The sequence below is a fragment of the Hevea brasiliensis genome, chromosome 9 (genome assembly GCF_030052815.1).
Source record: "Hevea brasiliensis isolate MT/VB/25A 57/8 chromosome 9, ASM3005281v1, whole genome shotgun sequence".
NCBI classification, from domain to species: Eukaryota; Viridiplantae; Streptophyta; class Magnoliopsida; order Malpighiales; family Euphorbiaceae; genus Hevea; species Hevea brasiliensis.
Window position 1 is genome coordinate 15,899,898 of NC_079501.1, and position 134,389 is coordinate 16,034,286.

The 134,389-nt window shown below is 34.6% G+C and overlaps 7 protein-coding genes across 9 annotated transcripts; 2 read left to right on the forward strand and 5 right to left on the reverse strand.

Moving 5' to 3' along the window:
• Window positions 1–14,645: 14,645 nt before the first annotated feature.
• On the reverse strand, window positions 14,646–15,294 carry LOC110641125 (chaperone protein dnaJ 11, chloroplastic). Its single transcript, XM_021792726.2, has one exon. The coding sequence runs from the start codon at window positions 15,249–15,251 to the stop codon at window positions 14,805–14,807; it is 447 nt and encodes a 148-aa protein (XP_021648418.2). The 5' UTR covers window positions 15,252–15,294; the 3' UTR covers window positions 14,646–14,804.
• Window positions 15,295–18,596: 3,302 nt separating this feature from the next.
• LOC110641155 (DNA-(apurinic or apyrimidinic site) endonuclease 2) lies at window positions 18,597–23,662 on the reverse strand. Its single transcript, XM_021792776.2, has 10 exons — window positions 23,481–23,662; window positions 23,258–23,369; window positions 22,956–23,174; window positions 22,783–22,868; window positions 22,583–22,698; window positions 22,421–22,501; window positions 21,756–21,956; window positions 21,359–21,510; window positions 20,557–21,260; window positions 18,597–18,874 (listed from the first exon to the last, which is right to left on the reverse strand). The coding sequence occupies exons 1-10, from the start codon at window positions 23,586–23,588 to the stop codon at window positions 18,803–18,805; spliced, it is 1,851 nt and encodes a 616-aa protein (XP_021648468.2). The 5' UTR covers window positions 23,589–23,662; the 3' UTR covers window positions 18,597–18,802.
• A 768-nt stretch (window positions 23,663–24,430) lies between these two features.
• On the forward strand, window positions 24,431–27,707 carry LOC110641150 (transcription factor bHLH121). 3 transcript variants are annotated; one of them, XM_058153155.1, is made up of 6 exons: window positions 24,521–24,887; window positions 25,261–25,382; window positions 25,989–26,116; window positions 26,194–26,661; window positions 26,742–26,821; window positions 27,656–27,707. In XM_058153155.1, the coding sequence occupies exons 1-6, from the start codon at window positions 24,775–24,777 to the stop codon at window positions 27,690–27,692; spliced, it is 948 nt and encodes a 315-aa protein (XP_058009138.1). In that variant the 5' UTR covers window positions 24,521–24,774; the 3' UTR covers window positions 27,693–27,707. The 3 variants fall into 3 exon arrangements, with proteins under 3 accessions (XP_021648464.2, XP_058009138.1, XP_058009137.1); XM_058153154.1 differs by lacking the exon at window positions 27,656–27,707 and adding an exon at window positions 26,946–27,366 and having other exon boundaries at window positions 24,522–24,887; XM_021792772.2 differs by lacking the exon at window positions 27,656–27,707 and having other exon boundaries at window positions 24,431–24,887; window positions 26,742–27,366.
• Window positions 27,708–29,519: 1,812 nt separating this feature from the next.
• Window positions 29,520–35,668, reverse strand: LOC110641138 (calcium-dependent protein kinase 28). The gene is made up of 12 exons (XM_021792742.2): window positions 34,992–35,668; window positions 33,749–33,879; window positions 33,498–33,539; window positions 33,236–33,347; window positions 33,067–33,145; window positions 32,594–32,763; window positions 31,961–32,087; window positions 31,740–31,855; window positions 31,474–31,581; window positions 31,287–31,349; window positions 30,732–30,905; window positions 29,520–30,122 (listed from the first exon to the last, which is right to left on the reverse strand). Exons 1-12 carry the CDS (start codon window positions 35,400–35,402, stop codon window positions 29,958–29,960), a joined length of 1,698 nt encoding a protein of 565 aa, XP_021648434.2. The 5' UTR covers window positions 35,403–35,668; the 3' UTR covers window positions 29,520–29,957.
• Window positions 35,669–53,782: 18,114 nt separating this feature from the next.
• LOC110641151 (naringenin,2-oxoglutarate 3-dioxygenase) lies at window positions 53,783–56,223 on the reverse strand. The gene is made up of 3 exons (XM_021792774.2): window positions 55,774–56,223; window positions 54,488–54,916; window positions 53,783–54,332 (listed from the first exon to the last, which is right to left on the reverse strand). Exons 1-3 carry the CDS (start codon window positions 56,134–56,136, stop codon window positions 54,030–54,032), a joined length of 1,095 nt encoding a protein of 364 aa, XP_021648466.2. The 5' UTR covers window positions 56,137–56,223; the 3' UTR covers window positions 53,783–54,029.
• A 6,017-nt stretch (window positions 56,224–62,240) lies between these two features.
• Window positions 62,241–63,931, forward strand: LOC110641134 (uncharacterized). Its single transcript, XM_021792737.2, has 3 exons — window positions 62,241–62,422; window positions 62,563–63,002; window positions 63,170–63,931. The coding sequence occupies exons 1-3, from the start codon at window positions 62,341–62,343 to the stop codon at window positions 63,695–63,697; spliced, it is 1,050 nt and encodes a 349-aa protein (XP_021648429.2). The 5' UTR covers window positions 62,241–62,340; the 3' UTR covers window positions 63,698–63,931.
• A 224-nt stretch (window positions 63,932–64,155) lies between these two features.
• On the reverse strand, window positions 64,156–94,483 carry LOC110641133 (uncharacterized). The gene is made up of 35 exons (XM_021792736.2): window positions 94,030–94,483; window positions 92,309–93,027; window positions 91,331–91,456; window positions 91,152–91,237; window positions 90,310–90,418; window positions 89,782–89,877; window positions 89,613–89,675; window positions 89,475–89,534; window positions 88,823–88,891; window positions 87,114–87,195; window positions 86,714–86,766; window positions 86,543–86,641; window positions 85,228–86,460; window positions 83,013–84,008; window positions 82,604–82,939; window positions 82,194–82,452; window positions 81,800–82,022; window positions 81,307–81,697; window positions 75,465–75,614; window positions 75,134–75,355; window positions 74,792–75,013; window positions 73,723–74,376; window positions 72,705–72,965; window positions 72,236–72,580; window positions 71,096–71,505; window positions 70,593–71,022; window positions 68,833–70,131; window positions 67,901–68,161; window positions 67,534–67,824; window positions 66,956–67,438; window positions 66,231–66,662; window positions 65,711–65,989; window positions 64,951–65,505; window positions 64,650–64,859; window positions 64,156–64,390 (listed from the first exon to the last, which is right to left on the reverse strand). Exons 1-35 carry the CDS (start codon window positions 94,085–94,087, stop codon window positions 64,271–64,273), a joined length of 11,682 nt encoding a protein of 3,893 aa, XP_021648428.2. The 5' UTR covers window positions 94,088–94,483; the 3' UTR covers window positions 64,156–64,270.
• Window positions 94,484–134,389: the final 39,906 nt, after the last annotated feature.

Sequence of the window (134,389 nt, forward strand, 5' to 3'; positions counted from 1 at the left end):
CAATTTAGCTGATTTAGGCAATTATATTTATTATCTAATTTTATTTTACTGGTTTTATCTCTCTTTTTTTCTCTTAGGTGCCCAACCTAGTATATGACCAGAACAAGGCCAGAAGAAAAAATTTTGGACTGTGATCCGGAGATAGACAGAACTCTAAGAGCCATTAGGAGGGAAAGGAAACATCAAGAGCACGATCAAGAAGATCCTGAAATTCCAACCATGGCCAATAATAATGACAGACCAAGACTCTTGAGAGACTACGAAGCTCCATGTGTCCAAGGATTTCAACCCAGTGTCACTAAACCCATAGTGGAAGCCAACAACTTTGAATTAAAACCAGCATGGCTTCAAATGATTCAGCAAACCCAATTCAGAGGTTCATCAACAGAAGATCCACACTATCACCTCCGGTGCTTTCTTGCCCTATGTGATAATTTAGGATGAATGAAATTTCTGATCAAGCCATAAGACTCACAGCATTCCCATTCTCCCTTCGAGACAGGGCAAGGAAGTGGTTACTTTCTCAACCAGCTGGAACATTCATCACTTGGAAAAACCTCTCACAAGCATTTCTAGCAAGGTATTTTCCACCTGTAAAGACTGCAAGACTGAGGCTTGAGCTCAACACCTTCAGAAAAAAGGAAGTTGAATCACTCTATGACGCATGGGAGAGATATAAAGACCTGCAGAGGGAATATCCACACCATGGGATAGAGAATTGGTTCCTAATGCAAAATTTCTATAATGGGTTACTACCCTCTACAGGGAGCACAGTTGATTCAGTAGTAGAAGGTGACTTAATGGAGAAAATAGTGACACAAGCACTTGAACTTCTAGAGAGGGTTGCATACCATAATTATGAGTGGTCAAATGAAAGAGGAAATGCAAGGAGAACAGCAGGGGTCCTGGAAGTGGACGCCCTAAACATGATAAATACTCAATTTGATCAGCTCATAAAGAGACTAGACAGAATGCAAGCCAACGCAGTTGGTACAAATAGTCAACATGAGGATAGCTATGGAGGAGGATACATGAGTTTAGAATATAATAGTTTTAATAAACCTCCCACAGAACAGATGAACTATGTGAATAATGGAAGAAACTTCAACCAGAGGCAGCCTAACAATCCATATTCAAATACTTACAACCCTGGATGGAGGAATCACCCAAATTTCTCATAGTCCAATCAACAGAATCAGCCAATAAATAAGCAACAGGGGTACAAACCACCAGCACCCCCAGGATTTCAGAACATAAGTCAAAACTTTGCAAAGCCACCACCGCCTCCTCAAACTCAGCAACTTGAATCGAAGATGACCATGGAGTCCATGATGGAAGGATTCCTAGCAGCTCAACAATAATAGAATGAATTGATTAAACAACTGACTTCCAGAATAGACCAACTTGCTACTTATAACAAGATGCTGGAAAATCAAATTACTCAGCAAGCAAGTTCTTCAAGTAAGGCTAACGGTAAACTACCTAGTCAACCAGAGATGAACCCAAGGGAGCATTGTAAGGCAGTTACATTGAGGAGTGGAAGAACTCTAGTACAACCAGAGGAAGAACCGACAAAGAAAACCATAAAAAAATCTAAAAGCCAAGCAGAGAAAAAGGAGGAAGAAGCCAAGAAAGATCAGGAAGAGGAAGTAGGGAAGAAAAAGAAGTTACCAGAGCCACAACCCCCCCCCCCCCCCCCCACCTTTTCCTTAGAGATTTCAAAAGGCCAAATTGGACAAGCAATTTTGGAAGTTTTTAGAAGTTCTACAGAAACTTTATATCAACATCCCCTTCACTGAAGCACTCTCTCAGATGCCATCCTATGCCAAGTTTCTTAAAGAATTTCTTTCAAAGAAAAGAAAGCTGAAAGACTATGGGACAGTAGCTCTAGCAAAGGAATGCAGTGCCATACTGCAAAACAAATTGCCTCCAAAGTTGAAAGATCCAGGAAGCTTCTCCATACGCCGCCTCATTAGCAACAAGAAAATAGATAAGGCCCTCTGCGATCTTGGGGCAAGCGTGAGTTTAATACCTCTATCAATATGCAAAAAGCTGGAGATCGGAGAGCTGAGGCCCACGACGATCTCATTGTAGTTGGCTGATCAATCTGTTAAATATCCAGTAGGCATACTTGAGAACATCCCTATCAAAGTGGGCAAATTCTTCATTCCAGTAGACTTTGTTGTCCTTGAGATTGAAGAAGATGTTCAAATCCCTATCATCTTGGGAAGACCTGTAACGGCCCGGCCCACTAGTGATATTGTCCGCTCTGGGTCGAAGCCCTCACGGTTTTAAAACCGTGAGGGCTTCAGCCCAGAGCGAATAATATCACTAGCGGGCCGGGCCATTACATTTGTGGTATCAGAGCCGCTTCGCGTGCAACCTTGAACGATTTTTCACAAATGTAATGGCCCGGCCCACTAGTGATATTGTCCGCTCTGGGCTGAAGCCCTCGCGGTTTTAAAACGCATCAATAGGGGTTACGAACCACCAACTTATAAACCCAGCATCTCTCCCGTGTTTTTTCGATGTGGGATTTGCCTAGGGTGTTACAAGACCATTCTTGGCAACCGCTAGAGCCATCATAGACGTCAAAAATGGGTGACTAACCCTCAAGGTAGGAGAAGAAGAAGTGGAATTCAATTTGTTCAACACAATGAAACACAAATTCAAACCTGATGAATGCTTCAAGGTTGACATAATTTACAAACAAGTTAAAGAGGAATTTCACAAGACACATCCTAAAGATCCTCTTGAAGCATGTATTGTGCACAGCCACACAGTGAATGATGAAAATACAGAAATAGCAGCCTATGTACAACAGTTAGCAGCTCATCCACCCCTACCCTTAGCTAAGGCTTCCGAGATGGAGGAGTTAAAGGAGGAACAGCCCAAGGACAAGCTCCAGGAAAACACCAAATAGGTAGAGCTTAAACCTCTCCCCTTCTCGCTAAGGTATGCATTTCTGGACTCAAACTCTAAATATCCTATTATAATCAATGCTAGCCTGTCTAAATTAGAAGAGACAAAATTGTTAAGAGAACTTAGGATCCATAACAAGGCCATAGGGTATAAAATAGAAGACCTAAAAGGGATCAACCCCTCGATTTGAATGCATAGGATACCTATGGAAGAAAACAGTAAACCCACTATCGAGCATCAACGAAGACTTAACTCAAACCTGAAAGAAGTAGTCAAAAAAGAAATTTTAAAACTGTTAGATGCAGGTATCATATACCCAATTTCTGATAGTAATTGGGTTAGTCCAGTACATGTAGTTCCTAAGAAAGGTGAGACAACTGTTATCCAAAATGCAAACAATGAACTAATCCCTACTAGGGTAGTCAATGGTTGGCAAATGTGCATAGATTATAGGAAATTGAACAGTGCTATCAGAAAAGACCATTTTCCTCTCCCTTTCATCGATCAAATGTTAGAAAGATTAGCAAAACACTCTTATTTCTGTTATCTAGGTGGGTATTCGGGATTCTTTCAAATTCCTATTCATCTAGAAGATCAAGAAAAGACAACATTCACTTATCCTTATGAAACATTTACATACAGGAGAATGTCTATTGGTCTTTGTAATGCCCCTACTACAAAGACCTGGGTACAGCAGTTCTGGGTCTGGTTCAGGATCTTCCTTAGCACCTTGTGCACAGTGTGGAAGAGGACATTCAGGACCTTGTTTGATGGGTTCAGGAGTATGCTTCAGGTGTGGCCAACCAGGTCACTTTGCTAGGGAATGCCCCGTGTTCAGCGAGCCACAGATGGGGTCACAGGGTTCTGTTGCGAATGTTCCTCGTCAGTTGTATCCGGGTGCTTCCAGCATGTTCAGTGGCCAACAGGGCCGAGGACAAGGGGGACGTGGATTTGGAGGTAGATCAGGAGGTAGAAGTCAGTATCAGGGTTCTGCCACTCAGGGTAGGGGTCAAGCTCGGGTTTTCACCCTGACCCACCAGGATGCTCAAGCTTCAAATGCAGTTGTGGTGTATTCTTCCGTCCTGCTCCTATAAGGCTCGTGTTTTGATAGATCCGGGTGCTACGCACTCATTTGTCTCCCCTGTGTTTGCCATGAGATTGGGTAGAAACCCTACCACTTTAGAATGCCCTTTGTCTGTAGCTACCCCACTTAGTGACAACATAGATGTAGATATGGTTTTTCCGGGTAGCCCAGTAGTAGTGAATGGAAAGATCCTCCCCGCAGACTTAGTTCCTCTACCAGTGATTGATTTTGATGTAATTTTGGGGATGGACTGGTTGGCAACTCATTATGCCACTTTAGACTGCAGGAACAAAAAGGTGCATTTCCACATACCTAGTGTGGAAGAGTTTAGTTTTGATGGTGACAGGAGCGTGGCTCCATATAACTTGGTGTCAGCAATTAGTGCTAGAAAAATGTTGAGGCGTGGATGCCAAGGGTATTTGGCATTGGTGAGAGATACATCTGTAGAAGGTGTCAGCATGGAAAATGTTCCTGTTGTCAGAGAATTTATGGATGTCTTCCCTGAAGAGCTTCAAGGGTTGCCACCAGAAAGGGGAATAGAGTTCTGCATTGATGTTGTTCCGAGTACAAACCCCATTTCAATGCCGCCTTACAGGATGGCACTAGCAGAATTGAAAGAGCTGAAGGAGCAACTACAGGAGCTTTTGGACAAGGGTTTCATACGCCCGAGCACTTCACCCTGGGGCGCTCCTGTGCTATTTGTAAGAAAGAAAGATGGGTCATTGAGGTTGTGTATTGACTACAGACAGCTGAACAAGGTGACTGTGAAGAACAAGTATCCACTTCCTCGGATCAATGATCTGTTTGATCAGCTCCAAGGAGCTAGATTCTTTTCCAAGATAGACCTGCGATCAGGCTACCATCAGTTGAGAATCAGGAATGAGGACGTGTCCAAAACGGCATTCAGGACAAGATATGGTCATTATGAGTTCTTGGTGATGTCTTTTGGACTCACTAATACACCAGCAGCCTTCATGGACTTGATGAACCGGGTGTTCAAGCCATTTTTGGACCGTTTTGTCATCGTATTCATAGATGACATTTTGGTATACTCTCGGACCGAGGGAGAACACGTGTGGCACTTGAGAATGGTGTTGCAGACTTTGAGGGAGCACCAGCTATATGCCAAATTTTCAAAATGTGAATTTTGGCTAGAAAGCATCTCATTCTTGGGACACGTGGTTTCTAGTGACGGCATTCAAGTGGATCCCAAGAAAATTGAAGCTGTAACTGATTGGCTTAGGCCTACAACAGTCACTGAGGTGCGAAGTTTTCTGGGTCTAGCTGGCTACTATAGGCATTTTGTACAGGATTTTTCCAGGATAGCAGCTCCCCTAACTAAGTTAACCCGGAAGAATGTTCCATTCATTTGGACAGATGACTGTGAGGAGAGTTTCCAGAAGCTTAAGGAGTGTCTAACCACTGCCCCTGTGTTGACACTACCTAAGAGTGGTGAAGGATACACCGTGTATTGTGACGCCTCCAGAGTTGGCTTAGGGTGTGTTTTGATGCAGAATGGAAAAGTAGTGGCTTATGCTTCAAGACAGCTGAAGAGGCATGAGCAAAACTACCCCACCCATGATTTGGAAATGGCGGCTGTAATCTTTGCACTAAAAATCTGGAGACACTACCTGTATGGTGAAGTGTGCGAGATATACACCGACCATAAGAGTTTGAAGTACATCTTCCAACAGAGGGACTTAAACTTGAGACAGAGGAGATGGATGGAGCTTTTGAAAGACTATGATTGCACCATCCAATACCACCCTGGGAAGGCCAATGTAGTGGCAGATGCTTTGAGCAGAAAATCTTCTAGCAGTTTAGCGCACATTTCAGCAGAAAAGAGACCATTGATTCAGGAGGTACATGAGTTGATGGATCAAGGTTTAATCCTAGATCTTTCAGATGAGGGGGTGTTGTTGGCTCATTTTTCAGTGAGGCCAGACTTGAGAGACAGAGTTAGAGTTTCCCAGCACAAAGACCAACAATTGATGAAGATCATAGAAAGAGTACAGCAAGGTGAAGGTGGTGAGTTTGGATTTGCCAATGATGGAGCCCTAGTGCAAGGTTCTAGGATATGTGTGCCCGATGTGGACAATCTCAAAGACGAAATCATGCGAGAGGCACACTATACACTGTACAGTGTCCACCCAGGCTCCACCAAGATGTACCATGATGTGAAGAATAGCTATTGGTGGAATGGCATGAAGAGAGACAAAGCAGACTTTGTGTCCAAGTGCTTGACTTGTCAAAAGGTGAAGTTTAAACACCAGAGACCGTCTGGGAAGCTACTGGAGCTCCCTATCCCAGAATGGAAGTGGGAAATGATCACCATGGATTTTGTGACTGGGTTGCCTCGTACCACATGAGGATATGATTCCATATGGGTAATTGTAGACCGCTTAACCAAATCAGCTCACTTCTTGCCTGTGAAGACTATATATTCTGTGGCACAGTATGCCCGGCTCTACATTTGAGAAATAGTCAGATTGCATGGAGTTCTGGCTTCCATAATATCTGACAGAGGGCCCCAGTTCACTTCTAGATTTTGGAGAAAGTTGCAGGAGGCACTTGGCACACAGTTGAACTTCAGTACGGCCTTCCACCCTCAGACAAACGGACAGTCTAAAAGGACAGACATGCTTCGCATGAGTGTTTTGGATTTTGGAGGTCAATGGGATGATCAGCTAGCTTTGGTGGAGTTTGCCTACAACAATAGTTACCATTCCAGCATAGGGATGGCACCCTATGAGGCACTATATGGAAGAAAGTGTAGGTCTCCTCTGTGTTGGACAGAAATGGGGGAAGCGAAGGTGCATGATGTAGACCTAGTGCAGTACACATCAGAGATGGTTCCCTTAATTAGGGAACGATTGAAAACAGCTTTCAGTAGGCAGAAGAGTTATGCAGACCCCAAACGGAGGGATGTGGAGTTTGCAGTAGGCGACTATGTATTCCTGAAGGTTTCTCCAATGAAGGGAGTCATGAGATTTGGAAAGAAGGGCAAGTTGGCACCTCGGTATATCGGACCTTTTGAGGTTACGGATAGAGTTGGAGCAGTTGCCTACCGGTTGGAGCTACCACCCAACCTTTCTCACGTTCATCCCGTATTTCACATCTCCATGCTCAGGAAATACATTCCAGATCCTTCTCATGCACTACAACCAGATGTAATAGAGCTAAAAGAGAACTTGACGTTTGAGGAGCAACCTGTAGCCATAGTGGACTACCAAGTGAGACAACTAAGATCAAAACAGATCCCTATGGTTAAGGTTTTGTGGAGGAGTCAGTCAGTGGAAGAGTGCACCTGGGAGTCAGAACGGGACATGCGTAGCAAGTACCCTTATCTGTTCAATGTATAATCATGTGCTTTATTCTGCCTTGTGTAAAATTCGAGGACGAATTTTCTGTAAGGGGGGAAGAATGTAACACCCCAAAATTTTAAATTTTATTATTTTATGAGCATTTTTGGTATTTTAATTTTATTTAAATTTTAGGAATTTTTTTGAGATTTTTCGGATTTTAAAAATCGGGTTCGATTTTCCGAAAATATAAACTTTGATGATTTTTAAAAATTAATTTAAAAACCACGTGGCAAAACTAAAAATATATTTGGAATCTACGTATTTCTCTGAGTTTTCTGAAATTTTTTTCGGAATTTTTGGACCTCGTTTTTGGTCCCGAGGCAGAGTAAAAAAATTCAAAATTTTGGGGTGTTACATTCCGAATCGGACCGGCTCCCTTTTTCTTCTTCCCTTTTCTTCCGCGCGTCCCGACCTCCTCCCCTTTTTTCTTTCTTTTCTCTCTCCTCCTGCCCCTGCCGCCGGCCAGCCACCTCCCCCTGCCACCCCAGCTCACCGGCGCCGACCACCAGCCATCCCAGCCCACCGGCCGCCGCCCCGAACGGCCGGAAAACGCGCGCAAACGCCCTCCCCTGCGCGCGCGACTCTTCAACTTCCCTGTCCAAAATCCGGCTGATCCGGCCACCAATTGGACCGGGTCTTGTGTCTAAAATCATCTACTCGACGAGAGCTTTCCATAGACACCAAGAACACCGAAATCCATCGAGCGGTTTGTCCAATTTTTGCCCGGGAAGTTTTAGCCCATTTTGACTTTCGGGCTAGATTTCTCACAAACCGTGAATCCCACGAGAAAACCGAGAGTACCAGAGCGCTCCACTCGTCGAGAGCTTCGCGGCGACATAAATTTCAAATTTTTCCGACACCGTTTTTCGGTGGGTCCCACGGAACTTCGCAGTGTCTTTTCGAGCATTAAATGAGCTTAGAAAATTCTGAAAAATTTATGTACTAACCCTCGTGTTGTGGGCTTCGTGTAGGTATCCTCAATTCGCGGAAATTCGACAGTTGATTGGGTTTGCAAATTTCGGGCCAGACAGACCCGTTACCGGAAAAGTCTCCGAATTGGACCAAGGTTTTGGCTACCCCCCCATTGTCAGACGTCCCGAGCACGTCCCCGAAGTTGGAATCGGCAAAGGTAAACCCGAACCTTGTTTTTTCATAATTTTCTAGTGTTTAACTAGCATTAAAAATCCATAAAATATTCATGGTAGCTCAAAAAATTATGATTCTTTTTGCAATAGCCTAGTAATATTGCTAAGGACTGCGGGGCAAAGTTTTAGAATTTTTAGAGCTTGTTTGGGCAGTTTTTGCAAAAATGATTAATTATAAGGACTAAATTGAAATTTTACATATTGTGATGGATGACTGATTTGATGGGCCCAGGAGGGGCTGTGTGATGTGATTGAGTTGTGGATATATGGATTGTGAATATAAAAGTGTGTTTTGAGCCCTTTTGCAGGTTGGGTAGGTCCTAGGTATAGGGGAGACTCTGCCGGATTTTCGGCACAACTTAGGACGTATTTGGTCTTTTCTTGATTGTATCGAGTCATTTATATTAAAAATTGTAATGTAATTGTCAGGTGAGCCGGGACAGCCTTCTTCCTCTGCCCAGCCGCCTCAGTGACCACCGTCAAGTTTGTGAGTAAAATATTAATTTTAACTGTAATTTCGATATTATTATATGTTCAAGCATGCCCATGCATCACTTATATGCATATATTTATGTAGTTAAACTCTAGGCACGATTTATGTTGCATTGATAACTGTTAAAGTGCCATGGATGTTGTTGTGGTAATTTGGAGCAGTGTGCGTGCGTTAGTGTGCGTGTGATGTGGTGTGGACTATGGATAGGACGGGTAGTCACGGCTTGAGTTCTTCGCTGGGACCCGATCCTTCGAGGGGTAGTCACGGCTTGAGTTCTACGCTGGGACCCTCGATTTGGTTTATTAAGCGAAAGTCCGGCTTGAGTTCTTCGCTGGCACCAGGTTGGATTTAAGAGAGCTGTATAGGGGATCAGCTCCCATATATTATGACTGATACTATAGGGTGTGTGAGTACTCCAAATTACCTTTTTGATGTTATGATGTGAAAATGTTGTTGATGTTGCATTTCACTCTACATGGTGCATTAGTTTTAGATAGTTATAGAGATTATGGTTAAAATTGATATTTTACTCTCTGAGTCGAACGCTCACTCCTGTTCAATATTTTTCAGGCTACAGGAGGATTTTATTGCGGTTAACCTGCTTTTCTCCTTCGCAGGTTGTTTATCAATATCTGTGTAATTTTATTTACTCCTAGAATTTTCGCATGTGTTAGAAATGTTGATCTGATTTAGGTCTGTAAACTAAATTATTATTTTGGACCTGTAAACTTAATATCCTATGTATGTTTGATGGATTGGATGAGGGAGCTGAGCTCCCATTTATTTTTATGCTGATGAGTATATGGAGGGTGAGCTGAGCTCCCCAATTGAGTATTTATTATGTTTACAGGTCGGGTGAGTCAAAACTCCCCGTTGGTAGGTCCATTTTATGGCCGGACTCTGTCCGGTTGATTTCTTGAAATTGGGCCCAAATGGGCCTTCGAGTTGGGTTAAGTGAATAGTTGGGCTTACTACGGGCCTCGAGGGCTTTAGGCTGGCCCAGGTCCTAGTGCCGGTCCGGCCCATAGGTTGGGTCGTGACAGAAACTTTATTTAAAATATTTATACATTACTTTTATTTTTTTATTTATTTTAATTTTTAATTTTTAATTTCATATTTCATAAATATTAATATAATATGTATAATAATATTATACCTAATAAAATTGTTCTGGTTGATTAAGGATGAAGCTCCTCTTTCTTATCATTAGACACTAACTAATGAAGAAGTGTGTTCTGAAAATCATCCAAAAGAGTGAATTTGTTTTAGTGCTTGCTAATAACTGGAAATCTAAAGCTAGCTAGCGAGAATATCAATGAATAATAGCGAAAACGGAGTACTAATAATAGGCAAATAATTGTACACACGATGACCCATATTAATTCAAGGATATGTCAACATTGAACCAACATCTTATGGAAGAGGCTAAGCAAGACAAACATGTACTTAAAAAAATTGAAATTACTTGGAAAACATTATGGTTTGATTAATTGATTGCACATCGATCTCCCACTCCCTGAAAAACCAATTCCATCGGCAGAAGTTGAAAGTGACACATGATAAGTAAACAACTGCTTGGCTTGCTGCTGCTGAAAAATGTTATAACCACTACTTGCTGCACTTAAACACATGGAGGTTTACAAGCCATGCCTAACTAACTAGTTGATGCAGATCATTTATATAATGACATTTCAACTTTCTTTGAACTTCCTTCCATTTCACAATAATGATAGCTTCTTAAACAAACATGTTTACTTTAGCTTCAAATCATTATGTATTTATGTCTCACCTTTACAACCCCAAAGTACTTGTGATTTTGCCAATAATCCATTTGACAAATACATATAAATTATGCTTTTTTTTTTTTTTAAGTGGATTGAAGAGTGTAAATTCAAATATGGATCTGACAAATGAATTATATACCTTTAATTATTGAACGGAGTTAGGCTGGACTATTACATATTTTTTTTCATTTCGTCTTTATGACAGTATTCAACTACGACTGTGAGCATATTATATATCATTTCAACTTATTTTTTAAGCATAGTGAATACCCATAACTCTAGATTAGAAGAAAACAAATTGGATTAATTTCAGAATAAACAATTTTTGTAAATAAAGTTTTAAGAGCATGGAATCATGTAGTTTGCACATGAATAATGATCAAAAAACAGTAAAATCTAAAAAAAAAAAAAAAAAAAAAAAAACCATCAATGATAAATTATTATGGACATTTCTTTTCACCCATGTAAGGTCTAAAGAATTAGAATGAAAATTGGGCCTCTCAATCAATTAAATGTTTTGGAATGGACCTACATTTCTTGCCAAGGCTTGAAATGGACCTATACATCGTTACGGTCCCAATTTGCTTGGAGGCAGAAATCATGCTGTCCAACACTGTGCTTTTTATAGTTTCTAGAATAGAACCATAAATTGAAATTATTTTTTATTGAAAGAGGGAAAAAGCACTGTAGTGAAGTTCTAGAATCATTGGCGTCCCACAACAGCAATGATGCTGCTTAATTGTCCCTTTCAATGAAAACAAAAATTTCATAAAAATAATACAATTAAAAAAAAGAATAAAGTTCCATGATCAATTAGGTCACTCACCAATACAATATCTTTCAAAATAATAATAATAAATATTTAATTTTATTATTTTTATATATAAATCTTCTAGAAGAGTAGCTCAGTGACATTTCAAGTAAGATAGATGACAAAGCATTTACTAGGCTTGTTTAAGGACCACCACGCTGTTGTGGGCCCCTCAAAATTTTCTTAGTCTACGATGCTTATCTAAATCTACCCCAAGTCTCCCCCCATGTGATCTTGAAAATAGTGGATCAAAATTAGCAGACTCACTAAATTAATATTTAATTTATAATACAATGAATTAAAAAAATTAGCCATTTTTGTAAAAAAAATAAATAAATCTAATATATATACATATAATAAAGAGCTCAATAAAAAATTTTGGTGATAAATTTTGACAATTAATAAAAAAAAAAATCCCCTAATTTGCATTGATTGTCAGTATCATTAAGGATCAAATTACAATTTAATATGAGCAAATCTCAATCAAAAGTTATTTATTTTCCATAAACTATCATTTCTTAACGGAGTTGTTATCATACAGAAGAAGGGTGACCTCCACATGCTAAGGACATAAGAGTTGTTTTCATGGCAATTTCCTTCCATCTCCTCCACTGCCACATATCTTCTAGAAACTACAAGTATTTCCATGATTTTGTCACCGAAACAATTAGAAAAATGAAGTGAGAGATTTTTGTTGGGAACTATAGATTCTTTGTTCGTAAATGGACCCAATAATTTATTATTAATTTGAAAGTTTTCATTTATTTATTTTATTGTTCACGATGTGGAGTTCTGCCTTGTCTTTTTGATTGGTTCTGTCATCATGCACCCTTATGATTATTGATGGGTTCGGTTTGATTTGAGAAATTTCAAATTGAATTCAATCTCTATTCTTTTTTCTTTTCTCAAAATTAAAAATTAAAAAATAATTTAAAAATTAGAGTTTAGCTTGAAAATCTCAATATTAATTTGTGAAATATCAACTCCTATTTAAATAATTTACTTGAATATTAATATTTCGAAACTCGAATTTAAAATGTCTGTATGCAAGAGTTCATTGATAACTACAAGCCTATTGAATAATATATCATTAGTGACCTTATAAATCATACTAGCCATATGAAAATTCAAGAACGTACCTCGTTATCCTTAATTACCATTGATTCATTGATTCAATCACTAAATTATTAACTAAACAACGTCAAGCATTTAGTGCAAGAACTCAGCAATTAACAAGTTGTCTTCAATGAAAGCTAGTTGCTAGAAAAGTTAAAAAAGGGACAGAGAAGACAAGTTCATCAAGAGTAGTGTTGGGGCAAAAAAATATAGATTCTAGTGTGGTGAGGATTAGATGCACAGGTAGTGAGACATTAGATTGATAATAATAAAGAGTTCAACTTTTTAAATTGATTTATCATATAGATGAATAAACATTAAAAAAAATAATAATATCCCTAATTATAAATAGTAAAAAAAATATTATTGAAGTATCATTGGAAACTCAATCATTGAATTATTAACTCTCCATTATATTAAAGAAAGGGTAATGAGTTTAATGAAAAAACTGAATAAATAGCAAGTTGTCTGTAATGGAAGCTAAGACAAACATATTTAGTTGCTAGAAAACAAATGACAGAAAAGACAAGTTCATCTACTGTAGAAACAGTTGGGGTGTAATGAGATTTTATATTGATAATAATAAATAGTTCAACTTGTTAATTTGATTTATCACACACTCATTGATTAATTACAGAATCTTTTACAGCTACAAACTAACAACAATGACAGTATGCAGGCCAAGTTTTGTCAAAAATATATTAATAGAAGATGGTTTTCTATTTTCATAAATTTTAAGCACATCTAACACTAAAAAGAATTTCAATATAAAGTAACAAATTATATTTAAAAAAAAATATTTTTAATTCAATAATACTATAATCATTTTTACAATTATAAAATTTTAAATTTAAATCTTATTTATAACTAGTTATACTCATCTAGTTGCAAGAGTCATACTAAACCGTCAATAATTTAAATATGAATCAATGTGCCAGCCGACTTGATCAGATAATAATTAAGTAATATTTAAAATCTTTTTTTTTTTTTAAATAATGAGTTGCGTTCTAGAGCATGAAACGTACTTTTCATATCAATCTCCTCTACCTCCCAATTTCCACAGTTTGATGTCTTTGTCGTGGAAGGAGAAAAAGAAAGAAAGAAACAAAAATTAATTAATTTGAGCGACGAGGGTAGTATAAATTAAAAAAAAAAAAATTTGCCAATTGGTATAATATTCTAGAACATTGTGCTTAATTAATAATTATATCAAAGTTTTACTTTTCTTCTTTCCAAGTTCCAACTTGTTTGTCCTCCTACACTTGCTCCTAATTGTAATTAATCATACCCTATTAAAAATCACATGATCGATAATATATTTGGAGTATTTTGCTGCAACTTGCACTCTATCTGATCAATAAATTGGTCATTTTCTTGCAAATGAATATACCCCTCTCTATCTCCAAATTAAAGAGTGTGAAATGAAAGGCAATGCTTGAAGACCATGCTCACACAAATAGCACAATCCCAAAACTGGGAATAAAATTCATAAGACAAAATTTATTTTCCTTAATTTATCATTAGTAACGGTCAAATATGTTTAACGGAAAATTAAAGAATACAAGCAAGTGCGGAAAAGGATCTGCTCTGTTTAAACCGGGCAGAGCCGGTCACATTCTGCGGTTCGGTTTATAATTACCATAAAACATTGAATTTGAAACTTTGGATGCCATAGTCCATAAGAAAGAAGAAGGGAAAAGGATATTGAAAATGGGGAAAAAAGACAAAAGATTATAAAAGCCATGTATCATTAGATCTCAAACTTCGGAGCTCAAACTTCGCTACATGATTCTTTCTTTTTTTTTTTTTTTAATAATTATCGTTGCATTAAAATCAGCGCCAGCCGGCGAAGCTCCGGTGTTTTAACCGAGCACATATGAACCGGAAAAAAAAAAACTCTAAAATAGCACATTCGACGGCTCTAATTTTTGGTGGAAAACTTCCATAGGTGGAAGCTCAAACATGTTAGCAGTAGTAATCATTCATATGTACAGAGTTCATATTTCATATCTACATATTGCCGATTTCTTGCGATAATCTCTGATTAGATAAACTCAGTGATGTAGTCAGTTGAGCCAACTCGGCTACCAGCACTGGTCCGTCTCCCAATTCCGGCCACGATAGCCCGAAAAACTGACGGTCAACGGCCGGTTCCTTCTAATAAACTTGCGATCATAAACGGCGCGTTTCTCAGGATCCGATAGAGTGGAGTACGCGGCATGAATCTTCATGAAGTCATTGGCCGAGGTGTCTTTCCGTTCCAAAGCGGCGACATCAGGATGGCAAGTCCTCGCCAATCGTCGGTAAGCTGATTTGATATCCTGGCTCGTGGCAGCAACCGGAATCCCCAGAATCTCGTACAGCGACGTGCACGATGCCATCTGTTGAGGACTCAGGTAAAGATTGGACCTTTCCTTGTAAGCGGTGGCGCTGTTAGAAATAAACCGTGGCCGGAATCTGGTCCTTTGAGGCGCAGCGGACGGAGATTTGATGGAAATTTTGGGAAGCGGAGAGGCGGAGACAGAAAGCATGGTGAGTTGATGTGCGGTGCCGTAGTGACTTTCAGCAATATTTGAGGGGATATATATAAGGGTATAAATTTAACTAGGGTTAAGTTAAGAAGGGGGAAAGGACTAAATCGTAAATCAAATTTTTTTAATTTTATTTTTATTAATTTTTGTGAGGTCAGTTTTGGAACTGACTCAGCAAAATAAAATTGGGTAATGGGTTAGCCCATTCTTTATTTCATTCTCTTATGTCTTTCTTCTCATTTAGTATTCCTAACTTTGAAGTAAGAATCTTATTTATGTGGCAGCCAGAAGAACTGATTTTCTGTCCCAATTCGCTAGATGAACGCAAATCTTGAGAATCATCCACACCTGTCTTCTTCTTCTTCTTCTTCTTCTTCTTTAGTCTTGTTTTTGGAATTTTCAAAGCAGAAATTAATAAAGTTAAGTAATAATGTATGACCAGAGCAATCCAAACTCTCAAGTCATTCTACAAATGGAAAATTAGAACGGAAAATATTCATGGCTTTGTGAAACCCAAAATTCTTCGGTGTGGCTGATTTTCTTGACATTCTTTTCTTTTTCTCCCTTCTTATTAGATGTCTTATTACTCTTCCCATTATTATATTCTTATTAATTAATTGTCTGGAGAAATTCGACCGAAAAAATAATTGTCCGGTTTCTTTTTTCATCGCCGCCGGAGAAGAAAAAAAGATGTTATTTTTATTAGAGTGTACGTTGGTTTGGGTTGATTGGATGATGAGATGTAAAAGCGTTTTTGGTTGCAAAAGATATCAGCTTTGAGGTGATATATATTAATTAATATTATAGTTTAAAAAGAAAAAAAAAAACTAGTTATTGGGAACGGGACCCACAATAATGTAATAGTGGAACGCCAGCCTTAACAGTAACGATATGTTTCCAAAAAGACGAGTAAGATTCATTATTTTTAATTGTCTGGAAGTCTTAGTCTTCCACTATCAAGTTGATAACATTATGGGTTTAAATTAATAAGATATTTTTGCATTATATATACATATTTATATAACTTTAAATTAATTAGATATGGTTTCATCCATAAAAATACCAACGTTAATTTTATAAGGTATGTTATTTTTTTTATTAAAAATAAATATAAATATGTATAAATTAAAATATATATATATATATTTTTTAATAAAATTATAATAATTTTATCAATAGTAATAATTTTTATAAGCCCCACATACATATCAATTTATAATTGATGAGCGATCCAAAAATTCAGCTCACTGTCATACTTTAATTCTTTAAAATTAAATAAAAAAATTATCACTATAGATAAATATAATTTATTTATTTATTTTAAAACACTTAAATAGAAATAATATATTTCACTTCCACACAACAGATTGATCCAGTGGATTCTGATTAGACTCTCTCTCGATCTTTGTACGTCTGTTTCTTTTTACTTTATTCTTATTTAATTAAAAAATATATTTAATTTATATATATATATAAATCATGGATTCAATAGCAAGCAATTCATTGAAGAGAAACATTTTATTATTTAATTTTGTTATAACATATTTACGCCATGTGTCTCCATTGGTAGAAAATTTTGATTACTAAAACATTTTAATTAATGTAACTATCATTAGATTAATTATTATAAATCCTTATCTCATTTAAAACTTGACAATTCTCTCTTATTTAATAATTAAATATATATAAAATAAAGAAACTAATTATGTTTCATTTTTTTTAAAAAAATACAGATAAATTAATTAATGATGGGTTTGAAAAACTCAAAGGGTGCACAAAGTTTCTACAATCTTTAAGATAAAAAACTATAACAAGAGCGACATCCATAGAAAAAAGGGCATTGCTGAACACGATAGCAGTGGAAAAAGGGAAGATAAGAACAAATGACAAGAGCGATCCATCCATCATCATCATCTTATTCCCAATTTTCTATTGCCTTGATGATGACACCTTCTTTTGTAACATGCAAGCGTGAAACACAATGTTTAAGTTAATTAAATCCCAACACTAATCAAGCAGAGTGGGAAATATGAGTAATTAATTACTTTACTTTAGTTGCTAGCCACAGATATCACTTTTAGTATCAATTGAAGCCTTACTCAGCTTTCATAATTCTTCTTAAAAATATACCCATAAACATCAATTAATCTTATTTTTCTTCTTAATTCATTTTTAAAGAGTAAAGAAATCATCACCGTGCAAACCAAAGCAATTGCTGGGCTATTATTAGGCTGTGCGATTTTAATTTAAGATCTACCTAGAAATTGGAATCTAGTTTAAAATTTTAATATGATTTTGATTTTTTTTTATATTTTAATTTTCATTCATTCTCAAATTTTCAATTTTAATTTAATTTGATATGATTCTTATTTAAATTTCAATTCTTAAAAACAATTTAATAAATTATTTCTATACGATTTTTTAATTCTGATATAGTTTTATACGATTATTAACATTTAAATTTTAAAGTTAGTTTTTATCGATTCAGTATAAATTTTTAGGAAACTCAAGAACTGCCCACAGCTATTACAGAAATCACCATATGATAAGAATAGGGATGCCGCAATTTCATTTTGTTTCCCTAATTCCAAGTCCTGGAATCTTCCAACTCTCCAGCTACCAGGTGTTTCTTTGCTTTTATTTTAGCCACACTGGTTAATGCAATTGTTCTAACATTTCCCGGTTTGCCACAAAGACAATATAATTTGGTCAGATTCTTTTAAGGAAATATATCCCTTCCCTCTCTTGATAAGCCCTTCACTTCTCTTTGTTTCAGTCAAATCACTCAAATCCACATACACCAATCCTGCATAATGAACTAAATCACTATAACAAATTCAAATAAACATTGCAGAATGAAAGCTACCCAAATTCATGGCAAAACAAACCCAATGATTTAAGTTAACTTTGAGATTTCCTCTATGCCTAGTTTTAAAAAAAAAAAAAAAAAAAAAAAAATCATCGAATGAATTTAAACTACTTTCTTAATGACTTTATCAATGAAGTCCTTCATGGCTACACGATTGCGATGAGATCAATATTCAGGGTGAATGAGAGCTTCCAGGCCAGAATCAAATTTAGAGGGCCTAGATTTCACTCATGCCCAGTGTCCAATCTGTAGCAGGAAAGGAAGATGGCAAGGAAGCTCTTCTTGCTGGCATGGTAAAAGAAGGGGCAAGTTTTGGTGAAGGGAAAGCAGTATGACTGGGATAAGTCCAGAAGGTAACACACACACACACACACACACACACGTGTGCGTGTGTGTGTGTGCATATATATATATATATGAGAAAAGGGCCGCCGGTCATGGAGTAAACCAATATGAAGAATATCGCAAACCAATACGAAGAATATCGCTTACTCTATTGTACATAAATATGCCATTCGATTCAGATGATGATACAGCTCAAATGCAGGCTGACACTGAACACGCTCAAATGAGAATGAAGAGACTGCAAAATAAAGGACTACAACAAAAAGATGAAGAAAGAAGCAAAAGTCCACAACAAAATTACAAGATTACTTACTAATGTAAAGATAAAAAATATGAGTCATTTCTGCCGGGATTTTGAAGAAGCCCATTTAAAGAAACCACAATTAGCTTCAGGATTGGATACTGGTCCCTACAAAATGTAAATAAGGAAAAATCTGCAATTATTTCACTTATCCCAGTTTGGAATCTAGAATCTTACAAATATTCAATTCATTTCATTTCTTTTTTATTAATTATCATGTTTGAAACGAAAGAATTCAATTCTATTTAACTTAAAAAAAAAAATTCACTTTCAAAGAAATAGAAACGAAGTATGATTGCGTGAGAATTTAATTGAATTATTTTCTTGTAAATGATTTATTTTAAACGAAACCTTATTCTTTGCTAAATCTAGCTCACAAATGATCAACCATTACTGGTATACTTCGCATGCATAGTATCTCTGCAGCTGGTCAAAAGACCTAAACCAAGTAAATCCATAAAGTTATGTGCCACAATAAGCATAAAGATATTTAAGCAGGTGAACTATGAATACTTGGGAGTTCCATTGAGTCAAGCCGAGTTGATGCAATATACTGCTCAAATTCAACTCAATTAGAAAACCCAAGACTCACTACTTGACTCAAACTCTAGTTATTTTCCATGCTCAAATTCAACTCTATGAAAAAATCAAAATACTTGATGCTCAACTTAGCTTATCATCATTACAAGTTTGAGTGAACTTCTTTATCAATCTCCTATAAACTCAAGTAAGCAAGAATTCAAGCTCAAATTGATAAATTATTATTTAAATATCATATATAATATAAAATATATTCTAAAATTATATAAAAACTTGTATTCTTGATTAGGCTTGTTAGACATTTGACTCAAACATTCTAATAATTGAACCAGTGTTATTAAAGGCGATGAAGGACACTGGGCTAGGCGAGGCTGTCCCGCCTTGCCCAGGTGACTTTTAAGGAACACTAATCTCTCCTTCATTCAGTTCATGCCAGCAGCACTCAAACAGACCACAAACATGTATTTCTCTCCTCTCCTCTCCTTCTTCTCTTCTCCTCTCCTCTCCTTTCTTCTCTCATCTTGTTGAACTGATTCTTTCTTTCTTTCTTTTAACCTCCCAGTTCTTTCTTTCTCTCCTCTTCTTTCTCTCTCACTGGGTATTGTTTTGTTTTTTTTTTTCAATTTTTTGTTAGATGGGTGATAAGGGTAATACAATATGCTATTTTACTTATCAAACTAGTTAAAAGTATGATATTTTTATGTTTATAATTTAGGGTATAATGCCTCAATTCAAAAAGACCCTCACCTCACTTCTCGCCTTAAACCATAACGTATCCTATTGCCTTGGCGTCGCCTCTCGCCTTGAGAACACTGGCTTGAACCCGGCTAAACTCACCACTTGAGTTCAAGCTCGAATTCAAGTCAAGCTTGACTCATTTACACCCCTACGCCCAAACTATAATCTCTTAGCTAAATAAGCCAACCTATGTAATAAACGTAACACCACTTAGCTCAATATGCAAAGGATTGTGGAAATGATAGATCAAAATAAACATTAGTCCTAAACATTAGTTTCCATAATACCACGAGGGGACGGGGGGATTGGTGGGCAACATCTCATTTCATGAAATTGGTGCGAACCTCTCTATATCATTAATTTTTATTATCCATGAGCCTCTTATGTTTTCCCTTCAGACTTATAAAAAAAAAAAAAAAACTAAAGCATATGCGCAAATTCCTAAAAACTAAAGCATATGAGCAAACTCCTATGTACTAAGTGATATGCGGAATGATATAGCGTATGAATACCTCAGCTCGAGCACAGACATAAAATCTGCGGCCAAAAGTAGGACCCGGTTTCTTCACTATCCGAGCAACACATGGTTCCTTATGGCCCTTGCAAAGAGGCATGCTATTCTGCATGAGTTGTTGTATCCTTTGCCACTCCAGTAAAGCAACATTGTTTCTCTCTTTCTCTGAAGGGCCATCATTTAATTCATTCTGATCCTGAGAATCCGTATTTGCTTCATTATGCTTGGGACTGCTGATTTGGTCATCCTGAGCAACAGTTTCATTTGGGTGACTATTAGAGTTGGCCACATCTGCCTGACTAAGCGAAATATCCATTGAAGAGTTTTCAGAACTACTGCTGAGGTTCGGACTTTTCTGGAAAAATGACTTCAGGGAGAGCTGGGACCATTGACTCTTTCTTGCTTTTTTCTTTGTTTTCTCCTCAGGCACAGAATTATCATTGCCACTGCACAACACAATAGTGGTGTTGGGGCAAGTCTCATCAATGAAATCCTTGGATTGCTTGCCTGTTTTCAAAATGGCACCTTCAGAGTCTTCATTCAAAGAGTCATTTGTGGTTGGGCCAGGTATGCTGCATCTATTGAAAGATCCTTTCATGCTTTCACTGTGTTTCTCTATAGAAACATTTCCTTCTGAGAATGAAGTTGATATGCTGCAAGATTGAACTTGTGTAGCCGCTTTTCTTTTCATTAGAACGGACACTGCACAAGATTAAGGACTTTACAGCTACTAAAAGATAAAAGGGAAATAAATGGCATGATACAAACTATCATTGAGTAACAGGGAAATTTTCTCACACCAAGGGTCTGCTGGAGACCATGAATCATTGGGAGATATCTAGCAGACAAAGAAGGGATGCCATGTTGGGGAACAACAGGGATTTCTACCAAACTTGTATAAACTGGAGCATGATCAGAACCTTCCAGTTTGATGCCCCACCCACCCTTCCACCTATGTGTAGGGTAAGCAAAGAAAGTTAGGATCATTGCATTTGCACAAACATGCAAAAAGACGAGACACCTCTATGAATGAATTTAGACATGCATGACCATGCACATGTGCAAGCACAAGCATATACATAGCATACACATGAGCTAGAGCTAGAGCTAGAGAGTGAAAGAGCTTCATTATATTATTAGCCAATAGCCACAGAATAAATAAAACTATGTAATGATATAGTTGGTTGAAATATATACCTCAGTGTATTTCCAGGTTTCCAGCGTTTATACTCTGTCAATATGTTGCACTCCTTGACATGGCAAGTAACAAAGTTATGACCTCGCAAGTCATGGTCTTGATGCAAGCATGACCCAGCACAAAGAATGTGGTCAATTCTAGTCCCATAATTAAATTGTTCAGCTCCAGTGTTCGATGGCCAGCATGTGTAAGCTTCTCTTCTGTGGAATAATTCATAAGAGAAAAACTAGGTTTCAACACAAGAAACCTTGGAAAACAAAATAGTAGTGATAGAAAGACGATGCAACTATGTGAGGAATGAAATATACTATTGAGTGAGAGCTTAGCTTTCAAATATCAGAGGATACATTACAAACTAAACAAAATAGGTAGCCACATGCACATTGAGAAAATTGCAATGACACAAATGATAATTTGTCTATTGAAAATATATATAAATTGAACAACAGATTTTTTGTGAGATTGTTTAAGGGTATTTTAAGGACAAAAGATTCCTAAAACACAGATACTGAGATACGCCACATAATTAGAATTCCAAATCTCTTTTTGGCTGGCCAAGCAAAAATCAACTCTAAAATCCTGATTTTGAAAAATTCCATAACAAAACAATTAATCATTTGTCCATCAACAAGAACCTAATGCATATTAGGCTTAAATTTCAAACCTGTCAGGATGTTTTGCTCTGAAAACATCAAAAAAGAGGCCTCCAGACTCAACTAGCATAGATCTAAACCATCTTCTGAACCTATAAAATTACAGAGAACAGTAAGAGGATCCAAATAGTCTAAAGGCACAAGCACGGCATAGAAAGCAGCCAACAGCTTACTCATTGTTCTCAAAATCTGGACCAGCATCGCAACGATCCATGGCAGTGGGCGCAATGTTGAGATCACCGACAACAAATATCCTCCTTCTCTTGTGCAGAAGACTCTCCCATCTTTTCTACAACAAATAAAATGAACTTTCTCAGATAACATGGTGCATAATCTCCATTAAAAAGGAGAAGAAAAAAAAAATCCAATTTACCTGTAGTATCTTGAAGAACATGAGCTTAAACTGTATCCTCTCGGAATCATCACTTTCTGCTCGAGGTCCATATATATTGAAAAGAACTGCCAAATGCCCCATAACCATTAATCATATCAAAAAATATCCCATTTAAAAATTCAAAATTTCAACCAAATCAAAAGCAGCAATACCAAAATGACTATGATCAGTGATGATACACCTGCCCTCACCATCAACCTTGAGGAGCTCATCTTTATCAAACTCCTCAAGGTCTTGCGCTACTGCCGGCATTTCGTCTTTTCCATTTCTAGACATATCCATAAGCCCAGTGAAACCTTCCTCCGCTGCAACCGGCAATGCCACTTCGTTACTCGAAAATGCGGACTTTACACGACAAAAAGTAGCAACACCTACAAGAAAAGGAAAGGAAAGAATCGTATTTAGAAATGGAAAGCAAGGTACATTGGTTGAGGCAAATTAACAAACATGTTACCGGAGTAGCCAGTGCGGCCCTTGTCATTCGTGCGAGTGCAGGAAAAGAAGGATTCATAGCCATCGGCCATGGCTAAATCCGAAGTAAGCTCCTGTCTTCTCAATTTGGTTTCCTATTCAGGTCAAATCAAAATAAAAACGGAGGATTAGATTGTAAATTATTCATAAGAAGCAGAGAAAAAGAGAATTTTTTGTGGGGTAAAAAAAAGAAGGGAACGTAATGCCTGAAAGCAAATGATATCGGCATCGAAAGAATCAAGCAATTTGAGGAGAGAGCCAAACTGGGAGATGCGTTGCCTGAGGCCATTGACGTTGTACGTCACTATCTTCATTCTTCTCCCTCTGCCCAAAAGCCACCTCCCCGGGAACGGGATGTGTTGCGTTGTGTTGTGTTGTGTTGTGTTGTCATTTTGTTTGCCAGTCATATATTGGAAGCTAATCGCGTCAAAGTGGCGTCGTTTAATGACATCGTCAGGTGCCGGGTAAAATTAAAAACTCAAAACGTAGACCCGTGCAAGCCTGAAAAGAAACTAAAATTATATTGAAGTCGATTAAAATTAATAATTTAAAATTAATAATTTAACATTAAATTAAAATAAAGTTTTTTAATAAAATATGAGATTAAAAAAAGTTCGTAAAATTTATTATAAAAATAACATTTTAATACTTTTTCTCTTCTTCATTTAATTCTTTTAAGAATTATAAAATAATTTTATATATAAACAAGAGGACAAAAATATTATTTTAAACAAAAAAGGTGAAAATATTATCTTAGTATTAAATATTTTATAATTCCTAATAATTTTATTAATTTGAAAAAATAAAGTTGATTATTCATTGTAAATTAAAGATATTAAATTAAAATAGTTTTATATTAAAAAATGGTAATGTTTTTATTTAAAATAAAATTAGTCAATGAACGGCATATATTATTTCCTTTCTTAAAATTAATATTTATAAAAAGAAAATTTATTATTATTATTATTATTATTATTATTATAACAATACTATGAAAAATTAATTAAGTATTAAATTAAGTTTTAGACTAATTTAACTCAATTATTCAATTGTAATTTTTTTACTTTAAAAAATAAAAAAATTACTTTAAAAAATACTTATAAAAAGGCTTGAAAATTTTTTTCTTATAATTAGTAAACGATTTCAATTTTCCTCCATTCTTATGTTTTCGCACCAAAGCAAACATGACCATGGAGCGTGGACCATATGAGCAGAGCCCACCATCCCAACACTGTGGTCTAATAATATAATATAATAATAATAATAATATGCAGAGACGAACGTGGTGGGCACATGTTGGGTGGTGGCTCGTGGAAACCACATGTTCCTCTTTCTTCTCTGCGCGCTATCTGTAGCTTCCAATCTTCTCCCCTCTCTATTTCTCCGATCAGGTTTTCCAATTGAATTTGAAACCCTAGAATTCTTTTCTGTTTTTTGAATTTTAGCTATGTGCTAGAAAGATATAGGAGGAAACTGGGGAGAGTGAGGAGTTTAACTAGAATGGATCAATGGAAGACAACAACCAACGATTTCTCTCAATCTTTGGCGGCAGATGTAGCTCCTTCGACTTCTCCTCACTCCATGACCCCCTCCAACTCCATCCCCGAACGCAGGTTTCTTTTCTTTGTTATCCAAATCTATAATTCTTGTAATTTTCAATTGTTTTCTTGGGCCCTATTCGGATAGGTGTGTATATAAAATGAATGAAACTTTGAATTTTCGGTCAACTGCAATTTTTGTGACTTTGAAATCATGAACAGTGAGATAGTTGATCGTTTGAGCCTGAGATTCTTTGAAAATGTTTTTTTTTTCTTTGAACAACCTTTGTGATTAGTGAAATAAGAATTGGGTTTTCTGGAATGCTTGCATTTGTGTCGTGGATTTGCAACTCTTTGAAAGTTGAGGTGGAGATTTGGTTAAACTCTGTTCTTTTTCTTTTTTGTTTCCATGTTTTTGTGCTTAATGTGATAGGTGCGTCGCTTGCAGACATAGGCTGGAACCGGAGGTTAAGGATCCAATTGCTGCAAGAAAGTTTCAGAAAGCAGACAGGGAGAAATTGAGGAGAGACCGTCTGAATGAGCAGTTTCTTGAGCTGGGAAACACATTAGGTAATATGGTGGTGTTCTTTGGTGCCGTATGGGATACATTTACATGCCTATTTCAGCGACAGTTGAATTCATTTCTTCCAGTAATTCTTAATAGCTAAAACAGTTCAATGGCTACTTATTTACCTAATGTGTTTTGACTTTAGACTTGTAGCAAAATGGTCCACCGTGTTTCTGCCAAAATGGGTAAACAGACTACCATAGTGAATTTGCACCAAAAACTGCAAGAACCTATCCTTTGGCAGAAACACGGTGGACCATTTTGCTACAAGTCTAAAGTCAAAACTGTTTCCATTTGCTGTTGGCTTATAGCAGTAGCTGTTAAAGTCCTAATCATATTAAAATGATTCACTTCAAATTTGACTTTGAAATTCTGTTTGATTTCTATGGTTAGAGGTCCTGTATTAGTTTGCTTCTACTGGACCCATCATAAAGCAGTTGTTGGTATCTATTGATAATCAATGTTTTGGATAAGAAATTTGAATTTGATAACATAATTTCACTAAAATCAATATAGGATAATCGTGCACTTGCATTTTTTATTTTTCATTTTGGGTATATGTTAATTTGCTTGATCTTTTACTAATGTCCTGTTAAATTTTCACTCAGACCCAGATAGACCCAAGAATGACAAGGCAACCATTTTGACTGACGCAATTCAAATGCTGAAGGATCTAACAGCTGAAGTCAGCAGACTAAAGGCTGATTACACTGCACTTTCGGAAGAATCACATGAGGTGATTGACTCTTCATGTTCAGTTGCTGAGTGATGAACTGTTTTGCCATTGCTCATGTGATAAAGTGTTTAGTACAGCTAATGCAGGAGAAGAATGAGCTGAGAGAAGAAAAGGCATCTTTAAAATCTGATATTGAAAACTTAAATTCTCAGTGTCAACAAAGGCTCAGGGTTATGTTTCCATGGCCTGCCGTTGATCCTTCTGTTGTCATGGGTCCTACTTATCCATATCCAGTCCCCTTACCTGTCCCACCTGGTCCAATTCCCATGCATCCATCAATGCAGCCATTTCCCTTCTTTAGAAATCAAAATCCTAATGTAATTCCTAGTCCTTGCTCAACCTTTATTCCATACCCAACTCCTGCTAATCCTCCACATGAACAGCCATCGGTCCAATATGCTTCCACTTCCCTTATTTCAAGCAAACTGGATTCCAAAAGCAAGTCAGCAGATCATCCAAGGGGCAGCAATGCAGAAAGGCGTGATGATTCTAATGATGTTGCAACAGAACTTGAACTGAAAATGCCTGGATCATCACCTCAACAGGTTGGTTCTAATGTTGGCTATTGTTCTTGTGGAAATGCTTGACACATCAACAACAGAACTGATTGAAAAGATTTATGCAGGATAAGTCAACTGGAGAAAGGAAAGGCAAGCAATTGCATGGAAAGGAAAAAAATACTACAAATGGTAGCTCCTCAAGCAGGTATTCTTTTTCCCATGGTATTCAGGATAGTTCCTCTAATAGTGTGGGCGATGTCGCAAAATCCACTAATTGATATACTGCTTGGTTTTCCTATTGGCTTTCTCCGAATTCTAACATACAAAAGTAGTGCAACTCATTGTGACTCGTGGGAAATAATGCCCATAGCTTGAGTTTTGGCTGTAACAAATTTGATGTCTCTTGTGACCAATTCTGAGTTTGGAAGCGAGGTGAATTATGCTGGTAACTGGTCAGCAATGATGGAAATTGGTGTTAATCTCTTAGTTGTCCTTAGCTCCTGAAGAACCTGGGTTGGGTTCACCATTCGGCCCTCCCATACTTTTACTCAAGTAACTTGTCCAGAATGTATTCCAGTTGCTGACCAACTGAGAAAATGCTTCTAACATGCCTACAGATCTCTCCTACGCTTGATAGCTTGCTGTCTAGTAGGTTTTAAGTGGATAAAATTCTATGTAAATAAGTACAAAAGTGTCCGACTCTTTAATTGACCATTTAATTTAGTGGTACATTGCCTTTTTGGGTGTAAACTTCTTTTTTTCCGTATTTAAATTTCCATTTACATATGAAATTATCCTTTGCCATTTACAGATCTTGCAGTGACAGTGAAAACTGTGTAAAATATGTAACTCCTTTGTTCTTGATGTAAGAACTATACTGAGTTAAAACGCAGTTATTTTTCCCATCTTAGTAGAGACAAATTATGCACTGAAATAGAAAATGAGTTCTTTATGGTAATTGCTTTTTAACTGAAAGAGTTTCCTTATTGGTTATGTTTGTTTCTTAAATTGGTCTGCTGTGGGTGTTGAATGGTTACAGACAAGTCACACCTCTTCAAGGACAGTGCAGACTCTAATTCTGCAGCTTTATCTGTAAGGCTATAAGTGTTATAAAAATGGTTGATTTGTTTTACCATCTCTTATTCCCATCAAGCAGGACTAAACTTGCAGATCATTTAACTTAATGGATCAGTATCAGTAAATTTCATGAGAATAGAAAGGGAAGAGAAGTAATTATTATTATTATTGTTTAGAAGCGTTGAAGGACAAAGAACAGTAATTAGTCTTACTGGTGGTGGAGATGAAGCATGAAGGAAAACAAAACGTTGATGTTAAGAAAATATTTTCAATACTATCAAGTTCAGATTTATTTTTAAATGGAAGGCAATTTTGAAATTGAAACCGCATAATGAAGGAAACGTTTAAAATAACAAAATAGCAGAACCTGCTCTGCCTAGCGTATGCCTACTCAAATTTCATGGGTAAATTTCACTTATAGTACATAAATTTTGGGGTCGGTAACACTATGGTATATAAACTTTAAAATTTTACTTAAAATCTCATAAACTATTGTAAATGTCACTTTAAACCCTATACAATCTACAAAAACCCATTTAAAGGTTAAAAAGGATGACGTGGCATATCTAGATAAAGATTAAAATTTATCTTTTGTTCTTCTCTCTCTTTCAATGTATAATATTTTAGTGTCTCACTTTCTCATCTTTATTTATCTCTAAAACCTTGCCTCTCTCATTTTTCTCTCTTCTTGCTAAAAGGTGAAATCGTGTTTTCTTTTACTCTCTTTTTTTCTTCACGTTTGTAGGTGAAGAATATTCTTATGCTTTCCTTTTTTCTTTCTTCTGTTGATGATGTCTCAGTTTGATGGGAGAAAGCTATCAATCAATGACATTCCTTTGTCAATGTGAAGAAGAGGCGAAAATAAGAACATCATGGATCAATGCAAACACCAGAAATAAGCTTTTTAAATCAAATATCACTATTCAAATATATATCCTTAAAGCAATCAGTTTGTGACTAACCTTGATTGTGGGCTATTTTTGCTTTCACAGCTGTGAAATTGACAATGGTCCTTCAAATCTTCTCATTCGAATCAGCTATTGAAAAAAAGATACAACAAATAACCTCCCATTCGTGAGGAAAACAGTTATCAAACTCACAATCCTTCGAGGGGACAATAAGCGAACTGATGAATCGACGAACAAACAAGCGAACTGATGAATCGACGAATAAACAAGCGAACTAATGAATCAAGGGAATAATAAGCGAGAGAGAAAATAAAGATAATAGCATTCACAATGACAAAAGAAGTTGTGTTATAAGCTTCAGGTAAAATTTTTTATTGACGATGAAGAATGAGCCATTGGAAGAAACAATCGAGGGATTTCAAGTTATGATTTGCAATAAAAAATGAGCTAGATGATCAAAGAAATTGAAAGGACATACCCTGCTGCATATAGAGAAAAAAAATGTGAGATGAGAGAGTGAGAGAGTGGAGTAATACTGTGGTATTATCAACCTTAAAATTTATCTATCATGAGTAAAATTCTCCTTAAATTTCAAACACAACTTGTGTTTTTTTATCCTCAATTACTCCTAAACTTTGTCAATTGAACCCATTATCTAATGGATCCCAAATGATGTTTTGATGGACAAAAATCAATCTGCAGTAGCTGAGTTTTCTGACACAACTTTTAGATTGTACAAAAATTTTACATTCCAAGGGCTTAAGGTACCATCCTCGATTGAGCATATAGCCAAATTGAATATGCTCTCAGAGAACACCACTATGAACGAGATTCCTCGGGGACATGTGGCTATCTTGGCTTTAATTAGCACTATTACTAGAATCACTATCATCACAATCCAGATTTTATGCACTAATATTAAAATAACATATATAATTTTTTTATTAAAAAATACAAAGTGCAAGTTCATGATTTTCACATACAATAAACGCAACAGATTTCTAAAACACCAACCATTCGTTGGTATTTTATTTGTGGTTAGGTATTACAATTCGTTGGTTACAACAAAGAAAGTCCCCAACACTCCAAAAGAATGTACAAAAAAGTATGACCACCACACGCAGAGCCATCCTCCATAGAGAACCAACACCTCTCCACTTAATAAATATAATACCTCCTCTTAACAGAGATGCTGTGGGGCAAACTGAAGAGTTCAGCAGAGGTAAATGGACGGTAATGGAGCAAGGTACCCAATGTAGACCTCTGTGCAATCTTCAAGTAGAGTTTATGCGAGAAGCAACCCAATTTTTCTGTTACCCTCCCACTTGTCTCAATCTTCAAAACTCCATTTCTGCTCTAAATCTTCTGAGCATTTCGATGAGCAGATGTGCTTGGTGCATTTCGTGAACTAATACTTGCTGTTCTTAGCAGTCTACGGAATTCCGAAAGGCTTATTTTACCATCTTTATCAATATCAGCCTCCTCAAGTAGTGGGTCAATGGAACCTTTCAAGCCCGTGTGCTACAAGGCAATAAAGCAAAATCAGTTAGAAGGATTTAGGCCAAACTTTTTTCAGTTACAAAACACATTAAACATGAAAGCATATTGAGTAAAGAGGAGCTGCACAAGTACCAAGCTCCCGTGTGATCTAGGATTTGAGTACAAGATCACTTGCATGATTGCAATGTTATTCAGCCATGAAGGGGCCTTTCACAAATATAAAGTGTAAGGCAATAAATGTGAGCAGCAAACAGAAGACAAAGACAGGAATTATTGAATAGCTGCTACCTAAGAGATTCCAAATACCAAAACTAAATGAAAGCTACTCCTTCAACACCTAGAAAATCTTTTCTAATCAGATGCATGTACAAGAACAATGAAAAGAGGCATAAAGATCATTTCTTCAACTATAGCTCCAAGTGAGTTCAAAAATCCATATTAATTATTGAACCCATAAAGGACCACTTAGGTTGCGTTCCATGCAAACCAAGATCAATTGCTTAAACCAAAAAATAAAGACAAAAGTCAATAACTTAAACATCATCAGCATAATATCATATTTTTAATATTCTTATTTTTCAGCTATGGTGGGAGATGGAATTATGATGGTGCATGTTTGGCAATACTGACCATTCTTAGTTCTTCTGGTGTTATATAACCATCTTTATCAAGATCAAATTTCTCAAAAGCAGCCTGTGAACGCAGATGCCACTTCTCAGAATTGTGTTCCTCTAGTTGATGCACATGTAGAGCAGCAGCAACAAATTCGGAGAAATCAACAAGTCCATCTGTGTTGCTGTCAATCTGCATCAAACAGATAAACTCCCATTATGTTCCAAAACATAGCAAGGAAACAGTGCACTTCACGGGCAATGTTATTTCATAGAAAGTTCTACAAGATAGTATGTTGCCAAGCCCGTTGGCATGGATACCAGTGTCACCAAGTTTGGAGGGTTATCCCACAATCTATTTCCAAAAAAAAATCTAGCTGGAAAAAAATCATCATCATTATGCAAAAGACCCATGAATCCTACAACACTCATTTCTAGCACAAAAAAAAAATGTAGAAGCGTCCAATCTATTGAAAATAAGGATGGCATCTTTAGCAAGTTGAAGACTAATTTCTCCTCCATTATCTATTGAGAAAAAGTTCTTCCTAGAGCAGAGAGCATAAATCATGCTTACGGCTTGAAGAATTTCCAAGACACGAGAGTCTTTCAACTTCCAAGGAAGGTCTTTAGCAAGTGCCTGCATTGAAACCATCCATGTTGAAATAAAATAAAGGAACTGTACAAAAGGAAACATGTTTCATTCAAAATAGAATACATGAAATATGGATATAAGGATTAATTAATGGGAAAAACAAACATACCTGTCTCATCTCTTCAAGACTAATAGAACCATTTTTATCAACATCAATTGCATCAAATTGATCCCGAAGATCAGCCAGCTCCCCCTCATCCAGTGTGCTAGCCAATGCCTGCACGGCATCAATCATTTGTGAGAAAAAATTACATGAATGAACAATTTGTCTCCTGTAAATTTCTTCCTAAAATAAGCATTCCTAAAATCTCCAGAAGTTATCAAGATAATCCTGCATCTCTTAGAAGAATCCAACAAAATAGATGTTTGTTTTACCCTTAGAGCAAATTGTTTCAAACGACTGTACATCACAAATTGTCGCATATTGCTCAGAACAGATATGTCAATGGGTATTTCAGATGCATCCCCTCCTTCTCTAACCCATGGATGAGCTGCAAAAAAGAACGCCTTTAGAGCCAAACTGGTCCTGTATGTTTGTAATGCATCATAATTTATCAGCATTTATTTCTTTCCCAAGTAAGCAGTTAGACACATACATAGGGCCTGAGCAGCAGTAAGTCTGACCCGAGGATCCTTCACCAGTAACTTCTTTACAAAATCTTTAGCACTATTACTTATGCTTGGCCATGGTTTGCGGCGAAAATCAGGTTTATTCCTCAAGACCTGCAGACTTTAGACATAAGTATTCTAAAAGATAGTAAATTTTAACAATGAAAACAAAATAAGATAACAGGCAATTCAATTAAGTAGAAATTTGAAATGCCACAAAGAAGACATAAAGAATTGAGTTTTTATAAAATATCACCAGAACATATTATACTTCAGAAATCAGTTTCTGAATTTAAAATGTCATTAAGTATAACCTTTTACAAAGTGAGTATAATTATTCAGAAAGCTAAGAAGGCTGCATAAAATAGAGGATAATAAGACTGTCTAGTTTTGCTTCAAATACACAAATTGAGAACTGAAGCATAAATGTAAACATTCACCAATCAGAAAAGCGCGCATATGTTGTGAAAAGGTTGGTTAAAGCAACATAAAATCTAATTTTATTACCAAAACCTTAGGACATCATATTGTAAATTCACAATCACAGGCAGGCAGGAAAAAATAAAAAAAAAAAAAAGAGGAGAAAGAAGCCTGTATCCAAAATTAAGATTGTACTACACCTCCTTAAATATACCATCCTCTGTCTTATCCCAAAATGGACGCCTCCCACATAGCAAAATGTATGTAATAACACCAATACTCCAGACATCTGACTCAGGTCCAGACTTGCGCTTTAATACTTCAGGGGCTACATAGTAAGCACTACCGACAATATCTTGGAATTTCTTGCCTGCAACCATTGAATAGTATGATTTATGGCTTCATCACTTTTTGAATGGAATGCTCTGAAATGCTAATCATAGGTTTGACAAGAGTACCAAAGTCTCTCAAGTTTATGAGAGAAGAGTATATGTATATATGCATGCATCTATGTGTGTGTCTCAACTCTCATTCAAATGGACACATATCATACATAACAGTTTGTCCTCTCAAAACTACAGGTAAGACTTTTGGTTTCTTTTCCTCCACCCATAAAAAATAAATAAAAATAAAAACCTAAACAGAAGATCTTTGCACGAAAAATACAACTCGCCTGGTTTTATGAAGTCTGACAAGCCAAAATCTGTGGCCTTCAGAGGTGAGTCCTCCTTGGTTGACTTGAAAAGAAAATTCTACAAGCAAGAAAAATAAGCAACCATTGTCAGCAAGCATGACTCTAAATATGCTGAGCATGCTATCCACAATAATAAACTCTATTATACCTCTGGTTTCATGTCACGGTGTACCAAACCATGTAAATGACACTCAGCTGCAACTTTGAGCATCTGTCGTACAACCACTGCTGCATCTTTCTCGGTATAACGACTATCCTTCCTGATTGAAGAAAATCAAACAGAGAAATATGAAATATTCTAATAAACAAGGTAATATGCCAAAAAAATTTTTTGACACAGAAATAACATGAAAACATGATAGTACAACGGGAGCAAAGAACAATCGAATTCCAGAAACAAAGATTCTTACTTTGCTAATATGCGATCCAGCAATTCACCACCCTCACATAACCTAATCAAAGATGGTGTAAAGAAATCATAAAGTTAACAATGTAGAGGGATGGTGAATAACAAATGCAGATTAATATTCAAAATAAAACTCATGCTGTGGACAAGGAGCATCAGAAAAGCACAACTGGGAGGAGATACATTTATGGGAAAAAATGCATTAATAATAGATTGAATCATAGTCAAAACAGAAGCTATAACCACAACACTTACTCCATTACTATATATACATAAGAATCATCCTCAAATGCGTCATAAAACTGAACTACATTCTCATGGCCAGCAAGTTCCCGTAATATCTTGACCTCTCTCTTAACATCCTCAACAGCAATAGGAAGAACCATCTAGCATCAAAGCCAAGTATTAACTTTAAAATATACCACAAAAGCATCTTCCCAGAGATAAACACATTAAAGAACAACATTTCTTTGAAAACTAAAAGCCATGACACTAGTTACATCTCAAGCCTTGAAGCCTTAAGTAGTCATAAGCTAAATCTAGTCTCTCAGGCCATAATCACAAATAGGTAAAGTACTACTTATTGCTTAATTAGAGACAGGAACAAAACATTTACCCTACACATGACAACCCTCAAAAAGGAAAATGAAGAAGATTTACAGTATTAAAAAATAATAACAATTTGTGTTTCTCTTTTGATCAGGGTAAAGGAAAATGTGTCTTTAAAACACTTTCTCTGTTGCAGAAACAGATTACTACAACTCTGAAAAATGTGATCAACAATTTAACCTCATTGAGAAAGATACGGAAGGCCTCTGGTTAATACCAATGGCAGCAACCAAATCCCTTCGCAATGATCTTTTGATAATATCATTACTCAAATGAGTTAAGCCCATCAATACAGCCAAATCCCAGAAAATTGGATGCCATAAGATGCTGGTTACCTCAATGATAACCAAGTCAGATGTTCTCATGGATGCAACTCTTTCTAAAACATTGAACATGGAAATAAAAGTAAGCATGGACACCCAACAAGAAAAACATCAATCTTCAAATCAACAGAAAAGAATACAGTAAAAACGACTTGGTACAAGCTTGATGTTCAAGCAAAAAGGGGTCATATTATAATTGCAAATTAAGAAAATGGGAATCTATCTGCAAGAAAAGCAAAAGACCCTTCAAGGATCTTATGCTCAATATCCATTATTCATTGCCCAAATCCATAATCGGAATCTTTAGCATCGAAAACACCATTAATAATATTAATTAAAAAAAATCTTCCTTTAGATTTCTCTAACACCCCATTAACCAGACAAATACCTAGATTAAATTGAAATCTCTAGTCGTTTACAATACACTGGCATAAATTAATTTGAAAAGCCCGATCAGAAATACCCAATTTAGGCTATAAAACTCACAAAAAAATAAATGAATTGACAAACCAAAAAGACCCAATTGACAAAAAAAAAAAAATTACAAATGCAAAGAGACAGAATACCTTATTTTTCTCAATCCTCTTGACGGCGACGCGATCTCCATTAGCTTTATCAGTGGCAACATAGGTGTATCCAAATTGGCCATGACCCAATAATTTTCCGATCATGTATCGCCTATCAAAATCCTTGGCATACCCAAAATCCGTGCGTTTACCACATGGGATCACCCCACCCTGTCGCCTGGAAGTCTGCTTCTCTTTCACCTTATGCTGCTGCTTCGGCTGTGTTTGCAGTTGTGTACTCTTGCGAGTCCCATTGTTATTATTCTTTTGATCCGACGATTGTTTATTTGTGATCGTTGATTGAGGCTTATTGGTACCTTCCTTGCGGTGGTATTGATGGCCAATGATAGCGGTAGTGTTGTTATTGCTGTTAGAACCACTGACTTTGATGGTGGAGAAGCAGGCACCCATTTGATCTTACCGATTATTAGCAAACCTTCATTAGATGTTTAGGAGAGACAACCATGAGAAATGTCAAAAACAATAGTCCTTGATCGTATTTATATTAACTCATAAGAGGATCAATGATGGGATCTTTAGAGGTGAAGAGTAGGAGAAGATAGGAGGAAGAAGGGGAGAAAGAGTGAGGTGGTGAATGGTGATGGTGATGGTGATGGTGGTGGTCAAAAGAGACTTTCTCTGTTTTTTTTTTTTTTTTTACCTTCCCTGTTTTCACATTTGACACAGAAGAAAGAAAAAGATAAAGTGAGAGACAATGAGAAATTTGGGCTGCAGAAGTCTACTCCGTTTCCCATTTTCTGGACGGAGATGGTAACGGAAAATAACCGGTAGTTATTTAATTGGTTAATATTATAACGCTACAGAATGTATATATATATTTTTTTTCCCTTTATTTTTATTATTATTAATTTTTACACTAACTGAAAAGTTTCTCTCACTGTTAAGGCTGTTAGGCATCAGTGGCTCCTAATTCATTTTTGCACAACATTTTTATTTTTCTAATTAAAGATTTGAGCGTTAACATAATTCACAGGAGCTATACAGTGTGATAGCGCTTCATGACAAAAAAAAAAAAGGAAAAAGAAGTGGATTATGACCTGAGGTTAATCACAAGAAAGCCACTTGTGAAATCTTGGAAAGTTCAAAGTTGAACAAGTCTTTGTGTCACTCAAAGCTCCTTAGCACTCTCCAATGGGAAATGAATCCTAAATGACTTATTAATCACTTTCCAATCTGAAATGAATCCCAAACAGTTGCAAAAGATGAGGCAATCATCATCAGACATTGATCGAGTTCCCATTTGAAAAAAGGCTTAGGGCCTGTTTAGTATTAGAATTATTATTAAAAAAATTATTTTTTTAAATATATTAATTAAAAAATAAATTAAAATTAAATTTAATAAATTTTAATTATAAAAAATATTAAAATAATAAAATTATTTTTTTGATGATATTTAAAATAATATTTTTAATCAAAAATTAATTTTAAACATTTAAATGTAATACTAAATAAGCACTCAGTGTGTGAGGCTTGGCATTCCTGCTGGGTATGAGAGGCCAGACAAATTAGTTTAGCTCCCATTTTGTTAGTTTATTTTGCTTGTTAAAGTAAAAAATTAAAAAAAAAAAAATTATAACCACCCATATATAGTTAGATATAAAAATTTGAATAGATTTAAGATTATTAAAATTCTTAATAGGATTTTTAAGTATAATTTTATTAAAAATATTTTGAAAATATTATTATTAAACATAATCGATTCAATATAATTAAAAATTAAATATTTATAACTTCCGCATTAAACATAAATGGTAATACCAAATCACAAATTCATATATTATTGCTTCATTTATTTTATAAAAAATATTCTTTGCATTTTTTTAATATTTGAGATACTAAAAAAAATTAACAAAAATATTTTTCTAATAAAAAAAAAGTCATTTTCATTTTCTAAACTTTCATTTTTAATATTATACACATATGCTATGATTATATATATATATATACAAAAAATTAATAAAAAATTTACAATATTATCATTGGAATAGTAATTTAAAATTGAGTATGTGTATGTATAATATCTATTATGTGAAATTAATTATGTAGTACTATAATTTGCATTATTTTTTTTAATGACAATAATATATATTAATTAAAAAATTGTATTTTATAAATATATAGTGTCAACGTTTTTATTTATAAAAAATAATAATGCCTTTTATATTTAATTTATAAATCAATTATATTTTATTTAAATTATGGCTAAAATTATAAATTTAATATCATAATGCGAACATCAAAAGATTATGTTATTTCAACCAATATAAAACAAAATAGAAATAGCGTTAGAAATTGAAAGGCTGGTGAGAGAGCATTAATAACCAACCATAAGAAAACAAATAATACATGTTAAAAAAAAAAAAAAGTTGAAAGATAGGAGGAATCATGTCACCATATTGCATAGTTGGTAAGAAAATCATTGATAAAAATATTATAGTATGAACGCAACAATCAAAGCGTGGCAGAATCTAAATGGACTACATTTTTAATAATTCTTCGTAGTACAAAATACAATAAATGGGGTATTTATAAAAATTATTTAATTTAAATTTAATTTAATCATTATTTTTTAAATAACAATAACTAAATTTAAAATGAATTAGGATGATTAAAAATAAATTTTAATTAAATTTATATTTTTTTATATTTAATCCCTCAATTTAAAATTGAAATTTTGTTTAATAAGTTTTTTAATATTTTGAAAATTTTAAAAATAAAAAACATTATTATAATTGAAACTGTAACGCCCTCACTTTATATAGTTTATACATTTTATTGTTTTTATGACTAATGTCTGTTCGAACAGTTAGAATGTCTGGAACTATACTCGAATTAGAATGAGGAGACATAAATTGATTTTAATAAAGACAAAAAAAAATTAACGAAAAATAAAAGAAAAGAAATGTCAATCGGTTAAATGACCCAGAAGTCACGGTGATGAATAACCCTAACGGAAAGCGACTGTGAAGATAGTTGTCAACTCCAGACTCGTGGGGAAACCCTGTAAGATAAATATTGGGATTTAACTGGAGAAATTATGAGGTCAAAATAACAATAAAAATATAAGAAAATTTAGTCAATCGGTACAGACAATTATAACTCAATAAGTTCAACAAAAGACATTTTAATCATTTCACCCTCAGGGTTGAATTTTCACCTAAATATCAATTAAAATGAGAAAGATTAAAACATATAAAATAAATTAAAATTATGAATTGTGTAATGGAAATGGGAAAAGAAAGAAAGGAAAATGAAAATATAATTATTACATAAGCATTACCTCATTATGACTTAAGCATGATGACAAAATTACATCATTAAACAATTAATACAAATATATTAGGATAAATATATATACAAATGGACAAAATTTTATTAATCAAATTCATCTTCTTCCTTTGTTATTCACTTAGCCGAACTTCGTGAGAGAGAGAGAGAGAGAGAGAGAGAGAGAGAGAGAGAGCTTTCACCATTTTCTTCACAACAAGCTTGATTTTCCCAAGCTTCTCACCCTAAAACCCATAGTTGCATTCACTAAAAATTTACTTTACACCTTGGAGAAGTGATTGGCTGCGAAGAAAAGTTAGGAAATTGAAGTTTTGAGAAAGCTTGAAATTGGTCACAAGAGGTTAGTGCATATTATTGCTTTCCCCTTTCTTTGATCTTTGAATTTGAGTTGAAATAAGTTGATATTGCATGAAAATGAAAGAAAATAATGAGTATAAAGAGAGATGAATTTTCGGTAGCCATGAGGATATTTAGGGTTTGGTAAATTTTGATGAAATTGATTTGTTTATCAGTGTCATTAATGAGTATATGTGATAGATAAGTAGATTGGCATGAGTTGGTATATGTTTGCATGAAAGATGATTATGGAAGTTAGGGTTTTGATTTCAATTAGGGAATTTTGTGTTGTAGCTTAAAATTGATGTTGTTGAGGTTGATTATTGATTATTTGAAGTGCCATGAATGTGATTGAAGTTTGGGAGTTAGGTGGAATTGAGAAATTGGGAGTGTTGTTTTCATGCAGGAATTCTGAACTTTGAGTCCAGTATACTTTTATGGCCATAAGTAGAGTTGTGTTACTCCAATTGGTGTGAGACCAATTAGAGATGAAACCTATGACAATTTGCCATGTTTTTCATGAAGAGACCCTGTTCAGAAACTGAACCTAACTTGGCCTAAAATTAGCTTGAATTCGGGTAACCATATGCTATACTTGGAAAAATGACCATATGAATAGTAAATGTTCAAATGGCCACAACTCACTCTAAAAAGTCAAAATGAACTGATTCTTAAACCATTATAAAGGTTAGACATAGAAACACATTTTTTATGAAGAACACAGAGTCTAATTCTGCCTCTAACCTAACTAATTTGCTAGAAAAATTTAGGTCAACAATTATGTCCAGAACCAAAATTGATATGAAACTCTGGATTTCTACCTACCCGATCAATTTTGGTAAAAATGTCATAACTTGGTCCACAAAATTGTAAATATAGTGAAACCAAAGCTAAAATTGTCATAAGACCTAGAACTACAACTTTGATATTTTGACCAAAACCCATAATCTAATAGAACTTGGTCAAATTGTTAGCACAAATCAGTATGCCAAATCCTGAAATTGAACTAAATAACTACTGACCCCAGAACAGTATTTTAACCATATCTCCCACTAGGAAACTCCAATTAAGATGAGCCAAACTATTCTGAAAACCTAAGAAACAGGACTCCAACCTTGATTTAGAAACTTTTCTCAAATTTTGAGTATAAGAACCCTAAAATAGGAACCAAAGACACTAACCTGAACCTGAAATCCTGAAGGCACAGGGTTCATGAGTCCAGGTCAGTCAATTAACTATAACTCACCCTACATAACTTGAAAAATTATGATTATTGAATCTGAGTGACCCTAAGACACAGGAGAATAAAGGCATCGGAGAACAACTTATATGAAGGACATTAGGCCTAAAATTGACTATAGCATGCCCAAATGACTAAATAAAAATTGACTCCAGAATCTGCCTGGTTTTGGAACCATAAAGAGGCACTAAACTAGTTTTAGTAATTTGACCATAACTTGAATTATAAAACTTTAAATGACTTGATTCAAAAAAGAAAACAAAGATAAGACATAGAGGAACAACTTCCATGAAGGAAGTGTGGCCAAACAGTGGCCACATCTTGACCAATTTGCTAGGTGAATTTAAAATATTAAATCTGAACCTTGAGAAAGGTTCTTAAAATGACTTGTCATATGATATGTAATTAACCAAAATGACTTACTAAATATAAAAGTGATATGAATAAGCATGTGGGACTTATGTTTCGCATCACAAGTAACATGAAAATGCTATGAAATACAAATAGTACGTAACATGAAATAATGAAACTATAAGTACTTAATGATACTAAGATTGACCAACGTATACCTAGACCTATGTATATAGCTTGGATCGATTAGTATACCAATTAGGGACTACAGATTGCAGTACTGCCCATATGAATGATCATTGATAGACAATATATGTCTGATATGATTATTCTTTTGGCTTTATGCCTGTCTGTTGGCCATTATACCTGATTTTATTTTTAGTTTTATACCCGCCCGCTGGCCTTGTGCCTGACATGACCTATGTATATATGATAGACATACTGATATCTAACTAGTATACTCCCGTGTATCCAGTCTTTATAGTCTGTCATAGGTTACTAGGGCACAGATACGAATAATGAGCTTTAAAATTAAATAATTACATGGAGAGATCACTGATAAGTATTTAATAACACTGAATATGGAATAAGTGAATAGAAAGAATCATGATTAATTAAATTGCTCTCAAAGTTCAATAAACATGTAAATGACTCAAAATTCATGAGATTGTACATAGAATAATTGTTTTTAATTATTTAGTTATTTTTACTCTTATTTATGCACCACTAAGCAAATTGCTTAGCATATTGATTTTACCGCGTGTAAGTACAGGAGACCACCACCACCACCACCAGCAGCAGTAGTGCCTATATAGGATTTTGGATCAGATCTGCCATTGTATATTGTCACATCAGCAATCCATTTTGATAGGGCCTATGTATATTTAGATTTTATATTTTGATCATTGTAAATAAGTAATTGATGTAAATTATTTTGAGATTATAAATAAATCGTAAATTATTGTATATGAATTTTATATTAATGAAATGAAGTATTTATTTTAGTTGAAATGATTGTGAGCAATGATGTGACGAGAATTATGATTACATTATATGATATATGGAAATGTGAAATGGATATGATTATTTTTAACAGGTAAAGAATAGAACTCGTCATACTCTAATATAATAGAGGAGATTCTGTCTGGATCTCCACAAAAATAAGATGTGATAAAAAAAATTAACATATGGGATAATATAAATACATGAAATTTGAATTAATACGGTATAAGACAAGATAAGATAGGGTGTTCTGATATCGAATATGACATACCTTATTCGGCTACACTATAAACGAATAAGGGGCGTAACAGGAACTCTTACTTTTTGTATTACCAAATAAACACTCAATAAATTTGAGATAATATGACAATCGGAGAAATTTTTCACATACCAATATTTCTTAATGGCAACAAGCTTTATCAAAATCAACAGTCCTTTTCCCATATGGCTGTGCAAAATAGCTTTGAATATTCAAGCTTTTTTTTCCCCAAAAACAAATTAAAAAAAAAAAAGAGTTTGAATTTTGAATTGAACAAATCCATACTCAAAATAAAATATATCGCATAGCCATAATTGAATTGACTAACTTATAAAATTTATAGTGAAAGGCATTCAACCGACTAAGAAAAATTATATAGTTTTAGATGCATTACTTGGAATAGGTCCCAAAAGCCTTTACCCTATAGCTATAGTTGAGACTTCATATTTCTTCTCTCTTTGTAGATGTAGTGTCAAATATCGAGAGAGTCATGAATATGCATCAAATGAAAATGAAATCCGCCTATAGTTCTGAAATGAAAATTCTGCACGCTAAGGACCTGGTCAGAGTCAGAGATTGGATTTTCCTGCCATTGCTCTGCGAAATTGATGATTGACTTCCAGAGAGTGACGTTTCTAGTTGCTCACCCACTAACAATTCTAAACTTTATAATACTTTCATTTTATTAAAATAAGATAGCTCCTTTTAATTTGATTATATCAGAATATACGTTACCTCGTTAACTCCATGTTACAGAAACAACATTGTTTCATATGATATTTAATTATTTGGTTTTGTTTTTGTTTGCATATAATTTTTTTTATCCTTATATTAAGGATTCGATTTTATTATAAATATATAATGTTTATTTGATAGTAGTCCTATAATGTTTATAATAAATATAGTTTTAAAATTTAAAATAATAGAATGAAATATGCATGCTTTTATATTACTTAATATTGAATTAAATATACACTACATAATCTTAAAAATCTCATGAGGCCTGTCTTATTGTTGAGAATTTAAGTTAATTAAATTATAATATTAATTTAATTAATTATTTTAACGTGTGAAATGACTTAACCACTTATTTATTCAGCAATTAACACTAATCATACTTTTCATTTTTATTCTGAAAAGGGGAGAAAGAAGAAGAAAAAAAGAACCCAAGAAAATCAAGAATCTCAGAGTGAAACGTGTCAACCCTAATTGACAAGCACTACTGTCGAGGAATAATTTAAACGTGCTAGCCAATCTTGAATCTTGATATTTGCTTTTTATAAAGATTTCGGACATTAAAAAGTGAGAATGACACTATTATCAAGGCAATGTTTTTCTCATGCAATAAGTAATATATATGCATGCGCTTGTATTAATCAATAATTCATTTTATTTTTGTTATCAAAATTAAAAGGTTGATTGAGTAATATTGAATTAATATAATGATTAAATATATGCTGCTTAATAATAAAAGTGTTTGAAAATTTTAGTTTAATGGTTGATACCCAATTAAAATAAGAAATTTTAAATTAAAAAACTCATTTTTAAATTATTAAAATATAAAAAAAATAAATTTTATTATAACTAATTTTATAAATATGAGTAATAATTAAGTGATTAGACGTGTTATTTCCATCAAATCAGCATATTTAATTTGTGTAGAAGGGCACCCACATGATAAACGTTACATATAAGTATTGTACTCAATATAATATGATATGATTTTTCTTTTTCTTTTTTTTATATTGGCTATCACATTGTATGGTCCCATATTTGTATATTTAATTAACAATAATGTTTTGTGTAAAATTAAGAATAAAATAAGAACCACATGCACATTTTAGAATAAAAATATTTTTAAATTTTAATTTGTTATTCACACGTTAAATGAATTTAAACTGTTAAATCATCTAAATACAATTTAAAAAAAAAAAGCTCTTGTGATAAATATATCTCAGAGTTTTATTAATAAATTTTGATTTAATAATATCAAAAATAATTGTTATATTTAAAATTTTAATTAAAGTTAATTTTACTAAATATATATATGTATTAGGCTTGTAGCTGGCGATTATTCAACTTTGGGGTCCATTGAGATCGAATTTTCAATGGAAAGTGACGTAGGCTAAGGCAAATAATATATGGGCCTAACCCAATGGTTGGATTTTCACTGGGGAAAGCATCTTCCTTCAAAAATTGGGTTGGTCTCCCTTATAATATATAGCCTGTTTTGCAATTGAATTTGAAATCTTGAAACTTTTTTTTCTATATAAAAATATTATTTTAAATATTATTAAAAAAAAATAATTTTAAAAAATTTATTTTATTATTTTAATATTTTTATAATTATAATTGATTAAATTTAATTTTTAATTATTTTTTAATACTTTATAATTAGTATATTTAAAAAATTATTTTTTTTAATAGTAATTTCAATAGTAATGCCAGGCGCAAAGTAATTGCCTAATTGAAGATTTTGTTTTAAACCCTAAACCAAAATTAACAGTTAATATTTGAATTTTGATATTTAGGCACTTATTTTGTCATATCTACAATATAAAATCCTACAAATATAAAATGTCATAATAATTATTAGCAATGGTTTAGCACCTGGTGGCTGAATTTAAAAAAAAAAAAAAAAAAAAAAGCACCTGGTGGCTGGTGCATTGGACAAGCACCAGTATTTAGTGTTAATTTTTAAATTTATTAATTTTTAAAAAAAAATTATTAATTTAATTCTCAATTTTTAGCTTTATTTTAATTTTTTAACCAATAAAATTTTATGATAGATAAAAATATATGCAATCATGTAATAAAATTTTTTAATAGGTAAAACATATGCAGTCGCTAACATGGTATAATGAATATGACAAGCAAATTAAATTAGGGCAATATTTCTTATTGAAAAGCCATAAATTAAGGGAAAAAAAAATCCTGTTCAATTTAAATAATTTTGAAGACGAATGATCAAATAGCTGAAATTAATATTAAAATTTAAATTTCAATTAATAAAATTAAAATATCGTAAAATTTTAATTCTTTTGTTAATTTGACTTTTTTTATTCAAATATAATTTTAAACAATTTTAATATTATTGAAGTAAATTTTTTTTTTAAATTACTAAAACCAGTGTTATTGAAGTTGGACCGAATAAGTTGGTTGAAGCGGTGAACTAAGTTTCAAAATTAGTCTAAATTTGTAATTGAATGTGACTAACCAATTTAAACTTGGTTCAATTTTATGGTGAAATTTATTTTATTTGTAAATAAATTTTATGATAGAATTTATTTATAAATGAATGTTTTTGTTTGATGTATTTTATATTAAATATAGAATTCATTTTAAATGAAATGAAGTTTACGTTTGAAAAAAATAAAATAAAATAAAAAAATAAATAACAAGAGAATAATTTTATTACTTAAAATATATATGATTTTAATTTCAGAATTTGACTTTTTTTTACCAATAGGCCAAAAACTTTATATAGTTTTAATCCTTTTGATTTTTTATATTTAATCCCTCAATTTAAAATTGAAATTTTGTTTAATAAGTTTTTAATATTTTGAAAATTTTAAAAAGGGAGAACGTTATTATAATTGAAACTGCAACGCCCTCACTTTAGGTAGTCCGTACATTCTACTGTTTCGATTACTAACGTCTGTTCAGACAGTTAGAATGTATGAAACTATACTCAAACCAGAGTGATGAGACATAAATTGATTGAATAAAGACCAAGAAAAATTAAGGAAAAATAAAAGAAAAGAAATATCAATTGGTTAAATGAGCCGAAAGTCACGGCGATGGATGACCCTAACGAGAAGCGACTGTAAAGACAGTTGTCAATATCAGACTCATGGGGAACCCTGTAAGATAAATATTGGGATTTAACTGGGGAAATTATGAGGTCAAAATAACAATAAAAATGCCAAAAAAAATATAAAAAAATTTAGTCAATCGGTACAGATAATTATAACTCAATAAGTTCAATGAAAGACATTTTGGTCATTTCACCCTCAGGATTGAATTTTTACCTAAATTTCAATTAAAATGAGAGAGATTAAAACACATAAAATAAATTAAAATTATGAATTGTGTAATGGAAATGGGAAAAGAAAGAAAATGAAATGAAAATATAATTATTACGTAAGCATTACCTCATTATGACTTAAGCATGATGACAAAATTACATCATTAAACAATTAATACAAATATATTAGGATAAATATACATACAAATGGACAAAATTTTATTAATCAAATTCATCTTCTTCCTTTGTTCTTCACTTGGCCGAACTTCATGGGAGAGAGAGAGAGCTTTCACCATTTTCTTCACAACAAGCTTGATTTCCCCAAGCTTCTCACCCTAAAACCCATAGTTACCTTCACTAAAAATTTATTTTACACCTTGGAGAAGTGATTGGCTGCCAAGAAAAGCTAGGAAATTAAAGTTTTGAGAAAGCTTGAAATTGGTCACAAGAGGTTAGTGTATATTCTTGCTTTCCCCTTTCTTTGATCTTTGAATTTGAGTTGAAATAAGTTGATATTGCATGAAAATAAAAGAAAATAATGAGTATAAAGGGAGATGAATTTTCGGCAGCCATGAGGATATTTAGGGTTTGGTGATTTTTGATAAAATTGATTTGTTTATTAGTGTTATTGACGAGTATATGTGATAGATAAGTTGATTGGTATGAGTTGGTATATGCTTGCATGAAAGATGATTATGGAAGTTAGGGTTCTTATCTCAATTTGAGAATTTTGTATTGTAGCTTGAAATTAATGTTGTTGAGGTTGATTATTGATTATTTGAAGTGCCATGAATGTGATTGAAGCTTGGGAGTTAGGTGGAATTGAGAAATTGGGAGTGTTGTTTTCATGCAGGAATTCTGGACTTTGAGTTCAGTGTACTTTTATGGCCATAAGTAGAGTTATGTTGCTCCAATTGGTGTGAGGCTAATTAGAGATGAAACCTAGGATAATTTGCCACGTTTTTCATGAAGAGACCCTGCCCAGAAAATGAACCTAACTTGGCCTAAAATTAGCTTGAATTCGGATAATCACATGCTAGACTTGGAAAAATGACAATATGAATAGTAAATGTTCAAATGGCCATAACTCACTCTAAGAAGGTCAAAATGATCTGATTCTTGAACTATTTGAAAGGTTAGACATAGAAACACATTTTTCATGAAGAACATAGAGTCTAATTCTGCCTCTAACCTAACCAATTTGCTAGAAAAATTTAGGTCAACAATTTTGTCCAGAACCAAAATTAACTTGAAACTCTGGATTTCTACCTACCCGACCAGTTTTGATAAAAATATCATAACTTGGTGCACAAAACTACAAATATAGTGAAACCAAAGCCAAAATTGTCATAAGACCTAGAACTACAACTTTGGTATTTTGACCAAAACCCATAATCTAATAGAATTTGGTCAAATTGTTAGCACAAGTTAGTATGCCAAATCCTAAAATTGAACTAAATAACCACTGACCCCATAACAGTATTTAAACCATATCTCCCACTAGGAAACTCCAATTATGATGAACCAAACTATTATGGAAACCTAAGAAACAGGACTCCAACTTTGATTTAGAAACTTTTCTCAAATTTTGAGTGTAAGAACCCTAAAATAGGAACCAAAGACACTAACTTGAACCTAAAATTCTGAAGGCATAGGGTTCATGAGTCAAAGTCAGTCAATTAGCTATAACTCACCCTACATAACTTGAAAAATTATGATTCTTGAATCTGAGTGGCCCTAAGACATAGGAGAACAACTCATATGAAGGACATTAGGCCTAAAATTGACTATAGCATGCCCAAATGACTAGATAAAAATTGACTCCAGAATCTGCCTGGTTCTGAAACCAGAAAGAGGCACTAAACTAGTTTTGGTAATTTGACCATAACTTGAGTTATAAAACTTCAAATGACTTGATTCAAAAAGAAAAACAAAGATAAGACATAAAAGAAAAACTTCCATGAAGGAAGTGTGGTCAAATAGTAGCCACATCTTGACCAATTTGCTAGGTGAATTTAAAACACTAAATCTGGACCTTGAGAAAGGTTCTTAAAATGACTTGTCATATGATATGTAATTAACCAAAATGACTTGCTAAATATAAAAGTGACATGAATATGCATGTGGGACTTATATTTCCCATCACAAGTAACATGAAAAATGCTATGAAATACAAATAGTACATAACATGAAATAATGAAACTATAAGTACTTAATGATACTAAAATTGCCCAATGTATACCTAGACTTATGTATATAGTTTGGATCGATTAGTATACCAATTAGGGACTACAGATTGTAGTACTGCCCATATAAATGATCATTGATAGACAATATATGTCTGATATGATTATTCTTTTGGCTTTATGCCTGTCCGTTGGCCATTGTACCTGATTTTATTTCTGGTTTTATGCCTGCCAACTGGCCTTGTGCCTGACATGACCGATGTATATGTGATAGACATACGGACATCTAACTAGTATACTCCTGTGTATCTAGTCTTTATAGTCTGTCATAGGTTACCAGGGCACAGATACGAGTAATGAGCTTTAAAATTAAATAATTACATGGAGAGATTACTGATAAGTATTTAATAAGATTGAATATGGAATAAGTGAACAGAAAATATCCTGATTAATTAAATTGCTTCCAAAGTTCAATAAACATATAAATGACTCAAAATTCATGAGATTGTACATAGAATAATTATTTTTAATTATTTAGTTATTTTTACTCCTATTTATGCACCACTAAGCAAATTGCTTAGCGTATTGGTTTTACCACACGTGAGTATAAGAGACCACCACTAGCAGCAGTAGCAGTAGTGCTTATATAGGATTTTGGATCAAATCTGTCATTGTGTATGGTCACCTCAGCAATCCATTTTGATAGGACCCATGTATATTTAGATTTTGTATTTTGATCATTGTAAAAAAGTAAATGATGTAAATTATTTTGAGATTATAAATAAATTGTAAATTATTGTATATAAATTTTATATGAATAAAATGAAATATTCATTTTACTTGAAATGATTGTAAACAATGATGTAACGAGAATTATGATGACAAGATATGACATATGGAATGTGAAATGGATATGAATTATTTTTAATAGGTAAATAATAGAACTCGTCATACGCTAATATAATAGAGGAGACTCTGTCTGGATCTCCACAAAAAATAAGATGTGATAAAAAAAATTAATATATGGGATAATATAAATATATAGAATTTGAATTAATACGGTATAAAACAAAAGAAGATAGGGTGCTCTGACACCGAATGTGACACGCCTTATTCGACTACACTGTAGACGGGTAAGGGGCAACTCTTACTTTTTATATTACCAAATAAACACTCAATAAATTTGAGATAATATGACAATTGAAGAAGTTTTTCATATACCAATATTTCTTAATGGCAACAAGCTTTATCAAAATCAACAGTCCTTTTCCCATATGGCTGTGCAAAATAGCTTTGAATATTCAAGCTTTTTTTTCCCAAAAATAAATTAAAAAAAAAAAAGAGTTTGAATTTTGAATTGAACAAATCCTTACTCAAAATAAAATATATCGAATAGCCATAATTGAATTGACTAACTTATAAAATATATAGTGAAAGGCATTCAACTGACTAAGAAAAATTATATAGTTTTAGATGCATTACTTGGAATAGGTCCCAAAAACCTTTACACTATAGCTATAGTTGAGACTTCATATTTCTTCTCTCTTTGTAGACGTAGTGTGAATTATAGAGAGAGTGATGAATATGCATCAAATGAAATTGAAATCCGCCAATAGTTCTGAAATGACAATTCTGCACGCTAAGGACCTGGTCAGAGTCAGAGATTGGATTTTCCTGCAATTGCTCTCGAAATTAATGATTGACTTCCAGAGAGTGACGTTTCTAGTCACCCACTAACAATTCTAAACTTTATAATTCTTTCATTTTATTAAAATAAGATAACTCCTTTTAAATTGATTATATCATAATACACATGACCTCAATTAACTACGTGTTAAAAATAAATATTTATTATGAATAATGTATGTATTCCATTTATATAAATTAATGTATCTTGATAAAATTATAATTTTATTAAAGAGTATAATTATCACTAATGTCTATTTTTAAAAATATATATAATTTCATATAATATTTAATTAAAATAATATTTAAAAAAATAATTTTTAAATTTAAAATAATATAATGAAATTTGCATGAAAAAGAGAGAAAATCAAGAATCATGTTTTAAGAGGGAAACATGTCGATCAACCCTAATTGACAAGCACTACTGTCAAGGAATGAATTAAACGTGCTAGCCAATCTTGAATCTTGATATTTGCTTTTTGTAAAGAATCAGACATTAAAAAATGGGAATGACACTATCATCAAGGCAATGTTTTTCTCATGCAATAAGTAATATATATATATATATTACATAAAACAATATAACTTCATAAGAAAAGAAGGATGGGAATAATATATGCATGCATGCTTTTCTATTAATCAATAATTCATTTTATTTTTGTTATCAAAATTAAAAGGTTGATTGAGTAATATTGAATTAATATAATGATTAAATATATGCTGCTTAAATAATAAAAGTTTTGGAAAATTTTAGTTTAATAGTTGATACTCAATTAAAATAAAAAATTTTAAATTATTAAAATATAAAAAAATGAAATTTATTATAACTAATTTAATAAATATGAGTAATAATAAGTGATTAGATATGTTATTTCCATCAAATCAGTAGATTTAATTTGTGTAGGAGGGCACCCACATGATAAACGTTACATATAGGTGTTGTATTCAATATGATATGATATGATTTTTTTTTTATATCGACTATCACGTTGTACGGTCCCATATTTATATATTTAATTAGCAATAATATTTCGTGTAAAATTAATAATAAAATAAGAATCACATGCACATTTTAGAATAAAAATATTTTTAAATTTTAATTTATCATTCACACATTAAATGAATTTAAACTGTTAAATCATCAAAATACAATTAAAAAAAAAAACTCTTGTGATAAATATATCTCAGAGTTTTATTAATAAATTTTGATTTAATAATATAAAAAAATAATTGTTATATTTAAAATTTTAATTAAAGTTAATTTTACTTAAAATATATGTATATATTAGGCTTGTAAGCGGGCGATTATTCAACTTTGGGGTCCATTGAGATCGAATTTTCAAAGGAAAGTGGTAATCCATTCCTGCTCATAAAAGTAGATGAAGAGAGGTGGTATTTGACTCTCCAACTACTCCGCTACATCTATATATATATATATATATATATATATATATAAAGAGAGAGAGAGAGAGAGAGAGAGAGAGAGAGAGTGTTCAAAGAAAATTGTGTATGCGGATCCAGTAGACTAAGGCAAAAAATATATGGGCCTAACTCAACGGTTGGATTTTCAATGGGGAAAGCATCTTCCTTCCGAAATTGGGTTGGTCTCCCTTATTATATAGTAATGTAATTGCCTAATTGAAGATTTTGTTATAACCCTAAACCAAAGATTAACAGTTAATATTTGAATTTTAATATTTAAGCACTTCTTTTGTCTATAATATAAAATCCTACAAATATAAAATGTCATAATAATTATTAGCAATGGTTTAGCACCTAGTGGCTGAATTTAAAAAAAAAAAAAAAAAAGCACCTGGTGGCTGGTGCATTGGACAAGCACCGGTATTTAGTGTTAATTTTAAAATTTATTAATTTTTTTTAAAAATTATTAATTTAATTCTCAATTTTCAACTTTATTTTAATTTTTTAACCAATAAAATTTTATGATAGATAAAAATATATGCAATCATGTAATAAAATTTTTTAATAGGTAAAACATATGCAGTCGCTAACATGGTATAATGAATATGACAAGCAAATTAAATTAGGGCAATATTTCTTATTGAAAAGCTATAAATTAAGGAAAAAAAAATCCTGTTCAATTTAAATAATTTTGACGACGAATGATCAAATAGCTGAAATTAATATTAAAATTTAAATTTCTATTAATAAAATTAAAATATCGTAAAATTTTAATTCTTTTTGTTAATTTGACTTTTTTTTTATTCAAAAATAATTTTAAACAATTTTAATATTATTGAAGTAAAAATTATTATTATTTTTTTAAATTACTAAAACCAGTGTTATTGAAGTTGGACTGAATAAGTTGGTTGAAGCGGGGAACTAAGTTTCAAAATTAGTCTAAATTTGTAATTGAATGTGACTAATCGATTTAAACTTGGTTTAATTTTATGGTAAAATTTATTTTATTTATAAATAAATAAAATTTATTTATAAATGAATGTTTTTATTTGATATATTTTATATTAAATATAAAATTCATTTCAAATGAAATAAAGTTTACGTTTGAAAAAAATAAAATAAAATAAAATAACATATAATAAGAGAATAATTTTATTATTTGAAATATATATAATTTTAATTTCAAAATTTATTTACAAATTTTATCAACTTTGATAAAATTTAGTTCAGTTATAATAAATTCTATGAAATTGATTATCAAGAATTTCAAATAAATTTTCATTTAAACTAAACACTAAAATTTTAGATTTACACGTAGAATTTCATAAAATTTTATAGAATTCAATTATACGAAATGCTATCTTAGTCAATAAAAATATTATTTTTTTTATTATTAACAAGAATAACTTAATTCAAAATTTATAAAAAGAAAATATTTAAAGTCATTACCAATTAAATTAGCTTAACAGTTATTATTTTAATATCTATTATTTACAAATATTAGAAAAAATTTAATTATAATATTTAAAATTAAATACTTTTTATATAAATTTAAAATAATACTAAAATTTATGTAAATATGACTTCTTAAATATTGAAAATTTTGTTTTAAATAATTCAAAATTAATTAATTAAGTTTATTTATATGAATAAATGTCATATTTAATTAATTTATATATATTTAATTAGTTTTTAATGATTTACCAATCAAATTATTTTCCGATTAATTCATCCAACTAGATTTAATAACACTAATTAGAACAAAAATATCCAAGTAGAAATGATGCCACGATTCTTTTACATATTCCTATTATTGTGAATGATATCACTTTTCTTTCTTATACACCTATTACTGTTGGGAAGACAAAATTTAATACAAAAATTATAACTAATTTAAATAATTCAATATTTTTATTTTTATTATTTCTAAAAATTATTTATTATTAGTTTTTATTTTCACTACGCTTAAGGAAATACAGACAACTGCAATTTTATCAAACTATAATTAATTTGGTAAAATTATAATTTGTATTCTCCTAAACATAAGAACAACTCAGGAAAATTATTGACAATTATGATCTGTGAAAAAAATCTGTTTAGCAGGTTCAGAAAACTTGTTCTGGAATCTTCAAAGATTGCTCTGGACTAGTGAAATTATCTTATTTAAAAGGTACATTATTTAAATAAAAAATTCATCTTGCTAACATATATAATTAACAATTTTTCAGGATATATAAAATTCAAGCAATTAACATATGAAAAATTCTTTTTAGCTGTGAAAGACCTATACTATTACTTAATTATAATGTTTTAGCTAAAAATATTATTTTTTTTTTTCAGCTTAATTTATATAACAATGTTATTGATGACAAAAAAATAAGCATGTTAACAATGAGAAAAAAATATGCTGAAAATGAAGAAAAAAATTGTTAGTTAGACATACCCTTATTTTAGAAAAAGTTAATTATTTAAATTAAATTTACGTTTGATTAATACAATTTGGCTTGGAAAAAAAATTGTGAATAATAAAATATCAGTATTTTTTTTTTTTGGGAAAATAACAGAACTTTTATGAAATGTAGATAGTATACAATTTTACATTAATATAGTTTTATATAAATAAATTCAAAATAAATTATTTATATAAAAATAAATATTATTTTTCACTTTAAAAAACATTATTTGTTGTGAAAGCACCTTCAACAAATAAAAATTTAGATTTTTTTATAGAATTTTTATAATAATAATAATAATAATAATAATGATAATAATAATAATAATATTTAAATGAAGTAAATATATATTTAAATTTATTATATAAAAATATTAATTAAAAATAAAAAATAAATTGCATATTAATTTCTAATATGAAAATCTAAATTTACACTATATTTAATTTAATATAAAGTTCTAATTTTATTTATATATAAATTTTTTAAATATTTATATTTATCCATCTACATATTTTATGACTTATATTATGTAAAGTTTTTTCTTTATTTTTTTTATTTTTATTTTATACAGAGAAGGGGAAATCCCCGAAAACAACAACAAGGCAGCCTCACCTGGAGGGTCTTGAAGAAAAAGCACATCTTCATCTCCACTTACAGCAATATTGGCAAGCTTATCAGCTACCAAAATTGATTATAAGCAAAGGTGATACATAAACAAAGATAGATATCAAATAAGGGGGCAAAATACAGAGAGGAAGATAATAATTTCAGGCTAAGATATCCTCTATAGGTTTGGCCTCCAATTTGGCTTTCTCAACGTCCTGGAATGCTTGTTCCTTAGCCAACTTCTTAAGCCTGGCTAGCTCAAGGTCCTTGCTCATCTTCCTCCTATACATCTCTGCAAATGTAATTGGCGCTTCCAGCACTGGCTTCACTCCCTCTTCGATCTTCAGAGGATAAACTGTTGCCTCTGTTGCTGGGTTCTGGAATGTGGCTATGGATAACCTGCTGCAATTTGAGTTCACCACTGCTTGGTGATCTGCATTTTTGAATCTCCCATTGCTTAGGTACTGCATCACAGTAATAGCAAAACCAAGAAGTCCAATGGATCAGAACAGGCAATTACTCAAGTTTACTGGACCAAATTATTGCGCGTAGCCCTATAATAAAATACTCATTTTTTTCACTTCATGAATTAGGGAGAAAAAATAAAAGCAATACTCACATGACCATGATCTCCAAGATTGACGACAAAAGCACCTTCGACAGGTTGAACAGTTATCCAAGTGTTTCCATTATCCCTGGTAGCCTGGAGACCACCCACAAGGTCCTGGAGCAGGAGGGTGATGGTACCTGGATCAGTGTGGCGTTTGAGTCCAAGAGTGAGGTCAGGTTGGGGACATTTTGGATAGAAATTGACCACAACTTTCTGATCCATGTCCACACATGCCTTAGTCAAGGCCTCTTTCTCTAACCCCATGGCTTCTGATAATACTTCAAGAAGCTTACAAGCGAGTCCCATCAGCTTCTCACTGTACTCTTCAGTCACTGGTCTCCATCCCTCGGGCTTGTCAGGCCACCTTGAATAGTCTCGGCTGCGAAGTGGGTATGAGAAATATGTTACTATTTCACGCCAATCTTGCACTGCTTCTCCCTGCATAAACACTATATGCTTCAGATTTTTTTTTTTTTTTTGAAAAAGCAAATTTGGATCATTTTAATGTAGACAACAAAATTTTTTTAAAATAAAAAAATATTTGGTAATTTTTTTTTAAGAAAAAAAAAAATTTGGTAATTAAGGATATGGACAACTATGTCGTTTTCCTGGAGAAAGTATTAAAAACCCAAAAGAAAGAAAACATTGCATTCAAGTGACACAATAATGGAAGGAAACAGTGAAGTCTTTTGACTTCCGATTGCTTGCAAACAAATGCCATTAATTTTTTTTATTAATTTATTAGATAGTTTATCTGTGCATAAATATATCTATTTTTTCCCCCACCAATTTAATTTCATATATATCTACATAAAAAAATAAAAAGAAAAAAATTTTATCAAATTAATTGTGGTGGAAAATACGACAAGTAAGAAAAGGAAAATATAAAACTTAAACAGGCTATGTTAAGAAAAGAAAGATTTCTAGGAAAATTCCAATTTTTTTATTTCATAGAAAACCTTAATATCATTAACTAATAATATGGTAATAATAATCTTAAAAATATATCATTGATTCTAATTAAAGCTCTTAAAATTTGAAATTATTTTCCTCTTTGGGGCAGTACGGAAAATGGGGAATAAAAAGTTTTTGGAGAAATTAAACTAATGGAGAATTAACAAGATTTTCAATTTTGTGGAAAAGTGGGCACGTGGGCACGTGGGCGTCTTCCCGTCAAAGTCGTAACATGAACAACGCGTTCCGATGAAAACGACATATGTTTAGGATCAAGCAAGCAAAGATATGTTGTTGACTGAAGAGTAGAAACGATGAAAAAGGCTTACAAAATGACAAACCTGTAAATGGCTAGAGACGATGAAGCCACCCTTCTTGCCGCCGGACATGTCAAAACGAAGCTTCTCTTCCGGCGGCAAGGCAAAAAACTCCTTAGCAAGACGAGTCATCTCAGAAACAAGCTTAGCATCAACGCCATGATCAACCACCTGAAAAATCCCCCAGTCTTCACATGCTTCAACTATTTTCTTGCATATCTCAGCTCTCTTCCCACCAACGACTTCATCGATCCCAGCTAATGAAATCACTGGAATTTCGTCGCTGAATTGGTTGTATGCAACTTTAGGACGCTCATCTTCGTCTCGGACAAAGCTTTCCTGCAGGGTTTTCTCCTCTGCCAGGGCTGTAAGAGTTGCAGGAGCCATTGTACTTTGAGAGAATTGTTTTCGTAGGTTGGCTTTTAAGAGAAGAGAGAGAGAGTTAATCCTTTGTGAATTGTGATTAGAGGTAGAAGAAAGAGGGGCGTATATATTATGGGGCTTCACTGGAGAGGAGGGTGAAGAAGAATGCGTGGCAGCTGCCCAACTACCTCTAGCCTCGTGATGTGAGGGCTTAATTTCTTTCATCTACCAATCTGTAGTCTCCCTTTCTTTAGTGTATAGACAATATAATTATTTTGATTTTTAATCATGATTTACTTGTTGGAAATAAAACATCATTTTATTTTTATAATCTATTAAAAATATTTAAATTGAAATTATTTATATATTAAAATTATTATTAATTACGTGCAAAATACAAATAATTCCTTAACTTTTTTTATATTACTATTAAATTTTTTTTATAATTACATATTATTTGATGATATTTAAATTAATTTTGTTATTAATTTACGTATGTATATATTTTATCTTTGACAAAAAAAGAATAATTAACACAAAATTTTAGTGAAATTTGAAGAGAAAATATTCCTATTATATATAGCTCTTATTTTATTGTTATTTTTAAATTAAATGAGATTTGTAATTAAATTAATATTAAAAAAATTAATACTGCTCATGCAATGAGTGATTTAGAGAGGTTTTCATCTATTATAAAAAGTGGCTTTATTTCTTATAGAGGGGGCGGTTTTGTCCACTGATGAGAGGCTCCGCTCATTATAATTACAGAGAAAGAAAATTCGAATTAAGATGAAGAAAGGACATAAAATTTAAGAGAAATAAATTCTTATTTATTATTGAACGGTATTTTATGTGTTTTTTTTTTATAAGTGTACACATTTCTGTGGTACATAAATTAGTTGTATCTTCTCAAATGGAGTGTAAGAGAAACACAGCTAAAATGTTTGGTGAATCCTTAAACAAGTTTAGGTGATGTGGTGATTACTGATTAAACAACATAACCATAATTGGTCACTTGACCTTCATCATCTAACTGGTGCGGTCCTCCGACAAGTTATTCACGTGCCCACCAAACCGCTTTGCCTACGCCCCAGCAACGAGCTTTTTTTCTTTTTTATTATTATTTTTTTTAATGAAAGCCAAATTTTGCATTTTAGCAATCATTTTCTTTTTTTTTTCAAGTTTAATAATTTTAATTTAATTTTAGAAATTAATTATAAACTTATTCAATAATAAAAACTAAAATATATTTTTAAAATTATAAGGCCTTTGTATGTGTTTATCTATGATAAAAATATTATTTTTTAAAATTATAAAAACATTTTTTCATGCAAAAAAGAAAATTATAAGAACTCATATAATTATTATTGTTATTAAAATATGGGATTCATATATGGATCTCGTAATTAAAAAATAATAAATAAATAAATTTCATCATACAGAGTTATTTGATAGGGCTGATTTGGTGGTCTGTTCAAAAAATCAAAATTAGATTAGTTATTTCAAGAGGATGAATTTGAAGATAAACTATTAGAATTGACATTAAGAGGGTGTTTATTTGAGTATTTATTTTTAACTTTTAATTTAAAATATATTTTTTTTAATTTATTATTAAATTAAAAATAATTATTTAATTATTTAATAAAATTATTTAAAAATAATTTAAGTATTTAATTAAAAAGTATTTAAAAATAATTTAATTAATTAAAATTATCAAAAATATATATATATAATTAAGTATTATAGTTGTTAAAATAGGATAATATTAATATTTTTAAAAATTATTAAGATGGTATAGTTTTTTATTTGATCAAAGAGTAATTTTAAAATAAGTATATAAATTATAAATAATGTATACTTATAATTTTTAACTTATTTTAATTAGATTTTTTAACTTATAAATTAAATTAAATATTAATTATTTATGAGTTTTTACTTATAAATAGGTTTGACTGATTTAAAAAGTATTTAATTTGAGTACTTATTTTTAACTTTTGACTTAACATATATTTTACAACTTATGAATTAAATTAAAATTAAGTAATTAATTGTTTAGTAAAATTACATAAAAATAATTTTTAAATAATTTAAGTGTTCAATTAAAAAGTATTTAAAAGTAATTTAATTTATTGAAATTACTAAAAAGTATATTAATTAGGTATTGTAATCGTTGAAATAAGAATGATATTAGATATTTTTAAAAATTATTAGGAATATATTCTTTTACTTGTGGATTTTGATTTATTTTATATATTTTTTTAATTTACAAATCAAATCAAATATTAATTTATTTATAACTTTTTACTTAAGAGTAAATTTAACATGAGTTGAGCTACTTGGGGGCAAGGGGGGCATTGGGCCTCCTGAAATTTTAAAATTTTTGAGGATTCAATGATAATTTAAAAAAAAAAAAATTTTATTCTTATATTAAATTTTGGTAGGTAAAGGAACTTAAGAGTTATAAAAATTATAATGATATAATAAAATACAAATTCTCATACTAAAAAAAAATTCAAATCATTATTGTCACTTATTCCTTGTCACGACCCAACCTATGGGCCGGACCGGCACTAGGACCTGGGCCAGCCTAAAGCCCCCGAGGCCCGTAGTAAGCCTAACTGTTCATTAACCCAACTCCAATGCCCATTTGGGCCCAATATCAAGAAATCAACCGGACAGAGTCCGGCCATAAAGTGAACATTTCAACGGAGATTTTTTGACTCACCCGACCTGTAAACACAATATACAATCCATTGGGGAGCTCAGCTCACCCTCCACATACTCATATCATCATAAAGATAAATGGGAGCTTAGCTCCCTCATCCAGTCCATCAAACATGCATATAATAATTTTACAGGTCCACAATAAGAACTTATATTACAAGCCCAATTTAAATGAAGGTTTCTAACAGATGCGGAAATTCTAGAAATTCATAGAATTACACAAATACTGATAAACGACCTGCGAGGCAGCGAGGGAGAGAAGCAGGTTAACCTAAAAAATATATCCTCCTGTGGCCTGAAAAATATTGAACAGGAGTGAGCGTTCGACTCAGAGAGTAAAATATCAATTTTAACCATAATCTCTATAACTATCTAAAACTAATGCACCCTGTAGAGTGAAATGCAACATCAACATCATTTTTCACATCATGACATCAAAAAGGTAATTTGGAGCACTCACACACTCTGTAATATCAATCATAATATATGGGAGCTGATCCCCTATACAGCTCTCTTAAATCCAACTCAGTGCCGAAGAACTCAAGCCGGACTTTCGCTTAATAAACCAAATTGGGGGTCCCAGCGAAGAACTCAAGCCGTGACTACCCGTCCTATCCATAGTCCACACCACATCACACGCACGCCAACGCACGCACACTGCTCCAAATTACCACAACAACATCCATGGCACGTTAACAGTTATGAATGCAACATAAATCGTGCCTAGAGTTTAACTACATAAATATATGCATATAAGTGATGCATGGGCATGCTTGAACATATAATAATAGTGAAATTACAATTAAAATTAATATTTTACTCACAGACTTGACAACGGTCACTGTGGCGGCTGGGCGGAGGAAGAAGGCTGTCCCGGCTCACCTGACAATTACATTACAATTATTTAATACAAATGACTCAATACAAATCAAGAAAAGACTAAATACGTCCTAAGTCGTGCCGAAAATCCGGCAGAGTCTCCCCTATATCTATGACCTACCCAACCTGCAAAATGGCTCAAAATACACTTCTATATTCACAATCCATATATCCACAACTCAATCACATCACACAGCCCCTCCTGGGCCCATCAAATCAGTCATCCATCAAAATATGTAAAATTTCTATTTAGTCCTTATAATTGATCATTTTTGCAAAAACTGCCCAATTAAGCTCTAAAAATTCTAAAACTTTGCCCCACGGTCCCTAGCAATATTACTAGGCTATTGCAAAAAGAATCATAATTTTCTAAGCTACCACGAATATTTTATGGATTTTCAATCCTATTTAAGCACTAGAAAATTACGAAAAAATAAGGTTCGGGTTTACCTTTACCGATTCCGACTTCGGGAACGCGCTCGGGATGTCTGACAATGGGGGGATAGCCAAAACCTCGATCCAATTCGGAGACTTTTCCAGAACTGTGCATGTTGAAAATTCACTGCACTTACAACTGTCGAATTTCCGCAAATTGAGGATACCTACACGAAGCCCATAACACGGGGGTTAGCACATAAATTTTTTCAGAATTTTCTAAGCTCATTAAATGCTCGGAAAAACACTGCAAAGTTTCATGGGACCCACCGAAAAACGGTGTCGGAAAAATTCGAAATTTATGTCGCCGCGAAGCTCTCGACGAGTGGAGCGCTCTAGTGCTCTCGGTTTTCTCGTGGGGTTTACGGTTTGTGAGAAATCTAGCCAAAAAGTCAAAATGGGCTAAAAACTTCCCGAGCAAAAATCGGACAAACCGCTAGATAGATTTCGGTGTTCTTGGTGTCTATGGAAAGCTCTCGTCGAGTAGATGAGTTTAGACACAAGACCCGGTTCGATTGGTGGCCGGATCTGCAGGATTTTGGCCGGGGAAGTCGAAAAGTCACGAGCGCAGGGGAGGGCGTTCGCGCGCGTTTTCCGGCCGTTTGGGGCGGCGGCCGGTCGGCTGGGACGGCTGGGAGGCGGTGCCGGCGAGCTGGGGAGGCAGGGGAGGTGGCGGCGCGGCAAGGGAAGGAGGGACGAGAGAGAAAAGAGAGAGAGAAGAGGAGGAGGTCGACGCGCGCGGGAGGAAGAAGGAAGAAGGAAGAAAAAGAAAAGGCCGGTCCGATCCGATCCGGTTCGATTCGACCGGTCCGATTCATGATACAAAATTTTGAATTTTTACTCTGCTTCGGGACCGAAAACGAGGTCCAAAAATTCTGAAAAAATTTCAGAAAACTCAGAAAAATTCGTAGACTCCAAATATATTTTTAGTTTTGCCACGTGGTCTTTAAATTAATTTTTAAAAATCATCAAAGTTTATATTTTTGGAAAATCGAACCCGATTTTTAAAATCCAAAAAATCTCAAATAATTTCTTAAAATTTAATTAAAATTAAAATTAAAATATCAATAATACTCATAAAATAATAAAATTTAAAATTTTGGGGTGTTACATTCCTATACTTTTAATCAATTTTATTTTATTATTTTCTTGTTTAATAAATTCACAATTACTAATTTTTATTTTTTAATATTTAAATTATTATATAATATTATTAAAAAAAAATAACATAATTTTCTCATATTTTTTTAACAATTTAAAATATTAGTAGCTTTTTTCTTATAATCTCATTACTATTTTGATTTTTTTTTATTAAAATATCTTCATACCCAAATTAGAGAAAAAAAAATTTATTTCATAATATTAGAAGTTAAATCATGTTATTTATTTTATCTAATCTATGATTTTAATTGTATTTATTTTTTTATAATTTTTTTTAAAAAAATAGATTTGAGATAAATTGAATAATTTTTTTTAATATTAGGCTATCAATATATTTTAGTTTTAGCAATTCACAATATTAATTATTTATTATATTTTTAAATTAATAACAATTTCATTTAATTTTTAACAAATCAAATTAAAAAAAAAAATAAAACGTTTATTTTTATTATTATATCTGTTAAATGTTTTTATTTTATAGTTATGAAATGATTATCATTATTAATTAATCAATTCTTTCAATTAATACCTAAGTAAGTAATTTATTAATAAATTATATATTTTAATTAAATCCCATAAGTCAAAATATTAACTACATCACTGAAATTTAATCGACTTATAAATTAAATTAAATATTTTTTTATAACTTAAATCAAATATCAGCATCTAAATAGAATAAAACGGAATTAACTCGGAAACGATGACGTGGAAAAAAAAAAAAGGAAGAGGAATCGCGCCTGTTCACCCGGTCCAGGGTCCTGCCCGAGGCCCATGGTCTTGGGCTCGAGGAGACAAGCGCTATTCAAATTAAAAACCCTAACGGCTAGTTTTTTTCGTTTTCTTCAGGCTTTTGCGTGCGCTCTAACGGTCATGTTACCGTTTAAACCTCCGCTGCGAAATTTCCCTCTTATAAACCCTCTCGACTTTGCCCCAGTAAAAAAATATGCTTTCTCTTTTCACTTTAAATTTGCTTTATCGCATCTCTCACTTCTATTTGTCTTCTGTACATCATCATCTTCTTGATCTTCAATGGAGACTCCATCATCGACAAAAAGAGTCACAAGATCGCAGACTTTTGCTGGTCTTATCATCAACAATATTCCCATTTCAAGTGAGCGATATCTCCTCTTGTTCTACTCGTGAAAGATTCAAATCTTTCGCTCTCTTCTTTGAAATGATCTTTATTATTATTATTATTATTTTGATGATGCAATTGGGTTCACAAAGATTTGTTCTGTGATTCTGTTTCAGGGAAGATTGAAGTTTCTGAGAGGGGTGTTTCAACAAGAAGAAGTGGAAAACAAGAAAAAGATCGCTCTGCACTTATTGATATAACCAACGATTCACCTATTGTTGGACTTGCTATGGGTAGCTTAGAGACTCCATCATCAGCCGTAGCCAAGCAAAGAAGCAATAGAGTTAAGAACAACAATACACCCAGCTCTGGAGAGGCACTCCTTAGGGGTCAAGTGAAGACCCTCTTGCAGGAAGTTGAAGAAGAGGCTGAGCTGTCAAAGATCTCATTAGAGAACCGTCCCTTTGTCCATATTCAAGGATTTGTCAGTTCTCCAATGGGACTTCTTGCTCCAACTCCTGCTAATACACCACAAGTACCTAATCTTTCTGAAGATGATCGATGTATTAGTAACACTCCTTTGCCAGTAGTTGAAGAACAATTGCAGATTTTTCAGGTTTGATAAATTTACCTTTAATTTTTTTTATATTGGTTTTTGATCCAGATGATCTTGATTTGAAATATCTGATTGAAAATTCATTTTATATATGAAATAGAAAAATTATTATCTGTTGGATCAGTTGGTGACGTATAATTGAAGGGTTTTGATGAATAAAATTGCAGGTGGTGAATGATATCTTTGATGAGAAGGAAGAGGGCCTTGAATCTCAAAAGAGTATAACAAGGTCTTTAATGCTCGACTTCTCTGAAAAATCTGAAATCACTAACTCATCATCAGAATGCTCCTCCGTGGTGACCACTTGCAAAGTAGACAAGTCATCCACAACAGATGATGACAGTTCCTCTAACTGGTCCATTCATGTTAATGCAAGCACCCATGATGAAGATGAGGAGGAACAAGAAATTGAAGAAGAAGAAGATTATGATCCTTACGATTATGAAGAGGGTGATTATGGAGGGTCTATTGATGCGCTGTGCGAAGGTATTGGCAAGGTAAGCGTGAGCGAGAGTAAAACAGCGCCTGCTAAATTCACAGGAAAGCATACAAGATTTAGGTACAACAGTGATGATGAAATTGTTGAAGAAGAAGTAATAGCAGCTCCTGGTTCATCACCAAGTGTTTTGCACTTGAAGGGTCTGCCAACATCCAAAGGGAAGCACTTCCGCTTTCCAAAGGAAGAAGAAGATTAATGTGCAAGTTCAAGTAAGTTGGGTTGTTGTGTCTAACTCGACACTGCATGTTTGGGATTTGCTCTTTATGGTTCAGTTTGCATCTTTTACGAGTTTTTCTTTGACACTTGATAAAGATTGAAATAATTTAGTGTTAGATTCTGTTGAAAGAACACAAATTGAAGTTGTGGGACAAATAGGATCAATACATCATTTCTTTGATCATCAAAGAATAGTTCTGATATCCACTATTAATTTCTTTGAATCTTCTCTATATATGTAAGTTGGCAAAACTCCATTCCTTGACAAAAAAAAAAAAAAATGCAAAAACAGTTGAATGATCATTGTTTATGTGATTCAAAATTAACAATTCCGCCGCAATTCCTCATTGAAAATGACATAAGAAGGACGCGCAGATGGTTAAAATCTACAAAAGTCGCATAAAAATAACAAAACAGGGTGAAAATTAAGCGTAAGAATGATGCAATGGTGCAAGAGGGATTTAAGCATTGATTTCATAATTGATCCATCAAATATTTCTCGTTTAATGAAAAATTAAATGTCAACTATAAGTTCCACTCGTATTTACATAGTTTAAAACCAGGGATGCCATGTGGGATCCATCATACACAAGTTTCTCGGCGTCAAGGCAGCTTCAACCAGCTCAATCACACCCCTCTGCACCGACTGTGGTGGGTCAACCGCATTTTCCTCCTGTGTGCAGCACAAAATTTTGAAAAACACGAGATTAGAGGATACATCAAGTATAGCAGCTGGATTGCATTACTACTGTATTACCAGTTAACCACAAAGAAAAAGAAAAACTATGAAATTACAGTAAAATCACTTAGATACCAATGGGAGGCAGGCACAAATCCCACTAAAGATCTTTTGGGCAACCATTTTTTTAACATCGGCATTATATTTTAATTATTTTTATTCTCCTCTCATGAAATTGGCACAAGCAGTTTACCTCTTCAGAGAGAAATTGTGGAGCAATTCCATTGATCCGGTTGATAACATGATCAACGTTGGCAGTGACCTTATGTTTGAAGTCAACGGGATTCATATTACTCCCTCCAGCAACGGGTGCCATGGGCATCCCAAGCGGTCTTCTCCAAGACCAAGATAGCAGCTCATCGCGGAAAAACATTGCTAATTGATGCCACAAATGTTGACTTTGCTGCGATAGTGAAAATTTAAGAAATTACCATCAGCAAGATATCCATACAAGTAGGACTTCTTGATCAAATAGAATTCTAATAAACTCTCACTTTAGGTGAAACCACAGCCTGCGCTGCAGCACACATCGCAGACACAATAAGCCCTTCAACTCCAAAATGAGAGAAAAACGCCTGCATGTTCCTTGTTAGACGAAAAGGTACTGGTTCATTAAACTCGATCATTCCACCTGCATCATATGCAGGATGAAAATCTGTCTGGAAAATTTTCCCAGTGTTCTTGGCAAATAATATCTTATTTGGAGACCTTCCTCCAATTTGAAGCATGAATGACATGAAACTTGAGAGTGCCAACTGGATGGCAAATTGCTTTTTAAAAGCCCACATATGGTTGCCACTCAGCAGGGTCTTGTACATGTACTGAGAAAAGATGCTGTCAGTCACAAGAGTTTTTGTTATTTCATTATAAGCTTGATGGCGGAGATCTACAACAGTCTCATGTGGTGATATTTGCCCAGCTATAGCTGGGTTTAATTGCTCCTTGAAGTAGGTAATTGGGAGATCTGCCTCTCGGTCATTCCTAGCACAATGGTTCTCATAGACCTCAAGGAAAGTGCTGTACATTAAATCATCTTCAACCATGCGAACCTATTCACGCAACACAATTTATTCAGAAGAACAATTTAGATAGGCTCTGCTGTGCATTGAAATGCATAGGTCAGTCAGCAGATAAAGAAAATAGAGAAGTAGATAGTTCATCAAATGGCACGCCCAAGGAAGTTCATCATATAAACCCATTTAATATTTTTTAAAAAGCTCAAGGGAAAGAATTGTCAAAGGCAGATTTTATTACCTGGGACCAAACAGGAATGATAATTGGTGTGTGAATGCATATGTGGCGACGTCTTGATTCTTTGTGCTTGTCAAACATCTGGTTCATAACACGGAAAAGCTGCAATATGCGTTCATCACTTCTGGCATTAGGTGTCAAAGATGTCTGAACAATAAAATGGCGTTGTGAGCCATCAGAGCCAATCAAAGTCAAGCGCCGGAAGCTGCTTCCATGCCTTCTAACAATAGGAATATCAGCTCCAACCCTATCTAACTTAACAGTATGGTCTGGTGCAATTTCCTGGAATTGGTTAAATAGGTTCGTAAGAACAAGAATATTTCCTTCAAAAATCTTACACAATGAAAATCCATTCAGTAATGTAGGCTAGAAGTTAGAGAAAGTTCAAAAGGCAACTGATAGGTTGGCATAAGTTCCGGCAATAAATTAGCATCAGCTCTGAGATCCATTTATCCATACACACACTAAAAGTTTGATTGGTTGCTAGGTGCAAAAAAAAAAAAAAAAAATCCATAAGACATACCTGATCAATAAAATATTGTCCAGGAACCTCTACATCAACAACATGGAAATCACGTAACACCCTGCTTTCTTCTTCAAGCTTCAAGACGGCAGGAAACCTGTCCTCAACATTGCTCTGAAGAACATTTTTCCAATGTTTCAATCGCTCGGTAAGTTCAGAAAGGGTGGCAGGGAAGGTAACTGTACTTTCTGGATCAAGATCGCGCTCAAAATCCAGCTTGTATTCTCTCACAAAATCAACATGCTTGTTCACAGCATCAGCAGAGAAGCAAGCCCTGCAAACTCCAGAAAGTTCCTTCTTGAGAGACTGAGGAACTTCTGCTGTAGTAGCAGTTGGATACTTGTAACAACGGTGGAGCAGCGCATTAACCACTGCAAGAAGTCTCTCCTCTGGCAAAGTAACAAAACGTGAACCAATTTCTGTGAGTAGGACCTGCAAAATAGGAATTTTAGCCTAAACCATGTAGTAGGTAAAGCAATGAACATAATATAGAAAATAAATCATGATATTGAAAGCCATTCTCCTCTATCTTATATAATTGAACATTAACGGGGCATAGATGCACAGTATCAAGCCAATGAAGAAAAAAAGAATAATTATTATTATTTTTTTTTTGGCCATTGTTCCCAATCAAAAGTAGACCAGCACACCCAATCAAAAGTATACCAGCACAACAGATACAAGAATTTTGGTTGCAGAATGAGATCTAGCAAAGCAACCATCACCTCAAGTTCACTAGCCAAATTAGTGTGTTTGCTTCTAAGGGCCTCCATTATGTCCTTTGCAGCATCAAAAGCACTGGCAGCAGATGCAACAAATCCCAGAGCACCACGCCTTAATGCATTCTGACCGCTATCATTGATAGTTGAAGAATTTTGTTGCAAAGGTTGATCATTCCCCGCATGGACACTGCTCTCAACTGTTGTGGCTGCAGACCTTTCAGGTTCCTGCCCATGAGAGTTTCCACCATCATGAGACCCAATTCCACTACCAGGTTGAGGGCCTTGGTGAACTTGATTGTCTGTGGTCTGTAACCTTGCATTTCCATCAGATATTCCAAGGGAACCAGCCCCAGCCCCTGCCCCTGCCCCAGCCCCAGGCACATTTTGCTGCATTCTTTGCTGAGCCATTGCCAATCTGCCTAGTTCGGATTTATTTGCAACATCACGACGCTCAAGCAAATATGTACGAAGCCAGTAATACAAAGCCTATAATTTGTACATGGGAAAATATCAAAATTATTGTGAGAAACAAGCACATACATCATTTAATTTAATGCACTAACCAAATGTGAGACATCTACCTGTGGATACACAGTGGCAATCTTCAACAAAACAAGTTTGCAGTGAGGTGCCTCTGCCCTCTGCAAGGAAAGTAAAAGTTGTGGAATCCAAGAAAGCCATACCCAGTTGGGTATTTGGTCCAAGTATTTATCAAATGCCCTCCCCACAGGCTCATTGGGAGTATCAAAGCTCAGAAGATATAGAACCCGAGCTAGATGGCTTCTGGAATTGGAAACACCATATTTGATACCTTGAAGAAAGCAGCTAACTGCATATTCAAGCCAAATCTCATCGTGGGTTTCTTTGAAAGCCTGAGAAGTCAGATAGCAAATCAGTACAATGTACATAGCAACAGTGATGACATGAAAAGTAGATAAAAATGAATACCATATCACAATAGTTTCCCCAGCTTATCCATCCTTTTGGCAAACCTTTGAAAAGACTGATGGCATGTGAATATGCAAGATTAGCATTTTCAGAGTCGCTTAGTTTTAATAGAAAATCCCCCTTGAGACGAAAAATCTCTGCTTTATGTTTCACAGCAAAATATTCCAAGTTAGTGCTGCTTATCAAATTGAGACCACTTGTAAGCTCTCCCTTCATCTCCAGATAAGCCTTTGCTTGTTCTCTAATCTTGACAAAGGCTTCCTGAACACATGCCAAAAAAGAACCAATGAGACAGTTTGACGATAACAACCCCCAAACACCCCCCCCCCCCAACCCAAAAAAAAAAAAAAAAACCCTGCCCAAAAAAAGAATGAAATAAATAAATAAGAGAAAATGAAGAACTAAAAGAGCATTAACAGACACTTTTTAGTTGACAAGGAAAACCAGGCTGAAGAAAACTATTTAACATGACCAAATCGCTTGAATGATTGAAATTGGTTATTTCATATGCGTTCTATCATCACCCTGTCTCCTGTCTTGGTCAAGGAGCCCCTTACTCTCTCAACTCATTCTTGAAATGAAAACTACAGCACAAAATATAGCCGTACTCATGGTCAAATTCCCCTTCTATTCTCTCGAATCTTTAATAATAACTTTTTTTTTTTCTCAGTACTCTAAGCTGAATAAAAACCAATTTAAATTCAAAATTAAGCATCCAATTCAGAATTTGAATTCAAGGTTTGCTACATATTAAGTGCTGATCTTAAGAATACAATCGGCAGATGGTGAGGACCAATCTAGAGCCGCTATAAATTCACAGTAACCGTTGAATGGTCACATAACCTATTAAAAGAAGCTGAAAATTTTCAAATTCCAAAAACAAAAGCCACCTCCTGTATTTCAGACTCACAAAGACATAGAAATGTAGATACCTGCACTTCCATGGTTGAATGGCCATACATCTTCTCAAGAATTATCACACAAACATCATAAAGGCCTTGCTTACGAGCAATATGAGCAAGCTTATTCACATTCCACGCTTTATCACGATAGCCAAGGTGATGAAGTTGTGAATTTGTATTGCCAAAATCCTTGAATGCATCAATGACAGCATTATACATTTCATTCCTCCACTGCAGCAAATCATACCAAACAGACATATTATCCCATTCATTTGGTGTTCTTAGTCTCCAAGTCTCAAGAATGTCCTTGAGATCTGCATACAGATTTCCATGCACCCCAACAACAGAACTGCCAGAAACTTTGTTCCCATTAGCAATATCCACCAGAATTCGAGCAGACTCTTGAACTTCAACCAGCTGCTGGAATTGTTGCAAAAGAGGAATCCTAGCATGAACAGACATTTCAGGCAACTGCCACCAATGTTCTAATGCAAGATCAACACCTTTCCCCACTATGTTATCAGCATCCCCGACACCATTTGCATTTCTATCATGAAGGGCAAAAAAGGCCTGAATCAGACGAAGTTTTGGAGTTTCTTCAACCTGAGCCTTGGGAATAACATGATCCTTCATATATGTCCAATCAGGTAATTTCCAAAGGGTATCAAGAAGAATTTCATAATTCTCAACACTTTTACCAAAGTCAATTAAGGCATCCCACTGACTGAGCTGGTTCGCACAATAAAGCCATTGTTCTTCCCAAAGACACATCTCAGCCTTTGGTACTGTGTTGTTGTATGTTCCTTGAGTTGCCTTTACCATGGCCTGGTAAAAGAGGCTTTGAGCACGCTGCCAGTAACCATGCTGGACTAGTGAAAGTCCAGCTCTGGTTTCCGCTGTGATTGACCTTTTCTTCCACAATCCACACCGCATATCTTCTTCATTGAGCAAACGATAAAGCTCAGCCAGTGACTCGGAGCACTTCGTGTCATTCATAAACAACATGACATGACTTTCCAGTAAAGCCAAGGCAATGTGCCATGCATTATAAGTCTTTCCAATATATTTAATGAGTTCACTTGGCATCCGAGGTTGAGGGTGGCTCAACTGAAGACCTTCTAGAAGTGCTTGCACAACATTTGGTCTGCTGGCTTGTTGCTTCTTATGATAATCTTTTGAAAGAAGAGTAATCATCGGTTTAGCTAATGTTACCTGTTCTTCCTTATGCAAGGTCACCCAGACAATGGGGAATACCAGCACCCACAAATGGTATGCAACATTAGCATCTGTATGCGCCAGCTCTCTCAATGGAATAACAAGATCAGCTACCTGAAAGAAGTGAAAAGAAGTTAAATCTGTAATAAGAGATTTAGGTATACTAGATCCTAATCCAGGACCATCTCAGGCTATGCTACAAGACAAGCTAAAACTGGCCAGCGCATCAAATGGGTGAGTATGGCATTACTAGTATGCAATAATGTAAACACACAATAATGCAGTCATGTAAACAGACAATTCATTTGGTGCTTTTCCTCTCAAGAATCAAAGAGACAAGTATAATTGTATAAATAGGGATAACAACCAAACAAGTACAATAAATTGAATCCATCATTGGTAGTTAACTAAGTTTATGCCAGACAATGGTAAAACTTGAATACACAAAATAACAACAAAGCATCACTTCCTGGTATAACCAAACAACCAATATTCAAAAAATGGAGAATTAGCTCCTAAAGCATAAGATATAACAATCATTAAGTTCGGGAAGGTTAAACGCAAAATGCAATGACCTGAAGTTTGCTCATCTCATTCAAAAACTGAGCGTGCTTAAGGACAAGGCTATCAAGTGTTAAAGGTGCTTCCTCAAGACCCCCCGGAACATCAGTAACCTGTTGTTGCATCCCAGAACCATCTGGAAGAGAATTTGAGACCAAGAGTGGCAACACTCTGGCAGAATTTGGAGCAAGCGTGATGGGTTTATCCTCAACTAAGATAGCCAGAAGCAGATCAAGACCTTGTTTGAGCCAGAAAACATCACTTAGAGCTTCCCAGTCCTGGACTTGGATGATATACTGCAGTCTTGTAAACAATGTTTTCCCTAGAGATTCATGATAAAGTGAGAAGAACTTCATCCTAATGTCAGGATCCTTTGCACGTAAACCAAGCATGAATTGTCTTTCCACCTTCTGAAACACCTCTTGACGTAAGGCCAGTGGATATCTGGTAGTCAATGAACCTATTATTAAAATCCTCATACAAAGCAAATATTCTATTAACTCAAAATATCACTTACTTGTTCGAATCAGCACAAATTCCATAAAGGAGCTGAAGATATTTTCTGTTCCACTCTTCCAAAGCATCAGGTTGGAAGTTCTGCTTATCAACTTGCGAAAGCTTTTGCAGAAAAGAGACTATTTCCTTAGGATTAAGAAAAGCACTTGAAGGGACTGCTCCCTGTTTGCTAAAGTCATCTTCAATCCACCCTTTTATCACATCTAGGATGCAAAGAAGCACACTAGCATCAGTTCCTTTCTCTGAGAGCAAAGAATTCAAGATTTGAGTTACAGATCGTTTGCAATCTGTGACAACCATGACTTTTTCACTGATAAGCTTCAATACAGATTTCAGATTAGAAATGACAGCACCAAGATCAGAACCCTGATGGGAAGAAGAGACTGCTGAATCTGGATCTGTTCTCTGACCCTGATAAGGAGACTAACATATCAGATAAAGTGAATAAAAAAAAGTGCAGAGAAGCAGCACATTTCATATTAATACAGACCATAATATATGATAAACAAATATCAATCCGCATAAAGAGCATTCTTTTTCTTAGAGAGAGGGAGAGAGAGAGAGAGAGAGAGAGAGAGAGAGAGAGAGAGAATGAGTTAAACAGACAGATGCTGAGTTGAAATTAAAAAGTTCACTAGCCCAGAAAAAAAAAAAAAATTCCCCAATCTATGCAAAATAAGTTTTCTTCTTTATGTCAAACACAAACATGCACACAAATGCACTATCACGCATGCTTTAGGATCACAAATAAGTAAACCAAACTGTCATAGCTTATCAGAAATTCAGAACTTAAGATAGAACGGTCTAAAGGAATATGGCATGGATCAAAGAACTTAAGTACTAAACAGAACATAAGATAAAACTGCCTAAGGGAATATGGCATGGATCAAACTGTTTTTCATGTGAAGAGATCATATTCAACATTTTGGCACGATAATAAAGGAGTTATAGCCCTGCCCTTCAATAAGCTCAAAACAAAACACAGAAGAAGCTACATCAAACTACCATGTAATTCTTGTGAGATAATAAAATTTATCAGAATCAAAAAGATGTTAGGATAAAAAACAAAGAACTTCAGAATTTGGCACAAACATGAAAAACAGACATGTGAATATAATATATAAAGGCGGCAGCGGCATACTTGTCTCAAATGAGAGCCTGCTGATGATCCCATATCACGTGCTAGGCGTTGAAGGATGCGAGACAAGTTAAATGGGTCAGTGTGCTTCTCCACCTCTGTCAAGGTCTTAATAACAAGCAGCACAAAGCTAATTGAATGGGCAGAGTTGTCCTCACTCAATGTCTGGGGAGCTGTAAGAATACTGATATGCTTCTGTATCAGTTCATCAACTTTCTGATACAAAAGCTTCACGTCTGTTGGTGTGGTAGCTGCATCTGGCGGAAAAGCAACAAAGACCATCTTCAACAGAGAGCACAGCGACTTTCCAGCATCTAACATTTTATGTTTGAAACAGGGTTCCAGAATCTGGTATAAATAGAAAGAAAAATCATTAAAACAACAACAACAATAATTACTATGACGATAATGATTGTAAAACAAGTGGGAAAGAATTCAAACAAGAAAAAATGCTTGTTGGTGCAGTACATACTTGAGATATCTGGCTGATGTTATTTCTAATGAACAAATGAGGCTGCTTATCCAAAACCTTGTTCATGACATCCAAGCCTTGTGCAAGTGCCGTTGAAGGGTCCTTTGACTGTGATGGCTGAATGCTGCTGAGAAGTTTTTCCAAATAATTGAATTTGACATTGGCATTTGGCCACACCTCCAGTGCTTGTGAAAGAAGATCTAAGGCTTGCTTGTACATGATACTTGCTTCTTTATCCTTGGGTTCTATGACCAAGGCAACCTGTTTCCACATTAGTTGAACTTCATGACTCCATCATCAATAACAAACTCTAAAGCAGGGTGACCACAATAAGTATGGCAAAATACAGATGTCAACAAGAAAACTCTATATGAAGAATGAGTGAGCTACAAGAAGTACAAAAACATAATGCACAAAAATTGTAAGCCAAAATGACAAAATAACTGTAGAATTTTGTCTCAAATCTCAATATGTGGAAAAAGCATAGCATGAACCGTTTTGCACCTGCATCAAACACAAACCACACCTCTTGTTCAAAAATAAATGTGTAATTGATAGTCATATCAGAAACTGCATATATCATACCACAAGAACACGGATATTTGATGCATGCTGTAAGTCTAACAATGCATACGTTGCCAAACTCCTGCAACTTCGCACAGGTTCCATCATTGACCATAGAGAGGCTGAAAGATCATTTCACTTAGGGGAGGTTCAAAGTTTTACAAGACAAAAGAAGGTTTCACCTAATCTGAAAAAGAAAGGTTAATGCATGAGCAGAATAAATGGTCCGGAAAGGGCGTTCGTTGTATTTGGCCAATAAATGTATTGCAATTATGTTTATTATTTTTTACTTTCAATGATCTAGATTCATCCAAAATATATAACCTTAGAGAGCTTTAAGGCCTAATCCACAAGGGCCTGCAGTCCGTAATCGGCAAGTGAAAATTTCAACAAAAACAAATATCTTCAACAGAGCACGCTCATAAAAGATGCATAGTTTGACAGGAAGCCTCACCCTTACAAGGAAATTTATAATCATTTCTTCCATAGCAGCATTTGGTTTAAACTCTTCATCAGGTTGACCACCAGATCCTGGGGTTTCTATGTTAGGTATTGATGATGCAACACCAGGTGACATGACGCACAGGGATTGAAGACCAGGTTCAACTTTAACTCTCTTACTTGGATCTTCAGGGAATGTAGATCCATCCACCACACGCTTTGGATCAGCACTCGCTGCACCAGGGTTAAATCCATCATTAGTCTGGCTTGGCACATCATTATCAGGCACAATTTTCATTTCATTTTGCCTTTGCCTCTCCCAACCGACCACCAATCCAGCAAGTTCAATGGCAAGGCGCCTGTTTTCTGCTGTAGTATTATATGGCAATCCAAGCCGACTGAGAGAGTTGACCATCTGAGGAACAAACTGTGCTCTGCAGCTATAGAAGAGATCTGAATGGCGCACAATGAGCTGGAAAATGTGAATCAGATTAGGTATAGAATGACCTTCTTCAACCAGAATTTTTTTTGTGTATCGTATCCAAATTGGCATGCGAGAATCCCCAAGAGGCAACCTTCGAGGTAATGCTGGCATTAGTATATCAAGGGCCTGCTTGACCAGCAGTTTATTTTCAGGCTGGCAAGTTCTGAGAAGTGCAACAAAGACCTGCATTTGTAAAACCATTTCCATAAAATAAAATGATAGACAGAGATACTATGTATTTATTTGTCTATGTATTTCTGCATTGGTGCAAATGCATGTTCGTGGCTGTTTAGCATAAAGCAACAATGATAACTATTACCAATTTTTCAGATGGAGCTGCGTAGCAAATTGACAATGTAATCAAACAACTTACATTCTCAATGCAGAATCCATTATAATAATATCAAACAGAGATATATAATAAATCCAAAGCAGAAAAACACCCATAAAATTCTTCCAATCAATGCCCAGAGAAAGAGAAAGGGGAAGAAGGGGGGAAAAGAGAGGAGGAGGAGGGGGGTGGGGGAGAGAAACAGATATAAACAAACTAACAAACCACTGTTTCCGATTGAATTCATCCCGAATTTTGTGCAGGTACCTGAAGAATAATTTTTTCTGGGGCCTGATAGGCCTCCAGGAAGTGGCAAACATTGACAAAGGCCCACTGCTTACTAGCACTGTCTTCACGTTTGAGATGATTCCAACCAAATTTAATTAGTTCTTTCCTATGATGAACAAGGTCATTTTGCAGATATTTAAGAAGTAGAGTGGCAAGCTGCAAAAGTTCTATCCTCAAAGGCTCATCATATTCAGCAGAAACCTATCACAAATTGGAAAATTTTAATTGTATTTGAAGAAAAAAATTATGTAAAATATGAAAGAATCATTAAGAAAATAAGAATCATTACGAAAATTTTTTCATATAAACTTTCAAAGATACCTCTTCTGGTGGATCAAGAAGTTTGTCAACTATTGTCTTTATAATACCAGGGTCAACAACCTCCCAACTTTGGCCATTCTGGAAGGCATGTGCAAGCATTGGAAGAATGAGCATTTGCATAACCACCACCAAATGATCATGAGCAAGTTGTTTTGATTGGAAAAGGTTCAAAAAATGCAAGAGAAGTGCTCTCTTCAAGTTGGGTGGATAACCTTCTGACACCTGGTACAGAGGAAGATTGTTTGTTAAACCCATAACTATCAAATCAATTATAAAGCATAGAGCAAGAAAAATATTTGAAACACCAAAAAAATCATATTAACTGAAGTACCTCAATAATATAGAACTCCTTCAAAAAAGTGTAGTCAATGCGAGAATGAAACAAGAAGATGGAGAGAATATCAAAGAGAACATTAATTTCAGTTTTGTCATGTTGCAAGTAATTCAGGAAGCATTTGACAAGCCATTTGCTTTCTTTAACCTGCATTTGAGAAATGACCATGGGCATTTATTAGTTGGTAGACAATCACTCTTCATAAGGAAAACCCACAACAGAAACTAAAAATAAAAAAGCAAGTGTTTCTAATTGAGCAAACATTTTAAAATGAGCAAGTCAATCTGCCTATCCAAACTAATCGAATTGATATTTCTGTCTATTCAAAATGTAGGCAGCTTCCACTAAATTCATGACTAGTCTGTTGTCTCACAGGGACTGCTACCACTTATGCTCCAACTACAGGAAACTATTATATCATATGCCAAGCCAACCAAGTGCAAGCACAGAAAGACCAAAATTAAAGTATGTGAGAAAGAGAGAGAAGAGAGTGCTTCCTTTTGACAAGCATGAAGATGGTAGGAATTGTGAAAATAACAGAGAAAGAGAGATTTGGGAGAAAATCTATATGTTAATTTCATTCACAATTATACAGATACATATACATGTTACAAATAGGAAGTTGACTCCTATTATACTACTTAAGTGCAAGATATACCTATTATACTTAGGAAGTGTAATCCTATTAGACTACTCAAGTACAGCAGATAATCTAAGAAGATAAGAGACAATCTCAACACTCCCCCTCAAGTTGGAGCGTACATATCATATGGTCCAAGCTTGCTGCAAATATATTCAACCCGAGATCCTCTAAGAGACTTGGTGAAAACATCTACTAACCGGTCATTTGAATTAACAAAACTGGTAGCAATACAACCTAATTCAATCTTGTCTAATAAAATGACAATCCACCTCTTCATGTTTTGTTCTTTCATGAAAAACTGAATTTGAGGCAATATGAAAGGCAGCTTGATTGTCACATATTAGCTTCATTTGTTTAACTTCCCCACACTTTAACTCTTGAAGTTGTTTTGACCAGATGAGTTCACAAGTTACTAGAGCCATAGCTCTGTATTCTGCTTCTGCACTTGATCTGGCATCTACATCTTGTTTTTTACTCTTTTAGGATATTAAATTCCCTCCAAATCATAATACAATATCCTGAAGTAGATCGCTTATCTGTAGGAGAACCTGTCCAATATGCATCAGAGTACGCAACAACTTGTGAACCCTTATCCTCATGCAATAGATCTTGTCCAAGAGACCCTTTGATATACCTGAGAATGCAAATTACTGCATTCCAGTGATCACTACATGGAGCCTGGAGAAACTGGCTTACCACACTAACAGCAAATGAGATATCTAGTCGTATTATTATAAGATAATTTAACTTGCCCACCAGCCTCCTCCGATATCTAACATGATCTTCTAATGGCTCCCCCCTTGTCCAGGAACAAGTTTGACATTTGGATCCATAGGAGTGTCTACAGGTTTACAATCTATCATACCCGTCTCTTCGAGTACGCCCAAAGCATGTTTCTTTTGGAAAATAGGAATACCCATTGTGGATTTTGCTACCTTAATTCCCAAAAGGTACTTCAATTTGCCCAAATCTTTAATTTGAAAGTATTGAACAAATGTTGCTTGACCTGAACGATCCCATCATGGTCATTTCCAGTTACGACTAAGTCATCAACATAGGCAACCAAATAAATACATTTCCCATGATTACTATGGTGAAAGAACACAGAATGATCAAGTCCACTTCTACTCATCTCAAACTGCTGGACCACAATGCTAAATCGTCCAAACTATACCCTTGGAGACTGTTTCAGACCATATATTGCACGTCGTAGAAGGCGTACCCAACCAGACCCCCCCTAAGCAACAAACCCTGGTGGTTGCTCCATATATACCTCCTCAGACAATTCCCCATGCGAAAAGGCATTTTTAATATCTAATTGATGAAATGGCCAGTGATGCATTGCTGCCAAAGAGATAAGTAGACATGTTGATGTAATTTTAGCAACCCAAGAGAAGGTGTCACCATAATCAATGCCAAAAATCTAAGTATAGCCTTTGGCAATAAGACGGGCCTTCAACCGACCAACCTGTCCATTAGGGCTTACTTTCACAGTTAAAACCCAATGACACCCAACAACAGATTTACCCTGTGGCAATGAAACTAGCGCTCAAGTACCATTATTATGAAGAGCAATCATTTCCTGTACCATGGCATCTCGCCACCCTGCATGTTCTAATGCTTCTCTAACAGTCTTAGGTATGGCAACAGAAGATAAGGTGGAAACAAAGGCATAATAGGATGGTGATAAACGATGATAACTGAGAAAATTATAAATAGGACGAGGGTTTCGAAAGGAACGAATACCTTTGTAAAGGGCAATGGCGAGAGATGTTGCACCTGCTAAAGGCATGACTGGAGTAGGTGACAAAGGAACAGGTGATAAGTCATCAAGAGCAGCTAATGTACCTGTATCATAAGGAGAAGTATCAGTGGTGCTAGCAGGAGTATGAGGACAATAGGAATAGACTTGGAGAGGAGCAAGACTAGGAATACGGACTTGTGATGGAGAAAGAAATGGAACAGGTTAAACTTCAAAGATGAGTTTTTTTGTTGTAGTGTTTGGTGAAAAATATAGAGATGTTTCAAAGAAAGTTACATCTGCTGAGGTAAAATATTTGTTTGTTGTTGGATCATAGCATCTGTAACCTTTTTGAAAACGAGAGTATCCTAGAAAGACACATTTAACAGATTTAGGGAGGAGTTTGTCTTTCCTAGGAGTGTGATCATGAACAAAACAAGTACAGTCAAACACATGCAATGATAAAGGTTGGGAATCATGATTTGGAAATAAAATTGAGTGAGGACTTTGATGCTGCAACACAGAAGAAGGCATTCGGTTAATTAGATAACAAGCTGTAAAAACACCATCTCCCCCAAAACGAAAAGGAACATTATGTTGTATAAATAAGGTAAAGGCAGTTTCAATAAGATGTCGATTTTTGCTGTGGCGTATATGCACAAGAGGTTTGATGAGTTATTCCCTGAGAAGACATAATATTGGTGAAGGGAGAAGATAAGTATTCTTTTGCATTATCACTGCATAAAACCTTAATTGTAACGCCAAATTGATTATGAATATCAGCACAATTTTTTAAAAATAGAAAATAATTCAAAATGATTTTTTATTAAAAATACCCAAGTGCAACAAGAATAATCATCGATAAAAACAACAAAATAATGAAATCCAAAAGTTGAACTAACAAGACTTAGACCCCATATGTCTGAGTGAACAATCAAACATAGATATAGCCTTATTATTGACTCGCTTGGGAAAAGAAGCTCGAGTCTGTTTCCCAAGTTGACATGACTCACATTCTAAAGAAGACAACGTAGAGAGACTAGGTACTAGTTTTTGAAGTTTGGTGAGACTCGGATGACCCAAACGGCTATGGAGAAGATCAGTGGACACAGCGAAAGTAAAAGAAACTGGTGAACTTGAAGCAGATAGATAATACAGTCCTTGTGACTCATGTCCTATTCCAATCATCTTCCACGTTCTCCGATCCTATACAATAACAAAGTCAACCATAGAAGTGACAGAGCGATCAAGTTTTTTGGTTAATTTACTAATGGAAATCAAATTGTATGGACATTCAGGTACAAATAAGACCGAGTTTAAAGAAACAGAAGAAAGAGGTTCAACTTCCCCTATTTCGTTAGCCACATTTTGTGAGCCATTAGCCAACGTAACTCTAGAGGAAATTGAAGGGGAGGTAAGATTAGAGAAAATGTTTTTATTACCAAAAATATAGTCTGATGCACCGGAGTCTAGTATCCATAGGCCAATGGGTATAGACTTGGTCAAATAAGCAAAAGAATTACTAGAGTTAAAAGTGCCAGATGATGATGACTATTGTTTAGTAGCTTGATACTTCAAGTACTCGTTGTAGTCAGCTACATTTAAGACAATGGCATTGGATTGTTGATCTTTCGCATCAGGTAATGGAAGGAGTCCATCCCCATGAGTCTGAACCATATGAGCAGCAGGTCGGCTTGTGTTAGATTGATTGTTGCGCAATGGTCGGCCATGCAGTGCCCAACAAGTATCTCAAGTGTAGCCATTTTTGTCACAGTAGGCACAGTGAGATTTAGAGCCTTTTCTTTTCCCTTTCCCTTTCTGGAAACCACCCTATCCCTGTTGATTGCCAGCTTGCACAGCTAACACAAATGTCTCAATTTCATTAGTATCAGTTGCATTTAAGAAAATGCATAGTAACCAAGCAGAAACATCTTCCAAATAAGGACTAACAAAACCAGTCAAGATTTGATCCCGTACAGAACCAAGGTCAAATCGAAGCCTTATCAAAGCCAAGACCATAAAAACTTGTCTCGTTGTTGTTCTTGTGCAGTAATGCTATCCGAGAATGGCATAAGAGAATTAAACTAATCCTTTAGTGTTTCTATTTGCCCTAAATAACTTGCCATATCTTCGTGATTCTGTTGGAGATGAACAATATCTAAGACGACTTTATATATGCATTGTACGTCTTAGTATATAAAGTCTTAGCCTTAATCCATACCTTACAATAGGTTTTGCACGACTAAAATAAGGTATATAATTTAGGGTCCAAAGAATGCTACAAAAGACCACATAACTGCGCATCAATTTTGTTCCAACTAGTCTTTATCAGTTGCAGCAATTTGACTAGAATCTTTAACTAGATGATCATCATAACCTTGCTCCATAAACCACAACTCTAATGAAGCTTACCATAACATGTAATTGTTGCTACCTTGCAATTTAACAACAGTACTTGTTGGAGAATTAGAAAAATAAGAGAAAATTGACTTAGAGTCACCTAAATTGGAGGAATTGCCCTTTTCAATCATGTTGAATACTGCTTGAAATCTCACTTAGAAAGAATGAAACCCTAGAACAGGTCTGGAGATCAATTACCCACACCAAGGCTGAATGAACAGTACTCACAACTACAGTTTGGAGAAACCTAGAAGAAAAGAAGAAAACCAGAAGTAGGTGGAAGGTAGGGATGAGTCGCCGACCTCAGGCGAGTCTTCCGGTGCAAGATCCGACCAGAGGGATGCCAGAAAAAGGCGTCACACGCCAGTGTGTGTGGCACCGTTAGAAAGAATGTGGCATCTCCGTTGCCAACCTTCAGGGTTCTGGCACGCCAGTGGCCAGGGAGTTGATGGCTAGTGGTGTAGTCCACCTCCCTCCAGCAAACAATGAACTAAGAATGGCAATGCCGTTACTCTGTTTCCTTCCTTTTTTTTTATTTAAACAGTGACAAAGGAAAGATTAGGCCCTTTTTAGGCTCTGATACCAAGTGAAAATAATAGAGAGAGAGAGATTTGGGAGAAAATCTATATATTATTTTCATTCACAACTATACAGATATATATACATGTTACAAATAGGAAGTTGACTCCTATTATACTACTTGAGTGCAACAGATACCTATTATACTTAGGAAGTGTAATCCTATTAGACTACTCAAGTACAGCAGATAATCTAAGTAGATAAGACAATCTCAACAGGAATAAGATGATAGGGAAAATTAATGCAAAGCACAACATTTAAGAGAAGATGGAAGAGAGAAAATAGTATTGAAAAAGAGAAATTAAAGCAACTAGCTGCTAACTCACTATGAATTCTAGTTTTCAGCATTACTAGCTCTTCATCCATGCACTTAGAATGACTACGACTAATATTTCACCATTTAATAGATGTCTAAAATCTCAGTAATATTGCACAACCGGAATTATTATTTGTAACCATACAGCAACTAAACTTACTTGCACTAAGTTCAGCTCTTGTTCATTGTGCAAACGAGTAGTTCTCGCAGGTGACTTCCACACAAGTACTAAAGTATCAAACACTGTACGATTACTATGCAACCATCCAGGAATCAATTTGACCAATGTTTTAATGAGTGCAAGCCCTTGAAAATAAGAATCTGAACTTGCAGCAGGGGGAACAGACAGTAAATTAGAACCATCAGATGAAGTGGTAGTAAGGCCTTCATCACCCATTAAAGCACCAAGTGCACTTGAAGATCCAGGAGTCATTGTTGCATCAGCTTTTGGCAGAAACTCAGGAAAGGCACTTGCAAGTACCTTCTGCGGTGACTTTGCAAGTTCATCTCTCAATGGTTGGCCAGCATCTGATCGTATTATATACATGAACCTGCATTTTACAACAAACAAGGAAACAGGAAAGATAATCAAACTCACTAACGCAATTTTCAAGTCCACAGTTAATGACTTCACAAAAGCATCAAAGTCTTACCGTCTGAAGTATTTTGGATCACTTAATCGAGCAAGAAAATAATCAATGGCAAGTGTTGCATATCGATTTAAAAATTTAGTTAGAGGAAGGCGATATGGACTGTTAATTTCACTGTATACTTGTCCAGGGGGGAGAGCTCTTTCCAAATCAATGCACAAGGTTACAAGTTCATCAAGAAACTTGGATGCAGCATGAGGAAGCAAGTGAAAAAGCTCAATAATAGCTGCAGAAAACCCAAAAGGGAAGGCATCAAATTATGAGTACATCCACATATATCAAAACAAGAACATGCAAAATAAATGCCTATGAATAGGTGTCCTTATGAAGCACATATGCATCCCAATGTCTGAGTCAAGTAACTCCTATTATAAGTAGACAGAATACAGATGCTAACCGGCTGCAATTTTAGGCTCTTCACCAGCCTTCCATGACTTTTGACTCTGGGAAAGCTTTTCAGGTTCTAACCATTTCTTAAGGTGCTCCAATAGCTTGCCACCCAAGGTAACATTAAACCAATTGGACAAAAGTTCAAGCAGGCGGGCAAGACCCTGCAGAAGAGGCATGCTAAGATTTTTCGTGTGTGCCAAGTTCACTAGAATTGGCCTCAGGCTGCTCTGCAGAAGTTCTTTGGGCATCCTTTGCTGATTAATGACCTAAACAAGAACAAAGCATGTTGAATGAGCAAGTAAATCCATTTGAATTTTAAGAGAGCAAAACAAATTCAGATAATTAAAAGCACTCAGGTAGACAGAATGACTAAGATAATATCTCATATATCCACCAGTGATCAAAGCTCAACAAAACCTGTCGTAGGCCCTCCTTAGCAACTGCTACAATTTCTGGAGTGCGGCATGTCAAGGACTTGAAGAACATGGAAATGATCTTAGCACGTAGTTCAGCATGATTTGGAGTTTTGAAATCTGCCCATGCCATCGTAGTACAGAGTAGCTCTATGCAAGCTGTTCGAAGTTTATTTAATGAAGTGGCCATTTTAGGATTCATGAACTTCACAACCCATACAGTTTCATCTGCCTCAGCTATTTGCAGTGCTTCTTGGAGAAAGTTGACCAGTTCTTGAGTCAACTTAAGAAGAGGGGGCCTCAGGGCCAAGCAAAAATTTAAAGCTGTAACTGTCCCAACCTGCAAGTCACATAATCAATTTAGTGAAGAAAATTAATTAATTACATTAATGATCAATAGCAACAAAAAGTACCTGTTGATCAACAGTCTTTGATCGTAGGGGCCGCATGATAAGAGGCTGAAGCAAAGGCTGATACAGAGGCTCAAGCAACTCCGATACTTCACTACCTGTCCTACTGGCCAAAAGAGCCAAACAAGACTGCACACACTTTCTCACAATAATAGATGCATTGGGATTGAATAATTCTGAAGCCAAAAAATCAACCACCCCTTGAAAACTTTGCCTGCGTGAATCACTGTTTGCTTCATCAACATTATTCACCACCCGAAGAACCTGTGTTAGCACTTGACTAGTCTCTTCCTGCTCTTTGGTTGCATAAAGAGGAAGCTTTTTGAGAACATATACCAGACCACGCACTATTCTGACTTGGAAAAGGCACAAAGTCTCAACAGTGACTTTTCCTACTAAAGCACCAAGTCCCATAACACCTCCCATTTGAGCTTCCCATGTACTTCCATAGCAGCAATGCAAAAGACGAGGTAGAAGTTGCTCAAAAACTGGGATGCGAACACTCGGAGGTGGTGAATATACAGGATTCATTGATGGACTAGAGACAATCATTGGAGTACCTGGGCCTCCTCTTGACATCACCACATCAGCATGTTTTGAGCGAGCAAGGAACAGAAGCGTTTCAGCAAACAAATTTAGAGCATTAAGAGCGGCTTTCGCATGGACTCTATTCTCATCTGCTAACACATCAACCAAAGCATCTAAAAATATCAAAGGGTCCAACTCTTTCAAATTGGAAGTGCTATTCTTTGACCTGGAGGCACTAGCATTTGAAGAAAGCAGAGGACCACCAACGGCAGCTGTTGGAATAGAAGGGTTAGCTGAGGTATAATCAATATGAAATATCATTGCAAAATGGCGACAGATATTGACAACAAAATCGTCTTTGGAGTCGTGGAGTTCTGGTTCTGCACTGGCAGCAATTATGGTCATTAACAGAATCTTGAAAACCGACTTCTCGGCCAAAAGTTGGGTCTTTGTCTTCACACCTAAATCAGCCTGCCACAATTCAACCATGGTCAGTGTAACATTGCTCACTTTTCAGAGGAAAAAAAAATAGATACGAAAAATTTTCAGAAGGGTAAAAGACCCTGTATCAGAACATGTACAAGATTAAAATTTTAGTAAATAAATCCAATTTTCAATCAAGCATGATACAAACATTTTTCTTTTCTTTTCTTTTCTTTCATTCTTTTGCCCCTTTGCTGGGATTTGTGGAAGATAAAGATTAAGGGAAAGTTTTACTAAATTTTCCACAAGATCATAAAGTTTCTAGAAATTATAAAATGAGATGTGTTCAACAGAAAAAGTACTGAAGATGATGCACCACAATAAGGGTATTACGATACTCAAGTATTTCATGCAGAATGGAATTCTCTCCTTTTTTTCTTTTCTTTTTTTTTTTTTTTTTTTGACAGATTAGGAAAATACAACATGGACTAAACTAATACACAGATTTTGGCCCATGCATGGAAAATTACCATGTATCTTATACAAGGATAATAATAAAACAATTTCTAAGTATGATACATTTTAAGAATTTAACAATTTTCCCCAACTATTAGGTGATACAAGATGAGGAAAAAAACATGAATAATAAGAAGTTGAAAAATAGCATGAAGGTAACCACTACACATACTAAAGTGATTTTCCAGTTTAAAACTTTAAACATAAGAACATTGAAACCTCTCCAATGACAAAAAGGTTTTCGATAGCATAGAAAATAAGCAAGATAGAATAAGCCTCTATGCTCACTTTATTAAAAGCTCAAATATGTAGTTTAGTATACAAATTTGAATTAGAGAAACCAAAAAGATAAAATAAGAACTGACAGAAGTAAAAAATAAAATCAAATTCCCTTCCAATATTCTCACCAGATTCATGAAATTAATGCATATTACCGCTTCTTTTCAATCCCTTTTTAATAAAGAGCACTTAAAAATAAATCCATCAACATATCTTGAAAATCTCAACAAGGAACTTAATTCTGCCATAGTGGCATTAAACAACAGAATAAAATACAATAGAGTTAAACAACTCAACTTGAATATTTTTGCTTAAGACCAGAACCCCAAAAATAAAATCATCTACAAGTAAATTCAATTAAAAGGAACAGAACACCATTACTGTGGAAGAAAACAAACTTGATAATGCTGGATTGCGGAGCACTAACCAATGCAACTTACAGCAGCATTTTGAGCAATATTTTTTAACTGACCTTTATATCTGATGTCTCTGACCTGCGCCAGGATGAATCAAATGAAGAAACTAATAAGGTTGACAGCTGCCTGGCTGTACATCCCTCATCAGAAACACTGCCAGGCAAATTAAGCTGAGAAGATAAACAAACACGGAGAAACTTTAGAGCCTGTTTTCGGTAGAAAGCATCCATGCCACTGTTTTTATGCATGACAGCTGCTACAGCAAGATTTATGCATCGATCCAAAGGCACCAAAAATGGGGTTGATGGCTCAAATGTAAGAATCAACCGAAGCCCATGCTCTGGGTTCTCCTTGCACTCAAGGGCAAGAGGCTCTTTAAGAAAACGTCTGTTACGGCCACCTAACTTGCCAAGGAGTTGCAATGCTTTTCCACCCCAAGGGTAGGGTGCAGGTCTCAAGTGAGACCATAAAGCTAAAATCACCTCTGACATTACATTAGCCATACTAGGTTCTAGGAAATCAGGATTCAAACTATCCACCCAAAACTCAAGTGTTCTTAGACCTAAACTCACTAGGTCATCACTTCCCTTTAGACACAAAACAAGAGGCTTCATAAGACGGGGAAGATATGGTAGCAATGCACTTAAGCGTGCAGGCAATGTTAAGCATAGCTCCAGCAGAAGGTCCCTCATATCTTCCCCAGTTGGACCCTCAAGCATTGTCAATAACATATTTAAGCAGGGTTGCAACATAGGGATCAGGTCTCGAAGAAGAAGCTCAAATTTACATCCTGCAAGCGCTTTAAACATTGTACGAAGAAGTTGCATGTAACCAAGAGGTTTTTCAACTTCTGTAGCATTCTTCATGCCAACTTCCATTATAACAGGCACATGAGGCTGCAAAATACGTTCAAAATCTGCAGGTGCCTTAGCAACAGCACCAAATATAAATCGAAAGAGATGCAGAACCAGTTTAGCAGCAGGTGAATCTGGGTGCTTCAGAACATCAAGTTTGCTGCTAACAAGAAAGTTAACTAAGACATCAGCAAATGGCCGGTACACTTTCTGAGATTGCAAAAGAGAAGAAAATATGTGAACCAGTTGAGTGTTGCTAATCATGCATTCAAAAAGCTCAGGCATACACAATGAGAACATGTCCATAAGATCTCTAGGTTCCATAATAGCCAGAATCTGGGAAAAGAGATTCAGCATGTCTCTCTCCTCATCCTTCTCCTTAAAGAGGGCTAAGCAATGTACACCGCTCTTCAGGACACCAGAGGCTTTCCACACCTGCCCAAAAAGCCCAAATTTGAAGTCAGATCAAGCTAATCCTCAACAAACACCCACAAGAACTAATTGCAATATTTAATACCTCATCTTCTCTCATCCCTTTAAACGCTTGAGGAGCTGGTAAGTTAGATGATGGTGAGACAAGTGCTTGTGAGTGTGTTCCATGTGCAAAAGGAGAAACCTATAACATTGGAATATCAGAAAAGAAAATGGAGAGAACAAATTAGTAACTTAAAAATAGATAGAAAGAAACCTGTGATCGTGGCAAGTGTGCATGAGTGATGCTCCATATGATAGTCTTCATTCCTGAAAATGAAACCAGTTAAAGATTATTAATTTATAGGCAAAAATAAATTAAAAATGATAAACTAATATAAAAGCATATAGTCCAATTGTGAGTAAGCATCAACATTCTTAAAACTCTACTAATGCTTTTCAAATAAAAGTTAATTCTACTTGAGGAATCACAATAATTGCAGATAGAAGAACAAGATATCCTCATCTAAGCTTAAAAACAAATAATAGTGGAAGAAAGAATTACGATAGCAAATGATAAGGAAAAATTGACAGTAAATAATATCTAAATCTCTACAAAAGATTATAACTAGCCATGAAAAGGAAATAAGGGGCAAAAAAATGGAAGAGTAAATTACCCATAACTAAAGTCTTGATCAGATTCTTACAATCACTGACTTCCTTGGAATGTTCCACCGGAACTTGCAAGTTCAAAACTGCCTGCAATTAAATACATGTCAAGATCAAAAGGAACAATAGAAAAAGCCCCAAGGCGAAACTTGTTGTGATCTTGGATGAGAAATATCAACCAAATATAGGTATCAAAGGATGACATTGCAATAACCCTACACAAAAAGTTGCACTGAAACATTCTAAGTTTTTCCCGCCAACAGGAACATTTGACATAGTTCTGAGCTTCTGATGGTACACAATATATAGTATATACTAAAACTCAAAGCATTTCAAGAATTAAAAAAAATCCCTTTTCTTCTGTTGATAGAAAAAGAAATTTCATTACAGAAGAAAGAAGGGGATTACAACATGGGGGATAAGGTATCATCTAAACCTACATTACAAATTTATATAGATATCCTTAACTAAAAGAAGAAAGAAGAAAGCACTGCTTCGAACATCTTTACACAGGACATCAAAGAAAAGAAACAAAGAAAATATCACTTTCCAGTCATATTGAATAGTCTCAATAAGACTATGACACTTTAAAATCTCATGAAGCACAAGCCCACAAAAAGATCAAGAACACCACCTTATTCTAAAGCAAATTAAAAGAAAGACCTGATTCTTAAAATTGTGAACATTCCTCTCCATCCAAATACTCCACTAAATAGCAGGGGAAAAGGCTATTTTATAGCAATTTGGCATCGGTCCTGCTACATTCTCTCCAATTTAAACCAACAAAGCCTCTGAAACTGTTTATTGATGGAATAAAAGAAGGGCAGACCACAGTGAAACAAAGAATTTTCACTTCAAGGATCAACTAAAAGCTAAGCTATCCTATTCATAGATCATAACTTTCAGGTGATAGATACTTCATGGGTTCTTTCCTTTTCAGCTGGAACTGCAAACTTTACCACATGAGAGATCATAATTTTTCAGGTGGCAGATACTTCATGGGTCCTTGACATAGAATAGCCTGCAATACTAATTACTCAGACAGAACTAGATTTTGGCTTTTTTTTTTTGAAAACTAGAATGAGTTGAAATTTGGATGGAAAATTATTGGCTTGTAAAGGAATAGGTTTAATAAGCAGAGAGATGGCCCTCTGTTAGTGAACAAAAAATAATCAAAACTTCCCATAAAATTTTCTTTCTGTAAACAAATCAAAATATTTTACCTTTCTTCTCAATTATTTTTGGATCTCCTAATTTTTACTTCAAAATTTAAGCAGACAAACCGAATCACTTGACGAATTTTGGATCGTTAAAGAAAATATTTAACAATGGTTATGAAATGAGGATTTTTTTTGTATTTGTTAATATGATTTTTTTTTTAAGTTAATTCAGAGTTAAATCAATGAAAAGGTGGCGTTCGTAGAGGTTTTCATATTTAATGGACTATTAGTTGCTTTTTTTTTTACATAGCAAGGAAGAAAAGGAAAATATTTTATTTCTTATGAGTACTGGGACTGAAATCTTAAAAAGAAAAAAATAAAAAAAAAAGCGGTCACATTTTAGCAATGACTAACAAATTCCAGAGTTGAGCAAGCAACACACAGCATAGACTAAAATTTCTTTTGGTGACTTACGCAACTCAGATTCTTTTTCCATATAATTAGATTCAGAACATAAATTTAGCAATCCCAATTCTCAAGGAAAGCCATAAAACAACCTGCACAGGTAATTCAAGCTTTGACCTCAAAGTAGCACGTTCATTTCCTTCCTCACCTTCCTCCAATAGCTATCACCAAAAAAGTGAGTGTATCAATTTTCACATTTTACCAAGAAAATAAGTGAGTAAGAAATAAGCAATTGAAGAAAAATTCCACTCCAGAAAAAGAGGAAGAAAATCAACCATGCATGATCTAAGGTTGCTTTCTACAAATTTAAAAATGATCAGGGACACAATAGACCATCTACAAAATTAATATCTAAAGCTTGAATGGGTTTCATAGGTCATATATCCCAAAAAAAAAAGCATAAGGAGAAAATAGAGTTATATTAGTGCATTATAATTTAAGGCCAGGCTTCGGTAATGCAAGCTTCAAATTCATAAAACTAAAGGCCACAAAAGAAAACAGGTATTGTGGAAAAAAATGTAAAACAGAATAACAGATTTAGTCTATGGTTTCAAGTTTGCCTGCACTGTAGCCTGGCAGGCAACACTAATGTCAATTCACTCAACCTTGAGTTAGAAAACTGACAACAATTAAACCTTGTTAAAGACAAGTCATGAATAACAAATCAATTACAATTACAGCAATGAATCTAACGTTAGTCCCAATGAAATACAAAATGGAAAACCAATCAACAAGCACACATACCTGTGGAATGGTACGCTTAAAAGTGCTAAATTTTCCAACAAAAGCATCCAAAATACGCCCCTATTAAGAAACAGAAATTATTCAAGAAACAAGATGAAAATCAAAAAAACAATAATCTAGCATAATTGAAATACAAACCAGTAGAATCCGAGCTTCATCCATAGAAGGTTGATCCACACCTTTCTCAAAAATTGGTTCTACCTAAACCCAAACAAACCATAAGAAGAAAACAATAATGGAAGCACAATAACTTAAAGACACAAATTAGCCAGCTGAAGCATCTCAAGATGAGAGCCAGAATACGCACCAGATTCAACATCAACCGGGCACAGGTGGTGTGGATACTAAGTGACAATGAGGCATCATGCATGTTACTTGAGAACAGGTATATAATCCGTGACAACTGCAGCAGAGTAAAACAATTTAACGGGCAGATAGATTTTGCAATGAGAGGATACAAATCACAATTAAGTGATAATACTCTGAGTTTTTCATTTTAGATAACAAATCACCATCAACACTGTATCAAGAAAAAGATAGTTGATTCAATTTTCTATTTCATTTTATGAGAACACCATTAACCTAGGATTACTGAATTTTAAAGTTTTAGTAAATAATAAATATATTATGAAATACATGAATTGGTGGGTTTTATTATTGTTCTTTTCCGATAAAAAGTATAATCTGAATGAGTAGCAATCAAGCACAAAAATCTTTGTATCATAACACTAGCATAGCTAACACCACAACCCCCCCCCCCCCCCCCCCCTCTCTTCCCCACAAACAAATTGTCTGGTTCTACCACTGATTTAGGACATCTCATAAAAAGCAGCACCTGTGATAAGGAAAGATCACTCCGAACATGATGAACAATCTCTGCCAGTAGACTATAAGCCAATGGCCTCAGTGTCTCATAACATGCTCGACCAGTTCCAACTAGAACCCTGGAAGGGAGAAGGAAGGGTTTCAAAAAGAAATCTGCAATGCTATATTCAGTGATAAAATATACTAACAATAAAAAAAATTCAACCACTAAAATATACAACCCATCAAGAAGCATAGGATTTTGTGCCAACCAATCGAAAGAGATCCAAATGATTCAAAGACTGAAGGAATAAAAATAGCATGAATCCTGCTAATAAAATCAACAAACAGTACACACAATGACTATTGAATCAATTATATTAAACGACAGCACATTCATATGAAGAACAAGCACACAATGCCACATTCATCGCAACCCCCACAACTACATCAGGCTTCTTGAATTAACTCAATAGAAATTCAAACAAATTTAATTCCTTCTATCAAAGATTTACCAAGTGGAGGCAGAAGTTCTCCATAACAGTATTTTAATGTGAACATTCATTTTTTTTCTTCTTGCTCATGTTTTCCTTCCTAAAATTTTCATTCAGTTACTTACTCTCTTAAACTCAACTCAACTTCAACTAAGCCTTTATCCAAAAAATTTGGGGTCGGCTATATGGATTCGCTTTCTCCACTCTAAACGATTTTGGGCAGTTACTCTCTTAATAAAATAATATTCTTAATAGGAAGATATATGAAAGTATTGTTTCCTGTGCCTCCCACATTCTCCAACTAATGCTAAATTTCAATGTTTTCTAGCATCTCATGGCAGTTTGTAATAACTAAAGAATACAAGATCAAAGACCTTACCTCTCTTCTAGAAGTGTGTCAATTAAAGGAAATAACCCCCTCTTGAAATCTGTCCCAAGGACATGCTTTAAAGCGACTAACAATTCCTGCATCAAAATCTCAGATATCTTAACAACAGAAGATAAAAAGAAAACAGTTGACGAAGGAAGAGAAGATAATGTGCACAAGAACTCTTTCACCTTTCTAATGGATACAGAGTCAGAACATGTAACAAGCAGATTCACAATGCTTTTACATATGCTTTCTTCATGGGGCCTAATATAATCAGCAAAACTCTTCAACAGGTAAGTTAAGAAGGAAACTGTCTGCAACAATTAAAAATAGCGAACAATCAATGAAATCATTTAAAAAAAAACAAATACATTAAAATATAAATAATAATGCTCTACTAGTACAGGCATAGTATTCTCATTTATGCCTCACAGCTCAATTTGGTCTCTTCCACAGCTATCACGTCTATTTTGTCTCACTCTTCCATCTTTTAGGAAGAAGAGGTAAAACTGCAGTCTCTGCTGGAGAATTGCAAGGATATAATGGCTAGTTTCAATAGCAAAGTTGCAAATTGTGAAGAATTTGCAAATAGAGGTGCATCAGAGATTTTGAGAACATCTTTGGAAGATTTCTACTGTATTAGTAAAAATTGCTAAATAATCTAACCTCCAGTATGAAGAAATCAATCCCAGTTCTTCATATCCTTGAATGGGATACCTAAAAATGACACTAGACTCCCCACCCTTGAACTACTTTGAATTGAATCTCAGGCTGCTTTGAAAGTTCAGGGCAATATGATAAAAGGTTATTTTCAATTCCTTTTTCCTTAATGGCATCAGTCATGAAATCTCCAAGCAGGCCAGATTTACAGGATCCCCCAAATTGAAGATCCTTGCCATAAGGATATGATTCCCAAGACATAAGGTTTCTATTCAATTCTCAGAAGAGAATTGCTTAAATTGGAAAAGCAAAAAACTTGTGTTAGTTTACACAAACTAGATAATTTAGCATGTCCATCAATTGACAAAGTCTGTCTCTCGGCTAGAATTGGTGTAGATGTAATGACAACTCAGCAATACAATCATCTATTACAAAATCAATATCAACAAAAGTTCAGTATTTGAAAGGAAAACTTTCAAAGGACATCAAAAATAATTAATGCTCACCTTAACCTGTGCACCCTTCAGTTCAATGAAGTGACTCTTCAAATTAGAAGGAACCTTGTCAGGGCCCGGAACAGATATCGCAGCAACCATCAAAGGCAACAAGTGAGGAATATTAGTTTGAACAAGTCGACTATATAATTGAAACAAAAACATCACCACAAGTGGACTCTCTGTAACAATCTTGAATGAACGGTTACTAGGGTTAAGGTGCCCATTTCCAACAAATGCAGTACCAGTAATCACTTGATCTGAAGAAGAAGTCTCCATTGGTTTAATATCCTCTACAGGTGGTGTTACATTATCAAAGAAATGACTGACAGTTGATTTAAAATTATGGTATATCTTGCATACAAAGTCTAAGAATGGCTGAACTTCATTTTCTAGTGATGGCCTAAAATTCCGAAGAAGATCAAAGATAATCCGAATACAAATCAATCCATTTTCCTCATTATCTGTTGTTAGCACTTGCATTGCAACCTTCAAGAGGTCCTGAACAAAGGGGCGGAGAACTTCACTGTGAGGAAGACGATTAAGGATTTCCACAACAATGTTCCGAAGCTTGTGCTCAGGATTATCTATGAACTGCGGCTTTGTAATTTGTAAAAGAATGACTGAGAATGCCCTGAAGTAGCACTTAAGGAAATTCAAGTACTCTGCTGTGTGGGCAATCTCAAGACTATCTCGTACCTCCATTGCCATCTGCAGCCTTGACTGAATTGCTGTTTCAAAATTAAAAATGGAGAATTACCAAGACATGGCATTACATGTAGAAAATTTAATTAGTAAAGAGAGAATAGACTGTAGCGTGCTTATGACTCATGTCATGGGCTGCAACTGGAGGATAAAAAATGTAGGAAAATGAGAAATACCTTTATTTTGAGTATCGATACGTATTTTGTCAAGGAAACTCCCTTTTTTTTTTCAGTTTCCTTTTCCACTTATTATTTGTGTTTATCATTAGAATGCAGGAAAACTGTGTTCATTTCTATTCCTATATTATTCAATTTAGCTTGTGTAAGGTATTAGACTAACAAAATGGGATGAAATGTTATAAGAATAGAATTTAGAAATGTAAACGCTTGAAATTAATAACAGAAGGTGATTACGATGGCCACGGTGTCAATGGTGATGAAAAAAGTACATCGCAACAGAGGTGAAGCTGCTGCTGTGATGTGGTAAAACACCTATGTGCTGAGTTTGCAAGTTGGAAAACATGTAAAAAAAATAAAAGGGGAAAATCATTTTCCAACATCTATTCAAATTTCAGAAATTAAAGAAATCCATATGAACAAATTGTTACACCTGACCAAAAAAAAAAAGTTATTTAATTTCAGAATACAGCCTCAGTTTTTCCCCACGGTTAAATAGCCCCATAATTATGGAAATTTTTAATAATAAGAAAAACCGAAAAAAGAACACATAAGTAACAGACCAATTTATTTAGCTTCACCATAAGGAGCAATCATTTTATGAAACCTAATATGTCAGTTCCATTTGGTTTCTGAGAAAACATAAGACAAGAAAAGCAACTTATACGTTTGAATATCCACCTAATGCACCTCAAATGACTTGTCATTTTGTTTAGCAAATTTTCCTCAGCTAATATCAAAATTCGCAAAATTGTAAATTACATTAAACTCTTCCGGTTTCCTCCAGTTTCTCATCCAACAAGCAGGAAAAAAAATGACAAGATAAGAGAGAGAGAGAGGGAGAAAGCGTACGGAGGTCAGGCTCCACTAGCTGACGAGAATGTTGCTCAAAATTCTGAATAGGACTCATGGCGACGCCGAGCAGTCGAGACTTGAGAAAAAAAAAAAAAAACCCTAACTCTGGTCCTTCAGAGAACAAGTACTTCCTTATCAAATTCGCACTCTAGGGTTTCACAGTGAAGGATATTCGCTTGGTTCTGCTCCAAATTCTACTTCAATAAGCAAAGGCTTCGGACAGAGGAGAGTGGTGTGATTTGTTGAGGGCTTGAGCGGTTTCGCGTTTGATTCAGGGAGAAAGAATAGAAATGGTGGCAAGGGTTTGATGGGGGAATTTAGGGGTTTTTACACGATTAGCAGAGTGTTGCACTTCCGCTACAAATTTCCCTCGTGATTTTCAGGCCTCCGAGGAGTCGAGAAATTTATCAGCAAAATCAGATACTCGGTGCATGGACCCACCTCCACTATAGATGACCCATGGCCATGACCCTTACGTTCAACTTAAGCTAATAATAATAATATAAAAAAATATTTTTTTTAATTTAATAATTCTCTTCTACCATGAAAGGCATTGCCTTCAGCAGCGATCATTTAAATCTAATTATTATTTTTAAATCTCATAAAAAAATAATATATTAATATATAATTATATTAAATTAAACAAATTTTTAGTTATATAATCTATTATAAAACTAAGACATATTATATATGAGATAATTCATATATTAAATAAATAAAATATATAATTTTATATTATATAAAATGAAACTCATATCTATTTATTTATATTTTTATATATAAAGCATATAAAGTTTTTTTGTTGGCAATATTATGTATATAAATTTAAAAATTAATTTATTTTATAATTACATTTATTGTTATCTTTTATATTAAATATTCAATTTTATATTTTCATTTTATTCTCTTCTTATTTCATTTTAAGTATAATAAATAATTAATAATTATTATTAAGTAAATTATAATATATTAACATATATTTCTTTCGTTTACCTATAATTTGACACAGTATATAATATAATTTTATTTTATTTTCCTTTTTACTACCTTTATACTTTTCTGATTATTAGATCCAATTAAGCTAATAATAATGATAATGATATAAAATTAAAATAAATTTTAATAATTTTCCTCTACTATGAAAAATATTGCCTTCTAACAGTTGAAACAATCATTTAAATCTAATAATTATTTTTTAAATCTCATAAAAAAATTTTAAATAATTTATTATTAGTTTATTAATATATATATATATATATTAAATTAGGAAAATTCTTACTTAAAAGTAATTCATAATAAATTGAAGACACATTATACATAGTATAATCCATATATTAAATATATGATACTCAAACAATTTTACATTATGCAACGATGAAACTCACATCCATCTATTTATTTATTTATATATCTAAAATATGCAAAGTCTTCTTTTTTTTGTGTGTTGTCTTGTATATAGAATTTTTATTAGTGTTGTCATGTATTACTCATATTTTATAATTATAGTAATTATTATTTTTAATATTAAGTATTTAATTTTATATTTTTATTTAATTCTTTTTTATTTTCATTTTAAGCATAATGATTAATGAGTAAATAGTCATTATTATTAGGTAAGTTATAATATATTAATATATATATTTATTCTATATACATATAATTTTATATAATACATAATATAATTTTTTTTCCTTTTGCAGCACCTTTATACTTTTTAGGTTATTAGATCCAAATTAAGGTAATAATTAATGATAATATAAAAACAAAATAAATTTTATATTTTAATAATTATCCTCTAGCATGAATAACTAATTTATTAATATATATATATATATATTAAATTAAGAAATCCTTATTTAAATGTAATTCAACATAAACCTAAGACATATTATACAAAATATAGTCCACATATTAAATAGATGACTCACATAATATTACATCATATGTGATGGGACTCACATCTATCCACCTATTTATTATATATATAAAATATGCAAAGTTTTTCCTTCATATTATCATGTGTATCAATTTTCTATTAGTATTGTCATATGCTACTTAACATGCAATTAAAATTGTCATGCTTTATAATTATAGTAATTATTGTGTTTTATATTAAATATTTAATTCTATATTTTTATTTAATTCTCTTTTTATTTTCATTTTAAATATAATAAGTAAATAGCCATTATTCTTAAGTACGTTACAATATATTAATATATATTTATTATCTATAATTTTATATAGTACATAATATAATTTTTTTTTCTTTTTCCTTTTACACTGCCTTTATACTTTTTAGATTATTAGGTCTAAATTAAGCTAATAATAATAATATAAAAACACCATAAATTTTAAATTTTAATAATTATCCTCTATGATAAATGTATTGCCTTCCAGCAATCATTTAAATCTAATCATTATTTTTAAATCTCATAAAAATTTATTTTTTAAAAAATTAATTTATTTATATATATATATTAAATTATGAAAATTTTACTTATATGTAATTCATCATAAATTTAAGATACATTAAATATATAAGACTTATTTAATTTTATATTATATGTGATGAGACTCACATCTATCTATTTATTTATATATATAAAACATGTAAAGTTTTTTTTTACGTGTTGACATGTGTATAGATAGTGTTGTCACATGTTACTTAGCATATAGAGAAATTTGTCAAAAATGTCATACTTTATCATTATAATAATGATTATCTTATATATTAATTTTATTTTAAATATAATAAGTAAGCAGGTATTATTATTAAAAAAATTACAATCCATTAACATATATTTATTATATATACCCATAATTTTATACAATATACAATATATTTTTTTGCCTTTTGTACTATTTTATACTTTTTAGATTATTAGCTCAAGTTAAGCCAATAATAATAATATAAAAATAAAATAAATTTTAAATTTTAGTAATTCTCCTCTACCATGAAAGATATTGCCTTCTAGCAGTCGAAGCAATCATTTAACTCTAATAATTATTTTTTAAATCTCATGAAAAAATTAATTCATCAATTTATATATATTAAATTATAAAAATTTATACTTAAACGTAATCTATCATAAATATAAGATGCATTATACATAAAATAATCTACATATTAAATAGACGAGACTTATATAATTTTACATTATATATGATGAAACTCACATCTATTTATTTATTTTTATATATAAAATATATAAAGTTTTTTACGGTATTATCATGTGTACAGATTATAAATTAGTATTGTCATATATCACTTACAATATAAAAAATTATCATTCTCTATAATTATATTAATTATTATATTTTATATGAAGTATTTAATTTAATTTTTTTTATTTAATTATCTTTTATTTTCATTTTAGGTATACAAGTAAATAGCCATTATTATTAAATAAATTATAATATATTAACATATATTTGTTTCATATACCAATAATTTTTTATGGTATATAATATATTTTTTTTCCTTTTGTACTACCTTTATACTTTCTAGATTATTAGGTCCAAAGTTAAGCTAATAATAATAATATAAAAAAAAATAAATTTTATACTTTAATAATTATATTCTACCTTGAAAAATGTTGCCTTATAGTAGTTGACACGGTCATTTAAATCTAATAATTATTTTTTAAAAAGCATAAAAAAATTATTTAAAAGTTTAATTTGGTAATATATATATATATATGTAATTAGATAAATTATTACAATTCATCATAAATTCAAAACACAATATATAGTATAATTCACATATTAAATAGATGAGACTCACATAATTTTATATTATATATGATGAGACTCATATATATCTATCTATCTATACATATAAAGTGTGCATAGTTTTTTATTGGCGTTTTCATATGTATAGATTTTCTATTGGTGTCGCATTTTACTTACATATTAAGAAAATTATTATATTTTATTATTATAATAATTATTATCTTTTATATTAAGTATTTAATTATATTTTTGTATTTAATTATTTTTTTATTTTCCTTTTAAGTGTAATAAGTATTCATTATTATTATGAAGTTACAATATATTAACATATATTTATTCTATACATCTATAATTTTATATATTGCATACATATAATTTTGTTCTTTTTTTTCTTTTCATTTTGCACACATTTATACTTTTTAGATTATTACTATTATTTTTTAAATTAATATTAATATTACTAAAGAAAAATAATATTTGAATATTATATTTCTTTAATATATTAAGAGGATATAAAATGGTTTGATAAAATGGTTATATAATTTAACTAACCTCGAATTATTTAATATTTTTAATCAATATTTTTATTGTACTATTTTGTTTTTTATTATTTTTATTATGAAATATTAGTTAAAATTTTTTATAATAAAAAAATTAATCTACATAAAATGTAACGAACCTGCTCCAACCACTAGAGGAATTGTTCGCTTTATCCCACCTCATCCTGAGCCTCACGGTTTTGTCCTATAGGTGGAATGGAAAACTTCCCAATAGGTGACCTATACTGGCATTTCTCTCAAGCGAACACGCTTAACCCTGGAATTCTTCAAACTCTCCAGCCCATTCCACCAAAAGGCGTCTCTAGTAATTAGTTTCTCCCATTTCAATGTATGATTCGATTAATTCCTATGCCCCGCATTTCACTACCTTAGATAGCCTCGCCATTCTAGAAGTCTGTCGAGAGTTTACTCTCTTAAGCCACTTCCCGCCCTCATCAGATCACTTTCCCTGGTCGGGTTGTCACAGGCCCACCAGCTTCCACCTGGTTTGTCCTAGAACCACACATCTACTAGAGGGGGTCCGGCTCTGATACCATCTGTAATGTCGCTGCTCCAACCTGCAAAATGATCCAAATAACACTTCTAAAACATATCTCCTATATCCGCATCTCATCAACATCATGTGGCCCCTCTTGGGCTCACTAAACCAGTCAAAAATTATATAATTACATATAAAATAATTATTTAAAATTTCAAGGTATTACATTAATCGAATCATACATTGAAATTTGAGAAACTAATCACTAGAGACGCCTTTTGGTAGAATGACCTAGAGAGTTAGAAGAGCTCCGAGGTTAAGTGTGCTCGCTTGAGAAAAACGCGATGATAGGTGACCTCCTGGGAAGTTTTCCATTCCACCTATGGAACAAAACCATGAAAGTCAGGATGGGGTGGGCCAAAGTGGATAATTCCTCTAGTGGTTGGAGCAGGGGCATTACAGATGGTATTAGAGCAAAGCAGGGACGGCGATACGTAACGCCTATGATTCCTGGGAACTCTCATGCATGAACTATGGCGAAGTGTGGCTTTCCGCCTAGGGGCTTGCAGGGACAACCATACGTAACACCTGCAAGTGTTCTAATAGGTATCCTCTTTTGCCACCAAAGACAGTGAAAGATAGTATCAGAGCTTAAGCTCCAGATTAATGGGAAGTATATATCTAAGGCTTAAGAAGAGTCTGGTTAGGGGTTTACATGTGGAGTATAGGATCCTATTTCTTCTTCTTTTATTTCTTTGTTTATAGATTCTGTGTTATTTCTGGGGTAATATAATAGTGCTTCAGTTAGTGTCTTAGTTTTAGTGAAGTACGTAGAAATGTGAAATAGAGTTAGCAGACATATTAAGGTTTGCCATGGGGATATATATTCCAAAGAAATGTGTTGTTTCTATCATAGTGGGGCTAAATGGTATGCTTATCTAGTGCAAGGCGAGAGTACATAATTTAGATTTGGTACAGTACACTTCAGAGATTGTTTATTTGATCAGGGAACATTTAAAAACAGCTTTCAGTAGGCAGTAAAATTATGCAGATCCAAGACGAAAAGATGTAGAATTTGCAATGGGTAACTATGTGTTCTTGAAGGTTTTTCTTATAAAAGGAATTATGAGATTTGGAAAAAAATGTAAGCTGGCACCCTGTTATATAAGACCTTTTAAGATCACGGATAGAGTGGGAGCAATTGCCTATCAGTTGAAGTTACCACTAAACATTTTTTATGTCTACCCAGTATTCCATATTTCTATACTTAAGAAGTATATTCCTGATACTTCTCATGTGCTGCAACCAAACACAGTGGAGTTAAATAAGAATTTAACTTTGAGGAGTAACCAGTAACCATAGTAGACTATCAGATGAGACAGCTTCAGTCAAGGCATATCCCTATAGTTAAAGTCCTATGGAGGAGTCAATCTGTGGAGTAATGCACTTGGGAGTCAGAGCGGGATATATACAGCAACTAACCATATTTATTTGATATGTAACTCTGTAACATTGTTCTGCCTTGTGTAAAATTCGATGACGAATTTTTTTGTAAGGGGAGAAGAATGTAACACCCCGAATTTTTAAATATTATTTTATATATAATTATATAATTTTTTACTGGTTTGGTGAACCCAAGAGGGGCCATATGATGTTGATGAGATTTAGATATAAGAGATGTATTTTAGAAGTGTTACTTGGATCATTTTGTAGATTGAAGTCGGGGCGTTACATAAAAAATAAAAATAAAATATGGAGTAATAAACAATAAATTTAAAGCTTTATTTTTATATATTAAAATAAAAAATATATAAATTAAAAATATTTATATATTAAAAATATTATTAGTCACATGCAAAAATGTAGATAATTCCTTAATATTAAATAAGGAGCATACCTTGACAAGCACATAAAATCAAATAAATTTTCCATGACCTTAATAAAGTAAGATTTAATGGTAAATGTTTTTATTTCTTTAAAGTAGTTTGAAATACTGTATATAATAAGTGAAAATACTTTATACTATTGTTGTAATTTTAAGGGTAAAGTAAAAATTTAGTTAAACTTAATTTTTATATTTTAAAATAAAGCGATTTAGTCACTGATATTTAATAAATTTACAATTTAGTTATTACCATTAAAATTCAAGTTAAGTTATCATTATTTATAGAGAAGATAATCAAAATGTTGTTGGGAAGATAATCAAAATGTTGTTTACTCTATTTTCAATTTGAAAATAATTTAATTTTTGAGATTTTATGTTATTGACAATTTAGTCTATTAAATTTAGTTGAATCTACAACTTAGTCCTTATAATTTTAAAACCAAACAATTTAGTCATTAAAATTGTAATAAATTTACAAATTAGTTACCACCATTAAAATAATTGTTAATTTCCCATTAAATTGAGTAAAAATGATCAAAATACCTTTAACTATAATTTCAATCTGAAAATAATATAGCTCCTATAATAACAATATGTATCCATATTTATATTTTATTTTTCTTTTTTATATATAATAATATAATATAATATATGAAAATATTATAAATTGATATAAATATAATTATTTATATATTATTAAAATAATAATAATATAAATAGAATTTTACAAAATTACTAGGGCTTATTTGTAAATTGTTATAACATTTAATGATTAATTTGTAAAATATATAGATAATTTTGTAATTAATCAAAGGACCTTAAAGTAAATAATCCACATTTTAATAATCTAAAATTAAAATTTTAAATTTAATGCGATCAACACTTCAAAATTGGAGAAACAAAAATTGTTAATAAAGCAAAACCTCGTATACTAAATTATTAGGAAAATAAAACTTTAGGGAACAAATTTGTAACACCCCTAATTTTTAAATTTATTATTTAGTGGGTAAATATTAATATTTTATTTTATTTAAATTTTAGGAAATTATTTGAAATTTTTTGAATTTTAGAAATCGGGTTCGATTTTTCGAAAATATAAAAATTTGATGACTTTTACAAATTAATTTAAAGACCACATGATAAAACTAAAAATATATTTGGACTCTACGTATTTTTTTGAGTTTTCTAGAATTTTTTCGAAATTTTTGGGTCTCGTTTTTGGCCCCAAAACAGAGTAAAAATTTAAAATTTTGTATCATGAATCGGATCGGACCGGCATTTTATTTTTCTTCTTCCTTCTCTCTCGCGCACGCCTAACGTCTCCTCTCTCTCTCATGTTTTCTCTCTCCTCTCACCTCCCCTCGCCGCGCCGCCACCACCCCAACCCTCCCCACTCGCTGGTGCGCTGCCCCAGTCCCTTCTCGCTGCCAGCCGACGCTTCAAGCCGCTGGAAAACACGCGCGAAATCTCCCCCTGCCGGCGTGCGTCACTTCGCCTTCCTGGCCAAAATCCGGCCAATCCGGCTACCGATCAGACTAGGTCTTGTGTCAAAACTCTTCTACACTTCGAGAGTTTCACATAGACACCAAGAACATCAAAATTCATTGAGCGGTTTGCCCAATTTTTGTCCAGAAAGTTTTAGCTCATTTCGACTTTTTGAGCTAGATTTCTCGTAAACTGTGAACCTCATGAGAAAATCGAGAGTATCGGAGCGCTCTACTCATCAAGAGCTTCGCGACAATATAAATTTTAAAATTTTCGGATACTGTTTTTTGATGGGTCCCACGAAACTTTATAGTGTTTTTCCGATCATTAAATGAGTTTAAAAAATTCAGTAAAAATTATATACTAACTCCCGTATTATGGGCTTCATGAAAGTACCTTCAATTCGAGGAAATTCAACGGTTGCCTGGGTCTGTAAATTTCGGACCAGACAGACAGGCTACAGAAAAAGTCTTGGAATTGGGTCGAGATTTTAGCTACCCTGCCATTGTCAAATGTCCCAAGCGCATTTCCGAGGTTGGAATCGGCATAAGTAGACCCGAACCTTACTTTTCCTTAATTGTCTAGTACTTGAATTTGATTAAAAATTTATAAAATATTCGTGGTAGCTCATAAAATTATAATTCCTTTTGCATTAGCTTAGTAATATTGCTAAGGATAGCGGGGCAAAGTTTTAGAATTTTTAGAACTCATTTGGGGAGTTTTTGCAAAAGGGTTAAATTATAAAGACTAAACTGTAATTTTTCATATTGTGATTGTTGACTGTTGGATGGGCCCAAGAGGGGTTGTGTGATGTGATTGAGTTGTGAGTGTATGGTTTTGGGTATAGAAGTGTGTTTTGAAGCCATTTTGCAGGTTGGGTAGGTCCTAGGTATAAGGGAGATTTTGCCGGATTTTCAGCACGACTTAGGACATCTTTGGTCTTTTTTTAGATTGTGTTGAGTCAAATGTATTAAATAATTGTAATAAAAATTGTCAGGTGAGCCGGGACAGCCTTCCTCCTCCGCCCAGACGCCACAGTGACTGCGGTTAAGTCTGTGAGTAGAATATTAATTTTAATTATAATTTCAATATTATTATATGTTCAGGTATGCTCATGCATCACTTATATGTATATATCTATGTAGTTAAACACTAGGCACATTTTATATTGCATTCTTAATTAATGAATTGCCATGGGTGTTGTTTGTGATAATTTGGAGTAGTGTGCGTGCGGGCGGTATGGTGTTGGATATGGACAGGACGGCCAGACACGGCTTGAGGGATACTCGCTGGGACCCGATCCTTTGAGATAAACACGGCTTGAGAGATTCGCTGGGACCCCGTATTTGGTTTATTAAGCGAAAGTCCGGCTTGAGATCTTCGCTGGCAGAGGTTGGATTAAGAGGGCTGTATAGGGGATCAGCTCCCATATATGTATTGTTTGACGTTATCAGGTGTGTGAGTGCTCTAAATTGCCTTTTTGCTGTTATGATGTGAAAATATTGATGATATTACATTTCACTCCACATGGTGCATTAGCTTTAGATAGCTATAGAGATTATGGTTAAAATTGATATTTTACTCTCTGAGTCGAACGCTCACTCCTGTTCACCTTATTTTTCTAGGATATATGAGATTTCTTGTTGAGTTCTAACCTGCCTCTCTCCCTCGCAGGTCGTTTATTAATGTCTGTAATGTTTGTATAATTCTATAATCTCCTAGAATTCCGCATGTGTTAGAAATATTTATTTAATTTGGGTCTGTAATATTTTTGCCATATTGGACCTGTAAACTTAATAAAGGCATGTATGTTGGACTGGATGAGGGAGCTGAGCTCCCATTTATTTTTATAGCATCATGATTATGTGGAGGGTGAGCTGAGCTCCCCAAATGATTATATATATTGTGTTTACAGGTCGGGTGAGTAAAAAACTCCCCATTAAATAGTCCATTTTATGGTCGAACTCTGCCCGGTTGAATTCTTGATGTTGGGCCCAAATGGGCCTTAGAGTTGGGTTGAGGAATAATTAGGCTTACTATGGGCCTCGGGGGCTTTAGGCTAGTCTAGGTCCTAGTACCGGTCCAGCCCATAGGTTGGGTCATGACAAAATTTTTTTCATATTAAAAATAAAGTTAAGGCATTTTGGTTATCTTTATTATAATTAACAGTAACTTAAATTGAAATTCTAACAGTAGTGGTTAACTTATAGGTTTATTAAAATGTAGGACTAAATTGCTTAGTTTTAAAATTGTAGAGACTAAATATAGGTTTAACCAAGATTTAAGGACTAAATTATAATTTATCTATTTTAAAATGATAGTATAAAGTTACCACCTCCTAATTCATAGTGAAATAAACTTACAGTATGCATGAATTATTGATCTACAAGCTCATGGTGAGTACATGCTTCACATCAACTTTAGGCTTCACATAATCTATTCTAACTACTCGCTGCTAAATGAAAGATTTATCTATCACCAAAGGCTTGCCCTTTATGGATAAGAGCTCTACCACGCAGTTTTCATCCAAACAATTTCATCCTCCCTTCATTGCTCAAAGCCTGCTTTTCATCTCATTACCTCCACTTTAAATCAGGCTTCAACTGTGATCCTGATATTTGTAATTCTCTCATGACTTCAATGCTAAATTTTCAGATGTTGAACTTGCATTTAAATTGTTTGATATAATGCCATTGAGCGATAGAATTTCATTGAATTCTATCAAAATGGGTATATAGCATTTCAAATGTTTAAAGAAATTTATAAATGTGGTTTGTATTTTAACCTGAGTTGATTGCTAGTGTTGTATCGCTTTATATGCGTTTAGGAGATTTGGAACTCAAAAGAGTCACTCGTGTTATTGTTATTGTTGATGAAAGGATAGAGGAAAGTTTTTTTTTTTTAACTTCTTTGTTTTACTAGTATTTTAGATATGGTGACTCATGCACAACTTTATGCATGAAAGTAGATGAAATTATTTTAATTGCTATTTTGTCATATTGAAACCATGATCATCTTATTAAAATGGACAATATTTAATAACGTAAATAAAAAAAAATTCCACTAACTACTAAACATTATGCTAAACTCAGTCTCTTGTTTTCTGAGGCTTGACTTCCTTCCTCTAATGGCACAGTGGCTACCTCTACCCCTCAGGGCAAGGGTCTCTCTATCATCCTGTCCCAAATATGGATTGGCTTCCATACCTTTAAGAGGGATGTTTGTGTAAAAATAATTGAGCTTTAAGGTCTTTTTGCAGCAGATCTATGAGCATTTGGAGAAAGCTTTCTTTATTTATTTTTGGAGCTTTGACTTGAGTTATTCTGTTGGTTTTTGTAGTGCTTAGTTTTTAGAAGTCTTCTGTGATGATTCGACCTGGGAAAGCAGTCCGATAAGGGCAGGGAGTAGCATGAGAGGGTAAACTCTCGACAGACTTCTAGGATGGCGAGGCTACCTAAGGTAGTGAAATGCGAGGCATAGGAATGAATTAAATCATACATTAAAATGGGGGAAACTAATCACTAGAAGCACCTTTTGGTGGAATGGCCTGGAGAGTTGGAAGAACTCTAGGATTAAGCGTGCTCGCTTGAGAGAAATCTTAGAATGGGTGACCTCCTAGGAAGCTCTCCATTCCACCTATGGGACAAAACCATGAGGCTCAGGATGGGATGAGCCCAAGTGGACAATTCCTCTAGTGGTTGGAGCAAGGGGGTTACAGATGGTATCAAAGCTAAACCCCTTCTAGTAGATGTGTGGTTCGAGGATGAACTAGATAGAAGCTGGTGGGCCTATGATGACCTGATCCCGGAAAGCGGTCCAATAAGGGCGAGGAGTGGCATAAGAGAGTAAACTCCCGGCAGGCTTCTAGGATGGCGAGGCTACCTAGGGTAGTGAAATCGGGGTACAGGAATGAATCTAATCATACATTGAAATGGAAAAAACTAATCACTAGAGACACCTTTTGGTATAATGGCCTGGAGAGTTTGAATAACTTAGGGGTTAAGCGTGCTTACTTGAGAGAAATTCTATGATGGGTGACTTCTTGGGAAGTTCTCAATTCCATCTATGGGATAAAACTGTGAGGCTCAGTGTCACGACCCAACCTATGGGCTAGACCGGCACAAGGACCTAGGCCAGCCTAAAGCCCTCAAGGCCTGTAGTAAGCCTAACTATTCATCAATCCAACTCTAAGGCCCATTTGGGCCCAATTTCAAGAATTCAACCAGACATAGTCCGGCCATAAAATGGACCATTTAACGGGAAGTTTTTTACTCACCCAACCTGTAAACACAATATATAATTATATGGGGAGCTCAGCTCATCCTCCACATAATCAAAGGTCATGAAAATAAATAGCAGCTCGACTCCCTCATCCAATCCAATATAAATGCTTTTAATAAGTTTACAGGTCTAACATGACAATTATATTACAACCCAATCAAATAAATATTTCTAATACATGAGGAATTCTAAGAGTAAATAAAGATTATATAATATCATAACATGAACAGGCAACCTGCGACGAATGGAAACAGGTTAAAACTCAAAAATAAACCTCCTGTATCCTGAAAAAAATAGGTGAACAGGAGTGAGCATTCGACTCAGAGAGTAAAATATCAATTTTAACCATAATCTCTATAGCTATCTAAAACTAATGCACCCTTTGAAGTAAAATGCAACATCGTCATAAATTTCATACAAATCACAAAAAAAATGCAATTTAGAGCACTCACACACCCGATAATGTCAAACAATACATATACGGGAGCTAATCCTCTATACAGCCCTCTTAATCCAACCTATGCCAGCGAAGATCTCAAGCCGAACTTTCGCTTAATAAATCAAATATGGGGTCTCAGCGAAGAACTCAAGCCGTGTCTACCCCGAAGGACCGGGATCCAGCGAAGATCTCAAGCTATGTCTACCCGTCCTGTCCATACCCAACACCATACCACACACACACCAACGCACGCACACTGCTCCAAATTACCACAAACAACATCCATGGCACTTTAACAGTTGTGAATGCAACATAAAACGTGCCTAGAGTTTAACTACATAGGTACATATTTATAAGTGATGCATGGACATGCTTGAACATATAATAAAATCAAAATTACAATTAAAATTAATATTTTACTCACAGACTCAATCAAAGTCACTATGGCTGCTGGGCGGAGGAGAAAGGCTGTCTCGGCTCACCTGACAATTTTATTACAATTATTTAATACATTTGACTCAATACAAATTAAGAAAAAGACTAAAGATGTCCTAAGTCGTGTCTAAAATCCAGTAGAGTCTCCCCTATACCTAGGACTTATCCAACCTGCAAAAGGGCTTAAAACGCACTTCTATATCCACAAACCATACACCCACAACTCAATCACATCACACAGCCCCTCACGGGCCCAGTCATCAATCACAATATGTAAAATTATAGTTTAGTCCTTATCATTGACCCTTTTGCAAAAACTACCCAAATGAGCTCTAAAAATTCTAAAACTTTGCCCCGCGGTCCTTAGCAATATTACTAAGCTAATGCAAAAGGAATCATAATTTGCTGAGCTACTATGAATATTTTATGGATTTTTAATCCAATTCAAGTACTAGACAATTAAGAAAAAGTAAGGTTCGGGTTTACTTATGCCGATTCTGACTTTGTGAACGCACTCGGGACATCTGAAAACGATGGGGTAACTAAAATCTCGACCCAATTCCAAGACTTTTTCGGTGGCCTATCTGTTTGGCCGGAAATTCACAAACCAGGGCAACTGTCGAATTTCCATAAATTGAAGGTACCTACATGAAGCCCACAACACGGGGGTTAGTATGTAATTTTTACGAAATTTTCTAAGCTCATTTAATGCTCAGAAAAACACTATAAAGTTTTGTGGGACCCACCAAAAAATGGTGTCAAAAAATTTTGAAATATATTACCGAAGCTCTCGACTAGTAGAGCGCTCCGGTACTCTCGGCTTTCTCGTGGGGTTCACGGTTTGCGATAAATCTAGCCCAAAAGTCGAAATGGGCTAAAACTTTTTGGACAAAAATTGGGCAAACTGCTCAATGGATTTTAGTGTTCTTGGTGTCTATGAAAATCTTTCGAGGTGTTGATGAGTTTTGACACAAGATCCGATCAGATCGATGGCCGGATTGGCCGAATTTTGGCCGGGAAGGTGAAGCATTATGCGCCCGCAGGGGAGCACTTCGTGCGTCATTTCTGGCCTCTTGGAGCACCGGTCGGCAGTGGGGAAGGGCTGGGGTGGCGCACCGGCAAGGTGGGAAGGCTAGGATGGCGGCGGCGTGGCGTAAGAAGGAGGGAGGAGAGAGAAAATGGGAGAGAGAGGAAGAATGACGGGGCGCGCGGAAGAGCAAAGGAAAAAAAATGGGCCGGTCTGATTCGGTTGGTCCGGTTCGATTCAGCCGGTCCAATTTATGATACAAAATTTTAAATTTTTACTTTGCCTTGGGACCGAAAAAGAGGCCTAACAATTCCGAAAAAATTCTAGAAAACTCAGAAAAATTCGTAGAGTCTAAATATATTTTTAGTTTTGCCACGTGGTCTTTAAATTAATTTTTTAAAATCATCAAAGTTTTATATTTTCGGAAAATCGAACACGATTTCTAAAATCCAAAAAATTTTAAATAATTTTCAAAAATTTAAATAAAATAAAATATTAATATTTACCCACAAAATAATAAATTAAAAAATTATGGGTGTTACATTCTTCCCCTCTTACAGAAAATTCGCCTTCAAATATTACACAAGGCAGAATAAAGTACAGAATTACACATTGAATAGATAAGGGTACTTGCTACACATGTCCCGCTCTGACTCTCAGGTGCATTCTTCCACTGACTGGCTCATCCACAAAACCTTAACCATAGGGATCTTTTTTGATCTTTGTTGCCTCACTTGGTAGTCCACTATGGCTGCAGGTTGCTCCTCAAACGTTAAGTTTTCTTTCAGCTCTACTACATCCGGCTGTAGCACATGAGAAGGATCAGGTATATATTTCCCGAGCATGGAGATGTGAAATATAGGATGAACGTGAGAAAGGTTGGGTGGTAGCTCCAACCAGTAGGCAACTGCTCCAACTCTATCAGTAACCTCAAAAGGTCCAATATACCGAGGTGCCAACTTACCCTTCTTTCCAAATCTCATGACTCCCTTCATCGGAGAAACCTTTAAGAATACGTAATCGCCTACTGTAAACTCCACATCCCTCTATCTGGGATCTGCATAACTTTTTTGCCTACTGAAAGCTGTTTTCAATCATTTCTTGATTAAAGAAACTATCTCTGAACTGTACTGTACTAGGTCTACATCATGCACCTTCGATTCTTCCATTTCCGTCCAACACAGAGGAGACCTGCACTTTATGCCATATAGTGCCTCATAGGGTGCCATTCCTATGCTAGAATGATAACTGTTGTTGTAGGCAAACTCCACCAAGGGTAACTGATCATCCCATTGACCTCCCAAAATCCAAAACACACATGCGAAGCATGTCTTCCAGTGTTTGGATTGTCCTTTCGGACTGCCTGTTTGTTTGAGGGTGGAAAGCGGTACTAAAGTTTAACTGTGTGCTAAGTACCTCCTGCAACTTCCTCCAAAACCGAGAAGTGAACTAGGGCCCTCTGTCAGATATTATGGAAGCAAGAACTCCATGTAATCTGACTATTTCTCGAATATAGAGTCGGGCGTACTGTGCAAAAGAATATGTGGTCTTCATAGGCAAGAAATGAGCTGATTTAGTCAGATGGTCTATAATTACCCATATCGAATCATATCCTCGCGTGGTACAAGGCAACCCAGTCACAAAATCCATAGTAATCATTTCTTACTTCCATTATGGGATAGGGAGCTCTTGCAGCTTCCTTGACGGCCTCTGGTGTTCAAACTTCACCTTCTGACAAGTCAAGCACTTGGACACAAAGTCAGCTATGTCTCTCTTCATGCTATTCCACCAGTAGCTACCTTTCACATCATGGTACATCTTGGTGGAGCCTGGGTGGATATTATATAGTGTATAGTGTGCCTCTCGCATGATTTCATTTATGAGATTATCCATGTCGAGCACACATATCCTGGAACCTTGCATAAGGGTTCCATCATTGGCAAATCCAAACTCACCACCTTCACCCTGCTGCACTCTTTCTATGATCTTCATCAATTGTTGGTCTCTGTGCTGGGAAACTCTGACTCTGTCTCGCAAGTCTGGCCTCACTGAAAAATGGGCCAACAATACCCCCTCATCAAAAAGATCTAAGATCAGACCTTGATCCATCAACTCATGTACTTCCTGAATCAACGATCTCTTCTTCATTGATATGTGCGCCAAGCTGCCAGAAGATTTTCTACTCAAAGCATCTGCTACTACTTTGGCCTTCCCAGGGTGGTACTGGATGGTACAATCACAGTCTTTCAGAAGCTCCATCCATCTTCTCTGTCTGAAATTTAAATCCCTATATTGGAAGATGTACTTCAAACTCTTGTGGTCGGTGTATATCTCACATACTTCACCATACAGGTAATGTCTCCAGATCTTTAGTGCAAAGATTACAGCCGCCTTTCAAATCATAGGTGGAGTAGTTCTGCTCATGCCTCTTTAGCTGCCTTAAAGCATAAGCCACTACTTTTCCATTCTGCATAAAAACACACCCTAAACCAACTCTGGAGGCATCACAATACACGGTATATCCTTCACCACTCATCCGTAATGTTAACAAAGGGGCAGTGATTAGAAACTCCTTAAGCTTCTAGAAACTCTCCTCACAATCATATGTCCAAATGAATGGAACATTCTTCCGAGTCAACTTAGTTAGGGGAGCTGCTATCCTATAAAAATCCTACACAAAACGCCTATAGTAGCCAGCTAGGCAAAGAAAACTTCGCACCTCAGTGACTGTTTGTAACACTCTCCCTGTAGCAACTCTGTACATTCTACTGTTCCAGTGACCGGTGTCGGTCCAAACGGCTAGAATGTCTGGAAGAATATTTAAACTAAAGTGAGGAACCATAATTAACTCAAATATTAATAAGAAAAATTTAGAAAAAATTTTAGAAATAAAATACAATCAAGTTAAATGAGCCGGTGCCCTAGCGATAGGTAACCCAGTGGGAAGTTGCGGTTCTCGCAATGAGGAGCCCTAGACCAGGGGAAAATTTATAAAATAATTTTTGGCACTTCAGAGAAGGGTCATTGAGGTTCCTATAGCATTAGAATGCCAAGAAAATATTTAAAAAAAAATTTCAATCAGTACAGACAATTTTGGTCTGTTAAGCCAAACAGAGGGCATTTTGGTCATTTCACCTTCAGAGGTGATTTTTGGCCGACTTGTCAAGTTAAGTAAATAATTATTATGACACAAAATGTGAATAAATATTGCTAAAAATTAAATTGAAAATGAGTAGAGAAGAAAAGAAAATAAAAGAAATTAAAATTGCAATTTTGACCTTATGCTTATGCCACTAAGCATTATTGCTTAGCGCGTTGCTTTTGCCACGCGTAGGTTTTGGAGAGACCGACCGAGAGCCCAGTAGACCACAGACTAGGTGAAACCTTCTGCAGCTCTGCATAGTGTCCGTATCACCTCACCGACGTCAGTGCATTGGTAGGACATTAAGTTTCATTTTGGGTATTTTGTAATTAACTTTTATTTTCTCATATGTAATTGAAACTTATGTAATGTATTTTGGTATTAATGTAAATAGTGGAAATTGTGTTTATGAATGAAAAAGTGAATATTTATTTATGACTTTTACATGATTATCATATGAGATGAATGATTGAGAAATGGAAATGTTGTTAAAAAAATATTGAGATTTTGTTAATGAAATGGAGTTTGGGATTAATTGAAAATATTAGAAGTGTTTTTCACAGGTTCCGAATAACTATTTTCTCCATTTTTAGCTGGTACCCTGCCGGATTTTCTATAAAATTTGCGGAACCTCAAATAAATTTATGATTTCAATAAATGACTGAAATGAATTATATTTCGTAAATTGTATTCCATAACTATGAAAAAAAAATAAATTAGGAAGAATAAAAATGATTGAATTAAAATAGGGTGTTCCAGTACACTGTTTAGCATATCTTGCTTGGCTATACTATAGACGGGTAAGGGGTATCACATTTAGTGGTATCAGAGCACGGTTTAGGCGTTTCTGGGCCTAGATCGAGTCCATACCATGCATTGTATTTGTAAGAGTCGATGTGATACTAATACAGATCTGTTTGTCTTTGTTATTTTAAATTGGATATGGACCCCACATCTCAGAGGGCAGTTGAGGAGGAAGTGGAGAGTCATGCTCCACCTGCAGCAGCTGAGACTGGGGGTAGGGGAGAACCTGCTCCACCAGCTCCAGCATAGCCTGCTCAGCCTCCACAGGCCATGTTTCAATAAATGGCCAAGTTTTTCAAACAAATGGCTGGGATAATGCTACCACCACCACCACCTCCACAGCAGAAATCACATCTGGAAAGATTGAGAAAATTTGGAGCAGTAGATTTATTTGGCAAGAGAGAAGATGATTCTGTTGTAGCCGAAAACTGGTTGAACAGAACAATAAGGGTTTTAAAGCAACTCCACTGCACTCCAGAGAAAAACCTAGAAGCCGTTGTATCTCTGCTGCAAGATGATGCCTACTAATGGTGGGATACAGTGTCTAGTGAAGTGCAGCCAGAACTAATAACTTGGGATTTCTTCCTCTCAGAATTCAAGAAGAAAATGTGAGTAGTGTATACCTGGAAGAGAGATGAAGAGAGTTCATTAACCTGAGGCAGAGACAGCTGACAGTGGCAGAGTATGAAAAAGAATTTATCAGACTGAGTCATTACGGAAGGGAGATATTCCCTAATAAAGTTGAGAGGTATAAAAGATTTGAAGAGGGATTAAATAATAATATAAAGATCATGATCACTGCCTTGAGAATCACAAACTTTACCAAGTTAGTGAAAGCTGCAATAAAAGTTGAAAAGGTAAGAATAAGTGAGCAAACCAGAAGGGAGAGACAGCAGAAGAGGGGCCCGAGTCAGTCTAGTTCATCTCCTGCACTAGGAAAAAAGTTCAAAAGTCCACCTGCACAGAGTTCAGGTCAAACTCAAGGTCAGGGTCAGTCCCAGGGCCCAGGCCATAGTGCACCCCTAGGAGAGGTCAGTCCACACCATCAGTGGGCAGCTCTCCAGGGACGGGGTTCAGGGGACTAGTCCCAGCATCTTCTGCATGTCCGCATTGCCTGAAATGGCATAAGGGAGAGTGTTGGAGAGTGACTGGTGCCTGCTTAAGGTGTGGGTCGACAGAGCATCAGTTGAGGAACTATCACGCAGAACTGCCACAACTGCTCCAACACAAGCAGACAGACCTGCTCCTGCACCACAAAGGGGTAGAAATCTGGTAAATCTGAGCCAGTGGGACCATCATCGAGACCTCGTGATCGAGCCAGAGAGGTCGAGGTCGAGCACTGCGAGCCTATGCCATAAGAGCTCAAGAGGAGCAAGATGCCCTGGACGTCATCAGGGGTACGTTCTCCCTCTATAATACATCTGTGCATGCATTGGTAGAACCAGGATCCACTCATTCATACATTTGCATCAACCTACCCGTAGAAAGGGGGATACTGGTAGGGGAGAGTGACCACGACATCCTGGTCACTAATCCATTCGGCCATAGTGTAGTGGTGAACAAAGTGTACAAAGGTTGCCCATTAAGGATTCAGGGGTATGAATTCTTAGCAGACCTGATTGAGTTGCCTTTCTATGAGTTTGACGTGATTTTGGGAATAGACTGGTTATCATGTCATCAGGCAATGGTTGATTATAAATTAAAGAGGATTTATTTGAAAACTCCTGAGGGTAATGAGATCACAGTTGTGGGGGAATAGACAGATTTCTTGTCCAATGTTATCTTAGTCACAGTTGTAAGAAAACTAATAAGAAAAGGCTGTGAAGCCTACCTAGCATATGTGGTGGATACTAGGCAGGCTAAGCCAGATCTGTGTGACATACCCACAGTAAGAGACTTCCCAGATGTGTTCCCTGAAGAATTGCCTGGATTGCCACCAGCAAGGGAAGATGAATTTGCTATTGAAATACTGCCGGGTGCAGCACCAATCTCTATTGCTCCTTATAGGATGGCACCCACAAAATTGAAGAAACTGAAAATCCAGTTACATGAGTTGCTGGATAAGGGGTTTATATGCCCCAATGCATCACCATGGGGAGATCTAGTGCTGTTTGTAAAGAAGAAGGATGGGACTTTGAGGTTATGCATCGATTACCGGCAGTTGAATAAAGTGACAGTGAAGAACCAATATCTGTTGCCTAGAATTGATGATCTGTTTGATCAGTTGAAGGCAGCAGGAGTATTTTCAAAAATTGATCTCAGATCAGGGTATCATCAGTTGAGGGTGAAGGATGCAGATGTGCCAAATACTGCATTCAGGACCCAGTATGGGCATTATGAGTTTCTGGTGATGCTCTTTGGCCTAATAAATGCACCAACAGCATTCATGGACCTTATGAACCGTATCTTCCATCCATATCTAGATCGGTTCATATTGGTCTTTATTGATGATATTTTGGTGTATTCCAAGACCAGGGAAGAACATGATGAGCATTTGAGGATTGTTTTGCAAACCCTGAGAGAAAAGAAGTTGTATACTAAGTTGTCCAAGTGTGACTTCTGGTTGAATGAAATTGCATTCCTTTGACACATAGTATTAGCTGATGGGATTAGGGTGGATCCCAACATAATAGAAGCAGTGATGGAATGGAAGCCTCCCAGAAATATAACTGAGGTCAGAAGTTTCTTGGGGCTAGCTGGGTGTTACAGAATATTTGTGAAGGGATTTTCTTTAATAGCTACTCCAATGACCAAGTTGTTACACAAGAATGTCAGATTTGACTGGAATGACAAATGTCAAGCCAGTTTTGAGACGCTGAAGGCTATGTTGACAGAGGCACCAGTGTTGACACAGCCAGTATCTGGGAAAGACTTTGTGGTCTATAGTGATGCCTCACATAATGGGTTAGGGTGTGTATTGATGCAAGAGGAGAAGGTGGTCGCCTATGCTTCTAGACAGCTAAGGCCACATGAACAGAATTATCCTACCCATGATCTAGAACTTGCAGCAATTATCTTCACACTGAAGATATGGAGGCACTACTTGTATGGTGAAAAGTGCTACATTTATACAGACCAAAAAAGTCTGAAATACTTGCCAACCCAGAAGGAGCTCAACCTTAGACAGAGGCGATGGATTGAGTTCCTGAAGGACTATGATTGTGTGATTGACTACCACCCTAGGAAGGCAAATGTAGTTGCTAATGCTTTGAGCATAAAATCCATCACTGCTTTGAGATCATTGAATGCTCGTCTATCCTTGGCTCGAAATTGAGCTATTTTGGTTGAGTTGCAAGTGAGGCCAAACCTACTACAGCAGATTTTAGATGGGCAGAAGGTAGATGAGAAATTAATGACTATTGTGAGTAAAATCTCAAAGGGGAAAGCAACTGACTATGAGGTGGAAGTAGATGGGTGTCTGTACTATAAAGGAAGAGTATGTGTACCAGATGATAGGGAATTGAAAGTTAGTATCCTGAAAGAGGCACACACTAGTGTTTATGCTATGCATCTAAGAAGTACAAAAATATATCATGATCTGAAGCTTCAGTATTGGTGGTCTGGTATGAAGAAGGACATAGCTGATTATGTGACTAAATGCTTGACATATTAGTAAGTTAAGGCAGAACATCAAGTTCCATCAGGTTTGCTACAGCCTATACGCATACCTGAATGGAAATGGGATTGGGTCACCATAGATTTTGTAAGTGGTCTACCTCTCACCCAGAAGAAACATGATGCAGTATGGGTGATAGTTGATAGATTGACGAAGTTAGTACACTTTCTGCCAGTTAGGACTGACTACTCACTGGAGAAGTTAGCAGAATTTTACATCAGTGAGATAGTTAGACTGCATAGAATTCCACTTTTCATCATATCTGATCAAGACCCAAGGTTTACATCGAGATTTTGGAAGAAGTTGTATGAATCCTTGGGTACACAACTTCACTTCAGCACAGCTTTCCATCATCAGACGGATGGGCAATCAGAAAGAGTAATCCAGGTAAACAATTAAAACTAATTGAACTAATACAAATATTGAACTAAAATGATAATAATAACATGAAATATATGTCAAGTCCTTGAGGATATGCTGAGAAGTTATGTTGTTGAGTTAGAGGGAAGTTGGAATAGATACCTTCCACTATTAGAATTTGCATACAACAATAGCTACTAAGCTAGCATCCAAATGGCCCCGTATGAAGCACTGTGTAACACCCCTATTTGTATAGCCTGGTATATTTCACTATTTCGGTGACCGGTGTCGGTCCGGACAATTAAGGAGATTAGAATCATACTTAAGACAACTAGAGAAATCATAAACACAAATAATTAGTAATATTCAATTAGTTAAGTATAAATAAGAAAAACAGAACATAAGAAGTTAAACGAGCCGAGAGTCACAGCGATGGGTGACCTCCTCGGGAACAACTGCGAAGTCGTTTTAAACTCAAATTTCGAACCATAAAAAGTGACGCTGCGGTCCTTAGGACCCTTATGAACACAGTGGAAAAGAGAAAATCACGAAAAAGAACTGTTAATCCAGTCAAATAATTAGGTCAGGGAGCCGGAAGAAATATGGAATTAATTGTAAACCGGGTTGAACCGGTGAAGGGCAATTTGGTCAATTGACCCCGAGAGCTGACTCCTGACCTAACTGTCAAATAAAAACGGAGAAAAGAAAATTTCGGAATCGAGAATTAAATTAAAGAACTAATAGAAAAAAAAAAGAGAAGAAAAATGAAAAAGTTAAAAAGGTAATGACATCATGTGGTGACACATGCATGATGCCATAAGTAATTTAATTAAAATTTTATTTAATTAGAATTATGGTCTTCCTAAGACATATAATAACAAAAAGAAAAGAAAAAAAAATGATTTCTTCTCCCCTTTCCCGTCACCTCTCATCTCCTCTCTCATTTCTCTCATTTTCTTAACCTCCTCCATTGAAGCTCACTAAAAAGCTTCTTAAACCCAAGATTTGAGCCATAAAATTTATAAGTTTCTTAATTAAAACTTGTAGTTGAGTTTTGTTAAGAAGATTGGAAGAGAAAAATTGAAAGAAGTTTGAAAAATCAAGAAGTTGGAAAGCTCCATTTGAGGTAAGCTCTCTTCCTTAATTTTGATTGAATTATAAGTATAGAAGTAAGATGAAAGTGGTTAGAAATACATGAAAACATGCAAAATCATGTCTATCTAGAACCCTAGGAATTTTGGCCAGCAGCAAATTAATGTTGAAATGGGTAATTTTGATGCATATAATGAAGTGGTTAAGTGTAAGTGAGGGTATGAGTACTAAAAATGCATTTAGAATTCAACAAGTGAGTAAGATATGAAAGTTAGGGTTTGAGACCTAGGGTTTTGAGGCAAATTTTGGAGAAATGCATAAATGATATCTTTGACCAATTATGAACTGAAAAATGGTCAATAATGACTAAAAGAGATGTGTGGAAATTGTGAGAATGGAAGTTAAATTCGTAGGGCAAATGGTCATGCTGCTGACAGCATGACCAAGCCAACTTTGAAGGACCAAAACAGAAATTTTACAAGTCCAATTGATATGCCATCAATTGGGGATGAAAATAGACGTAAAATGGCACAATTTTCATTCAGGAACCATGGCCAAAAACTGACCAAAATTTAGTGAACCAATTGACCAAAGTGAAATGAGAGCAGGCTGCCACTGCACAAACTGACTAAATGAACAGTAATTGTTCATTTGGTCATAACTCGAGCTAGGAAGGTCAAAATGACCTGAAATTTTACCAGTAATTAGATAAGATATAGATCTAAAACTTTTATGAAGAACACCAATCCAAATTATGCCATTAACCTAATCAAATGATTGAGCAAAGTTGAGTTGCTGAACCTACAAAACTGTAGATTTCCATTTGAACAGTAAAGTTCCAATGGCTATAACTCTCTCTAGAAAACTCCGATTTAGGCGATTCTTGAACCGATGGAAACCTAAGACATATTAGAACATTTCGTATGAAGGAAATTATACCAAATTATGGACTTAACTTGGTCAAATTATTGAATGAAATTGGATCAAAAATCTGCCAGAACCTAAATTGCAGCATGAACAGTGCACGTGAACAGTAATTGTATTTTGGCTATAACTTGAGCTACAAAACTCCAATTGGGGTGATCCAAAAATGAGAATACACTTAAGACAATAAGGAACATTTTCTATGAAAGAAGTTTTGCCAAATTCCAACAGTAAAAGGGCCAATGGAACAGTGCAACTTGGAGCACCAAAACTGAAAATTTGACAATTTGGCCAAAAGGATTTAAGCTTTGAGAAAATGACCAAAACCAACAAATTTAATGACCAAAATGTGGTATGTGGGTGAAGTTGGAGTTCCCATACCTATTAAGCCTTAGAAAGTCAACTATTTGACTTGAATAGTGTAGTGAATAATAACTCAAAACACAAAAATTTCGAGAACGTCGAATTTAACACGTTAGAACTAGGTAAATGTGAAGCTAAATTTATTTTGGATTTGTGTTATATTCTAGTACTGAAACATTGTAAAATTATGTGTTTCATTTGAAAAGAATATCGGGAAGGAACACGAGGAACCGAGTCGAGGCTAAGGGACGACTCGCTTGAGGTTTGTGCACAACATCTCCATGCTTTAAAATTCATTGATAAAGTGAACGAAATATGTATTTTACTTGTGCTTTGGAATTGTTGAAAGTTTAATTGTGACATTATTTATGATGTTTTGATTTAAACTGTGAAAGTTATTGTGTATATTTGAAATGATAATGTTTAGCAAATTGTTAAGATAAGTTTTGAAACCACAGTGTCATGACCATATATTTGAACACCTCACTAGCACGACTAGTGGGGGTAATTAGTTTCGAATTTTGATTCCTTCTCTGGAGAAGTGTTGAGGTGTGCCAGTAGAAGAGGATGTGAATGGATATCCATATATTTGAGCTAGCTAGCCTTGTGATGTGATTTCTCTTTAGCCTCTGGCTATTGAGATTCTATTTGTTTCGAATGGCATGATTTAACTGTGGGTTTTATGAAATGTGTTTTGATACTTCGAAATGAACGTGGTTTGCATTAAAATCTCATAATTTATGTTTTGTGTTTAATGCTCATGTTTAGTCAAATTTTTGAATAAATGTGATTTTATTTTTGCGTAAAGATTATTTTAGTATGTTGTGCACCACTGAGTCCTAGTACTCAGCGATAACTTTTATTGCTGTCGCAGATACAGAGACTAGAGGAGCAGCAGACTGAGCTGCTAAAGATTGAGGATCATTCAGCCTAAAGTCTTCGGGTATAATTTATACCCTAATTGTAAATATTTCTTTTGATGTATATATTGCACATAAATGTATGGACATGTAAAAATGGGTCTTGAGCAGTTGTATAAAATTTGTATAAAGTTGTAATATATATATTGTAATTTGAAATTCTCTTAATGTAAATTTTGTAATGATCTATTTAAATTGTTTTGTTTCTAATGAAATATGAATGGAACTATTTTATTTAATTTGAATGAAATGGATTGTTAGTATTTTAATGATCATTGGATACTGGATTTGAAATTAAAAGTTGATAAATGTGTTGAGAAATTGTTTGAGATTGAGTTTGAAATTGAAGCAGTTGTTGAGAAAATTTTTAGAAGTGCTTTTTACAGGTATTTGAAGAACTGTTTTCTCAAAATACAGAGAGAACTCTGTCAAAATTTTTATAAAATTTACGAAAAAATAAAATGGGCTAAATTTTTAACTAGCTTTCAACTTAATTACATGTTTAAAATACTTATTAGAAATGCTCACCACTTATTAAAAATAAGAAAATTGTTTTAAAATCCCTTGTAGGGTACTTAATGAGTTATCGGTAGGTGAAGTTTGGTAGTTCATTAGGTATTCTACGGAATCATGTTATGCCTTACAGAGGGGTAAGGTGTGACACACTGTATGGGAGGAAATGTAAAACTCCAGTGTGCTGGACTGAATTGGGTGAAGATAAATTGGTAGGGCCAGACATGGTGAAACAGACTGAGGATAAAGTAAAACAAATCAAAGCCAATCTGAAGGTTGCCTCAGACAGACAAAAATCTTATACCGACCTGAAGAGAAAAGAAATAGAATATGCAGTGGGCAATAAAGTATTCCTCAAGGTATCACCGTGGAAGAAGGTACTAAGGTTTGGAAGAAAAGGTAAGTTGAGCCCTAGGTTCATTGGCCCATATGAAGTCATTGAACGTGTGAGTCCAGTGGCCTACAGGCTAGCTTTACCACCAGAACTGGACAAGATCCACAACGTGTTCCACGTGTCTATGCTAAGAAGATACCGCTCAGATCCTTCACATGTCATCTCTATGGAAGAAATTGAAGTACAAACGGATTTGACATATGAAGAAGAACCTATACGGATCCTGGCTCGAGAAGTGAAAGAGTTGAGGAATAAACAAATTCCATTGGTGAAAGTGCTTTGGAGGTATCACAACACTGAGGAGGCAACATGGGAAAGTGAAGAGACAATGAGGCAACAGTTCCCTCAACTGTTTGTATCAGGTAAATTTCGATGACGAAATTTAAATTAGAGGGGAAGAGTTGTAACACTCTCCCTGTAGCAACTCCGTATATTCTACTGTTTCGGTGACAGGTGTCGGTCTGGACAGCTAAAACGTCTGGAAGAATATTTAAACTAAAGTGAGAAACCATAATTAACTCAAACATTAATAAGAAAAATTTAAGAAAAATTTTAGAAATAAAATACAACTAAGTTAAATGAGCCGGTGCCCTAGCGATGGGTAACCCAGTGGGAAGTTGCAGCTCTCGCAACGAGGAGCTCTAGACCCGGAGGAAAATTCATAAAATAATTTTTGGGACTCCAGAGAAGGATCATTGAGGTTCCTATGGCATTAGAATGCCAATCAAATGTTTAAAAAAATTTTACAATTAGTACATATAATTTTGATCTGTTAAGCCAAATAGAGAGTATTTTGGTCATTTCGCCTTCAGATGTGATTTTTGACCGATTTATCCAGTGAAGTAAATAATTGTTATGACACAAAATGTCACACCTTACCCCTTTGTAAGGCATAACATGATCCCATAGAATACCTAATGAACTACCGCACTTCACCTACCGATAACTCATTAAGTACCCTATAAGAGATTTTAAAACAATTTTCTTACTTTTGTTAAGTGGTGAGCATCTTCTAATAGATATTTAAAACATTTAATTAAAATTAAAACTAGTTAATATTTTTGGTTCATTTTATTTCTTCGCAAATTTTATAAAAATTTTGCCAGAGTTCTGTTTATATTTTGAGAAAACAGTTCTTCAAATACCTGAAATAAAGTACTTCCAATAATTTTCTCAACCACTGCTTCAAATTTATACTCAATCTCAATCAATTTCTCAAATCTCAAAATTTAACAGTCAACATTTCTCAATTTCCAAAATTCAATAATCAGTAAAATGATATCTATCAATCTCATTCAAATTAAAATAAAACATTTCCATTCATTAAAGACAACAATCTATATATATACATCATACTAAAATCTACATAATGAAAATTCAAACTAAATTTTATTACAACTTTATACAAACTTTGTACAAACTGCTCAAGACCAAATTTACATGTTCATACATTTATGTGCAATACATACATCAAAAGAAATATTTACAGTCAGGGTATAAATTATACCCGATAACTTCAAGCTGATAAATCCTCAATCCTCAGCAGCTCAGTTTGCTGCTCCTCTAGTCTCTATATCTGCGACAGCAATAAAAGCTATCGCTGAGTACTAGGACTCAATGGTGCACAACATACTAAAATAATCTTTATGTAGAATTTAAATCACATTTATTCAAAAATTTGACTGAACATGAGAATTAAATACAAATCATGCATTATGAGATTTTAATCCCAAACAATTTCATTTTGAAGTATCAAATCACATTTCATAAAACTCACAGTTAGATCATGCCATTCGAAACAAATAGAATCTCAATAGTCAGAGGCTAAAGAGAAATCACATCACAAGGTTAGCTAGCTCAAATATATGGATATCCATTCACATCATCTTCTACTGGCACACCTCAACACTTCTCCAAAGAAGGAATCAAAATTCGAAACTAATTACCCCCACTAGTCATGCTAGTGAGGTGTTCAAATATATGATCATGACACTGAGGTTTCAAAACTTATCTTAACAATTTGCTAAACATTGTCATTTCAAATATACACAACAACTTTCAACAATTTAAATCAAAACATTATAGATAATGTCACAAATAAACTTTCACAATTCAAAGCAAAAGTAAAATACATATTTTTATTTACTTTATCAATGAATTTTAAAGCATAGTGATGTTGTGCACAAACCTCAAACGAGTCGCCTCCTGGCCTTGACTCGGTTCCTTGGGTTCCTTCCCGGTATTCTTTTCAACTGAAACACACAATTTTACAGTGTTTCAGTATCATAACTTAGCATAAATCCAAAAATAAATTTAACTTCACTTTTACCTAGCTCTAACGTGCTAAACTCGACGTTCTTGAAATTTTGTGTTTCGGGTTACTATTCACTACACTATTCAAGTCAAATTGTTGACTTTCTAAGGCTTAATAGGTATGGGAATTCCAACTTCACCCACATACCACATTTTGGTCATTAAATTTGTTGGTTTTGGTTGTTTATTCAAATTCTAAGTCTTTTAGGCAAATTTGATAAATTTTCAATTTTGGTGTCTAAGGTTGCACTGTTCCATTGGTCACTTTTCTGTTGGAATTTGATAAAACTTACTTCATAGAAAATGTTTCATATTGTCTTAAGTTTATTCTCCATTTTGAATCACTCCAATTGGAGTTTTGTAGCTCAAGTTATAGCCATTTGAACCATGGCTGCCGAATTGGACACAACCCAGAATTCTGGGCAATTTTTTAGTGCTGGCAGTTTTTGGTCACCAACTTGGGGTGGCCAAATGACTTGGTTAATGGCATAATTTGGGTTGGTGTTCTTCATGAAAGTTTTAGGTCTATATCTCATCTAACCACAGGTAAAATTTCAGGTCATTTTGACCTGCCTAGCTCAAGTTATGGCCAAATGAACAAACACTGTTCATTTGGTTAGTTTGTACAGAGGCAGACTGTGATTTTTCAACTTTGGTCAATTTGTTCACTAGGTTTTGGTCACTTTTTGGGCATGCTTCCTAAATGAAAATTGTGTCATTTAGTGTCTATTTTCATCCCCAATTGGTCTCATACCAATTAGACTTGTAAAATTTCATTTTTTGATCCCTCATGATCATGCTGGCAGCATGACCATACTCCATCCGAATTTGACTTTGATTCAAACACTTCTAACACACTACTAAATCTCAAACTTTCAAATTGATGTGCTTACCTCACTTGAATTTGAATTATCTAATTTCCCTCTTCTTTTCTTCTTTCTTTGATGACCAAGCTTCTTCTCAAGTGGCTAAAACAAGTTCTAATGAGGTTTCTATGAGAGCTATTGAGGTTTAATGAAGGATTGTAAGCTTGAGAGCAAGCTTTAATGGAGGACCATTCATGGAGGAGTGAGGGTGAGTGGACGGCAACTTGATAAGGAAGAAGACTTTTGATCTTTTTTTTTTCTTTCTTTTCTTTTTGTTTTTATGTATTTAGGAAGACCAAAAATCTAATTAATTAAATATATTAATAATTATTTTTATGGCATCATGCATGATGTCATCACCTTTTAAACTTTTTCATTTTCTTTTCTTTTCTTTTTTTATTTATTTTTCTATTAGTTCTTTAATTTAATTCTCAATTCTGAAATTTTCTTTTATCCGATTTTATTTGACAGTTAGGTCAGAAGTCAGCTCTCGGGGTCAATTGACCAAATTGCCCCTCGCCGGTTCATCCCGGTTTGCAAATAATTCAATGTTTCTTCTGGCTCCCTGACCTCATTATTTGAATGGCTTAACAGTTCTTTTTCGTGATTTCCTCTTTTCCACTGTGTTTATAATGGTCCTAAGGACCGCAGCGTCACATTTTACGGTTCGAAATTTGAGTTTAAATCGACTTCACAGTCGTTCCCGAGAAGGTCACCCATCGCTGTGACTCTCGGCTCGTTTAACTTCTTATGTTCTGTTTTTCTTATTTATACTTAACTAATTGGCAATTACTAATTATTTGTGTTTATGGCTTCTCTAGTTGTCTTAAGTGTGGTTCTAATCTCTTTAATTGTCCGGACCGACTCCGATCACCGGAACAGTGAAATATACTAGGCTATGCAAATAGGGGTGTTACAATTCCTCCCCCCTTAAAATAAATTTCGTCTCGAAATTTTACCTGGTATCAATCTCTGAACAGCTGTGGGTATTATCTCCTCATGTCCTCCTCTCGTTCCCAAGTAGCCTCCTGGCCTGAATGATGGTTCCACTGCACTTTTACCAATGGTATTTGCTTATTCCGTAGCTGCTTCACCTCATAAGCCAGAATCTCTATGGGTTCCTCCTCATATGTGAGGTCTGGATTCACTTCAATTTCCTTTACTGATAGTACATGAGATGGGTCTGATCGATACCTCCTCAACATAGACACATGGAAGACATTATGTATCTTCTCCAACTCTGGAGGTAGTGCCAAACGATATGCCAAAGGACCCACTCTTTCCAGAACCTCATATGGCTCAATGAAGCGAGGACTCAGTTTCCCCTTTCTGCCGAATCTCATAATCCTCTTCCAAGGGGAAACCTTGAGGAAAACTTTCTCACCCACTGCATACTCAATATCCCTTCTCTTCATATCAATATAGGACTTTTGATGGTCTGATGCAGTCTTAAGTCGATCTCTAATCACCCTGATTTTCTCTTTAGTCTGCTGAACAATTTCAGGTCTAATCATCTTTCTTTCACTCACGTCATCCCAACACAACGGGGTTCTATATTTTCTGCCATACAAAGCTTCATATGGAGGCATCTTAATGCTTGATTGGCAGTTGTTGTTGTAAGCAAACTCAATCAAAGGCAAGTATGTATCCCAATTGCCCTCAAACTCAATCACACAAGCCCGTAGCATATCCTCCAAGATCTGAATTACCCTCTCAGACTAGCTATCTGTCTGTGGGTGGAATGCAGTACTGAAGTTCAATCTAGTTCCTAGGGCTCTCTGAAGATTACCCCAGAATCTAGAAGTGAACCTAGGATCTCTGTCTGATACGATGGATACTGGCACTCTATGCAGTCTCACAATCTCATCAATGCACAACTTGGCCAATCTTTCTAAACTGTAGTCCATCCGAATTGACAGAAAATGAGCAGACTTGGTCAGTCTGTCGATAATGACCCATACTGCATCATGACTCTTCTGTGTCCTCGAAAATCCCATCACAAAATCCATTGTTATTCTCTCCCATTTCCACTCTAGTACTGGTAGTGGATGTAAAAATCCAGCGGGTACTTGATGCTCTGCCTTCACTTGTTGACAAGTTAGGCATTTGGAAACAAACTCTGCCACATCTCTTTTCATACCCATCCACCAGTAATGCTCCTTTAGCCCTCTATACATTTTTGTGCCACCAGAGGGCATGGTGAAAGAAGACTCATGTGCTTCCTTCAAAATGATCTGCCTCAGATCAACATTATTAGGAACACATATTCTAACCTGGTGTAGCAGTAGACCATCATCTCTGATTGAGAATTCTGGTTTCTTGCCCTGCCGGACTTCTTCTAATAATTTCTGATACTTCTGGTCATTCTGAGCAGCCATTCTAATCTGATCAATTAACACTGGCTGTACACGCCATGCAACTACTGTCTACCCATCATCATTAATCTCTAAGCTGGCATGCAATGATCTTAACTCATGTACCATAGATAAAGGAGTAACCCGTAGACTTGCCATAATCTTGCGATTTAAGGCATCAGCCACAACATTAGCTTTCCCTGGCTGATAGTTTATCAGATAATCATAATCTTTAATCAACTCTAACCATCTCCTCTGCCTCAAATTCAACTCTTTCTGGGTGCCTAAATACTTTAAACTCTTATGATTTGTGTAGATGTAGCACTTCTCCCCATATAAATAGTGTCTCCAGATCTTAAGAGTAAACACTATAGCTGCAAGCTCCAAATCATGTGTTGGATAATTTCTCTCATGCGGTTTCAACTGGTGTGATGCATAGGCAATGATATTTCGATCTTGCATCAGTACATAGCCTAACCCATTATGAGAAGCATCACTGTAAACTATGTATTCTTTACCCAAAGTAGGTAAAGTCAGGACTAGAGCTTCAGTCAAATATTTCTTCAATTCATCAAAACTCTATTGGCATTTATCCGTCCACTGAAATTTCACATCTTTTCTAAGTAGCTCAGTCAATGGAGATGCCAACATGGAGAATCCCTTTACAAATCTACGGTAGTATCCAGCTAAACCCAGAAAACTACGAATCTCTGTGACATTTCTGGGTGGCCTCCAATTAAAGACAGCTTCAATCTTACTTGGATCTACCTTAATGCCCTCTTCTGATACTACATGCCTCAAGAAATATATTTTTTCAGCCAAAATTCACACTTCGACAATTTGGCGTATAGCTGTTTCTCCCTCAAAGTCTGTAGTACAATCCGCAGATGTCTATTATGCTCTTCTGCATTTCTCGAATAGACCAATATATCATCAATAAATACCACAAACAAACTGGTCGAGGTATGGTCTGAAGATAGTGTTCATTAGATCCATAAAAGTAGCCGAAGCATTAGTTAACCCGAATGGCATAACCAAGAACTCATAATGGCCATAGCGGGTTCTGAAGGCAGTTTTAGAAATACTCTGCTCTTGTACTTTCAGCTGATAATAACCTGATCTTAGGTTAATTTTGGAGAACGCAGCTGCACCCTTCAACTGATCAAACAAGTCATCAATGTGGGGCAATGGATATTTGTTCTTTATAGGTACCTTATTCAACTGCTGATAGTCAATGCATAAGCGGAGAGTGCCATCTTTCTTCTTTACAAACAACACTGGCGCTCCCCAAGGTGATAGACTAGGGCGGATAAAGCCTTTGTCAAGCAATTCTTGCAACTGTACTTTTAACTCTTTCAATTCTGCTGGTGCCATTCTATATGGCGTTATGGAGATTGGGTCCACACCAGGCATAACATCAATCTCAAACTGCACCTCTCTTTCTGGAGGTAATCCTGGCAATTCATCAGGAAACACATCTGGAAAGTCACATACAGTAGGGATGTCCCTTAATGCTGGACTCCCCACTTGGGTGTCTATCACATGTGCCAATTATGCTTCACATCCCTTTCTGATCATCCTTCTGGCTAATGCAGCCGAAATGATGTTTGATGGCAGTAAATGCCTCTCCCCATGAATTACCACATCACCGTACAGAGGGAGACCAAAAGTGACTGTCTTCAGTCTACAGTCAATCATGGCGTGATGCCTGGCTAACTAATCTATGCCCAAGATGATATCATACTCTCTGAAGGGCATTTCAATCAAGTCTGACAGGAAAATATGTCCTTGGATCACCAAAAGACAGTTTCTATAAATTCTATTGACCCGGACCTCTTGTCCTAACGGACTAGTTACTAGCACTCCAAAACCCATTTGCACACATGGAACAGCAAGTGAACAGACTATGCTAGCACTAACATATGAATGGGTTGAACTCGGATCAAACAATACAAATACTTCTTGATCAGAGATAGAGAATGTACCAGCTACCACATCAGAAGTCTCAGCCTCTTCTCGCTATCTCATTGTGTAAACTCTGGCTGAAGCACTTCCTTGTGCTGATTGACCAACTGTGCCCTGACTGCCTGAAGCAGTGCCTCTACCTCTGCCTCTTCCTCTACCAACTGACAGTGAACCTCTGAGAGCAGGACTCTGAATAGATCCCTCGGCAGTAGTAGGAGCTGGACCATATCTTGGAAACGGAGCACTAGTGCAGTCTTTAGCTATATGGCCCTTGCCTCCACAGTTAAAACAGGCTCTAGTGGCCCAATAGCATTACCCCCTATGAATCTTGCCACAAGTCTCACAGGGGCGGGCAGAATGTGAACCCTTGCTCGACTGCTGACCAGACCTAGGAGGTCTCTGTCCGGAAAATCTGCCCTACTAAATCTTCCACCTTGACCCCTGCTGGGTCCACTAAATTTCTTCTTCTTTCCAGAGGTACCACCAGAACTCTGTTCTACTAACTTTTCCCCCTTATCTTTTTCTGATTTCTCAGTTTTCTCTGATTTTTTTTTTCACTGGGGTTGCTTCTGATTCTATTCTCTCCAGCTCAAGTGCTTGAGATATAAGTTCTGAAAAATTGCTATGTCTGAATCCCACAACTTGCATCCTTATACTGTGCTTTAAACCAGTCTCAAATCTCTTGAATCTTGCCTTGTTGGTAGAAAGGAGACTCCCTGCATAGTGACTTAAGTGGGAGAACTCCCTCTCATACTCCTCCACTGTTCTGTTGCCTTGTTTTAGACTCAGAAACTCTTGTAACTTCTAATCCACATATGCGTCTGGGACGTCTTTCTATCTGAACTCTCTGATGAAATCATCCCAGGTCAATACTGGTGGTTCAGCTAGGCTGTGGGGGATGGTCTTCCACCAATCATATGCATCCCCTTGCAGTAGAGACACAGAGTATTCAAACTTCAGTTTATCTTGACAATGCAGCTTCTTAAATACTCTGTCTATTCTTTCAAGCCATTGCTCTGCCTCAAGCGGGTCCATTGTACTCTTAAATTCTGTAGCCCCATACTTCAGTAATTTATCATACTGTCTGGCTGGAGGCAGTGGTTGTGCCATAGGTGTCTGGGGTGGAGCTTGAGCAGGTATACAACCAGCTATTTACTGAAATATCGCAGCCATCTGCTGTGCAAACTGTGTAGAAAACTGCGGCATTTGTGGGGCTGGTGCTACAGATCCACTGACATTCTGTAAAGCTGGGGCTTCCCCTTGTGCCTCAGCTTCAATAGATTGCTCGACTGAGTGATCTCCTTCTTCCATTTCAATATGAAGTTAGGGTATCTCCTGAACAAGTAACACATGGAGATTTCCCTCCGTTAGTTCATATTTATGATGTAATGCACTATATGTAACTAATATGGACATTGAACAGTTGTACTTAACAAGAAAAGACACAATTTCTCAATTTAAAACATACTTCAAAAATTTTGCTCTGATACCACTTAAACATGTCACACCTTACCCCTCTGTAAGGCATAACATGATCCCGTATAATACCTAATAAACTACCGCACTTCACCTACCGATAACTCATTAAGTACCCTACAAGGGATTTTAAAATAATTTTCTTACTTTGTTAAGTGGTGAGCATCTTCTAATAGATATTTAAAACATTTAATTAAAATTAAAACTAGTTAATATTTTTAGTTCATTTTATTTCTCCGCAAATTTTATAAAAATTTTGCCAGAGTTCCGTTTATATTTTGAGAAAACAGTTCTTCAAATACCTGAAATAAAACACTTCCAATAATTTTCTCAACCATTGCTTCAAATTCATACTCAATCTCAATCAATTTCTCAAATCTCAAAATTTAACAGTCAACATTTCTCAATTTCCAAAATTCAATAATCAGTAAAATGATATCTATCAATCTCATTCAAATTAAAATAAAACATTTCCATTCATTAAAGACAACAATCTATATATATACATCATACTAAAATCTACATTATGAAAATTCAAACTAAATTTTATTACAACTTTATACAAACTTTGTACAAACTGCTCAAGACCAAATTTACATTGTTCATATATTTAAGTGCAATACATATATCAAAAGAAATATTTACAGTCAGGGTATAAATTATACCCGATAACTTCAAGCTGATAAATCCTCAATCCTCAGCAGCTCAGTCTGCTGCTCCTCTAGTCTCTATATCTGCGACAGCAATAAAAGCTATCGCTGAGTACTAGGACTCAGTGGTGCATAACATACTAAAATAATCTTTATGTAGAATTTAAATCACATTTATTCAAAAATTTGACTGAACATGAGAATTAAATACAAATCATACATTATGAGATTTTAATCCCAAACAATTTCATTTTGAAGTATTAAATCACATTTCATAAAACCCACAGTTAGATCTTGCCATTCGAAATAAATAGAATCTCAATAGCCAAAGGCTAAAGAGAAATCACATCACAAGACTAGCTAGCTCAAATATATGGATATCCATTCACATCCTCTTCTACTGGCACACCTTAACACTTCTCCGGAGAATGAATCAAAATTTGAAACTAATTACCCCCACTAATCATGCTAGTGAGGTGTTCAAATATATGGTCATGACACTATGGTTTCAAAATTTATCTTAACAATTTACTAAACATTGTCATTTTAAATATACACAATAACTTTTAATAATTTAAATCAAAACATCATAGATAATGTCACAAATAAACTTTCACAATTCAAAGCAAAAGTAAAATACATATTTCATTCACTTTATCAATGAATTTTAAAGCATAGTGATGTTGTACACAAACCTCAAACGAGTCGCCTCCTGGCCTTGACTAGGTTCCTCTGGTTCTTTCCCGGTATTCTTTTCAACTGAAATACACAATTTTACAATGTTTCAATACCATAACTTAGCATAAATCCAAAAATAAATTTAACTTCATTTTTGCCTAGCTCTAACGTGCTAAACTCGACGTTCTTAAAATTTTGTGTTTTGGGTTACTATTCACTACACTATTCAAGTCAAATTATTGACTTTCTAAGGCTTAATAGGTATGAAAATTTCAACTTCACCCACATACCACATTTTGGTCACTAAATTTGTTGGTTTTAGTTATTTATTCAAATTCTAAGTCTTTTAGGCAAATTTGATAAATTTTTAATTTTGGTGTCTAAGGTTACACTATTCCATTGGTCACTTTTCTGTTGGAATTTGACAAAACTTCCTTCATAGAAAATGTTCCCTATTCTCTTAAGTTTATTCTCCTTTTTGAATCACTCCAATTGGACTTTTGTAGCTCAAGTTATAGTCATTTAAACCATGGTTGCCGGATTGGACACAACCCAGAATTCTGAGCAATTTTTTAGTGTTGGCAGTTTTGGGTCACCAACTTGGGGTGGCCAAATGACTTGGTTAATGGCATAATTTGGGTTGGTGTTCTTCATGAAAGTTTTAGGTCTATATCTCATATAACCATTGGTAAAATTTCAGGTCATTTTGATCTGCCTAGCTCAAGTTATGGCTAAATGAACAAACACTGTTCATTTGGTCAGTTTGTACAGAGGCAGACTGTGATTTTTCAACTTTGGTCAGTTTGTTCACTAGGTTTTGGTCACTTTTTGGGCATGCTTCCTAAATGAAAATTGCGTCATTTAGTGTCTATTTTCATCCCCAAATGGTCCCATACCAATTGGACTTGTAAAATTTCTTTTTTGGTCCCTCAAAGGAAATTTGGTCATGCTGCCAGCAGCATGACCATACTCCATCCGAATTTGGCTTTGATTCAAACACTTCTAACACACTACTAAATCTCAAAATTTCAAATTGATGTGCTTACCTCACTTGAATTTGAATTCTCTAATTTCCCTCTTCTTTTCTTCTTTCTTTGATGACCAAGCTTCTTCTCAAGTGGCTAAAACAACTTATAATGAGGTTTCTATAGGAGCTATTAAGGTTTAATGAAGGATTGTAAGCTTGAGAGCAAGCTTTAATGGAGGACCATTCATGGAGGAGTGAGGGTGAGTGGACGACAACTAGATAAGGAAGAAGACTTTTGATCTTAATTTTTTTCTTTCTTTTCTTTTTGTTTTTATTTCTTTAAGAAGACCAAAAATCTAATTAATTAAATATATTAATTATTATTTTTATGGCATCATGCATGATGTCATCAGCTTTTTAACTTTTTCATTTTCTTTTCTTTTTTTTTTCTATTTATTTTTCTATTAGTTTTTTAATTTAATTATCAATTCTGAAATTTTCTTTTCTCCGATTTTATTTGACAGTTAGGTCAGGAGTCAGCTCTCGGGGTCAATTGACCAAATTGTCCCTCGCTGGTTTGCAAATAATTCAATGTTTCTTCCGGCTCCCTAACCTAATTATTTGACTGGCTTAACAGTTTTTTTTCATGATTTCCTCTTTTCCACTGTGTTTATAATGGTCCTAAGGACCGCAGCGTCACATTTTACAGTTCGAAATTTGAGTTTAAATCGACTTCGCAGTCATTCCCGAGAAGGTCACCCATCGTTGTGACTCTCGGCTCGTTTAACTTCTTATATTCTGTTTTTCTTATTTATACTTAACTAATTGGCAATTACTAATTATTTGTGTTTATGGCTTCTCTAATTGTCTTAAGTGTGGTTCTAATCCCCTTAATTGTCCGGACCGACTCTGGTCACCGGAACAGTGAAATATACCAGGCTATGCAAATAGGAGTGTTACACAAAATATGAATAAATATTGCTAAAAAATAAATTGAAAATGAGTAAAGAGGAAAAGAAAAGAAAAGAAAATTGCAATTTTGACCTCATGCTTATGCCACTAAGCATTATTGCTTAGCGCGTTGCTTTTGCCACGCGTAGGTTCTGAAGAGACTGACCGAGAGCCTAGTAGACCACAGACTGGGTGAGACCTTCTGCAGTTCTGCATAGTATCCGTGTCACCTCACCGACGTTAGCACATTGGTAGGACACTAGGTTTCATTTTGGGTATTTTGCAATTAAATTTTATTTTCTCATATGTAATTAAAACTTATATAATGTATTTTGGTATTAATGTAAATAGTGAAAATTGTGTTTATGACTGAAAAAGTGAATATTTTATTTATGACTTTTACATAATATGAGATGAATGATTGAGAAATGGAAATATTGTTAAAAAAATATTGAGATTTTGTTGATGAAATGGAGTTTGGGATTGATTGAAAATATTAAAAGTGTTTTTCATAGGTTCCGAATAACTATTTTCTCCATTTTTAGCCGGTAGTCTGCTGGATTTTCTATAAAATTTGCGGAACCTCAAATAAATTTATGATTTCAATAAATGACTGAAATGAATTATATTTCGCAAATTGTACTCCATAACTATGAAAAAAATTAAATTAGGAAGAATAAAAATGATTGAATTAAAATAGGGTGTTCAGGTACACTGTATGACATATCTTACTCGGCTACACTGTAGACGGATAAGGGGTGTCACACTATTGTAGGCCTAAGCCAATCAGTTACAGCCTGAATTTTCTTGGAATCCACTTAAATGCCTTCACTAAAAACCACGTGTTCTAAGAATGAGATGCTTTTTAGCCAAAATTCACATTTTGAAAATTTGGTATATAGCTGGTGCTCTCTCAAAGTCTGCAACACCATCCTCAAATGCAACACGTGTTTTTCCTCAGTCTGAGAGTATACCAATATGTCATCTATGAATACGATGACAAAATGGTTCAGGAATGGCCTGAACACCTTATTCATCAAGTCTATGAAGGCTGCTGGTGCATTAGTGAGTCCAAAAGACATCACCAAGAACTCATCATGACCATATTTTGTCCTGAATGCTGTCTTGGACACATCTTCATTCCTGATTCTCAACTGATGGTAGCCTGACCATAGGTCTATCTTAGAAAAGAATCTAGCCCCTTGAAGCTGATCAAATAAATCATCGATCCAAGGAAGTGGATACTTGTTCTTCACAGTCACCTTATTCAGCTGTCTATAATCAATATACAGCCTCAAGGACCCATCTTTCTTTCTCACGAATAGAATAGGAGTGCCTCAGGTTGAAGTGCTTGAACTTATGAAACCCTTGTCCAAAAGCTCCTGTAGTTGCTCCTTTAGCTCTTTCAATTCTGCTGGTGCCATCTTGTAAAGCGACATTGATATGGGGTTTGTACCTGGCACAACATCAATGTAGAACTCTATTTCCCTTCCTAGTGGCAACCCTGGATTCCTCAGGGAAGACATCCATGAATTCTCTAACAACAGGAACATTTTCTATGTTAACACCTTCTACAGATGTATCTCTCACCAATGCCAAATACCCTTGGCATCCATGCCTTAACATTTTTCTAGCACTAATTGCTGACACCAAATTACATGGAGCCATGCTCCTATCACCATCAAAG

What these genes read in the sequence shown, in the direction of transcription:
- LOC110641125 (XM_021792726.2), bottom strand. Translation starts at nt 15,251, where the DNA reads ATGCTTTCTGTCTCCGCCTCTCCGCTTCCCAAAATTTCCATCAAATCT.
- LOC110641138 (XM_021792742.2), bottom strand. Translation starts at nt 35,402, where the DNA reads ATGGGTGCCTGCTTCTCCACCATCAAAGTCAGTGGTTCTAACAGCAAT. An exon ending in AGAGGATTGAGAAAAATAAG is followed by an intron (nt 33,880 to 34,991) that starts GTATTCTGTCTC and finishes CTTTGATGCTAG; the next exon opens with ATGGTTCTTCCTATTGCTGT. An exon ending in GTCAGACTTCATAAAACCAG is followed by an intron (nt 32,764 to 33,066) that starts GCGAGTTGTATT and finishes CAATGGTTGCAG; the next exon opens with GCAAGAAATTCCAAGATATT.
- LOC110641151 (XM_021792774.2), bottom strand. Translation starts at nt 56,136, where the DNA reads ATGGCTCCTGCAACTCTTACAGCCCTGGCAGAGGAGAAAACCCTGCAG. An exon ending in TCGTCTCTAGCCATTTACAG is followed by an intron (nt 54,917 to 55,773) that starts GTTTGTCATTTT and finishes GTGTTTATGCAG; the next exon opens with GGAGAAGCAGTGCAAGATTG. An exon ending in ATCTTGGAGATCATGGTCAT is followed by an intron (nt 54,333 to 54,487) that starts GTGAGTATTGCT and finishes ACTGTGATGCAG; the next exon opens with TACCTAAGCAATGGGAGATT.
- LOC110641133 (XM_021792736.2), bottom strand. Translation starts at nt 94,087, where the DNA reads ATGAGTCCTATTCAGAATTTTGAGCAACATTCTCGTCAGCTAGTGGAG. An exon ending in GTGATCTTTCCTTATCACAG is followed by an intron (nt 89,878 to 90,309) that starts GTGCTGCTTTTT and finishes ACTCTGCTGCAG; the next exon opens with TTGTCACGGATTATATACCT. An exon ending in TTATAAATTTCCTTGTAAGG is followed by an intron (nt 72,966 to 73,722) that starts GTGAGGCTTCCT and finishes ATGTGGAAACAG; the next exon opens with GTTGCCTTGGTCATAGAACC.
- LOC110641134 (XM_021792737.2), top strand. Translation starts at nt 62,341, where the DNA reads ATGGAGACTCCATCATCGACAAAAAGAGTCACAAGATCGCAGACTTTT. An exon ending in CAACAATATTCCCATTTCAA is followed by an intron (nt 62,423 to 62,562) that starts GTGAGCGATATC and finishes ATTCTGTTTCAG; the next exon opens with GGAAGATTGAAGTTTCTGAG. An exon ending in AACAATTGCAGATTTTTCAG is followed by an intron (nt 63,003 to 63,169) that starts GTTTGATAAATT and finishes ATAAAATTGCAG; the next exon opens with GTGGTGAATGATATCTTTGA.
- LOC110641155 (XM_021792776.2), bottom strand. Translation starts at nt 23,588, where the DNA reads ATGAAGATAGTGACGTACAACGTCAATGGCCTCAGGCAACGCATCTCC. An exon ending in TGGTCTCCAGCAGACCCTTG is followed by an intron (nt 21,261 to 21,358) that starts GTGTGAGAAAAT and finishes AATCTTGTGCAG; the next exon opens with TGTCCGTTCTAATGAAAAGA. An exon ending in ATGTCTGTGCTCGAGCTGAG is followed by an intron (nt 18,875 to 20,556) that starts GTATTCATACGC and finishes TACATTTTGTAG; the next exon opens with GGACCAGTATCCAATCCTGA.
- LOC110641150 (XM_021792772.2), top strand. Translation starts at nt 24,775, where the DNA reads ATGGATCAATGGAAGACAACAACCAACGATTTCTCTCAATCTTTGGCG. An exon ending in TGAGCTGGGAAACACATTAG is followed by an intron (nt 25,383 to 25,988) that starts GTAATATGGTGG and finishes ATTTTCACTCAG; the next exon opens with ACCCAGATAGACCCAAGAAT. An exon ending in TTTCGGAAGAATCACATGAG is followed by an intron (nt 26,117 to 26,193) that starts GTGATTGACTCT and finishes TGTTTAGTACAG; the next exon opens with CTAATGCAGGAGAAGAATGA.